Source organism: Acomys russatus, chromosome 6, assembly GCF_903995435.1.
Source record: "Acomys russatus chromosome 6, mAcoRus1.1, whole genome shotgun sequence".
In the NCBI taxonomy this organism is placed as follows: Eukaryota; Metazoa; Chordata; class Mammalia; order Rodentia; family Muridae; genus Acomys; species Acomys russatus.
In genome coordinates, this window is record NC_067142.1 from 75,513,566 (window position 1) to 75,616,842 (window position 103,277).

The 103,277-nt window shown below is 42.4% G+C and overlaps 2 protein-coding genes, 1 non-coding gene and 1 pseudogene across 4 annotated transcripts; 1 reads left to right on the forward strand and 3 right to left on the reverse strand.

Annotated features, from left to right (window-relative positions):
• Nucleotides 1-1,286: 1,286 nt before the first annotated feature.
• On the reverse strand, nt 1,287-2,769 carry LOC127191159 (60S acidic ribosomal protein P2-like; annotated as a pseudogene).
• Nucleotides 2,770-13,439: 10,670 nt separating this feature from the next.
• Nvl (nuclear VCP like) lies at nt 13,440-69,633 on the reverse strand. The gene is made up of 23 exons (XM_051148032.1): nt 69,475-69,633; nt 67,653-67,726; nt 65,620-65,672; nt 65,440-65,536; nt 62,743-62,800; nt 61,276-61,551; nt 60,201-60,333; nt 59,941-60,017; nt 58,422-58,556; nt 56,430-56,531; nt 51,182-51,299; nt 48,049-48,193; nt 43,079-43,319; nt 39,740-39,958; nt 37,742-37,846; nt 35,074-35,136; nt 31,143-31,262; nt 29,526-29,625; nt 23,813-23,919; nt 20,021-20,097; nt 18,210-18,298; nt 15,681-15,751; nt 13,440-13,507 (listed from the first exon to the last, which is right to left on the reverse strand). The coding sequence occupies exons 1-23, from the start codon at nt 69,529-69,531 to the stop codon at nt 13,463-13,465; spliced, it is 2,562 nt and encodes an 853-aa protein (XP_051003989.1). The 5' UTR covers nt 69,532-69,633; the 3' UTR covers nt 13,440-13,462.
• Nucleotides 69,634-76,897: 7,264 nt separating this feature from the next.
• On the forward strand, nt 76,898-92,965 carry Cnih4 (cornichon family AMPA receptor auxiliary protein 4). Of its 2 annotated transcripts, XM_051148033.1 has the most exons (5): nt 76,898-76,981; nt 78,667-78,735; nt 82,160-82,272; nt 88,276-88,416; nt 92,769-92,965. In XM_051148033.1, the coding sequence occupies exons 1-5, from the start codon at nt 76,913-76,915 to the stop codon at nt 92,794-92,796; spliced, it is 420 nt and encodes a 139-aa protein (XP_051003990.1). In that variant the 5' UTR covers nt 76,898-76,912; the 3' UTR covers nt 92,797-92,965. The 2 variants fall into 2 exon arrangements, with proteins under 2 accessions (XP_051003990.1, XP_051003991.1); XM_051148034.1 differs by lacking the exon at nt 92,769-92,965 and having other exon boundaries at nt 88,323-88,416.
• On the reverse strand, nt 81,509-81,615 carry LOC127191254 (U6 spliceosomal RNA). The gene has a single exon (XR_007830869.1). It is a non-coding gene; the product is annotated as a U6 spliceosomal RNA (small nuclear RNA).
• Nucleotides 92,966-103,277: the final 10,312 nt, after the last annotated feature.

Sequence of the window (103,277 nt, forward strand, 5' to 3'; positions counted from 1 at the left end):
GGGCAGGAACCTGGAGGCAGGAGTGATACAGAGGCCATGAGGGTGGGGGTGCTTACTGGCTTACTCCTCATGATTTACTCAATCTGCTTTTCTTTTTCTTTCTTTTCTTTTCTTCCTTTTTTTTAAATTTTATTTTATTTTATTATTATTATTTTTTTTTCTTGAGACAGGGTTTCTCTGTATAGTCCTGGCTGTTCTGGACTCGCTTTGTGGACCAGGCTGGCCTCGAACTTACAATGATCCGCCTGCGCCTGTGTCTGCCTCGCAAATTCTGGGATTAAAGGTGTGCCCCACCACCAGGCTCAACCTGCTTTCTTAAAGAATACAGAACAGATGAGTGAGTTCACCCAGAAGCAAAAAGAGACAAACGGTATATACTCACTTATATCAAAACACTAGTCCAAGGGATACGTACCATGAAAATCTTTACTTACCAAGAAAGTGGGTCATTGGAAAGGACATCCGATTGAGACTTTAGGCAAGAGTAGCATGGAAGAAAGGGGAAATAGTAGGACCCACAGGGTCCTGGAAACCTACAAGAAGAACTTTATGACAGGCAGATCTGGATCCTGGGGTCCTCCTCAAACTAAGGCACCAGCCAAGGAGAATATAGGCAGTAAGCTTCGAACCCCTACCAAGACCTAGCCGACGAACAGGATATTCTCCACCATTGAGTGGAGAGTGAGATCTGACTCTCACACGAACTCTGGTGCCGGTTTTCTGACCATGTCCCCAAGATGGGGAGACCTGGTGGCACTCAGAGGAAGGATAGCAAGTTACCAAGAAGAGACTTGATATTCTGAGAGCATATATAGGGGGAGGAGGTCTCCCTCAATCACAGACATAGGGGAGGGGAGAAGGGGAGAAATGGGAGGGAAGGAAGAATGGGAGGAAACAGGGGAAGGGCTAACAATCGAGATGTAATATGAATAAATTAATTAAAAAAAAAAAGAATACAGAACAGCCAGCCCAAGGATGGCACCACCCACAGGGCTCTGGCCCTCCTCCATTAATCACCATTTAAGGAAATGCCCTACAGGCTTGCCTGCTGGTCCATCTAATGGATGCATCACCACCTCCTCTGGGTTTTTTTTGAGTCAGGGTTTCTTTGTGTAGCCTTAGCTGTCCTGGACTCACTTTGTAGACCAGGCTGGCCTCGAACTCACAGAGATCTGCTGGCCTCTGCCTCCTGGGTGCTGGGATTAAAGGTGTGTGCTATCATGCCCAGCCCTACTTTTTTTTTTCCATGATACATAGAGATGCTTTCTTTGTAGGGGAGCAGGAATTTAATCAAACAAGCCAAATCCCATGTCTTCTGACTCCTCGGGCTCCTCCTCCTTCTGGTCTTTCTCCTTCTCTACTGCAGTAGGGGCAGAGCCAGCAGCAGGAGCTGCAGAGCCAGAGGCAGCGGAAACAGCCCCAGCCCCAGCAGCAGGCACACTGGGGAGCTTGCCAACACCTGAGCAATGATATCCTCAGTGTTTTTTCCATTCAGCTCACTAATGACTTTGCTGAGCCAGTCATCGTCCACCTCCATGCCCATGATATGTAGTGTCTTCTTGATGTCTTTGGCGCTAGGAGGGGAGTTACCCCTGAGGGTGACCAACAGGTAAGATGTCAGCAGCAGTGGGCAGGCCTCATGAGTGGGACCTCCCTCATTCTAAGTTTAAGGGCTGTCCAGGGTCTATGATGATACTCTTCGGTTATATATCCACAGATTCTCTCCTGCTCACATATGAAAGAAGAGGCTGGGAAGTGATGTGTTTAGTTGAAAACCAGGGTGTCTGAAAGCTGAGACAGAATTTCATTAGTCGGGAAAGATAATCATCCATGGTGATGCATGGGTCCTCTCCTCTCCTGTCATCTCATATTTCAGAGGGTGCAGCAAGCTGTTTCTGCCCCCAGCTTGGGTTCATAGAATAAGGAAAGCTGAGAAGGAAAGAGAATCCAGGCATGGCACAAATACACACATTGTACACATCCCCTTATTTGTGATGGGCAGCCTTGCACTATGTGGCCCAAGCCTGGCTGCGTGCCAGCCCCCTCCCTCCCATCCCCCAGCACATTCCTTTGTTCCATGCTCAGGACTGTGTCAAGTTAGGGCCTCCTCCACTTCCCCTGTACTGGTCCCAATCCAGCCAACTCCTTCCCTGTGCTCAGCTTTCATCTCAAAGGCCTTCTCTTTAAAAGACTTTCTATACAAATGCTTGATTCTTCAGTTTTACTGAAACCACCCCCTGAGACAAGGATCAGGGTATAAGTGGCATCTCTGGGGTGTTCCCTTAGGGAAAGGGTGAGGGAGTGGGAAGTGGGTCAGAAAAGCAAGAGAGGTGTGTGCAAAGGAAGTAATAGGAATTATGGAGCAACTGGGCATGGAGAAGTAACCCAGGGGGCAAGGGAAGCTCATCCTTTGACTCCTGAGACAGTTCAAGGCCAGCCTCACCAGTGACACTCTTTCAACTCGTTAAGGGAATTGTACATTCATTGTATCTTCTCCTCCCTCTGCACATTACACGAATTTTCAAAGTCTCTCTGAGAAGTGAGGAAGTAGAGTTGCACATTTCTCAGCTTCAGCCTCTCTTCATTAAGGGTGGATCTTGGATCCTAGAATCCCTGTGGTGTGGAAGGGGCAGAGAAAGTTCTTGGGCTAAGAGACCCATGCTAAAGACTCTTACACTAAGGATCACTGCCCTGAGAGGATAGATGGGACGGGAGGGACCTGACCAGAAATTGTGCTGCTCCACTGGTGTCACACCGCTTCTCCCACATCATTCTCTATCCTAAGTCTTAGGGGAGTAAATAAGGCCTCACTGGCCCAGTATGGAAGGGGACCAAGGAACCAGGGGACCCTAATATGGGAATGAGATCCAAAAAGTGAGTCCAAAGAACTTGCCCACAGTCAGAAAGAACTATTGAGCAGACTTAGACTTGTACACACACACACACACACACACACACACACACACACACACACACACACACACACAGAGCTCTTAAGGAAACACCACTATCATAAAAAATTAAAAGGCAGCCAAGCATGGTGACACACACCTTTAACCCCAGCACTTGGGTGGCAGAGGTAGGTAGATCTCTGAGTTTGAGGCCAGCCTGATCTATAGAGCATGTTCCAGGACAGTCAGAGCTACACAAAGAAACCCTATCTCAAAATAACAAATGTAAGTGCTAGTTTTTAAATTATTTTATTTTACTTTCTTATGCCTCTTTGTCCCTTCCAACACCTCTACATCAGGTAGGAGAGAAAGAAGGTTAGAGGGAAGTGGGGGTGGAATTCTCCTTAGCTGCTTCCTGCTGGTTAGGGTCCTCGGGTTCTTTGGAAAAATAACAATCTCAGCACCAGGATATCTAGCAGTCCAGCAACAGCAAAGGACAAATGCAGAAGCAGGAAGAACTAGCAGCTTTCATCCTCCTCTGTCTGTCTCCTTGAAGCCCTTGAAACCTCCCTTCTCTGGGCTTTTGTATTTATACCCTCTCCAAAAGACCACACCCCTCTCAGAAGCATGAGGCAATTACTAGTTGTGGATAAACTGAGGCAGTCCCATATCCCACACTTGGGATTAAAACAAAAACATATTACATCACATAACTGAATTATAAAGAAACTAAAACTTCCACTACAAACAAACAAAAATTAAATGGCATAAAATTTAGGGCTAAAGAGATGACTAAGTGGTTAAGAGTACTGATTTCTGTTCAGCCAGAAGACCTAGGTTCAACTCCATCAGCCACATGGTAGCTCACAATTGTCTATAAATCAGTCCTATACCTGGTTTCAGAGAAAAATGCTTTTTTGTTTTCCCCCATTTATATTTTTGACTGTAGATTTAATGTTTTGTGGCACATTCCTTCTATTCCAAATTAAGGGGTTTTTGGTTTTTCAAGACAGGGTTTCTCTGTGCAACCTTGGCTGTCCTGGACTTACTTTCTAGACCAGGCTGGCCTCGAACTCACATCATCCACCTGCCTCTGCCTCTTAAGTGCTGGGATTAAAGGCTTGCACTACCAGGTCTGGCTCAAATTCAGGGTTTTTAATCATGAAGGAAATGTTCAACTTTAAAAGCCTTTTCTGCACCTATTTAGATGAGCATAAGATCTTTCTCCATTTTCTTAACATTGTAAATTTCATTTTTAATTTGTACATGTTGAACCATCCTTGCATTTTTAGAATTAAACCAACTTGATATGGTGAATAATCTTTTTAATGTGTTGTTGGCTTCAGTTTGTAAGCATTTTATTGAGTTGTTTTGTTATTTTGTTTAGTTTCTGTTTGTGTTTTTTTGTACAAGGTTTCACTCTGTAGCTCTGGATGGACTGGAACTCACTATGTAAACCAGGTGGGCCTCAAATACAGAGGTGGTTCTCCCCTGCCTGCCACATACCCAACTTATAAGTTTTACATCGTATTTGTAGTGGTCCAAATAAATATGGGGTCCATAGGCTCGTTTGTTTGAATGTTTGGCCCATAGGGAGTAGCACTATTAGGAGGTGTGGCCTTGTTGGAGTAGGTGTGGCTTTGGAGGAAGTGTGTCACTGTGGGGGCGGGCTTTGAGGGCTCCTCCTTGCGGCCTATGGAGTAGAACTCTCAGCTCCTTCTCCAGAACCATGTTAGCTTGCATATGGCCATGTTTCCTGCCATAATGGTAATGGATTAAATCTATGAAATTGTTTTCCTTTTAGGAGTTGCCACGGTCATGGTGCCTCTTCACAACAATAAAATCCAAACGAAGACAATATTCATCAAAAGCATTGGTTTACGATCTTCTATTTTGCTTGTACTTACCCAGTTTTGGTGCCAGAATAATGCTAGCTTCATAAAGTGAGTTTGGTAGTATTTCTTTCCTTTGTGTACTCCAGAATAATTTGAAGATTAGTATGGTAGAATTTAGCAGTTGAGTCCATGCAGGCCTGAGTGGTTTTATTTGGGGAGTCTTTTTTATTATTGCCTCAATTGTTTATACACCCTTGATTTATTTTTGGTAGCCATCCATTTCTTCTAGATTTTTCCCATTTCATAAACACATATATCTCCCTTGGAATAAACATTTTCAAGGTATTCCTTATTAATCCTCTGGGCTTCATAGGTTATCTGTTTTTTTTGTTGTTGTTGTTTTAATTTATTCTTGTTACATCTCAATGTTTATCCCATCCTTTGTATCCTCCCATTCTTCCCTCCTCCCCCCTAATTTTCCCATTATTCCCCTCCCCTATGACTGTTGCTGAGGGGGATTACCTCCCCCTGTATATGCTCATAGGGTATCAAGTCTCTTCTTGGCAACCTGCTGTCCTTCCTCTGAGTGCCACCAGGTCCCCCCTCCAGGGGACATGGTCAAATGTGAGGCACCAGAGTACGTGAGAAAGTCATATCACACTCTCCACTCAACTGTGGAGAATGTTCTGACCATTGGCTAGATTTGGGAAGGGGTTTAAAGTTTACCGCCTGTATTGTCCTTGGCTGGTGCCTTAGTTTGAGCGGGACCCCTGGGCCCAAATCTGCCTATCATAATGTTCTACTTGTCTGTTTTGTTTTTTGTTTTTTGTTTTTTTCTGAGACAGGGTTTCTCTGCATAGCCTTGGCTGTCCTAGACTCACTTTGTAGACCAGACTGGCCTCGAACTCACAGTGATCCACCTGCCTCTGCTGGGATTAAAGGTGTACACCACCACACCCAGCCATAGGTTATCTGTTGTAAAGTAATGTCTTCCTTTCCATTTCTAATTTTCTTGATTTGGTTCTCTGACTATTGTTTGATTAAGGTCTTGTCAGTCTTCTTTACCTTTTCAACAAACCAACTGCTTCATTTATTATCTTACTCATTTCATTTCCATTTTATTATTTTCTGGGATTTTAAAAGATGTATTTATTATTATGTATACAGTATTCTGCCTGCATGTGTGCCTGTAGGCCAGAAGAAGGCACTAGATCTCACTATAGATGGCTGTGAGCCACCATGTGGGTGCCGGGAATTGATCTCCGGACCTCTGGAAGAGCAGTCAGTGCTCTTAACCTCTGAGTCATCTCTCCAGCCCTATTTTTTTTTTATCTTTATTATCCCTTTCTACCTTATTGAGTTTATTTTGTCTTATGTTGACAGCTGGGGGTGGTGTAAAGAATATGAGAAAGGACAAAAATGATCTACAAAATTAGATACAAGTAAGAGCAGTTAAAAAGGGAAGAAGAGAATGGAGAGAACACATAATAAAATAGTGTACGCATACATTTCAATTGCTCTGATATAATCTTTGACTTAAACAGTCTCTATATGTCTTTGTTAAGATTTCTATTGTTGCAGTGATTATGACCAGAAGCAAGTTGGGGAGGAGAGGGTTTATTTGGCCTACACTTCTACATCCACACTGTTCATCATCAAAGGAAGTCAGGACAGGAACTCACACAAGGCTGGAACCCAGAGGAAGGAGCTGATGCTGAGACCATGGAGTGCTGCTTACTGGCTTACTGCCCATGGCTTGCTCAGCCTGCTTTCTTATGGAACCCAGGACCTCCAGCAGAGGGACAGCACTGTCCCCAGTGAGCTGGGCCCTCTCCCACCAATCACTAATTAAGAAAATGCCTTACAGCTGAATCTTACGGAGGCATTTTCTTAATTGAGGTTCCTTCCTTTTAGATAACTTTAGTTTGTCTGTGAAACTAACAGAAGACTAGCTAGCACACTATACAAGTCCTATAATCAGGGTAATGAGTGTGACTCAGATAGTAGGGTGCATGGAATCCCTGGATCCAATGCGCAGTACCACATGCCTGTAACCCTCATATTCAGAAGGTGGGGAAGGAGGATCAGGGATTGCAAAGTCATCCTCATTGCACAAAAAGTTAGAGGCTAGCATGAGACTCTGTTCTCAAGAAAATGTCCTATAAGCACAGAAGAGAATGGTGAGATGAAAAACAGGGAAGAAGCCAGGCAAGTGGCGCACGCCTTTAATCCCAGCACTCAGGAGGCATACACAGGCCCTATGAGTTTGAGGTCAGCCTGGTCTACAAAGTAAGTCTAGGACAGCCACGGCTACACAGAGAAACTGTCTCAGAAAACCAAAGGGGGGTGGGTGGAGAAAAGAAAAATAGGGAAGAATTTACAGTAAGAATAAAAACACATAGTTAAAAAGTAAGAGGGACATAGTGGCACACACCTTTAATCCCAGCACTTGGGAGGCAGAGGGAGACAGATCTCTGAGTGTGAGGCCAGCGTGGTCTACATAAAGTAGTAGTTCAGGACAACCATGGCTACAGAGAGAGGCCCTAACTCAAGAAAAATAAAAAATTAAAAAAAGTAGCAGTAACAAAGAGAAATTAAAAAGTATGTGGCTCTCTATCCCCTAGAGATATTGCCTGCCTATGGTAGTGTAGTTAGTCTCTGTTTTGCTTTCCTTCTTTGGCGATTTCCAGTTGGTATCTCCTGATGAGAAGGGATCCTTCATGGTATTTGGCTTTCTTTGCATTTGTTTCTTGGAACCACATGGGCCAAGCTGTGCTCTTTTTGGCTCCAAGGACCTTAGAGGACAGTTGTCAAACGTTTCACCCAAGGGGACACAGCGCCTTCAGGCTTCTGTGGTGTGGCAGGGCACAGCAGCTCTGACCCTTCATTCCCTTGTCTTCGATTGTTGCTGTTTCTTCTTCCTCCTCTTCCTCCTCAGGTGCTCTGGTAGCTAGCTTCTCTACCTGCCCTGCCTCCAGCTTGTAGTGCAGACTCAGTTCTAAATTGTAGGGCTCTCCATGGTGCAGACTCACACTTTTTCTATAGGGACTCTTCAGGCCAGCTCTCAAGAGCATAATCACCTGACGCTTGCTCTGGGTTTCTGAAGTGAGCACTGCAAATAGGAAATCTTCATTAGTTTGTGGGACTGCAAGCTACAGAGTCAGTAAGGGTTTTTCAGAATGACTTCCTGCAGCATACTAGTTCAATGCAGAGATGATTTTCCAAACACAATTATATTTGTGTTTGTAGATTTGTTTTCTACATCTGATATTGAGTTGCACTCAATGTGTGCACCAGGCTAGCCTTAAACCCAAGTGTGGAGATTTAGTGTGGGGATTACAGGCATGAATCACTATGGTCAGTCAGCACCTATGTTTTATAAATTATAAACCCCAGGGTCTCTGCCCAGTTAGACTGCAAATCTACTCAGTGAGAAGACCTGTCATATTAGTGTTCTCTAGATCTGTTGAGGCTTGGGGGAGTGATTTGTTCCCAAGCCCTTGGTGTGTCATGTGGCATTTGTCCTTTGTACCACCTCTCTCTCCCCACTGCCTTCATTCTCTTAATCTCTGATACGGAAAGCACTGGTGTTTTCTGGGGCTTTCTCCTTGCCTTTCACAGTGGTCCTCTCTGCTCTCCTCATCTGGAGCTGAGCATGCCCCACTGATACTTCAAGAATGAACTTCCTCTCCTGCTGTTCTGCTTCCCAAAGCTTTCCTTCTTTCTTTGCAGATGTGTCAGTATCTGTCACCTACTCAGGTGACAGGTTTATTCCCCTGAGATTCTTACGCTCAGAGTGAGTGTCTTCAACCATCTTAATTCAGAAAAGCTCCTGTTAAAGTTGTGAAACCTCAATGAACTAGGAGCATGTGGAGCAATGCTTAGCCCAAACTAACGATGCCTGAACCAACCCATGATGTCAGCTTTGGCACCGAACCAACCCATGATGTCAGCCTTGTCACACAGTAAGTGCAAAATTAATCTGCCTAATCTACAAGGGCAGGCTGTGCGCAAGAGATGGTCCTTAGAATCTCTTTTCTTTTGATTATTTGAGACAGGGTTTCTCTGTGTAGCCTTGGCTGTCTTGGACTCACTTTGTAGACCAGGCTGGCCTCGAACTCACAGAGATCCACCTGCCTCTGCCTCCCAAGTGCTGGGATTAAAGGCGTGCGCCACCACCACCCGGTGGTCCTTAGAATCTTAACTACAAGCTGTGCCCTATGTGGGGACAAAATGATAGGTTTCTGGTTTGGAGGTTAGTCACTCACGGCAGAGATCACACCACACAAACAAACCCCACGTTGTCTTTATTCAAGGAAATCCAGGGTCTCTTTAGCTCCCTGTGTAGACACTGGAACATGTTCAGTGCAGCCAAGTTGTTCCCTATGTTAAGTTCTTTCAGCTTAAAGGCCATTTCTTTGAAAGAAAAAAAAAACCCAACTCATTATTATACATTATCTGGGTTTTATTTTTCATTTTGAGACAGGGTCTCAGTATGTAGCCCAGGAAGGGCTGGAACTCCCTATGTGGTCAAGGTAACAGCCTCGTAAGAACCGGGCTACAGACCCAGCCACCACTCTACACTCACACACTTCTTTACCTCACAACCCCAACTCTAGGGAGGTTGACTTGGGACTCCCACTACCTCACATTTCTGATCCCTGATGATTAAACTCTCCAGAAAGTTCTTACTGAATGTGTGACGTGTTGCAGTACTCAGGACACCTGAGAGAAATCTATTTGAAAACAGTAAAAACTGACTCTGAAGGTTTTCACCCCAACTGGTGTGCTCTGGTGCTGTGGGCTTCTAGCAACACAGTGCATCTGTTATAGTCCAAGCGAGAAAATTATAGACCACTGCGTATATGAAGCCATAAAGAGTTAATTACTTAAGACAGAAAGCAGGTTCTCATCACAAAGAACTCTTGCCCCAAAGTTCAGCGATGCAGCATTTTATAAAGGCAAAACACATGATGACTTCACTGCCAGGTTTAGGTGAGTAACCTTGCAATACTCATTTTGGCAGAACAGAAGAGTTTTTAGTTGCAAGTTGCAGTTGCTATGGTTATACATCCGGGTCACAGGGAATCCTGAGTGGGCTGCCAAGGCAGATGTAGTTAGTTACCCAGCGGTGCAGTATCTGGCTTACTGAAAGAACATCCTGACAAAATGAAGCCAGGGTAAGGTCACTGGCAGGACAGCAAAGCAATCTGAAATTGAGTCCAAGGGGCCCTTTCCCCATCTGGGTACTGTTTCTGGGCTCTCCTACATAGGTATATCTCTGATCCCTGGGTTGGAAGGCTGGGGCCTCAAGAGGAAGACTCTTGCACAAGAGGGCAGAGGTGAGCCAGTCATGAAGAAACTTGGTAAAGAAACATTCCTAACCGAGATGTTAACGGCACTTCCGAGTCCTACCTTATGAAGCCTTCCGGCCTCTTCTCCAAAACCAACCATTCTCTTAAAGCAGTGTCAGTACCTGTGCACTTCTGAGTGTTGTGCTTAGATGCCCACTGACTCACTGCCACATCATGCAGACGCGACTATCAGCCACTGTTGGCTGAGAACTATCAAAACCCAAGTTTTAAAATATGACTCCTATGGACTATACCTTTTACACTACTAGAAGGTTGGGACATGTGTGTTGTTACACATTATACGTAAGATCTGGGGATAGCTTCTCCATTCACCAGCAGTGAGTGGATCCTGTTGTGTAACTGTCATGGCTGGATCATATTCTGGTGTGTGAAAACAGTGTTGCTCCATTCTACAGATGATGAGAATTTTGATGTTTCCACTTTTGCTCTGCTTTTTTGATGACATACCCAGTCTTTGTCATAGGTTATAATGCATATATTCAGTACTTGCTGCTCCAGGTCGGTTCTTAGGACATGACCATAAGCTGCTCCCATCGGTTCTGTTATATTGGCCAGAGCTTATTCGCTTTCCTTACAGGAGCCTCCTACTCCCACCTCTTTTGGAGACAAGGTCTAGCTATACAGTCCGATCGTAACTGGCTTAAAACTGCAGCTCCTCTGTCAACACCTGCTTTCATTTTTTAACACAACAGAAGCCATTTTTAAGTCTCCATTTTGATCTTAAGGTGAAATTAAGATCAGGCTCTTAGGCTGTCCGTGATGGGAGCTTGAATAGCCTTTTACTTACAACCCAATACTTGTTGAATGTTCTGCTTGAACTAACATACATGTTTTACTTAAAACCACAATATCCTGCTATGTTCCTTTCTCCCAGAATGGTGGGGAACTAGAAAGCCCCCAAACTTATATCCTAGCCAACCAGCTTAAAATACAGCTTTGTCTAGCCACCTGGATACAATGTGCTCGGAACAAAATCGATTCTTGTGTTTAGCTAGTCAAAATGATGTAATGCTGCCCTCCCTCTGGCTTCCCACCTGCTTACGGTTTTTCTTATAAAAACCTGCCTTAGAAACAGACCTGGTCACAGTTTGGCTCCTGAGTCCTCTGTGTCCCTGGCCATGGTCAGTCTTGGGGTGTTGCATTTAATAAATCAATATCTCAACAAGATTGGTGCTTGAGAGGTCTGTGTGGCAATTCTTGTACTACAACAGTCCTGGCTGGCCGGACACTATGAGGATCAGGTTGTCCTTGGACTTAGATCTGCCTGCCTCTGCCCCCTGAGTGACAGGACTAACGGCATGTGCCTACAACAACCAGCATAAAAGTCCTTAAACAAATGTAAATAAAAATATAAATACATAACATTCCCCCACCCCTCTTTAATCAACAGCATTTTCTTTATTGTTACACACACAAACACTACACTCTGTTAAGCCAGTTTAATGAGTTGGGGCTGGTCACTCTTCACCAGTAAGGGAGGCTCGGCCATGGAGGAGACTAATTCTCTCAGCGGTCGTCATCGGTCGCCTACTGTTCTTTGTCGAGGGATGGGGTCCCATGAGATTTCACCCTTTTGCACTAGGATATCCGTTAGTACTGTTGTTGTTCAGGTCTTGCTAGGCAGGCACACTGGGTGTAGTGTCCTTGTCATGTTTGGCATACTTCATGATATTAACAATCTTTCCACTCCCTTTTCCCAGATATTCCCTGAGCCTTAGGTCCAGGAGTTGTGCTGCAGATGAAACCGTTTGGGGCTGGGAACCCCACCATCAGTTATCTCTGCATTATGGCCAGTTGTGCTGCAGAAAGCAGCTTCTTGGATGGGTAAGTACTGCACTGATCTGTGTGAGTTTGAGAGTGCAGTTAGGAGTTATGCTGGTCCGTGTGTGTGGTGGCAGTTGGCTCTCCTCTAAGAGCCATGACCTGTAGTCCCGGGAGATAGCTAGGTTTCTAGGCTCTCTTCTTAACAAAGGGGAAAAGAATGGGTATCTATAGAAGAATTTTAATTCAGAACATTGCTTCTCTGGCAAGAGATCACACCCACAGACTTTGTAAGTCTGAGTGGTCTGGCTGGACACATCTTTAATCCAGAAGAAAGAGGAAAACAGATCTGAGTTCAAGGGCAGCCTTGGATAGAGCAAGTTTCAGAAGAATCCCAGCACTCAGGAGGCAGAGGCAGAGGCAGGCGGCTCTCTGTGAGTTCGAGGCCAGGCTGTGAGTCCAGGACAGCCAAGGCTACACAGAGAAACCCTATCTTGAAAACGAAAACAAAAACAAAAAAACTCAACCAAACAAAAAAAGCCAGAGGAGAGAGGGGGATTTTACAGAGAGGTTGAATGAGAGAAACACAGGGGAGGGCAGCGCAAGCTAGAGAATGAGGAGGAGAATGAGGACCAGAAGAGACTGCTGGAGACCAAGCAGAGCAATGCCGAGGCCAGGAGAAAAGCCAGACTGTAAAAGTCAGCTGGAGTTTGGAGAGGAGTTTGAGTCAGAACAGCTGAACTGAACCAACCTGCTAGGAGCTCAGAAAGAATAAGGAAGGGTGAGCTTATTAAGCAGTTAAGTCTCAGAGGCTGAAAATATTCTAGGTGTAGGTTAGACTGTATGGAAGCTAGAAGCTTCCAGGACTAGGCCTCCCAGACAATTACCTCATGAGTAAAGGTTCTTTTACAGGCAGCCAATCTAATTTTACCTATGAACTTCAAATATGGGGGCACACAGCTTAATCCCAGCACTGGGAGGCAGAGGCAGGCAGAACTCTGGGAGTGTGAGACTAGCCTTCTCTATATAATAAGTTCCAGGACAGTCATGGCTACATAGAAACTGTCTCCAAACAAAAGCCCAACAACAAAACTTTTGGAAACTAGAACACTTAACACACTGGAATAGCTAATTTTAGACCAGATCCTTTACTATAAATGGCATCAAAATGGCTGAGAAAAGACTGACTGGAACGTAAGAATTAAATAGTAGCAATGTGTCAGTGGCTTTGGTGTAGAAAAACATCCTGGTTTACAGAAAACCAATAACAATGTGTATCTAGAGTGATGGAATGTAAGGTGACAACTTTTCAAAGCAACAGTTTCTGTAATCGAGATAGTTCAAAATAATTTTATTTGAGTAAGGTTTTACTTATTCTGTTCTTTTTTCTTTTTCTTAAAAAGGAGGTAGGGAGGTAGGGTGTTTTCCCACAATGTTGGCCAGACAGGAAACATCATCTTCTCCAATTGGGCCTCATAAACTTGAAAATAAAATGCTTACAACGAGGCCACCTGTGCCAAGCTGAAAGTCGACCCTTCAGAGCAAGCGTCGTTCTTGGTGAGTTCATGCACTAGGCCCCGCCACGCAGGCAGTGCAAATGTCACTGACTGAGGGACCGCTGCAGAGCCTCATACATCACTTGATCCTGTGAGGATGGAAGACACATCATGCTGACCACTCAGTTATGGGATGGCAGGTATAACTTGCAAGCTGCCACATGGAAGCCCCAACCCTAAGACCTCAGTGTGGTTGTTCTTGGAGACAGGGTTTCTGCATAGGTGAGAGGTGAAGGGGGCCTCAGTCCCAAAGGACCGGGGTTACTGTACAAGAGGAAGTTTGAGCTGGGCGTGGTGGCACACCTTTTAATCCCAGCATTTGGGAGCAGAGGCAGGAGGATCACTTTGAGTTTGAGGCCAGCCTGGTCTACAAAGTGAGTCCAGAACAGCCAGGGCTACAAGGAGAAACCCTGTCTTGAAAAAAACCTTTAAAAAAAAGTTTGGCCACAGAATGCACAAATACAAGGGCACATGGAGAAAGGACAGAGCTCAGAACTCTGATAAGACAACATCTTGATCACAGGTGCCTGTTCCAGAACAGTGAGAAAACACGATCTCTGTTGTTTAAGGCACTTGTCTATGGCCCTTTGTTACAGCAGCCCTAACTGCCTTGCCTCCTGCATCTAGATTCTACATTCGCTGCTTTTTAGGACATAGCACGATTTCCAGCATTTGTCCAGGGAGTTTGCACACCAGGTCAAGAGGTATTTGCGCGTGTAAACTACCGAGTCAGGATGGAAACAGGAGACTACAGTAAGGGCTTCCAGTGTCTTCACATTCCAAGAAACTGCCAAGCTGGCTCACAACATGGCTGCTCCACTCTTCCCAGCACAATGTACGAGGCTTCCAGCCCCTCACACCCTCACCTCCCTTGCTGTGGCCAATCTTTCCAAGTCCTGCCAACGCAGCAGGCATGCGGTGCAAGCTCACCGCCGCCACAGCAAACTTTCCAGTGTTAGATAGCAACTCCACGCCTACCTATTTATCCCAAAGAAAAATTTACAATGTTTCTGGTTTATTTCCAGCTATGTAGGGTCTACCTTAGGGCCAGCAGTCCAATCCTTCGACTCTCACAGCTATCCTCTGATTCCTGCTATAGTATGCCCCCACCACATACAAACAAATGTAAAAAATAAAAGGCGAATTTATTTTTCAAAGGCAATTGTGCTAGGCATGGTGGCTCATGCCTACAATCTAACACTACTCCTGTGTGGGTTTTGTTCTGTTTTTTCGAGACAGGGTTTCTCTGTGTAGCCTTGGCTGTCCTGAACTCACTATGTAGACCAGGCTGGCCTCGAACTCACAGAGATCCGCCTGCCTCTGCCTCCCAAGTGCAGGGATTAAAGGTGTGCATCACCACCGCCCAGCCTTTTTTTTCTTTTTTCTTTTTGAGACAGGGTTTCTCTGTGTAGCCTTGGCTGTCCTAGATTCACTTTGTAGACCAGGCTGGTCTTGGAACTCATAGTGATCTGCCTGCCTCTGCCTCCCAACTGCTGGGATTAAAGGTGTGCGCCACCACGACCAGCTATTCTTGTGTTTTTTATTTAATAATAAATTTGTGGGATGTGTTTTGGTCTTTTGAATAGCTATGCCATTTCATTACATGAACATTTAAAGTGCAGGCTTACTATTATATGTGCTAGTGAACAGTACTGTGGCACATGTCTGTAATCCTGGCACTTGGAAGGCTGAAGTAGGAGTCTCAGGAGTTTGTGTGGGAAGGATTAAGCTCTGTCACAGGTGGAAGCAGTCTTGGCGGGCTTTACCCTTGGACACACCATGAATACCTTGTGACAGACTGAGTGGAGCCATCCTGGGCCTGGAATTCAGGAAGCAGACCTGGGAACCCCAACTGGGCTATTGTTTTTTTAATTGACCCTCAACGGGAGAAGGAGACCGCCCTTCCCACTTGACAGAGGCGGTGGGGAGGAGAGAACAACAGGTTCAGCTGGGGCTTGAGGGCATGGAAAACAACGAACAGGCCGGACCAGCACGCGGGCCAGAGAGACACCTAAGGACCCGTCCCGTGAAACGGATACCGAAAGGTTCACTCTTTTGTCCCTTTAACCTTATTTCCTTCTTGTGTAAGCTAGTTGGGTTGTATAATAAAGTTTAATTGTTAAAAAACAAAGCCAACAAGTTTGAGCTAGCTTATGCTAAATAAAGACTATCCCCTCAATAAAAATAAGCAAAAATAACATTTCTGAGTTCTTCACCAATGTCATTTCCCACCTCTTTTCTCAACACAGAAATGTGCCTCACCTTTACTGATATGGATGGTTTCACTTTCTTGAAAGCTTCTTCAAAGTGCTTATGACTGACCTTGAGCTCACCTGTGGAGGAAATGCATAAATATACAAGTCAGTGTAGTAAGCCAAAAAAACTGAGATGGGTGATCGGATGGAACCTATTCAGGTACATTTACATCTGCTTCTCTCCAGCTACACCTTACTGAGATCTCTCTACTTCATTTGGGGAAAGAGGACTGCTGGTTGGCAGTCTCTCTCAGGAATGTTGGGATGGAAGAAAAACGGTGGAAGCCAAGCTGTGCACGCTGCTCACACTGTCAGAAATGACCAATGTGGTCTCAAGTAGAATTAACTCAATAAGAGATTATAAGAAGAGATGGTCAAAAGAAATAGAATTAACCGGGAAACTGTACTACTACCCAAGGGTATGGCTCTTCAACACAAGTTTACACTACTGAGTAACAGCGGCTAGAAGTCTCAAAGGCAAAAATACTAAGGGTACCTGTGCATATCACAAAACTGGTTAGACAGGATTATAATTTTTATAAGGTAATGATAAAATAGCTAAGTATTAAGATATAACAATTTATACTGAAAATAGTAAGCAAATATTAGGATAATAACATTTATCTATAATAAAGTAATACATGCTGAACATCTGAAAAGTTGGAAAGCAGATCTGGCTAGGATTTGGGTAAGGTTATTAGAGTAAAGTCTCTAAAGGCTAGAGAGCTAAAAATGAAAGCCACAGCAATGCAGAGACAGAAGTTATATGTGATATAAAAAACAATCAGACGAATAAGTAGCAAATGGAAAAGGCCTGTTGATTTTTAGTCACCAAACATACCCTAAGAAAGGGGCCAGATTCAATTTACAAAGTATCAAGGAGGATGTAGCAGAGTCTCCTTATGTGACTCATAAACTTAAACCCTTTTTGTCTTGGTTTCTTAAACAATGGGATTACAAGTACACAACTTAACGTGGTTCTGATTTTTGTTTATAAAATGTTCTAAGTTTGCCTATTATCATTAACTTCCAAAAGAAACAATATAGTTTAGGGAAAAAAAAGTTTCAATAACTGAATCTTTTTAAACCAAGAGGGAGTTGTTTTGTTGGGTTTTTATTTAATTTACTCACCTATTTAGTTATCTATCGTAGGAGTGCTCTGTCTGTATGTACACCTGCATCCCAGAGGAAGGCACCAGTCCCTTTATGGATGGGTTGTGAGCCACCATGTGGTTGCTGGGAATTGAACTCAAGACCTCTGGAAGAGTAGCCAGTGCTCTTAACCGCTGAGCCATCTCACCAGGTATTAACAACTGAATCTTAACATCCAGAAAAACCACTTCCCAGTAAATGTATATGTGTGCCAATAAATCTATGATAAGTAAATGTTGCTGTAACAATATTTAGCTTTGAGATTCATAGAAGTAGGGCTGGAGAGATGGCTCAGCGTTTAGAGTGCATCTTGCTCTTGTAGAGGATGTGAGTTCAGTTCCCAGTACCCACATCAGCTGGCTCACAGCCACCTCTAGTCCAGCCTCAGGTGATCTTAATGATTTTGTGTCCTCTGAAGGCACCTGTGTTCCTGTCACATTTCTCCCTCACCAAAGACACAACATAACACATAATTAAAAGGAGACTAGTGCACACCTAAAGTTCCAACAAGAGTACATCTGCACAGTACACGGCACCTCACAGACACAAAGGGTACTCTGTACTTGGCATGGCTGGAATACAAGCCATAAATGAATCTTTAATGACCACATAATACCCAAATAGTAACATCAAAAATACTGTCAAAATGTGAGATAAACAGCAAACGTGTTGAAAAGGCCCCACGCCATTCAGAAAGGAATGCATGGATTCTGTCTTTGAGCTTTCTGGCTTTTGTGCTGCTGGGGTTAAAAAGAATCATGAGCCTTGCACATGGTAAGAAAATGTTCCATCACTGAGTGATAAAAGATGCCGTCTGGGGGACTGGAGAGATGGCTCAGCGGTTAAGAGACCTGACTGCTCTTTCAAAAGTCCTGAGTTCAATTCCCAGCAACTACATGGTGGCTCACAGCCATCTATAATGAAATCTGATGTGTATTGTATACATAATAAATAAATAAATCTTTTAAAAAAAGATGCTGTCTGATTTTATATTTCAAATAAAAAATCCTGATATGTGGAAGATTATGTATTTAATTTCTCCAATTTAGGATGAATTTTAACAGGCAAATGGGTTTTCCTTTAGCAATAGAATTAAGTTTTTTTTCAAGTTAGTAGCAAACTCAAATGATAATGGCAGGGGATGAGCACATTTGGTTCTATCTAGTCACTCGTATGCGCTGACAGGATGCAGTGCTGCTTAGGGGAGAGCGCTAACTACACAATGACGGCTGTGGCAACAAGAGTTTACATAACCTTCCACACAGTCTCTAAAGGTCTCATCAAAGTCATTTATTACATTGTTTTTAAAAAATGCTAGAGAAGCGCCACTTTAAAATATCCAGAATGACAAAGCAGAACAGCGAGATCCTAAACAGCCTCATACCTGTCCCAATTCCACTCTTCTGTCCTGCTAGTTCGTGTCTCAGGGCACAGAGAGAAGCTTCTCGTACCAATGCAGAGAGGTCTGCACCCCTGTAAAAAAAAAAAGCGCTTATGTATTCTTAGGCATTCTAAAAGCCAAGAAAGATGTTCAATTATACATAACAATGAGGGAAAAGAGCACTGAATGAAGGTGGGACAAACTGACTAGGACAGTAGGAGTGAGTGACCTTTAGAAGAAAGGGATTTGTGGAAGGTGTGACACAATGAAAATAAAATGTCCTCCTTCTTTGCCATAGATGCTAATGTTAATACAAAACACACAGTCAGAGGCTAGGGTACAGTGACCTGAGTTCAATTCCTGGAAACTACAAGATAAAGAGGAGGAAACAGTAAAAAAGAAAAAACTCAGTCAAAGCTATACTCAGGCAGATAACTGAGTCAAGAGTCTAATAGATACAGGCTCCAGGATTTTTTTGTTGGGTTGTTTTTCGAGACAGGGTTTCTCCGAGTAACAGCTCTGGCTGTCCTGGAGCTCACAGAGATCCGCCAACCTCTGCCTCCTGAGTGCTGGGATTAAAGATATGTACCACCATGCCCAGTGAGCTCCAGGATTTAAACAACAAAACAAAAACCCAAAACCCCCTCAAAACACAAGGTGGCTTCTGAGGAACAATACCTAAGCACCCTAAGGTGGTCTGTCCTCTGACCTCTACAGGCACCTGCACACACTTGGACACACACACGGTTAGTAGAAACTTTACACATACAAAGCTGAATGGACACAGACACATACACACCAAGGCTTAATTTGTGGAATTACTCCAAATAACAATAGCAGGCTGGGCCAGCAGAATTGCAAGAGGTTGATGAAGCATCTGGGTTGACTGGGGCTTTCTTTTTTTTTTTTTTTTTTGGTTTTTCGAGACAGGGTTTCTCTGTGTAGCCTTGGCCATCCTGGACTCACTTTGTAGGCCAGGCTGGCCTCGAACTCACAGCAATCCGCCTGCCTCTGCCTCCCAAGTGCTGGGATTAAAGGCGTGCGCCACCACGCCCGGCTCTGACTGGGGCTTTCTTACACTGCAGCTTTCACATCATCCACAAAGACTCTTTATGAAAGAGTTTGAATTTTGGAACTAAAGCCTAATTTACAGGTATCAAATAATCAAGTGCCTATGTTACTATTCAAGAATAGTTCTTGGAAGTAAGTTTACAATGCTGAGCAACAGCCCTGAAGCCCTTAATGATGAAAATATTTACTCACTCACTTTTACTTTCTTGTGGAAAGCCCAGTATTATTTGGCCTTGCTCTAGAGACATACACCAAGCACCAAAAGTGTTAGGGACAAACAACAGGGCTTTTAAAATTAGAGAGTGGCTGGGGCATCTCAGCTAAACTACAAGAATAAATATAAAAGCTGAAGGCGGAGAAGTTGCAGGCTGTCAGTGGCACATGTATGCAGAGAGCACACAGCCTTGCAAATTAACCTTGGTTGTTCAGATGTACCTAAGCAATTTGCTATTCAGTGAAAAACACCTGATTTACATATTTGAAAAGCAGAACTAGCAATGAAAGGAACCAATGTGGTTAGGGATGCCTGAGTGTCAACAGGGACACTATGCCAGGAATTCAGCCTCCAAATGGGCAGGCAAGCTGTCTGAGAAGAAGGCAGCAAGAACCAGCCAGTCACTAGACAAGATGTCATACAGAAAACATCATTAAGTTTTCCAACAATCTAAAAAAAAATGAGCATCTTTTCCTGCTGAAGAAACTACGCTCCAGAGGACTGAGAGACCGGAGACTTAAATACTCACGTATAGCAATTACAACGAAGGTCATTAGCGATTGCTTCCAAATTTACATCTTCATCCAGTGGAGGTTTGGTGCCATTCTGTATAAGAGAGAAATGTGGATGAGATATGATAGATATTGATTTATAGTCAGATTTTAGACTCACCAAGATAGGAAAGATGTTTTCTCCAAGGTTGTCAAATACAAATAACCAAAACACTATAAATGAAACATTTATATAATTCCTGTTTTGTGGTTCTTCTTGCTGTATCTAGTTTATTGTATATATGTATATGTAAAAAAAAATTAAAAATAAGAAAAAAGTTTAAAAAAGAGGAAGAAATGTGAGTTTTGTTTGAGGCATTAAAGGCTCATATGAGTCATGTCAGTCACTGGTTCTTAATGAGGAAAAATAGCTGATGACCAAGAGAATAGACCTAACTCCAAAACCAATGTAGAGTGCTATGGATTTCAATCTGGAGAATTAAGGTAAGAGGCAGACTGAAGTGTAAGAAGCTGTAAAGGCAAACCACTGACACTCACGAAGCTGGAGAACTCATGTCATGAGACTGACTAGAAGGAGAGTAATATTGAACCCAGCTTGTTGTGAATGAAAGAACCTGCTCTACACAGGACCCACCATGATGTTGTTTAATCCCTCATCTAAAGCCCAACCTTGGGGCTGGACAGATGGCTCAGCAGTAAAGAGCACTGTCTGCTCTTCCACAGGTCCTGAGTTCAATCCCCAGCAACAACACTGTGGCTCACAACCATCTATTCTGCTCTCTTCTGGCATGCAAGTGTACATGCAAGTATAAATCTTTAGAAATAAATAAATATGTTGGAGGTTGGTCTAGTGTGTTCTGATGCTAATTACTGCTTGCCGTCTCTGTGCCCCACCTGTACCTTGCCTAAGAGCCTAACCTATTTGACCAATAAAAGGCCAACACATCTGGGCAGGGCAAACGGGAGAGGCATAGCTAAGGTTCCAGGGCTTGGAGAGACAGGGAGAATCTTGGGAGGAAGAGAGACTGGAGGAGAGAGAAAAGCAGCTGCATCATGAGTTAGATGACAGAAGCACATGGCCAGCGAGGATAGAGGGTTCGGCTCAGATGAAGAACATGAGCAAGTATTTGGAATTATGGATGGGAGGTAGCTTGATAGAAGTTATTAGAAGCAGATGGCATGGGATTGGGGCAGGGATCCCATGCCTGCCCTACTATGGGAAGTAGTTTAGAGAATTAGTATCTGCCCTGCCCCAGGTTAACTACAGCTATTTTAAAATATAACAGGTGTCTATGTCTTGATTGATTGCTAGCAGGTTAGAAAATACTGTTGTAATAATAAGTATAGGCCTAATGATAGGTCATACTGGTAAATTAACAGTAACATAAATAAAACCCAACATTGACACTGGAACCAATTCCTCCCAGCTCATAAGTACAGATGCTACAAATGACAAGGATCAGGAAAGTCAGAATTTCAACAGTGAATGCAAGCACTACATACAGAAGCCATGCTTAGTAATATTCTAAGTAGATTACACGGTAGAGGCAAACACTACATAGTTTAAAAAAATTTTTTTTACAGAGGCTGTCTTCAGTGCTGGGATTAAGGCGTGTGCTACCATTGCCCGGCCACATTCAAGTTTTAAGATTAAAAAAATGAATGTTGACAGTTAGAAAACTATTTGTGTGTATATATGGGTATATACACATGCCAAAGAATGCAAGTGGAGGCTGGAGAAAATTTCCAGGAATTGGTTCTTTCCTTCCATTATGTGGGTTCTGAGGACTGGACTCAAAGTCTTCAGGCTTGGAGGCTGGTGCCTTTACCTCTGCGCCACCTTACCAGTTCCCACTATTAATGACTTAAAATGTAAAATAAAATAGTAGGCTCAAGAGTATCATCAGGGTTGGGGTTCGGGGTTCAGGTTAGGATTAAGGATAGGGTTACGGTTAGAGGGGGAAAAAGAATATTATCACCCCAATGCAGGACTTATATATACAGTCTATCTTCTTTTCTTTGAGGCATATACTACATTATGAAATAACTATTTTAACAAATGCACACATGAATAACATGACACTGAGTTAATCTTGGCATCAAATAGCAACACTGCAGGGTATGGTTAATATGGAGGTCAGCAGACAGCTTATGCAATTATCAATCACCCTACCCAGATCCACAAGGAAACTTCACAAGCATCCCAGCAGGGCCAATTCAAAACCTGCAGGAACTGTGGGCCCTAAGAGCCACCGTCATGATAAACATCAAAGCCATCTAGCACAGGGCCAGGGAATCAGCTCTGCTACTGCTGCTCCACTTTTATCCAGCGACTAAGCTCTGCACAGAAGGCAAAACCACTCTGAAAGCCCCACCCAGCCCGAGCACTAACTGTCTCTCAGTGCAATCAGGATGCTGATTAATCCTGGAGGGGAGCAGAAAGGCAACTTTTGCAGACCTGTATATATTTGTGGTAAAATGTATATGATATAAATATGTTCCATTTTAAGGGAATTTAGTGGAATTCTTTCAACTTTTCAAAAATCAAGCTTTATACCCACTAAATATTAACTTAGAAAATATTTATTTATTTTATGTATGTGAGTGCTCTATCTGCATATACACCTGCATCCGGAAGAGGGCAGTATAGATGGCTGCGAGCCACCATGTGGTTGCTGGGACTTGAACTCAGGACCTCTGGAAGAGCAGTCAGTGCTCTTAACCTCTGAGCCATCTCTCCAGCCCCAATTTTAACTCTTCATGCTTCCCATTCCCATGCCAGCTCCTGGCAACCACCATTCTACTGTCTGCCTTCCTAAGTTTGGTATGTGATGTTTTCTTTCTTGATCTGAAAGCATTATTTGGGACAATTCATGAGACAGGACACCGTACTGTGTCTACTTTTCTGTGTGTGCATCACATCCCAGAAAAAAGATCTAGAATACAGACAAAATATTAAGCTCAGCTTTCAAAAACCCAAATTCTTTTTTTCTTCTTTCTTTCTGTTTTTTTGAGATAGAGTTTCTCTGTGTGGCCTTGACTATCCTGGACTCGCTTTATAGACCAGGCTGGCCTTGAACTCACAGCGATCCATCTGCCTCTCCCTCTCAAGTGCTGGGATTAAAGGCGTGAGCCACCACTGCCCGGCTGTCAGACCATTTTAAAAAACAGTAAGAATCACCAGGCAATGGTGGCGCATGGCTTTAATCCAGCACTCAGGAGGCAGAGGCAGGTGGATCTCTGTGAGTTCGAGGCCAGCCTAGTCTACAAAGTGAGATCTAGGACAGGCAAGGCTACACAGAGAAGCCCTGTGTCAAAAAACAAAAAACAAAAACAAAAACAAAAAGTCTGACAAACCAAATTAGTACCACACGTACAGAAGAGTCCTACAGTTCTGAGCTGTGACAACTGGGATGACAGACCTTCATTTTTGGTAAGGAAAAATGAGAACGGACAGTGTGTTTAGTGACCACAACCAGCCCACTTTGGAAAATGGAGTCCTGGTAACATTTAAGCTCCAGGAAGAGAGTAGCCGGCTAACCTAAGTTACTAGCTGGTATATCTTTAAACGTGGTGTGGGCAGGGCTGGAGAGACGGTTCAGGGTTAAAAGCTCTGGCAGAAGAGCTGCCTGCATGAGGAGGCCCACACTTTCAAATCACCCGAATCCAGAGGGTCTGATTCCATCTGACCTTAATGGGCAACTGGACGCACATCAATTCATACAGAGACACATACACACATACATGAAACAAAATGAAAACATATTTAAATGATGTAAACATACACAAAAGTAATTTCTTTTACTCACTTTTGTGATAGTCTTTAATATGGCGACACGGTCTGCTGGGGGTGGCAACCCCACAAAGAGTGTTTTGTCCAGCCGGCCTGGGCGCAGAATGGCAGGATCAATGATATCTAGATAGAGAAAAACAGAAATAAATAATATACAACAGTTTGTTTGTTTTCTTAAATGTAATCAGTAAAAGACAGGAAGAATTCTTTTTTTAAAAAAAAGCTAAAGTTTGTGGTCAAATGAGTGTTGCTGGAGTCAAATGCTCTGGGCTGCGACAGTGGCTTAGTTGGTAAAGTGTTTACAATGCAGGCATCAGGAGCCCAGTCCAAATCCTAATCAGATTTGTCACATAAAAAGCAAAGTATGGCAGCAAGAACCTATAATATCAGCCCTGGGAAGGAAGGCAGAGATAAGAGGATCCCTGGGGCTTGCTGCTCAGCCAGTCTAGCCACAGTGAGTTGCTGACTCAGTGAGGAATCCTGCCTCAAAAAACAAGGTGAAGACTGTTGGGGTGGCCCACAAATATTGTATTTTCTGGCTATGAAGAAGTGTGTTCTTGTTATTTGGAGCCAGCAATGCCTGGCTAACAAGATATGTAAATGTCACGTTGCCATGGAGAAGGTGACCCTCCACAGCCTACTAATTGCTTTTACATACAAAGAGTTGGCAAGCCAGAGCTGGGGCACAGGTAAGGGCAAGACACTGAAGGAAGGCAGAAAGGAGCAGGGATGTAGGCAGGGAGAACCACGTGGAGAGAGAGAAGTCAGGTTATGTTATACTACAGCTCAGAGACTGCCCCAGCAAACGACTAACAGCTTAAATTATATAGATGTCTCCGTGTCTTTTTTTTTTCCTTTCCCCCAGACAGGGTTCTCTCTGTAGCCTTGTCGTGTCTTAATTAAACTTCAAACGGGATCTGCAAAAGCTTGGCAACAGAAGATTGAGGAAGATAGCCTACTGACCTCCACATGCACACATGCACAGTCACATACACACTTCATGCACAAATACCCCTCCTATAGAAATCAAAAGCTACTTATCAAAATACATCCATGTGAAAAAAATCTAACCCTACCTGTGCTCCATATCTACGTGCGCGCGCGCGCGCGCACACACACACACACACACCCTTTCCTTTCCTTTATCTGTATCTGTTGGAATTTCCCAAGAGCACCTAAGACTCCCATGAATCTTCTCAAAGAAGCTGTCTTGTGTCCCTTGGTGTTCCTGGCTCTTAGTAGCTAGGGCACAGAACTGAGCTTCACCAGTCTTTATACCAAGTGTGAGAAGTACCAGTGTTCAATCTGGTGTTTAGCTAGGGCGGTGGTGCACACCTTTAGCCCCAGCACTCAGGAAGCAGAAGTAAAAATTTCCCCAGCCTTGCTTCAGCTGTTTTCTGGAGCAGCTTGGCTCAGGACAGATTTTCTTACTTCTTCACCTGAGAATGTATTCTGAAATACATGTTTATTGGATACGGAGTTCTGAGTTGACGGTTTTTCAGCTCTTGAAAAGCATTATACCATTTATCTCTGCCTTTATTATCTGCTGTCTGCTGTCATTTCAATTTCACAGTGCACATGCATACGTGCAGGGAAAAACTCAACACATAAAACTCCACAAAAATGTGGAGTTTTTTTGTAGGTCAGTTATTGTTTAAACTGGGTGCAGGAGTACACGCCTTTAATCCCAGCACTCAGGGAGGCAGAGGCAGGCAGATCTCTGTGTGAATTTGAGGCCAGCCTAGTCTACAAAGTGAGTCCAGGACAGCTGAGGATACACAGAAAAAACCTGTCTCAAAATCCCAAGCAAACAAACAAACAATAAAAGAGTACTTGTATAGTATGTACAAGGCCCTGGGTTCAACTCCCAGCACTGCAAAAATATTTTTTTTAATATATTTTTTATTTATTTAATTTATATGTGTTGGTGTGAGGGTGTCAGATCTTGGAGTTACAGACAGTTGTAAGCTGCCATGTGGGTGCTGGGAATTGAACCTGGGTCCTTTGGAAGAGTAGGCAGGGCTCTTAACCACTGAGCCGTCTCTCCAGCCCCCGCAAAAATATTTTTTAATTAAAAAAAAAAAAAAACCTGGCAGAAAATAACTATAGACATTAAAATAATAGTCACATGTATACAATGATATAGAACAGCCAAATAGTCATGAATACAACCAAAAAGATCCAGACAATCTACCTGTAAACATATGCAGTGAAGTGACACAACAGGGTTTGTAATAAGGGAAAAGGAACGAATGAGATACAACAGAGCAGATGATAAACAAACACAGGTAAACTAGGATCTATCAGTCACTCAGCACAGGCCAACCTCAGTAGAGAACGTTAAACAGAATAAATAGTATGATTTACAACTAAGAATAAAGAACTTTTCAGATGACTGAAGCAATGAGGGTAAGAAACCTATCAGGAGGGATAACATGTGTGTAAATAATCAGAACACGATTTAAAGAACATATAATGACACGGAAGGTCCTATTATCCTCTAATCTACTAGGATTAAATAAAAACAAAATTGTTTATAGTATACAGTGAAACAATGCTATAGAATCCATTAAAGATAGAATATGCTGCTACAGAAGACTGAAGACAATCTTTTTGAAATCTGCTAGGAAAAAATGATCTACTCAAGGAAGGTAGCATATGACCGTATTTCAACCTAAAGGACTTTCGAGCTCCTATCTTGGAAGACTCTGTAATCTTATGACCAGTAATTAGTCCCAATACTAGTACAAAACAAAACAACCCCTCCCAAAAAACAAAACAAAAACCAAAAACCCCAAGAATTTACATAGTCATTGCTCCTGTTCCCAGCACAAGACTTTTACAATTTTCTGAGTGACAAGAGTGTCTTTGCTGCACTAACAAGGCAGCTTGTAAGAAGTCCTTACATACAGTTAGCATGAGGATCAGTCACTGCAGACTGGGCACGTAAGCAGTGTTCAAAATTCTGAGCCACACCCTCTCTGAATTCTTGGAGTGGGGAAAGCCCCAATTCAATCATGCGACCAACGGGTTAATTTAGTGCATCTCTGTGGTGGTTTGAATAAGAAGGGGCCCCATAGGCTCACATGTTTGAATGCTTAGGGAGACCCACTATTTGTTGGAGTAGGTGTGGCCTTGTGGGAGGAAGTGGGTCACTGGGGGTGGGCTTTGAGGTTTCAAAAAGCCCACTCCAAGCCCAGAGTCTCTCTCTCTTCTCTTCAACACCATGTCTACCTGTGATGACAGTGGACTATGAAGCCAGTTCCACTTAAACGCTTTCTTTGTAAGAGTTGCCATGGTCATGGGGTCTCTTCATAGCAACAGAACACTAAGACAGTGTCCATAATGAAGTCCCAATTTAAAAACTCTGCCCCCCAAAGTTTAAGGAAACTTCCTAGTTAGTGAAATTCTGTGTTTCTCCCAGACCAGGTGCCATGTGGGTCCTTTGTAACAAGATTGTAACATAAAGCTTAACACTTCCCTGAGGTCTACCAGTAGTTTTTAGCAAGTTGCTAAACTTGAGAGTCACGGAATTGCCCAACTCAGAAGTACAAGTACCCTGATAACACTGCTTAGAGCTGGCACTAAAGTAGTGCAGTCCTGTGAGGACTGATTCAGTGAGTGAGGTCTGGTAAATAAGTATCAGAATTGCTTTCCAGTCTCTTTAGTTTTCAGGCCAGTCCAGGCTGTAACAACACTCTTTAGTGGGTCTTATTAGCAATTCTTGGCAGCACAATAAGACATAGTCTTTTTTGTTTTTGTTTTTTCAAGACAGGGTTTCTCTGTGTAGCCTTGGCTGTCCTGGACTTGGTTTGTAGACCAGGCTGGCCTTGAATTCAGTGATCCACCTGCTTCTGCCTCCCGAATGCTGGGATTAAAGGCATGCGCCGCCACCACCCAAGACACAGTTTTACAGCCAAGACTTGTGCCAAGGCCTACCATGTTCACATTTTATTTTTTAACCAAAGTCAAACTATAAGCCATAACTTTCCATTTTTTAATTATAAAATGCAATGGAGGGTACATCATCACAGGTTCTACAGTAACTTCCTCCCAATGAAAATTTACACCTGTTAGACCCTGAGGAGGAGTCTGTATGTGTGATCATAGCACTTAGAAAGGATGTGTGAGTACCAGGCCTTCTAGGGCTATTTTGTGAGATCCTATCTCAAAAAAAGAAACAAACCAACCCCAAGTCTGTTAGCACATAGGTCAATGGAGATGGCTCAATGGTTAGAAGCCCCTGATGCTTTTCCAGAGTACCTGAGTTCAGATCCCAATATCCGTGTCAGGTGGTTTCTGAGAACTTGACATCTCCTGGCTAGCACACAGTTGTCAAATAGCACAATAGACTATGCGAGTTTGGATTGCAAGGAGGGCAAATGATTAAAAATACGAATAGAAATTAGAGTAAATAGAAAAGCTAACTTTTGTACTTTGGAAGTTTTTGGCTTTCCCTGCCCCAAATCCATCATAGACTGCTTAAGCTTCAAAACAATTTTTAAATCTTAGTTATAGGCCAACAATGAGGCATGACTTCAGTATAAAGTCTTTATAAAATTTATCTTAAATTTTCAGATATAGTGACAAGTTCTTGTTTCCTATGAACTTGAGAGAAACCATACTATACAAATTCTGAGACAACTTTTAGTGTCAAATGTACTAAGCCAGGCATGGTGCATGCCTATAATACCAACATTTAGGAAGCTAAGGTAGAGGGACAGATGGCTCAAAGGCAACTACACAGCAATATCCAATTTCTAAAGGCAACCAAACAAACCAAAAACAGTGAGAATGGTACATGTATGCCATGACAAGAAGACAACTTTATTAGAAATGTTCTAGTGTGCTTTCTACTACTGTGATAAACCAAGCAACTTAGGGGAGAAAAGTATTTGGCATACACTTAATGCTGCTAATGACTTGCTCACTGATTCATATTCAACTAGCTTTCACTTTTTCTAAAGATTTATTATTTTATTTTATGTGATTTATGAGAGTTTTGCCTGCAGATATAGATGTCCACTGTGTGTCTCTGGTGTCCAGAGACCAAAAGAGAGCATAGGATTCTCTGGGACTGGAGTTAAAGATGGTTGTGAGCAGACGTGGGTGCTGGAAATTGAACCCGGGCATCAAGAGCATCAAGTGCGGATAGCCTCTCTACCACCGCTGCAGCCCACAGCCTGCAGCTAGCTTTCTTGTGCAGCCTTTCTCCACCTGTCAGGAAGGTTGTGGCTCACAGCAGGTTGGGTCCCCTCATGTCCATTAGCACTCAAGATAACCTCTTAGAGACAGGGCCAAAGGCTAGTCCTCCCAGAGCAGCTAGTTATTCCAGTCAAGTTCTACCTTCCCAGGCAACTCTAGGTTGTGTCAAGCTGACACCAAACAACCCACACAAAAGCCAGTAAGAAAAACAATTTCATGAGAATCAGGAAATAATGAGGTTTCTGTTTTTGTTTTATTATTATTCTATGTGCACACTGTTTTGTCTACGGCATGTCTGTGCACCACACCCTTGCAGGGGATCCCCTAGGACCAGAGTTAAAGACACCTATGTGCTGCCCTGTGGGTGCTGTGACCTGAACACAGGTGCTATGCAGAGTGGCAAGTGTTCCTAACTGCTGAGCCACCTTCTCCAGCTCCAGGGTTTTTACTGCAGCATACACAAGAGCTGTCTAAAGTTTTATTTCACTTTTTGAACACATTTGTGTCATGTTCTTTTTTCTTACCTGGCCTATTAGTGGCAGCCAAAATAAAAACTTGCTGACGGGTTTCCAAACCATCCATCTCTGTCAGCAGCTGATTAACCACACGAACACTAGCACCTGTCTTTAAAAGAGAAAAATCTAGAACCAACATCAGGAAAGCAGCATCCCTCCTCCATTTTTCATCCGCACAACAGAACACAGCTATTTGCTAACTTGAATGACAGTCCAAGGAAGATTACAGTGGCTGAACAGTAGCACCAACCAGAGGCTGAGGCAAGACCACTCAAATCTGGGACTATAGGTCAAACTGAGCAATAGAAAGAGTCTCTTTAGAATGATAAAAGAGAGAAGAACAAAGGAAGGAAGGGAAGAGGAAGCGAGGGAGGAAAAGGAAGGCAGGCAGGTAAGCTGATGGGCACAGTGACTACTTCTTAAAGAGTCACTAACTATAGATTCTGTGTAAAACATAGTCACTAATGGACTCCCTAGCAAAGATGTTATTAATCAAAGCCAGGATGAGAGAATTGAAGCTTAGAAGAGGTTATTTATCTAAGGTCTAATTTCTACATAAGGTGAGAAATGAAACTTACACTAAATCTTATGCTTCTGGATTATTTACCAGGTACCACGAACCTCCACTAGGGCAACTCTAGACCCAGTTCTAACCTCTAGCTTCTGCCTAGGTCGAGTGTCCCACATGCTTCAGTGAATACAAACAGGAACATTGAGCATGTTAAGATTCATATATTTTTCTTGAAGCAAATGGTACTAAGTATGGCTATTCAGGGAAACATTCTGATTGGTTCAAGAAGTATATGGCTACAGAGATATGGGAATATGGTAACAAAATACATAGACATGTACATCTGCAGGCCAGAAGAAGGCATCAGATCTCATTATAGATGGTTGTGTGCCACCAAGCGGTTGCTGGGAATTGAACTCAGGACCTCTGGAGGAGCAGTCAGTGCTTTTAACCTCTGAGCCATCTCTCCAGCCCAGGATCTTTTATTATTAATTGCCTTTCTTCAATATAAATTTATGTATAGACACAGCAATGTGTTTTAACCCACTCCACTGATTCTTTTAGAAAGATGCATTTGTAGAGCCTTATCATCCTCTGATGACATAACACTAATAATTAAGACATTAAAAGACTTATAATCCAGACTCAATAACATTAAAACTCACTAAGTTTTAGCCAGATGGTGGTGCCACATGCCGTTAAGCCCAACACCTGGAAGGTACAGGAAGATGGATTTCTGAGGCCAGCTTGGCCTACACATCAAGTTCCCTGTATGTATATGTGTGTATATATATATATGTGTATGTGTGTGTGTGTGTGTGTGTGTGTGTGTGTGTATGTCTAAAACAAGGCATTATCAAGTAAATTCTGCTACAGCTAGACTATGGGATATTACATAAGCAGTAAAGCAAATCATTAACATAGCTCTACTTATATATAAAGCAGAAGTCTGAACTCTACTAGTACTAATGGAAAGACCCCTAGAACAATACACACAGAGCATGCAGTGTTAGTGTCAGCAACTTGAAGGAAGTATAATCAGGAGAAAAGGATTTTAACTTTTTCCACAAATGAACATGCATTCATGTGTAACTAGAAAACTCTCCAATACTTACTTCTCGGTCTGACCTTCGAGGACATAATGCATCCACTTCATCAAAAAATATCACACAGGGTGCTGAGTTCTTAGCTCGCTGAAAAACCTGTCGCACAGCACGTTCACTCTCACCAACATACTAACATACAGAAAGCAGATAAAATGGAGAGACATCAGTCTTGGGGCTGAGTAGCAATGACAGTAAAAGTTTTATATCATGTAAATCCTGTGCATTTATATTTTTAGTCATGTTAAACAACAATTAAAGAAAAAGAGGCCCTGAGTTTGAGAGAGAGCGAGCAAGGGCTGAGGCCCATGGGAATGGCTGAACAGAGTAAAGGACAGGAGCAAATGTTGTAACAATAATTTTTAAAGTATTTAAAAAAGTAAAGTCACATAGATGTCAAAAGTTCTAAAAGTATTATATTAAACCATATGCAATTGCTAATATTACATTATTTTGATGTATAAAAATAGCCAGTTGTGCTGGAGTTTACTCCCCTGCAAGCTCAGTATTTGGGATGCTGAGACATGATCAGTTTGAAATCATCCTTGACTACAAGCAAAGCCCTGTCTTAAAAAAAGACAGTCAATTACATATTTAACCAAATCAGCCATTTAGTCACAAAATAAAGACAAAATAGAATATAAAATTACTAGTTAAAAAAATCCCATAATTCTATTCTAAAGCCAATTTCTGATTTTCTGCATAATTAAAACACCCAGGAGTAATTGTTATACATCCAACAGTATTTTGAAAACACAAATCAAACTGATACCTACTCCCAGATATAAACAAACAAATATTAATGCTAAAACTTTTATATAGCAATAATGGACTCAGGTCGGAAAGTTCTGGTCCACTCAGAGACCTTGTCTCCATAAAACGAGGTAGACAGAAGCTGAGGAACAACAGCCAAGGCACACCTCTGGCTCCCCACACACTTACACACCCGTGTGCCCCCAATACATACAACACAAGCGCACTCTACTATTTAATCTCCTCATGTATTATTTTGTGTATGACATAGGAGGAGGCACGCATGTATATGGAGGCCAGAAGACAGCGTGTGGGAGTCAGTTCTCTCTTCTGTCATATGGGTTCTAGGGACTGAACCCAGATCTTCAGGGTTAACCCTAGCTAATTTTTACCTGCTGAGCCATGTTGATGGCCCCAGACCACATATTTTTAAAGAAAAGCTTTCAGGGATAGGGAGATAAAATGTCAGGAATGGAAGGAAGCAATAAACACAATGGCAATGGAATATTGGGCATAGCAAGCCAAAGTGGCCAGTAAAATGAATCTAAGTTAGGGTAAGTGACAAAAGAGGAGCTAAGCACACCAGGCGGCAAACCCAGATAAACAGCTTGCTGCACTGACACGTGCAGAAGAGGAATACCTGCCCACAGTGGCAGAAGCAGCAACACAGCACAAGGAAGGGAAGTGGTGTCTCCTGAGCAGTGACAGCAGTCACAACAAACTCTAACACTGGCTCCTGCAAAGGGCTAGGGAATCACAGCGTCCTGAGTGTGCACCTGCAGGACTGAGGGTCCCGGAACCTGAGGCCTACAGAGGAAGTGGGACGCTAGAATCACGACCTGACTGCTGCAGTGTTCACTGCTGTCAAACAAAAGCTACCAATGCCCAGCACTCAAACACCTTCTTTAGTCCTCTCACCACTGCTATCCTGGCAGAAAAGGACCCAGCCAGCTATTTTAAAACGCCAAAGCTGAGACTGAAGTAAACCTTAGAAAGAGACTGAGTGACGTGATTAAGGAGGGGCTACAGCAAGCTTCAAACATATAGCTCCCGCTCCCTCACACTGGGTGGTAACGACACATTAGCGTGCATACTCTGTAGCTTCTTGTGTTCCTGAACTATTTCATACTAATTTTAAAATTTTGTCTTCAAAGTATTTTACTCTTACTTTAACTTAATGTATGTATTAGCATCTATTCTAAATATAGCATCTAATTTCTAAGTTGGTATAAAGGCTCTTTAGTTCCAACTTTATCTTCTACCAATCAACTACCTTTAAGGTTTATTTATACTTTATTCTCCATTAGAAATTTTTAAGAAAGAAAGGTACAAAAGTACGTAAAAAATCCCACAGAAGGGGCTGGAGAGATGGCTCAGTGGTTAAGAGCGCTGCCTGCTCTTCCAGAGGTCCTGAGTTCAATTCCCAGCAACCACATGGTGGCTCACAACCATCTATAATGTAATCTGATACCCTCTTCTGCAGATAAAGCACTCATATGCAATAAATAAAATAAATAAATCTTTAAAAAATAATCCCACAGAAAGTAAAGCATAAACTTTTATAGGAAAAGCCAAACACACCAACTAAGATTAAAGAGAAAGAGAGAAAAAGACACAGAGAGAGACACAGAGACAGAGACAGAGGCCGGGCTTTCCATCCCTAACACTGGAAAAATATAAATAAAAAGATTGGGAGAAGCTAATGAGAGAGAGCATACTTAGCTTGCCTAGAGCCCTAGACTTAATCCTTGGCCCCGAGGAAAGAACTTTGTACTAGAAGCATAAATGTGATGTTACTCTCCACTGTCGATGTGACTGGATTTACCATCATCTAGAGAATGGGAGGGCACATCTCTGAGACGTCTAAGGCCTCAACCTCAGGAGGAGCACCATCTCATGGATTAGAATGTAAGCTATTCAACATGCTCACCAGAACCATCCACAACAATGAAAACAAATCTTTTCCTCAAGTTGTTTCTGCTATCTTGTCAGGTCTAGAGCTGTATTACTCTGAACACACCTGATTTCATCTGTTATTCTGTCAGAACGACAGGAAAATAAACTAACACAATTTATTTTTTGTTGTTGTCTAAATATACGACAAACTCTGAATAACCTTTTTGCTTTACATACGGATGGCAGGAAAAAATAAATACAGTCTCTTAACTTTGATAAGTGCAGAAGACACAGCATTTCAGTAATGTCTTTCTTCTAAGTATCTTTTATTTATTTTCATATAGATCACCAAGCCTCCCAACATGAATTCAAACCTCAACTCTACTACAATACTCCAATGGACAAACCCTGCCAGTTACAAAGCTTCTCCACCCTAAGCATTCCTTATCTGTACTGTGCAGCAAGAGAGATAACTCAGAGCCGGGGAGACAGCTCAGTTGATATGTGCTTCCATGCAAGGAGGAGAACTCAAGGTCAATTCCCAGCACCCCCTGAAAAAGCTGGGCACTAGGGAGGCAGAGAGGGCACCTGCCTGGGGCTCACTGGCCAGCAGTATAGTCTCACAAGCCCAATGAGAGACCTTGTCTCAAAACACAAGGTGGACAGCTCCTGAAGAACACCACCCAAGGTAGACAGACCCTGATCCCCAAACACATGTGTACCCACACACATGCAACATTCCTGTGAACACACAGAGACAGAGACAGGAAAACAATTCATACTTTACAGGCTGTTCAAGAATAAATGCATTTGGGCTGGAGAGATGGCTCAGAAAGAGCACTGACTGCTCCTCCAGAGGTCCTGAGTTCAATTCCCAACAACCACATGGTGGCTCACAGCCATCTATAATGACATCTGGTGCCCTCTTCTGGCCTGTGGGTGTATATGTAGGCAGAGCACGGTATATATAATAATAAATAAATCTTCAAAACAAACAAACAAACAAAAAATGCATTTGAAATGTCTGACAGAGAACAAGCACATTTCAAAGTTAATAACTGTAATAAGTCATTTCCATGTTAAAGGTGTAGAAACTCAAGTTTGTAGGTTAATAGGTTTACTCAAGAAAGCACTTACAAACCCACATGTTATAGCAAGCTCAATCTTTTTATTCTACAACAGAGATTTTGTTAAAATGTTACAGTTGCCCAAAGATTTGTGAGCACCAAATCCTATAGGTAGAATCAACATGGTTTATCTTAATTAAGATGATGACTTCTGCCACACAACTTACCATATTTAATAACTCGGGGCCTTTGACAGATATAAAATTTAGTCCAGACTCATTTGCCACAGCCTAGACAGAAGAAACAGAAAGATACAAATAAGACAAATTCTTATTGGGTTGTCAAATATTAAAAGAAAATTTAAGCCAGATATGGTAGCATGTATACACCTTTAAACTTAGCAATTGGGAGGCAGAAGTGGGCACACCAAGAGTTCAAGGCCAGTCTGGTCTACACAGAGTTCCAGGCCAGCTAAAATGAAGCCCCATCTAAAAAAGAAGAGCAGCTCTAATGGCCATCACCATTTAAGCTGTGAGATGAGCGTCACTCTTTTCTAATGGCACAAACCTCTCGATACACTTTAAAAACATGCACTCTATTCACTGAAAATGATTTAGGACTACATCCTAATAAAATTACCAATGAACACAAGGTTATATAATGTAATGGGATTTTGGTTGCTTGTTCGGGTGGTTTTTTTTTTGAGTCAAGGCGTCATGTGGCCCAGGCTGACTTCAAACTCACCTTAACTCCTGATCCTCCTGCCTCACGCTCTGAAGTCCCGGGACTACAAAGTGTTAACAACCATAACCAGATTACCAAAACTATAAAACATGTCTATGGCAAAACAGACATTAAGAATCTTGAAAATGTTCTAATTACATTTACTTAAGTGTCAGTTCTTTCCTTCCCCAATGTGGGTCCTGGGATTGAACTCAGGCCATCAGGTTTGGTGACAGGTGCCTTAAGCAGGTCTCTGGCCATCCCTTCAGACTAAGGTATTAAAACTGTATTCAGGGGCCAGAAAGATGGCTCAGTGCTAAGAGCACTGCTTGCTTTTCCAGAGGACCAGGGTTTGATACACAGTAGTGGGTATAATTCACTGTAACTCTAGCTCCAGGGTTTCTTATGCTTTCTTTTGATCTCTCTGTACACCAGGCACACATATGGTTCAGATGATATTTTTTTTAAATAATCTAAAAATTCTGTATTTAGGAAATAATGCTAACCAAGAAAAGTGTGTTTAAAGACCTTTTTAAAAAGTCAGATATAATAATATACATTTATAATCATGGCATTCAGGAGGCTAAGAAAGGACGATGTGTAAGAGTCTGAGGTAAGCCTGCAGTACATGAGTTCTAGGCCAACCCAGAAGATAGAGCAAGATGCTACTCCCCATAACTAACATAAATATTTTTTAAAATATAATTTTCATTTTAGGAATATATACACGTTATTGTTATGGTTTAGATATGAAAACATTTTCCAAAGGTTTGTATAGTAAAGGCTTGACTATCTGCTGACAGAGTTTTGGGAAGTAACTACATCCTAAGTTTGATTTGAACTAAATGATAGGTAAATTGCTACATTAATAATTCAATCTCCGGGGCACGGGGAGGGCGGTGCATGTCTTTAATCCTGGTGCTTGGAAGGCAGAGGCAGATGGGTGTCTGATTATGAGAACAGCTTGGTTACAGGACAGCCAAGGATACAGAGAGAAACCCTGTCTTGGGGGTGGGGGTGTTCAAGCTCATTATTCAGAAATCAGGAGCACGTTCTGGAAAGATCTATTTTGTCCTAGTCTCCTCCTGACTCTTGCTCTCTCTGCTTCCGAGCTGCCGTGAGGTTACCCTTATGCCATGATGCTCCCCCTCAGCACAGGCACAGAAACATGGAGACCAAGATACTGGACTAAAGCCTCGGAAATAATGAGCCAAACCGTATCCCTTCACCTTTAAGTTGTTCAGACATTTGATCACGGCAACAAAGCTCATTAGAAAACTATCTTGCATATATCTTGATATGCATAAAAGAGAAATACCCGGGACAGACTACAAAATCAAACAGTGGTAGTAAAAAGCAGTAGTAGGTTTATAAACATTTTCCCCTTTTGCTAATTTAGATTTTCTGTTGCAGAAAAAAAATTTTTTTTAATACTGTGAAGAACAAGTGGGAATACTCAAGCTATAATAATTAAACCAAAGCAAGAAACAAGATCAGCCACAAACTAAAGTTATGTAATAATACTTGGACAATATAAAGAGTCAAATGGCCCCGGAGCAAGAATGACTGGCAAGTTCATAACTGAAAAGAGACATATACAGCTTTCTGTCCTCAGCAGACAGGACCCTTTTCTTGCTTCTTTCACAGGAATGATGGTGACACAACCAATTGAAATCATTTTGTTCTGCCGGGTATGGTGACACACGCCTTTAATCCCAGCACTCGGGAGGCAGAGGCAGATCGCTGTGAGTTTGAGTCCAGCCTGGACTACAAAGTGAGTCTAGGACTCACAAGGCTGCACAGAGAAACACTGTCTCAAAAAAACAAAAACAAAAAACCCACAACATTTTGTTTTAAAGGACAAATGATGTAGAAAATTGTATTGGAAAAAAAAAAATCAGTTTTGCTAAAATGGATTTCTTTTTTTGGTTTTTTGAGACAAGGTTTCTCTGTGTAGCCTTGCCTGTCCTGGCCTCACTTTGTAAACCAGGCTGGCCTCGAACTCACAATGATCCGCCTGCCTCTGCCTCCCGATTGCTGGGACTAAAGGTGTGCACCACCACGTCTAGCCTAAAATGGATTTCTAACAGAATGTATTCAACAAATGTTACTTAACCCTTTATCCTACTGAAGGCAAGAAATGCAATGCACACAGTGGAACTTGTACCTTACCTTTGCTAGCAGAGTTTTTCCACATCCTGGAGGACCAGCGAGGAGGATGCCAGCTGGAGTCCCCAAACCAAGAGTTCTGAACTGGTCTGGGTTGCGTACTGGTGCCTAGAAGAAACAATGCCAACAGTGATCCACTGTAGGTGTCTAATTCACACTGAATCTGCAAATGTATCTCATCTCTTATATTTAACCCTGACCACAAGGCCTGAAAATGACAGTGGCTCGCTGACCCTTGCCTTAGACATCAGGTACAAGGTACATGGTAATAAACAGGAAAGACTCTCTTCCTTGTTTCTTTCCTTATTTATTTTTTGAGACAGGGTATCACTATATAGTCTTGCTTGGCCTTGAACTCAATATATGGACCAGGCTGGCCTCAAGCTCAAAGACCCCGTCTCCTGTCTCTGTCTAAGAACATAGAGGTGAGTATTACCAAATTAAGCCAAGGTCACTGTTCTTAAGGAATTTATGCATACATGGAAATTATGAGAACATTTTAGAAACAGAACAATATTTCATTCTTTTTTTAATCATTATAACATGCATGCCACTGTATGCGTGGGTCAGAGGACAATCTCTCGTCCTTGCCTTCTGAGTCGGGGTCTCTTGTTTTTTCCGTTGTCTATCCCCAGCAGGCTAGTCCACAGTCTTGCAGGGACCCTTCCTGTCTCTGCCTCCAGTCTCACTCTTGGAGGGTTGTGGTTACAGACATTCACCACTGCATCTGTTTAACACAGCTTCTGGGGACAGAAACTCATATCCTTAACTTTGCATGGCAAATGCTTTACCCACTGAGCTATTCCCCCAGGCCAAGATAAATATTTCAATATATTAAAATCAAGTTTTAGAAACTCAACCAAAATTCTAAGTTATGAAAGTCGAGGTGATAGCTTTCTCCAGGAAATCAGAGGAAATAGACCGTGTACACAAATGCCACACGTGCCTGTTCTCTGCAACCAACTGTACTTTCACAGCTGGTAGCACACACATCTTAAATGGACCATAATTCAGCTAAAATAGTCAGTAAGCAGAAAAGTAAACTAAAATCAACCCAAAGTTTGATGGGCATCAAACTGCCTTCATAAACTGATCTTGAATAATACCTGAATTTGTTTTTCTTAAACTTACTACACAGTAACCAAACACAACCAAAATAATGAGTATGAAACATCTCAAGAGAATGACACCTCATACCGGGTGTGGTGGTGCACGCCTTTAATCCCAGCACTCAGGAGGCAAAGGCAGGTGGATTGCTGTGAGTTCAAGGCCAGCCTGGTCTACAAAGTGAGTCCAGGACAGCCAAGGCTACACAGAGAAATTCTGTCTCAAAAAACCAAAGGGGGGGGGGGGGGAGAGAATATGACATCTCATTGTTAGGACAGTTAGACTTAAAAAAGATGACAAAGCTGGGCGTGGTGGCGCACGCCTTTAATCCCAGCACTCGGGAGGCAGAGGCAGGCGGATCTCTGTGAGTTCGAGGCCAGCCTGGTCTACAAAGTGAGTCCAGGATGGCCAAGGCTACACAGAGAAACCTTGTCTCAAAAAAAAAAAAAAACAAAAAAACAAAAAAACAAAAAAATAAAAAAATAAAAAAATAAAAAAGATGACAAACTGAGGCTAAATTTCCTATTTAATATTTGAATTATACCTCAGGAAAGCCTTATTTTAATAGATGTATTTGGAGGCTATAGAAGATGGCTCAATGGTTAAGAGCACTTATTGCTCTTGCACAGAACCTGGGTTCATCTCCCAGCACCCACAAGAAGTGTTTCTATATAACTCCGGTTCCAGAGAACCGATGCCTTCAGACTGTTGCCAGCACTAGGCATGTACATGGATCACATACACAGATGCAGCCAAACACTCACACACATAAAATAAAAAATAAGTACGTCTAAACAGTTTTTTCAATGACATCATCTGGTAGAGGCATGCAGGTTTTCTTTTAGATCATAACTCCTGACCAATGACAAAGACATTGATGGCTGGTATACCTACCAATATTGCCATTATGAGCTCTTCTCTAATGTCTTCCAGGGCACCAATATCAGCCCATGTCACATTAGGGACAGTTACAAAGCCTTCCCTTTTGGCAGAAGGCTGGACTTCCGCTAGAGCAACAATGAAATCATTTAATTCAATGCATAGTCCTTGCATCTGTTCCTCTGAGAGGGGATCTTGGTCTCTTAGCAAGCCCAACAGCCTTTGCAGTTCATCCTTTAAGATAACAGTTAGAGGATAAAAATGTGAGCCACAAAGTTACATCTAACTTAAATAAGTATTCCAAGATTCTCTAAGTTATAGTGAACTTAATGAACTATGTATTATAATAATTTATTTCTCCTTTACATAAGATATATTTATTTCATTCTAAGTAGATCATATATTCGGTTAAATAAAGATAAATTAGTTATAATCAAGATATATAAAAGTAATCTCTAGGCCAATATTAGTGGACCACGGCACTCAAAGTCCTCCTCAGCTAATATATAAGTTTGAAGCCAGCACAGCCAGATAGAGGGAGAGAGGAGAGAGATTGATTTGATATTAAACACGATGCTAAATCTTAAATGAGGGTTAGATAATGCGAACACAGGCAGCTGGCCAATATCCATTTCATTAATTCCATTTCATTTCTAAATACTCATAAAGCAGCCGACTCAAGACAAAGTTACTCTGGCAACAATTATAATTTGTTATGATTACAAACTCTTAAGTTTTTCTAATGCCCTATCAACCAAATCCACAGAAGACAACCTTCCTAGTTGAATGACTCGTGAACTTCAAAGGTAGATTTCTTGCTTTGTGAAGAAACAATCCCACACCAAGACAGGGTTTCTCTGTGTAGCCTTGACTGTCCTGAACTGGATCTGCAGGCCAGGCTGGCCTTGAACTACAGAGTCCTGCCTGCTTCTGCCTCCCAAGTGCTGGGACTAGAGGTGTGTGGTACCACACCCTAGCAAGTTTTCTTTAATTAATTCATGTGGAGAGGTATTCTGCCTACATGTATGTGTATATATAATGTCTATGTCTGATACCTGTAGAGGCTAGAAGAGGGCGTTGGGTCTTCAAGGACTGAAGTTGTAGACAGTTGAGAGCTGCCATGTGGGTACGGGGATTTGAACCTGGATCCTCTAGAAGAGCAGCCATCTGACCAGTGAGCCATCTGTCTAGTCCATTTTAGTTCTTTACTCATTCGGTAGCCAACATTCATACATATAGACAGGTACTGATTTATTCAGTGTGTGCTTAGTGCTAGGAAAGTTGATACTAGTAACTAAGGTTAAAACAGAAGAACCTGGCTGGGCAGTGGTGGCGCACGCCTTTAATCCCAGCACTTGGGAGGCAGACCTAGGTGGATAGCTGTGAGTTCAAGGCCAGCCTGGTCTATAAAGCAAGTCCAGGACAGTCAAGGATACACAGAGAGATCCTGTCTCGAAAAACAAAACAAAACAAAAAACCCAAAAAATCCCCCCGAAGAACCTGTATTTGACTCGGCCAGATTATCAACATAAGTAAGACTTACTGGAGAGAAGGCTAAACACTGTCCGCAATTCCAGAGGACCCAAGTTCAAGTCCCAGCACCTATATGGCAACTCACACCTGTGTGTAACTCCAGTTCCAAGGGACCCAGATACGAGGCATGCATGTGATACACAAACATACACATAGGCAAACATTGGTACACCTAAAATAATTAAAGCAAAACAAACAGCACTATACCTTGTGAATATATTATTTGAGAAATTCTGATATTTACAGTGCTCTCTTTTATTTCTCCCTATAGCCTCACTGTACACCAAAGTGCTCTGAATGCACAACCTGGTTTTTCATTGTTTTATTTAGTACTTAGAAGCATTCCTGATAAATATTTATTAGTAACAAACAAGTCAAACCTGGATTAATTAAGTCCCAAGTTTAAGCTAAGTTCATATGAAAATTAGATTGAAGAAAATAAATTTGAAAATACAGATCCAAGCCAAGCGGTGGTGGCGCACGCCTTTAATCCCAGCACTCGGGAGGCAGAGGCAGATGGATCACTGTAAGTTCGAGGCCAGCCTGGTCTACAAAGCAAGTCCAGGACAGCCAAGGCTACACAGAAAGATCCTGTCTTGAAAAAAACAAACAAACAAACAAAGAAAAGAAAGAAAGAAAGAAAAAGAAAATACAGATCCAGGGCTTGAGAATTGGCTCAGTGGTTAAGAGGACTTACTGCTCTCATGGAGGACCTGGGGTGGATTCCCCACCCAGCATCCACAAGTGGCTCACAACCACCTGTAACTCCAGTCCCAGGAGATCAAAAGGTCTCTTCTGACTTCCATGGGCAACAGACACGTGCATGCACATACGCACATGCAGGCAAAATACGCATATACATAAAACAATAAAATCTAAAAGAAAAATGAAATAAAATATAGTTCTACTTAGTAGAATCACGTAGTAAATCCACATAATGAATCTAGCACTGATAGAAAGTTGATACCAGCCGGGCGGTGGTTGTGCATGCCTTTAATCCCAGCATTTGGGAGGCAGAGTCTGGCAGATCGATGTGAGTTCGAGACCAGCCTGGTTTACAAAACAAGTCCAGGACAATCAAGGCTACACAGAGAAACCCTGTCTCGAAAAACCAAAAAAAAGAAAAAAGAAAAAAGAAAAAGAAAGTTGACACCATTTGCCCATGTGTATGTGAAAATAGTTATCTAACTGGAAATGAGAAATCTAAGTATTTCTAATACTTAGCTGAATTTTTGAATCAGCTAATCATCAAATCAGGTCCGAATCCTGCGCTGTCACCTTCACAGCTTACGCCTATAATCCGCACTGCAGAAGCTGAAGCAGGGCGACTCTCTCTAGCTTGAAGTTAGCTGAGACTACCGTTAAAAAACAAACAAACAAAACCTCTGCCTCAAAATAGACAAAATTAAAGCAAACCCTAAATTGTATATTATTTTTAAAATGAGCTTATCATAGCTGATAGAAATAATGATGGTTTCAAATATGGAAAAACAAACTGATTTAAAAACAAAAGACCTAGATTTAAGTACCTGCTTTGCAAAGCAGAGACCATGTAGGTCTGGGAAAGTCACAACCTCTTAAACTTAGTGAGTTTCATAACAAAATGAGGAAAATACAATTTTCTTCCCGTAACATTCAGAAGCCACCTACCTAAATTACACAGTGCTGTATGTTACAATGAGATTGTACAACTCGCCAACTTAACCAGAAGTGTCACTCAGCACCAGTGCCCTAGCAGGAGCTGCAAACTTCTCTGTAAAGGACTAACTCTCAATCACACTGACATGAGCACAAAGCGAGACAAAGAGCACTGAAGGGCACCTGTGCTTCAGACGCGGATGCGGTCCCCGGCCTCGGCTCCTGGGCTCCGTCAGAGGGCAAAGCTCCACTCTCAGGACTTTCCTTCTGCTGCTCCATCAGGACCCTGTTGACCGCGCACATAGCTGCCTCTCGGCAAAGAGCCATCAGATCAGCGCCAACAAAGCCTGGCGTTAGGTGTGCTAAATGGCAAAAATTAAAAGTCTCTGGCAGTCTCAGCTTTCGGCACAATGTTTGGAGAATTCTGCAGAAAAAAACAATTTAAGAAATTTAGACTCAGCTGGGCACAGTGGTGCACACCTGTAATCCCAGCATTCTGTAAGGCAGAGGTAGGCGATCTCTGTCTACAAAGTAAGTCCAGGACAGCCAAGGCTACACAAAGAAAGCCTGTCTTGAAAACAAAAGAAAAGAAGAAAAAAGAAAAGGAAAAGAAAGAAAGAGGGGCTGGAGAGAAGGCGTAGAGGTTAAGAGCACTGTCTGCTTTTCCAGAGGTCCTGAGTTCAATTCCTAGCAACCAAGTGGCAGCTCACAACCATCTATAATAAGATCTGGTGCCCTCTTCTGGCATTCAGGTGTACATGCAGATACAACATTGTATACATAATAAATAAATAAATTTTAAAAAGAAAGAAATTCAGACTCCTAGACTAACAGTAAAATTAATCCCTACCTATGTCTACTTGAAAGCTTAGACATTAATCCCTACTGATGTATCATAATGGATGATATTTAAGATGAAACAAATCATTCACTTGATGCTTCTTTATTACTACATGCCCAACTTTACTCCAGAAAAGCTTATGCTAAATATCTGCTTATTGGGAACTATGCTATGCATTATAAGGACTACAAACACAATTTGTTTGGTTTTCTAAATCCATTTTTAAATGTTTTGCAATACTGTACAGGAAGCAGCTTATGGGGATACTTTCAGAGCAAATAAAATATGTACTTATCAGAAAGAGGAACCACCACACTCAAACCATACTTCTATCCCTTTGAAACAGGGTCTTAGTATGTAGCCCTTGCTGTCCTGTAACTTGATACATAGAACAGGCTGAACGCAGCCTGCCTCTGTCACCAAAAACTGGAATTGAAGATAAAATCCATCATGTCCAGCTATAAAAGTTACCTTTTGTAAACATATATTCACTACACAAAATGAAGGTTTCATATATTTATCTTGATACTTCAAACAGCCAACATTTTTGAAGCAGGGTCTCATGCAACTCAAGGTGGTCTCAAACTCTGTATGTTGTAGAGGGTGGCCTTGAACTCTTGACCCCCTCGCCTCTACCCCACCCCCAAGTACTAGGAACAATAGATGTGTGTCACAGTGTTCAGCTAACATCCTCCTATATCAGGATAGCTACTGATCAATCTCCACCATTTCCTGTTGCTCAGACCCTATACTGACAATACGGTACATGTCCATGTCACTTATTTTAAGAGATGGGGGATTTCCTATGTTGCTCTGGCTAATTCTCAGTCCTTGGCTCAAGTGATGTTTCTGCCTCAGTTTCCTGAGTATAAGAGACTGCAGGTACATGACATCACACCCAGCTTCTAATTTGTGTTTTTTAAATTTTTTAAGATGGCATCCAAATGGAGTTACGTCTTATTTTTAAAAGGTCTTTTAAGGCATGAGCACTTCCTAAGCATTAGGCTTCAGGGAGATTGACATACAAGAGGTGTTCACGCTTGTATAGGACTGTAAGGAGACATAGTCTGGGGATCCTAGCGTGTGCATGTCTTACTAGCAAAGAGAAAGGTTATCCAATTTGGGTCTTTCCATGTCAATTATAATTGATGTTACCCAAAGCCTTACAAAGATTGGGCTGGAGATATAGCTCAGAGGTTAAGAGCACTGGCTGCACTTTCCAAAGGTCCTGAGTTCAATTCCCAGTAACAACACGGTGGCTCACAATCATCTATGAGATCTGGTGCTCTCTTCTGGCCTGCAGGCACACATGCAGGAATAACATTGTATACGTAATAAATAAATAAATACTTTTTTTTAAAAAAAAGAAGATTCAAACCACTAGAAGTTTTCAGAATAAACAGTCCAAGTCTTAACAGTTCATTCATGGTCACATCAAAAGGAGATAGTTCTTTCTGGCAATCCATAAAGGCTAAAACTGTTTGGTAATTGTTGACACTTGGTAATAAATACATGATATTCCATCATTGTAATGGTTTTAAAATACGTCCAAAGACTCATGACCCTTCTCTTATTGGGAGGAAGATTCGGTGTGTCTTTTCTTTGATTGTGGGCCGACCTTAGTGACAAAACCATCTAGTATAGTGATATTAATATTTTGTGACTTCTAACATTGTGTTTAAAAAGCAATGCTGCCTGGGTGTGGAGGTGCACACCTTTAATTAGAGCACTTGAAAGGCAGAGGCAGGCAGATCAATGTGAGTTCGAGGCCAGCCTGGTCTACAAAGTGAGTCCAGGACAGCCAAGGCTACACAGGGAAACCCTGTCTCAAAAAAACAAGCAAACAAACAAAACAAAAAGCAATACTGGCCAGGCCTATCTGCTGAAAGCCTCTTGCTGAAGCCTTAGGCTGTCATTTAAGTATCCAGCCACTTCAATGTGGCTATAGGAAGCTCAAACTGCCCCCAAAGAAGTCCTAAGCCAGACAAGAGAAAGAGAAGTGATAAGATGCAATTTATATTTATACTATAGTATTTATATATAACACATATCCCATATGTGTGTGTGTGTGTGTGTGTGTGTGTATAAACCTACAACCTAAGCCATCCTCCTGCCCCATGCTCTTGCTTCAGCTACTAAAGCTACATGACACAAACAGACAGAACCACCTGGCTCACTCAGACCTTTCTAAACTGTTAATTCACAGAAATGATGAGTAACAATGGAGTAAATTACTCAGGGCACAGCAGTCTAAGGTGGCTTGTTCTGTAACGATGAAGGGGAAAAGGACACTTCCTATGCCGGAGACACTGACAACTGAAAAGTTCTGGGAGGAGAGTGGGCTTTCTCCTAAGAGTGCGCCTGTGCTAGGCTGACCCTGCCTACTAAATGGTCCCAAGCCTCCTTGCTTGAGTATATGGGAAGCAGAGACTCTGGGTTATTTAAAATGGGGAAGAAAAAAAAAAAGAGGACATGAAGTCGGGAGGGAATGGGGAGGTATATTTAAAGTAATCATTTAAAGCAGGTCTCCTTTCGTGTATGCTGGAAATTTCTTGTAAAGCAAAAGGCAGGGCTGGGGTGTAGGTTGAGAGACAGCTCAGTGATTTAAAGCACTTGCAGCTCTTGCAGAGGACACCAGATCACATTATAGATGGTTGTGAGCCACCATGTGGTTGCTGGGAATTGAACCCAGGACCTCTAGAAGAGCAGTCAGTGCTCTTAACCTCTGAGCCATCTCTCCAGGCCAATCTTCATGAGTTTTAAAGCTAAAACATTATTAATATTTTACTTACTAAGTAAGTTACATTTTCAATTTTTTTTTTGTGAAAAACTAAAGTTTGGCATGAGAACACTCTGAGGCAGAGTTGGGATAACTTTCTGTACTGAATCTGAGATTACAGGCATGGACCACTAGGCTCAGCTGCTCTGCACTTCATAAATAAATATAAGTAAAATAAATATTATTTTGCTAGAAGTAGTAGTAAACAAACTTGATAGCTGATAGCTGTTTAAAGAATACATATGAACACAACTACTATCTATCAATTAACTGTGACGTCAACTGTCAAATAATAGTAACTGTCTAGAAGAAGGACGTGACATCAAACACTGGGAAGAGGGAAAGGACGCCCAGACCTGTGGCTGACCCTTCTATACACCGCGCTTTCTCACGCATCCTTCATCTTCCCCTCTCTCCTTCCCTCCAAAGCAATGATTCCTTTTCATTAGTTGTCACTTATCCTAAAAGTAGCCAGTGATTTTGTACATAATTTTAGTATCACAATTACCAAACATACACACACACACACCAGAAGAAATGTGGTAGTTCACAACATTAATTCATTAGATTTCTTTCTTTTTAATTTATTTGCTTTTATTTTGTGTTCACTGGTGTTTTGCCTCCATGTATGTCTGTGTAAAGGTATCAGATCTTGGAGTTACAGAGGGTTGTGAGCTGCTATGTGGGTGCTGGGAATTGAACTCAGGTCCTTTGGAAGAACAGTCAGTGCTCTTAACCAGAGCCATCACTCAGCCCCAATTCCCTAGATTTCTATTCTACTTACTAAGGGTTCTTCTTAAGATATACTAGTTATCACGGTTTACCTTTGGTTCTTGGTGTACAGCTCTTTGCTCTCTCCCCACCAATCACTAACTAGGTAGCATTTACTAGCATCTTTCTTCTTTTTCTTTTTTTTTTTTCCCGTAACAGGGTCTCTCTGTGTAGCCTTGGCTGTCCTGGAGGGCTTTGTAGACCAGGCTGGCCTTGAAGTCACAGAAATCCACCTGCCTCTGCCACCAAAGTGCTGGGATTAAAGGCATGTGCCATCACCACAGGACACACTAGCATCTTTTTATGAGACCCAGGGCCTTGGGCAGACTAGCACAGTGGTACTCAGACTGAACCCATATATGGACTAGATGGCACCACACTACTGCACAGGTACAGATCTGTCCCTAGCTGGTAAGCAAACTAAAACACAGAATGCATTAAGAGTATCAGACAAACAGCTATCAATGAACAGGATGACTATCACTACTGAACAACCTAAAACAATGTCCTATAGATGAGTGAGTTGTTTTGTTAAACACTGTTTTATTTTAGAAAGAGAAAAGGGGAAGAGCCTAGAAATATAGCTCAGTGGTAGGTTCTTGGCAACACATTTGAGGTCCTTAGTTCAATACGGGGGTAGGGAGTGGGGAGAGACACAGAGAGAATGAACACGAACTACATAGTATTTCTTACCACTGATTTTCAAAACATGTTGCTAGCTCACATAGTCACATGCAAACACCATCATTCTGCAGAATGTACCTTTCTCTGGATGCTTCATCTGGGATACCCAGGCATACTTCTCGGTCAAACCTTCCTGCACGTCTCAAAGCAGGATCCAACGAGTCTGGTCGGTTAGTAGCTCCAACAACCAGGACTCGAGCTGTAGCTGCCACGTTATTCAGATCTAGTAAGAACCGGACATAAAAGAGTAGAGAACAAGCATCTGACACCTGAAGACAACGTTTACACAAAGCATGTAAAGGTTAGAGAGAATTTGTGTGCTTTGATATATGAATGTATATAAACATTATTGTCTAATAGATAAAAAGCATGAGGATAAAGACTGCCTTCTGCTGGAGAAATGGCTCAGAGGTTAAGAGCACTGGCTGATCTTCCAAAGGTCCTGAGTTCAATCTCAGCGACCGTATGTTGGTTCACAACCATCTACAATGAGATCTGATGTTCTCTTCGGGCCTGCAGGTGTACATGCAAACAGGACACTGTATACATAATAAGTGAAAAAAAGAAAAAAAAAAAGACTGCCTTCTTAATAGCAATTGACAATCTACTGAGGAAAACAAAGCATCTAAGTAAGGACACATGGTTTAAGACAAGTGTAAAGAGGTTTAATAACAGTCAGGATAAACTAAGCACTCTAATAGAGCAAGGGAGATGATGATGGAGGCGTCAGAGAAACAAACACTTCAGGAAAGCCTGAAGGGGAAGTATGGTTTCCATAAGCAGAGGTAAAGTTAGCCAAGCTCTATAGAGAGCAGCAGCAGGAGTGACAACACACAAACGACACATGCAAGGCACGCCCAGAGAATGTGAGCAGCCCAGGGGACCTGGGAAAGACAGCAGTGTGTCCCACCAGAACGGGGGACACCAAAAGAGGGTACAAAGCAGCCTAAGCTGCTCTGGTTTACTTTAGAGACAAAATACAGGGCTTAAAATTTATCTCTCACAAATGTTCTGTCAGTTTTATCTTTCATAAATGTACTATCAGCTGAACCAGAATTAAATAGGGGAGTCAGTTATACTACCTCACAGGAAAAACAGGGTATTCAAATGCTAAGTACATTGTACATAATGGATATATTATCTGACTAGCAAGAATCTACGAAAAGCTTTTCTTAGAATATAGGTCTCAAAAACATGGTAGGAAAAATTGTGATGAAAACAAAATAGCCTAGGGCACTGGGGTGCAACTCAATGGTAGAGAGCTTGTAAAGCACGCACTAGGACCCAGGTTCAATCCCTGGAACTACGCAAAAGGTAAAATATGACAAGTAATTTACAACTGGGTACCATAAGAAACTCATAATATATATTGTTATGTAATATTTCAAATTACCTTTCCTCTTTTCGTTTTGAGACAGGATCTCATTCTGTAGATTAGGCTACGCCTGAAACTCACTATGTAATCCAGGCTAGCTACAACTCACAGCAATTGTCCTGTTCAGACTGTATGTCTGGATAATAATTACAGGAATATGACACCAAAACATGGGCTATTTCTTTCTTTTCTTGTTTTTTAAAAAAAATTTATTTATTTATTATTATGTATACAGAGCTCTGCCTTATTACAGTTATTAACTTTGAAATGTGTTTGTTCTCTGCCAAACATTTCAAATGCATTTATTCTTTTTTTAAAAAAAGATTTATTTATTATTATGTATACAGTGCTCTGCCTACATATATACCCGCAGGCCAGAAGAGGGCATCAGATCACATTATAGACTGCTGTACACCACCATGTGGTTGTTGGGAATTGAACTCAGGACTCTTAGAAGAGCAGTCAATGCTCTTAACCTCTGAGCCATCTCTCCAGCTTCTTTTCTTGTTTTTGTGACATAACTATGGCTGGCTTATAACTCACTATGCAGCCCAGGTTGGCCTCAAACTCTACAGAGAAATATTGGTAGAAATGTCTCCATATAATGGAAATAAATTTGCATAGTAAAATTTAAAAATATTATTAACAGTCAAAAAGGTAAATAAAGCAGTTAAGGGTTCATATTATTCTTACAGAAGACCCTAGTTTTGTTTCAAATACCCAGGTCTGAAGGTTCAAAATCACTGTAACTGGGGGGAATCTTATGGTGTCCGCAGTCACATACACAAACTTCCACATACATACACATACTTAAAATAATTTTTTGTGGAAAGGGGGGATATAAACAGGGATTCACTTTTGTAGCTCTGGCTGGCCTGGAAGTTATTATATGGGCCAGGCTGCCCTCAAACTCACAGAGATCTGTGTACCTCTGCCTCCTGAGTACTAGGATTAAAGGAACCTATTATCCCACCTGGCTGAAAGTAAAAATATTTTTTAAAGAGGCAAATATAAATGCATTAAAATTTCAACATTTCAAGCTAAGCAGTGGTGGCACAAGCCTTTAATCCCAGCGCTCGGGAGGCAGAGGCAAGTGGATCCTTGTGAGTTCAAGGCCAGCCTGGTTTACAGAGTGAGTCAGGACAGCCAAGGCTACATAGAGAAAACCTGTCTTGAGAAAAACAAACAAACAAATAAACAAATCACCATTTCTTACACAAAAATATCCTTAAGGGAAAACAGTGGGTACTATGCAACCCTGAAAGTGTGAACTGAAAAAGCAAACCAATATATTAGTATACCCGTATTTAAATACACAGACTTGGGAGACTGTAGGAAAGGAGAAAAGTGCTTGGTTCTGAGTTCAATTTCTCTCTCTCTCTCTCTCTCTCTCTCTCTCTCTCTCTCTCTCTCTCTCTCTCTCTCTCTGACACACACACACACACACACACACACACACACACACACACACACCCTACACACACCTATAATCCCAGTGCTGGGGAGGTGCAGGCAGGCAGATCCCTGGGCTCACTGTCCAGTCTAGCCTGTTTGGTAAGCACCAAGGCAATCTGACCAATGATGACTCCCAAACAGTGATAGCTGAGATTTATCTCTGGCCTCCCTTCTCACATACTCTGAGCACATACGTGCACCCACATATATGTATACATACACAAACAGAGCACAATACAATATGAAATGAATGGAAAATCTTTAAAAAATTTTTTAAAAGATTCTGTTTTATGAGATTCACTATTTAAGTGGTTCATACATACATGTATGACTTACATCCTTTTAAGAAATATATGATCGTAAAATGAATTAACCCCTTACCATCCATGCAGGTTAGAAGCTGGGCTACAATTCTTCGTTCCATATCTTTTGAAGCAACTTCGCGTTTAGGGGTAATAGCATCAATTTCATCAATGAAAACAATACAGGGTGCATTTGACTAGAAATAACAACACCACAACGATATAACTATACAATGAATTATTTTAGTACACAGCACTGATGTATTCTTAGAATGTGAAGCTCAAGGATCAGCCACAAGATAACCATGAAGTTAGACATATTTGTATGCTGCAGAGTACAAGCAGCAAATCTAAGAGCTCTAAAGTTAGCTAAGAATTCTGGCACTTAGAAAGATTAAGACCTCAAGAGTGTCCTAGGCAGACGGGTGTGGTGGCATACGCCTTTAATCCCAGCACTCGGGAGGCTGGGCAGGTGGATCGATGTGAGTTCAAGGTCAGCCTGGTCTACAAAGTGAGTCCAGGACAGCCAAGACTACACAGAGAAACCCTGTCTCAAAGTGGGGGAAGAGGAAAGGATGTCCTAGGCAGCATTTCTAGCTCCAAGCCATACTGGGTAGATGAGATCCTGTTTCATAAAACCAAAATAAAAATATTTCAAACTAGAAAATCCAACTCTACTCAAATGGTATTAGTTTTTTTCCAATATAAAAATGTCCAAATTTTTCAATCAGGTGTAAGATCTTTTTCCTTCGAGACAGGGTTTCTTTGCATAGCTTTGGCTGTCCTTGAACTCACAGCAATCCACCCACCTCTGCCTCCCAGTTCTGGGATTACAGACTTATAAGAAGATCTTAAGAAACACCCTAAGTTTTAAAAAAAAAATTATATAAAACAGCATTTTAATCAGTTTTAAGTATAATGCAGCAACATGACATGTGCTTACACTATTGTATAACCATCGTCTCTGCCTCCACAACTTTCCCATTATTTACACTAACACTAGCATTGGCTGGCTTCCTTGCGTGTGCATGTGTGTGTTTTCTGATGTGACAGACATAAACTCATGCTACACACATACTGAGCTATGCCCCAACCCCAAAGGCCCCCCCCTTTTTTTTTGGCAAAGACTACATTGAATAAGGAAGGATAATAAAGTTTTAGTATTTCAGTTAATAAATGACCAGATCTTTCTGAGTATTTTGTTGTTGTTGTCTCAGGTTTTAAAAATTCATGTTATTTAAAAACTTAAAGTGTTTGAGTGTTTTGTCTGTATGTGTGTATTTGCTCCATGTGGGTACCTGGTGCTAGCAGATACAAAAATACAGTGTAAAATGCTCTAAAATTGGAGTTATATATGGCTGTGAACCACCATGTGAGTGCTAGGCACCAAATCCACATCTCTGCAAGAGCAGTAAGGGCCCTTGCCCACTGAACTATCTCTCTAGTCACCAGATTATTATAGCCGAATTCTCTGAGGCATAAAGTAGTAACTAGTGGTTGCTAGGGACTGGGGGAAGGTGGAATGGAGTTCCTGTGTTTCAGCTTCAGAGTTCCAACTGGGGAAGATGAGACAGCTCTAGGGTGGGTGATGATGATGCTAAGTGCAAGGTTGGTGAGATTCTCAGTGGGGAAGGAGGAGCACGAGCCACTGAAGATGACCAGGTATCCACATGGGAGGAGAGAACTGATTCCCATAAGCTGTCCGCCAACTTCTACGTCCTACATATAAGCCTTGGCACATGTGTGTACTCCCCATCTCACCCCATAAATAAATGTAATAAAAACTTTTTTTATTAAAGTGAAGTATTAATGCCACTGAATGGTACACTTTAAGATGGAGAAGGGGGGGGGGGGGCTGGAGAGATGGCTTAGAGGTTTAGAGCACTGTCTGCTCTTCCAGAGGTCCTGAGTTCAATTCCCAGCAACCACATGGTAGCTCACAGCCATCTATAATGAGATCTGGTGCCTTCTTCTGGTGTGCAGATGTACATGTTGACAGAGCACTGTATATACAAATAAATAAATAAATAAATCTTTAGCTGGGCATGGTGGCGCACACCTTTAAAAAAAAAGAAAGAGGATAAGAGGGGCAAAATAGAGGTCCATGCTGGCAATCCAGGCACTAAAGTAGGAGGGCTGCTGAGTTTGAGGCAGCCTAGAGTACAGACTGAGACTAATTCAAATTAACAGTGACAACATAGAGGCTGACATAGTAAATTTTATAAAACGTACATTTTAACACGCACGAGCATACACACTCAAGCAACTAGGATTGAGTGAAAACCAAAAACCTAGGCTTACAATCTCAATTATGCTTAGTCACTCCACAGTCAAAATAGTGACACTTACTGTGCTAAAAGTCACACTGTCAGCTCAAAATGACATCAAAGTAGCAGATACTTGGCCCATGACTACTGGCTCTCTTCCCCAACCTTCCTTACGACAATGTTGGCAAAGAGTACCTATGATCAGTTACAAAATTTAAAGAACAGACCAAAGGTCTCAGAAAGTAAGCCCATTATTTTTTGTCAGTCCTGGAAAACTAAATGGGAAGGGAGTGATGATAATCAGAACTTAGCCTAAGGAAGGGATTATATGAAGGAGCCACTGCTTGACAAAGGTTACATTACTCACTTGGACTGGGGAAAAAGTGGCAGAAAACAAAGGCGTAAAACTGCATGCTTACTCAACATCTGCATCAGGCACTGTACTTGCTCAGTACTAGTTTACAGGGAGACTTAACACAACACTAATGACCTAAACTTGCCAGTTATCTTTGTGTGCATATTTGCCATTGTGCTTACCATATACATAAAAATTTCCATGGTGGCCTGAATGAAAATGCCCCCCACCCCCTCAGCTCATATATGTTGGGGGACGGTCTGATGTATTTTGATGCTAATTACTGCTTGCTGTCTGTGTGACCCACCTTTTGCTTAATAAAAAGCCATCCCACCTGGGCAGAGCAAAGGAGATAGGTGGGGCTAGGAAAGATGAATTCTGGGAAGAAGAAAGGACGGCCACAAGGAAAAAGGAGAGAGACCTGAGGGAAGAGAGGAAGGCTGCCATGGGTTAGATGGAGGAGAAACACATGGCTGGCATGGATGGAGAATCCAGCCCAGATGAAGAACATGAGCAAGGATATGGGATTATGGATGGGAGGGAGCTTGATAGAGGTTAATGAAAACAGATGGCATGGGATTGAGACAGGGACCCCATGCCTGAGGCCCTTCTATGGAAAGTAGTTCAGAGGATTGATATCTGGCCTGCCTCAGGTTAACTAAGGCTATTTTAAAATATAACAAGTGTCTGTGTCTTAACTGATTGGTAGATGGGCCTACAGACAATACATGTTAATACAGATAATTTTTAAAACAATGCATGTTTGAATGCTTGGTCCTCAGTTGGTAGAACTGTTTGGGAAGGGTTAGGAGGTGTGGCATGTTGGAGCAGGTGTGTCATGTCCTTCTCAGTTAGCTTTCTCTGCCTCATGCTTGTAGATTAAAATGTAAGCTCTCAGCTCCTGCTCCAGCGCCATGACTGCCTGTGAGCTGCCATGCTTCCTGCCATGATGGCCATGGACTCTAACCCTCTGAAACTGTAAATGCCATAAACTCTTTCTTCTGTAAGTTGCCTTGGTCATGGTGGCTTATTATGGCAACAGAAAAGTAACTAAGACATATTTTAGAAAAATGCTCACTATCGTTTTCACCTTTTCTCTGATCTTCCTGGTACCATCCGTTGCTGTTTTCACTGACAGTCTACATAACAAACTCAGCAGCTAGCCTCTACTTCTTCCCATCTTAGACATATTTTTCTTGCTGGACATGGTGACACAACACAGCAAGACAGAGGTGGGTTCTGCTAAGTTTCAGGCCAGCCTGATCTTCATAGCATGTTCTAGGCTAGCAAGGGCTACACCATAAGACTTTCTTTCCAAAAGTAATGAATTGCTCTTATAATTTATACTCATTATTTAGAATTAATTATTACAAATGTATAATTTGTTTTGTTTTGTTTTTGTTTTTCAAGACAGGGTTTCTCTATATTATCTTGGCTGTCCTGGACTCATTTTGTAGACCATGCTGGCCTTGAACGCACAGCAGTCCACCTGCCTCAGTCTCCCTGGTGCTGGGATTAAAGGTGTGTACCATCACTCCCAGCTTACAAATGTATAATTATTATTATTGCTGCTAAAATACATTTCTCTCCTAATGTCACATCAGCTTCTAGTAGTTACAATGTTATGTTTACCAGCTATTATATGCTTTAGGTGCAAATAAAGACATAAAATTAAACCCAGTATGGTGGCATACAACTGTAATTTCAACACTTGGATGGAAGCAAAAGGATTAGAAGTTCAAAGCCATCCTCAGCTACGTAAGACCAGATTGGATTACACAAAACCCTGTCTGAAAGGGGTAGGCGGGGAAGGAAACATGACGTAAAAACTTTTCATTATTTTTAGTTTTAGTCATAGAGGTGATTCATGTCTGCTCAATAGCATGTCATCATTTACAGGACTCTTGCCATGTACTAGACACAATGTTAAAGGTTTTGTAAGAATTCTTTCAATTGGGCATGGTGGTGCACACCCACAATCACAGCACTTGGGAGGCTAAGGCTGGAAGGCTGGTTGGCCAAGAATTTAAGGCCAGACCCGACAACGTAGCAACACACCATCTGGAAAAAAAAAAAAAAAAAAAAAAAAAGCATCTTCTGATTTAAACACTCAGAAGTCCCGTGAGAACTAGGTATTGCTAGCATCCCAGGTTACTATCAGGAGGCAGAGTAGAGTGGATAGGTCTCTTCCTCGATGTGATGTGATGACACCAATACATGCATTTAAGCACTGTACTAGGCTGAAGATAGACCTTCACACATACCCTTTTCTAAATTTTAATAACAGAAACTGTAGTTAAGTAGAATCTCTCTCTGTCTCTGAGAATTTGACACCTCTAATCACATAAGCAGCATTTCTTTTTAGTTTTTAAAAATCCTAAGTACGATAACTCTCATATTGTTTGCAGGTTGTTTAGTCAATCATAAGCTGGAGAAACAAAGTGAATGAAGTATCTAAAGGATAGTATATTTTAAACATTTAACTCCAGGGTACGACAGCCCAAAACTTGTCACTATTTACCTTTATGTTTGATTTCATATGAAGCAGACTACTTACACAGAAGTCTGCATCTGTAAATCCACTCCCACACATTTTACAGAAGGAAGGCACATGAGTGGGATGAAGAACACTAGCATCAGAAAACCACGGTCTCTGCGGAAAGCTCACAGCATGTGAACAGCTGGCACAGGCAGAGCTGACTCACCACAGCTTGGTCAAATAAATCTCTGAGCTTTTGCTCAGACTCTCCAGAAACTCCTGACACAATCTCTGGAGCCGCCACTTTCAGAATCGGCAAGTCTAGTTCCTGTGTACAAATACAGAAAAGAATGACCAAAGATTAAGTCACATTTAACTTCTCCACATTTTCTTTATCCAATCTGTCTCATCAAAATTTCGTTTTGGTTTTTTTTTTTTTTGGTTTTTCGAGACAGGGTTTCTTTGTGTAGCCTTGGCTGTCCTAGACTGTCTTTGTAGACCAGGCTGGCCTCAAACTCACAGCGATCCACCTGCCTCTGCCTGCTGAGTGCTGGGATTAAAGGTGCGCGCCACCACCGCCTGGCTAAAATGTTTTATTTTTTATTTAGTTTTTAAAAAACATTTATTATGGGCCGGGTGGTGGTGGCACATGCCTTTAATCCCAGCACTTGGGAAGCAGAGGCAGGTGGATAGCTGTGAGTTCGAGCCAGCCTGGTCTACAAAGCGAGTCCAGGACAGCCATGGCTACACAGAGAAACCCTGTCTTGGGGAAAAAAAAAAAAAAAAAAAAAGGAAAGAGAAAGAAAAAAGAAAAAAAAGTGAGAGCTTGCTCTATTAAGGACTAGAATAATATGTTATGCTCCTATTTTACATTTTTAAGTTTCTGAAAAATTTGATAGGACAAAATTAGGACTACTAGCTTTTTATTTTGCAAAATAAATATCTTTTTTCAAGAGCAAGGGTGGATGTGGTTGATACACGGAAGACCTACACAAAGTTTAAGGCTTATGCTAGCTTTAAATTTGCAATCTTGCCTTAATGTCACAAATACTGGAGTTTCAGGTGTACACTACCATGCCTAAGTAATCTTCTTAGTCTATTTTAGAAGACATTTGTTTTTTTTTAATTTTTTACATATACATTACATTATTACATATATATACAATAGATTATCTATAGCAAGAAGAACCATGACATAATCAGGAATTATATAAATGTTACGTTCTTAGTGTTTTGGCTATTTGTATTTGACAGCCTTGAAGAAGACATCTATCTTGATGCATTTAAAATTCTGAATGTAAATCAATCTCTATCACATATTGTCATTATCAATTTAGAACACCTACCTAGACCTAAAAACATCTTAAGCCCTAAACAATTAAGCTTAATTGTAAAACTAAGCTACCTGGTCTTCAACTTCCTCAGAGACTTGAGAAGGAATAAATTTAATTATCTGAGTATGCTGGGAGTGTTTTAGAAGACATTTTAACAATGGAAATTTTAAATGAATTTAACTCCAATAAAAAAATTATTATTTTTCGTATTTTGCTGATTTTAAAATTACTAAGGCTGGGGCCGGTGGCACCTGCCTGTAATCCCAGTACTCGGGGAGGCAGAGGCAGACAGATCTCTGAGTTCAAGGCCAGCCTAGTCTACAATGTGAGTTCAGGACAGCCAAGGCTATACCGAGAAACCCTGTCTCAAAAACAAACAACAACAACAACAAAAAGACTGCCTAGGATAAAGGAGAAGAGAAGTAACTAAAATGTGAACTAAGTGTTTAGAGTTTTGTTATAGTTAAGCTTCCCAATTTCTGTCATAAACACAATAAACCAGCATAAGAAGCAGCATGAAAAAGGTAAACAAAGGAACCTTGGGCTGGGGATGGCTCCATCTGTAAAGTGCTTGCAGCCTGAGGGCAGGAGCTTGGCACTACAGCACTGATGCCAGGGGCCCCAGCGTGAGCAGGGTGCAGGATGAACCCTGGAGTTGCTGGCTACCCAAATCAACTGAGACCCAGGTTCAGTGAGGAACCCTATCGGAAAACCACAACAGAAAGAGTAAGGAAGATGATGGGGAAAAAAGGGAGGGAGAAGAGGAAGACGGGGAATTCCTTACAGATCAAATTTGCTTTCTAAGGAGATACCAGGTCTAACTGAAATTAACCAAAGAGAAAAAACAACAACAAAAATCAAAATCCAGCAACCAAGTAGCTCACCCCAGCAATTGCATGCGCAAGTAACGTCTTCCCACAGCCTGGTGGCCCGTGCAGGAGAACCCCACGAGGGGGCACAACACCAAGGTGCTGGTACACCTCTGGGTGACGCATGTGTATGAGCATCTTGCAGACTTCCTGTCAAGGGTTAAGCATAAAAGATGTCTTCTTCAGCCCAAGAAAGAGTCAAAGTAGAGTCAAATGTCCTATTTTTTTGGAACACCAAAATATACTAGATAGAATAGGCTTTAAGCTGGGACTTGAGCTTGAATCCCAGCTTTGGCATACTCTGCAAATAGCTCCAGAGTCTTCATGCTTCTACTTCCTAAGCTGTAAAACTATCTACCTCATAAAATACCATGAAAGGTAATTAACATAGTGACTGTAACAGAGCAGACACTAAAAAACTACAGCCATTACCATTATACTGTCAGAACAGTGTAAAGTTTTGTTTTTGTTTTTGTTTTTTGAGACAGGGTTTCTCTATGTAGCCTTGTCCTACCTGAACTCATTTTGTAGACCAGGCTGGCCTTGAACTCACATCAATCCACATGCCTCTGCCTCCCAGTGCTGGGATTAAAGGCATGCGCCGCCACTGCCCGGCCAGTGTAACTTATAAAGCATGTAACTTTGGGAGCTGGAGAGATGACTCAGAGGCCAATAGCACTGTCTGCTCTTCCAGAGGTCCTTAGTTCGATTCCCAGAAACCACATGGTAGCTCACAACCCTCTACAATGAGATATGGTGCCCTCTTCTGGTGGGCAGGCAGAACATTGTATACACAATAAGTAAATATTAAAAAGAAAAAACGACCGGGCGTGGTGGCACACGCCTTTAATCCCAGCATACGGGAGGCAGAGGCAGGTGGATCACTGTGAGTTCAAGGCCAACTTGGTCTACAAAGAGAGTCCAGGACAACCAAGGCTAACACAGAAAGACCCTGTCTCAAGAAAAAAAAAAAAAAGCATGTAATTTTAGATACACTAGAAATTAAAGTGTGAAAAGACAGGAAGCTTCATTCCTCTTGGCATCCTGAAGGATCAGGTTTGCCCATCTCACCTTCCCAGTCTTTTCTATATTTACTTCACATTAAAAACAAAAAGGGAGCCAGGAGGTGGTGGTGGTACACATCTTTAATCCCAGCACTTGGGAGGCAGAGGTGAGTTCGAGGTCAGCCTGGGCTACAAAGTGAGTCCAGGACAGGCAAGGCTACACAGAGAACCTGTGTCTTGAAAAAACTAAAACAAAAGGTAGGACTGAAGAGATGGCCAGTGGTTAAGGGCACTGCAGCTCTTGAAGAGGACCTGGGTTTGTTTCCTAGAACACACATGGTGGCTCACAACTATCTACAACACCAGTTGCAGTGAATCTGGCGACAGTACCAGGCATGCAAGTGTGCACAGACACACAGTCAAGCAGAACACCTATGGAGAGTAATTTTTTAATTTAAATTAAAAACAGGTAGACTTTGTGGAAATGTCTTGCAATACACCCACTGTATGTAAAGCCAACTGGTACTAACTTTCAATGTTGCGTCATTGCCTCCAACATCCTCAAACTTCACATTGGAAATCTGCAACTCTGTACTTCTTGCTTTAGCTGGTTAAAAAAAAAAAGTGAAAAGGTTAGTCTGTCCATACAAACATACAATTAAAGCTCCAGTAGATAAAAAATACTTTCAACTAGGTATTCCACACACAAACAGTTCTCCAGCAAAACAACTCAAAATAGTGACCCTCAGAGCAAGCATGCCACTGCTGTGCACTGCTAGCCACGGCTCACCTTTCTTTTGCAGAATAGCTTCTATTTCTCCATCTACTTCTTGAAGATCCTCTGTCTTTCTTTTGTTTCCTTTGCCCTTTGGCCTACCTTTCCTTTTCTTATCACTTTCCAGAAGAGGAGACTCTTTTAAATTCTGGGGAGAAAATAAAATTTAAATTTAAAGGAGACAGAGGCAAGCAGATCTCTGAGTTCAAGGCCAGCCTGGTATAGAGCAAATTTCAGGTAAAGGAAAGCTTAGGTCCAGGTGTGGTGGTACAGGCCTTAATTCCAGCACCCAGGAGACAGAGGCATGCAGATCTGAGTTCTGTTCTGTCAGTTTGGTTGAGAGGCAGTGCGCTGGAGCTGAGCTTGTGGCAGTTCAGTTCATAGAATTCTGAAGCAGTTTTACTGGGAGTTTTACAGAGACAGGTTGAAGAGAGAACAAGCTGGACACAGGTGAAGAGACCGAATCAGAGAATGAGAAGGAGCCAAAAGATTAGAACAGGTTGCCAAAGTTAGTCAGAAGCCAAGAGAGAAGCCAGTTTGAATCAGTTAGCTTGGAGAGGAGTTAGAGCCAGAACAGCTGAGTTGAACCAGGCAGCAAGAATTCAGAAAGACCTAGAAAAGGTGAGCTTATTCAGCAATAAGTCTCAGAGGCTAAAAGCACTCTAGGCCTAGATTAGATTGTATGGTGTCTAGAAACTTCCAGAACTAGGCCTAGATTAGTATACAGAAACAGTACGCTTCTGAGATAACAGTTAAATCAGGTGAATAAAAGTTACTTTTACAGAAGTTATCTGTGTTTTTCAAAGTAGTTATAATTTGGAGCCAGGCATGGTGGCGCACACCTTTAGTCCCAGCACTCGGGAGGCAGAGGCAAGTGGACGGCTGTGAGTTGGAAGCCAGGCTGGTCTACAAAGCGAGTCCAGGACAGTCAAGGCTACACAGAGACACCATGTCTCAAAAAACAAAACAAAACAAAAACAGTAGTTGTGATTTTTAAAAACAAATATAAGTATCTGCTCGATACTACATCCAATGAAAAGATCACAATATATTCCAACTACATGAGCTAAACTTTTCACTATAAAAATACCTGTATCTCAGAATCTGGCTTTTTATAGTTGCTTTGGTCATCTGAGAAGTCCAAGGCAAGACTTTCTTTCTTTCCACCTGGGGTTTTGTCAATAAACCATCCTCCCTCTGATTCTCGGGCAGGGGTCTTCCACGGCATGGACCCCGCTTTAGATGTCAGCAGTGACGGTGTTGAAGTGGTGGCTTCTCTCTGTTCCAACTTCAGAGTGGTTGAAACAGAATCAGAGTTTCCCTTCCGATACAAAGAGAGCAGGGAACTGTTCATGTGATTTGCTGACTGGCAGAAACATGATTTCAGTGTAAGTAACTCAGTAGGTCTTAAAACCCCAGTACCCAAACTAAAAAGCTTTGTGTATTTTGCTTTAAACACACAACTTTTCTCACATTACAGTCACAATACACAGGTTAGATAACTCCCAAACAAGCTTCTACTATCCAAACTACAAAACAGAGAACCAGACCAATTCATAATTGATTAAATAAAATGAAGAGGTATGGAAACAAACTGGTAATCAGTTATAGGAACCTCATCAGTTAAGTACTGGATCAAATATAATGGAGCACTGTCATGAATTCAAAGTCCCACTTACCAACTAGGAAAAGCTAAGAAACTACCTGTGAGCACCTTGGTGCATTTTGATGTGTCTCTTTAGTTAAGTCTGTCATCGGTGATGCTGCCTCCGTGGCATTCCTTCTTTACATGTTTTTTTGAACAGAGTTGTATTATGTAGCTCTGGCTGGCCTGGAACTCGCTATGTAGAGCAGGCTGGCCTAGTACTCACAGATGTGCCTGCCTCTGCCTCCCAAGTGCCAAGATTAAGCCACACACACGTGGTGAGTTTTTCTATTATTACTTCCCTTAATATTCTAATCTGCTTTAGTTTTGGCTATTGCTTCCCCCTTTTCCTTTATATAACTGATTATACAAACATAAGCACTAGAAGGATGATTTAACCACCATGAGTGTACAGGAAGCACTCAGTTATGTATTGATAAAGAAGGACAAAGACCTCTGTTCTGTTTTTGGCCTTTTTTCTAAAAGAGGATCATAATGAGTACGAGGAAAAAATGGGCTGGAGAGAGAGCTCAGGAGAGAGGACCAAGCTGAGTTCCCAGAACCCACATGGTGGCTCTCAACTCCAAGTTCTAGGGTATGCCCTCTTCTGACCTATATACATAGAGGTAAAACAGTCATATATATAAAATAAAAATAAATTTTGCTGGGTGAGGTGATGCACACCTGTAATCCCAGCACTCTGGGGAGGCAGAGGCAGGCAGATCTCTGTGAGTTCAAGGCCAGCCTGGTTTCCAAAAGTAGTCCAAGACAGCAATGGCTACACAGAGAAACTCTGTCATGAAAAACCAAAACCAAGTAAATAACCCGCCCCCAAAAAACCCAGTAAACAAACAAACAAATCTTTTTTAAAAAGGAAGAAATCAAAGTGGGCTCATTGAATGTTTGGCTAACCTGTGGGTCCGGATAATCCTCCATGTTGGAATCATCATCAGAATAGCTTTCAGCGTACCTCAGAATTAAAAAGAGAAAACATTTTGAAGCCTTTTTTTCTGAAAACCTAAAAAATTACTATCCTAAACAAGTCAATTATTAAAGCAAAACATGTCGGTTAAGAGTCCAAGGGCAGGGCTGAGGGTGTTGGCACACGCCTTTAATCCCAGCACTCTGGGAAGGCAGAGGCAGGCAGATCTCTGTGAGTTCGAGGACAGCCTGGTCAAGTCCAGGACAGCCAAGGCTAACACAGAGTAACCCTGACTCTGAAAAACAAAAATCCAAAACAAAACAAAAGGGTGGGGTGGGGATCCAAGAGCTGAGCTGCAGAGTTCTTACAGAAGACCAAGTATGGCTCCTATCACAATGACCTCTAACTCCAGCTCACAAGGGATAAGAGGCCTTCCTCTTCTAGCCTCCAAAGGCACACACACTTTAGTGCGTGAGCACACATGCACACATCACATCACACACACACAGAGCATTCACTAACACAGGCATACTCACTAATATAAGTAATTAAAAAACAAAACAAAATACCCCCGGTCACTGTATTGCTCATCAACAGAGAGAGACTTCTTTGTATATAGTAGATGGGAATTAATACTGAGACTCATAACTGGATCATGTGCAGTGTGAGAGACTTTGGAATACTCCATTTTAAATGAATTGTCTTCACCAAGTCTTCCCTTAAGGCTCAGGGATCTATGCAGAAGAGGAGGCAGAAAGACTACAAGAGCCAGAGGTGGTGGATGACTCCAAGCAAACAGTGTTCTCTAGACACAGCAGGGCTGATGCACATGTGAAGCCACAGAGCCTGTGGCAGCATGCATAGGACCTGCACAGGTTCAAACCAGGCACAGCAGGGCTGATGCACATATGAACCCACAGAGACTGTGGCAGCATGCACAGGATCCCAGCACCGAGAGGGAAAGTAAACACAAGCATTAATTCCAATTACTATCTACTAGGAAAGAGAAAAACCTTTTCTGCAATGGAGTGTCACCGGGTAGATTAAACACACTCCAAGGAAAGCCCCATGTTTGGGAGAAGTTAGCTGGCTGACACAAAATGAACCCCAACGTTTCTTTGTGGCCTTCCTGTTTACTTTGATTTCATCGTATGTTGGGAGGCAGAGAGAAAGGGGACACGAAGGTGGATGGTAAGGAGGTGAGAATAATCTAGAAGCTGGCGATGATCAAAATACAGTGTATTAGAATTTTGTTTTGTTTTGCTTTGTTTTGTTTTTTGAGACAGGGTTTCTCTGTGTAGCCTTGACTGTCCTGGACTTGCTTTGCAGACCAGGCTGGCCTTGAACTCACAGCAACCTGCCTCTGTCTTCTGAAGTGCTGGGATTAAAGGTGTGCCACACTACGGCCTGGCTCATAAACATAAATCATAAGAAAAAAGTTATAATGATCAAAGAAACTAGAATTTAAAAATCTACTTTAAACAGCCAGGCATGGTTGTGTAGCCTTTACTCCCAGCACTTGGGGGCAGAGGAAGGCTGGTCTCTGTGAGGTGAGGCCAGCCTGATCTATACGGAGTGTTCAAGGAGAGATAGGACTACAGACAGACCCTGTCTCAAAACTAAAGAAAACTAGAAATGCATTTTAACTAGTTAGAACTCTGTGCTTACTGCCTCTGAGTGTCAGCTTCCTTATCTTTCAAATAGGAATGTCTCATTAAGTTTTGTTTTTGTATTTAATGTGTATAGGGGTTTTTTGCCTGCGTGTATGCAAGTGCTGGGAATCAAATGTGGTTCCTCTGGAAGAACCAAGGCATCACTCCAGGCCCAAAAATGTTTGTATTTTTACCGAGAGTGCTCCAGTTATAATATATTTAAACATCAAAATTTGCTGCCGTCTTTTTAATATACCTGGCATTATATTAAAACAAAGAATAAAAAAGATGATGAGACAACTACGCTGGTAATACAAAACAGCAAACAATTTCACTGCCACATGATGTTAAGATTAGAGTAAATCTTTACAACCAAATGCTAAGAAAACACTCACAAGGACCTAAGAAGGCCCCCAAAAGACTGACAGCTTCATTGGCCTTTTCTTTTTTTTAAGATTGATTTATTTATTATGTATACATAGTTCTGCCTACATGTGCACCTGCCTGCCAGAAGAGGGCATCAGATCTCATTATAGATGGTTGTGAGCCACCATGTGGTTTCTGGAAATTGAACTCAGGACCTTTGGAAGAACAGTCAGTGAGCGGGCGTGGTGGCGCACATCTTTAATCCCAGCACTCAGGAGGGAGAGGCAGGCAGATCGTTGTGAGTTCAAGGTCAGCCTGGTCTACAAAGGGAGTCCAGGACAGCCAAGGCTACACAAAGAAACCCTGTCTCAAAAATCAAAAAAACAACAACAGTCAGTGCTCTTAACCTCTGAGCCATCTCTCTAGCCCCTTCACTGACTTTTGTTCACATGGCTAAGTGAGATTTGTGAAACAGACATGAATAGTTAAGTTACTGAAAAGCACAATTAAAATGCCTTGAGGGAGTAGAGAACAATTGATATGGCTTGAGGAAGACAGTGTGAGGTAGGAAAATGTCCAGGCTCGATTGCATTGTTGGCCAAAAAGAGCCACGGAAAGCTCTCTAAGCATGAATGCGGGACTTTAGGAAAAACGCTTTGCAGTACTTACTCATTTTCTCCATCTTGTCTTGCTCTTTTTGCCAGATGTTCATCTTCTAGTTCTTTGAGGTTCTTAAGTTCTTTCTCACTACTAATTATGTTAAATACTGAAATCGATAAATGACAAATGTCAGGAGCTAAAATAATTATTTCTATAACTTGATAACTGTTCAAACAGTGAAAGATGTACCTTTTTCTACCTGAATCCTAAAAGCATTTCTTTTTCTTCGACCATAATCTACACTGGGAAAAGAAAATAATTTTAGTACATAGTTTTCACAAATATTTTCCACTAAGTATTACTGGTTATACTGGTAAACTGTTATGTGCTACTCTGGGGTACTCTGGAACTTGCTAAGAAATCCACCTGCCTCCTGAGTGCTGGGATTAAATGCTTCTCCAGCCCAGTTATGCTGACTTTTTTGTTTTGTTGTTGGTGTTTGAGACAATGTTGCTAAGTAGTCCAGGTGAGATACAAACTCAGGATTCCCAGAAAGTACTGGGATTATCGGTGTAAGCCACTATGTCCAGCCGTTACTGACATTTTAGAAGGAAATAGGTCAGCTAATTTTTAAAATATCCCTTATTAGATCTATCCCATAATTCCCCATTATTAAATTCAAGTTCAAGCATTTATAAGAAGACTGTATGCGAGATGGAGAGATGGCTTAGAGGTTAAGAGCACTGGCTGCTCTTCCAAAGGTCCTGAGTTCAATTCCCAGCAACCATATGGTGGCTCACAACCATCTATAATGAGATCTGGTGCCCTCTTCTGACATGCACGTGTACATGCAGCAGAACACTGTACATAGAAATAAATCTAAAAAAAAAAGAAAGAAAAAAGACTGTATGCCAAAGGTAGTGCACAAAAGTTTGATGAACAGTATATTTCTTTGATTTCCAAGTAAATTCTTTTGTTTTTCTGGAAACAAGGTCTCTTTATGTAGTCCTAGCTCTGTCCTGGAACTCACAGAGAACCTACCTGCCTCTGCCTTGGTGCTGGGATTAAAGGCATGAAACATCATGCCTTTAATGATTATAAATTATTCATACTGGGTGTTTTGGTGAATTTCTGTAATCCTAGAACTCAGGAGGAAGAGGTGAGTTTAAGGACAGCCTGGTTTACATTATAAGTTATAGGCCAGCCACAGCTACATTGTGAGAATGTCTTGAGCAAAAACATTACCCCCCCCCCCCAAAATCATGTACTTGGAGGTGGTTAGATAGCAGATAAGATACATATTATCAAACCTGCCTATAAACTCCATCTCTAGGACCCACATGGTGAAAAGAGAGAGCTGAATGCTGCAAAGTTGTCTTAACTTCACACACGTCATGGCACATGCACGCATGCGCGCACACACACACACACACACACACACACACAAACACACACACACACACAAATTAAATGCAATTTTTAAAATTTCTCCGTAAGATTCTTGGAGCTCACTAAGCTCCACTAAAGTGTTTGCTGTGCAAGTGTCAGACTCTCCAAGACAGGTATAAGGAGACAAAGTAGAGACAGAATTCCCAGACACTGGCAGGCCAGTTAGCCTAGAGTATAAAAATAAAAGACCTTAGGGATGGAGAGATGGCTTGGAAGTCAAGAGTACTGGCTGCTCTTCCAGAGGACCCAGGTTCAATTCCCAGCAACCACGTGGTGACTCAAAGTGAGACTTGGTCTACAAAGTGAGTCCAGGACAGCCAAGGCTACACAGAGAAACTCTGCCTCAAAAATCAAAACAAAACAACAACAAAGAATATAATTACTTTACAAATTGAGAAATTTCACTGTTGTTTTTAATTAGACCTGAAATCTCCCTTCCTCAGTTTTCCAGGTGCTGGGATTAAAGACATGGCAACCAGGCCTAACTCACATTCCCTGATAGAGACTGAAAGCTGAGGAAGAAATGCTTGATGGTTTTAGCTTTCTGAGGAAACAGAAAGGAGAAATATAGCAATGTCCCTATCTCTCGGCCAATCAAAGAGGTAAGAAATGATAAAAAGAAGACATTTCCTCTAGTGTAAGGAATTAACACTATATATATATAGTAGGTGATTACAGATGTTTATATAAATGATTTGAGATGCAGGATTATGAATTGGTAAGATAATGCCAGCAGCCAATGATATCAATTGAAAAATTAAGCAACACGGAATATTTAAAATGGAAGGGGGGGGCTTATAAAAAAAGCAAGGATTTAGCAGTACACTACTCACCTGTACATTCTTTGCAAATCAGAGGCCAAGATGCCAGTGTCCACATATTTGCCACATCTATTACTGGTGAGGTACTAAAAGAGAAAACATGACAAATATTAACTTAAATCTCTCAATCAGTAACGAAGAGATTGAACTATTCTAATATATACTTTAATGTAAATTCTTCAGCAATAAAGTAAAGCACAAAATTTTTAAAAAGCATATCACAAGCAATTTTTTTTTTAATTGCCACATTTGTAATGAGAGAATGAACATAATTAGCCACTACAGTGCAGTATCTTTACGGTAGTGAGAGCTTACTACATATCCTGTTCCCAAACACACAAAACACAGCAGCAAATGTCTGACTATCAGCTGAAGGCAATCCAGTTTTAACATGAAATCACCTTTTTTATTTTTAATTACTTTTTTGGGGGGAGGGGGGTCTTGCTGTTGCCCATGCTGGCCTTAAAATACACTTGTCTAACATATGGAAAGCCGAGTTCTATCTCCCAGCACCAGTCCCTCATGGAAAAAACGAAAAGGGGGTGGGGGTGGGGATTCCAGATACTTCCCACTGACTGCTTCTGACTAGAGCTCTGATGAGCTTCAGTTTTGCTTTAAAATTATCTCATTGGCTGTTGTGTGGAGTCAGAAACCAAGACCATAGTCAGTTCTGGGCTTTGCAAGAATGTGAAACAGGTTGGTGGTGGTTCGGACTAGGATAGCTGGAGGCAGCACTGTTTGGATGGGTTTTATATTCTCCAGTCATTTGTAACCTAGGTTGGCCGTCACCTTTGAACCCTCCTGCCTGAGATTCCCAAGTGCTGGAATTAGAGGAGTGGGATGCTACACTTGCTCTGTTTCTGGAGTGGTTAACTAGATTATTAAGGCATTAAATATAGGATGTAAAGAAATAAGTCCAAAAGAGGCTTTACATTTTAACTAAATGGAAGGTGGTGTCATTTTCTGAAATAATAAAATACTAAGAAAATCTGGAGGGGGTTAAAAGGAAAAAATATACACACACACACACACACACACACACACACACACACACACACACACATATCTGGGCTGGAGAGATGGCTCAGTAGTTAAGAGCACTGGCTGCTCTTCCAGACAGGCCCGGTACCTACATGGCAGCTCACTCTGTAACTCCAGTTCCAGGGGATCCCACACCAGCACGCAGACATACATGCTGGCAAAACATCAATGCACATGAAACGAAATGCTAATAAAATGTAAAAAGGCAGAATCTGGGGCTGGAGACAGCTTCCAGTCACTTCGCCAGAGGTGACAACTAGGAAACTGGATATAAAGAATTTAAGACACCCTGTCTCAAAACAGTGACAAAAGAGAGATGAGTACACTCTCTGTGCAAAGAATAACTCTAAGGCTGGGTGGGGGTGGTGCGCGCCTTCCATCCCAGCCCCCGGGAGGCAGAGGAAGGCAAGATCTCGGTGAGTTCGAGGCCAGCTTGGTCTACAGTGCGAGTTACTGGGTATGATGGTGTCTCAACAAAACCAAACAAAAATCAAATCCCTCCCTCCCTTTAATTCGTGCCTGAGCTCACTGCACCACTGAAGGCATCCACCACGCAGTGCTTCCTAGCTATGAAGAGGAAACAAACAAACAAACAAAAACCACTGGCAAAGCATCCAGGCTCCTAAACCTGTTTTATCGCTGTTCCCTAAGGTAACCGCACGCTCGGGAGAACGGGAATTAACGTTTGAATTAAGGACTCCGACGGCATCACCGGAACCCAGTGGCAGCGTGAAGAGCCAGGCCAGGTAGGCGGGCGAACATGGAGACGCAGTGTCCTCAGACACACACGCACCTGAATGACCCGTTGCTTCAGCTTCCCGTCCACGAACACAGCAGGCCTGGGCTTCATGCTGCCCGTGCCAGGCGCGGACGCCTCACGTTACCGGGGATGCCTAACGCAGGCGCCTTCCCTGACGCACCGGAAACGCTGCGCACGCTTAGTTCCGCGACACCGGAAATGCCCTATGCACGGTCCCTTCAGCTGGGAAGCGCGGAGAGTAGGGAGGGCTGCACTGCTTCGGAAATCGGGAAGACCTGGAAAGTGCGCGCAAATTTGTAATCCGGTTCTTTTTTCAGCATAGTCTATCCATGAGGGCCCAGGAGGCCAGGCCCACTTTGAAGCCGTTCAACTTTATTGGTTTCCAAACGAACAGACACGGACTCTATTTGCGGCTGCGCAGACTCTCACAAGCCAGTAATTTGCTGTCAAACCAGGCATAGCGGCACATGCTTATAATTTCAATATTCGGGAAGCTGAGGCAAGGGATATTCAAAGGCAGCAGGGCTTTGAAGCAAGAGGCTCTCTCAAAACAAAAAACTTTGGATTTGTCGCATTCCAGGCTAGAAACTGCAACCCGTTCATCGAGTTTTTGTTTGCTTTTTGTTTTGTTTTGTTTCATTATGAGACGAGGGTGGTGTGGAACTCAGTCTGCAGCCTGAGGACTTTTCGCCTTAGAGACGTCTTTTCAGGCAAAACCATGATTCGTGGCTTTGATGCAGAAAAGAATTTCAGGACGAGCCAATATGAAGCAGAATTGGAATTTATTTGTTTATTTTAGAATTTAAAAAACTATTTAGTTAGTTAGTTTATGAGTGCTCTATCTGCATGTACACCTGCATGCCAAAAGGACATCAGATCCCAATATAGATGGTTGTGAGCCACCACGTGGTTGCTGGGAATTGAACTCAGGACCTCTGAAAGAACAGTCAGGGCCCTTAACCTCTGAGCCATCTTTCCAGCCTTGGAACTTATTAAAAGATAGTTTTAACAGTCTTAAGCACAGTGGTTAATAAAGAGATGCTCAGGGAAAGAAGAAGAAAGATATAAATAACCCAAGTGTGCGTATGGTTTTCTTGGCCTTTTCAAGGTAGAATTGTGCATAAGAGTTTGTTTTTAAGGCATATTGTTTCAAAGAGTAATTTACAGCAAGGTTTAAATGGTTGTTAAGAAAGTTGGATTTGGCCGGGCGTGGTGGCGCACGCCTTTAATCCCAGCACTCGGGAGACAGAGGCAGGTGGATCACTGTCAGTTCGAGGACAGCCTGGTCTATAAAGCAAGACCAGGACAGCCAAGGCGAACACAGAGACCCTGTCTCAAAAAAAAAAAAAAAAAAAAAGAAAGAAAGAAAGAAAAAGAAAAAAGAAATTTGGATTTTCCCACCTTGGTCCACAGAGGGAGTTTCAGCACAGCCAAGGCTACATGGAGAAACCTTGTCTCCAAAAGCCAAAAATAAATAAGTTGGATTTATGAGGGAGAACTGCTGAGACTATAGAATGGGTTATCAGTTGCTTTTCTATGATAAAACACATGACCAAAACAATTTATGGAAGAGTTTATTTGTGGCTCACAGTTCCAGTGGGATCACTGTCCATGATGGCAGAGCAGAGGTGGCAGGCAGCCGAGGACACATACCTCTAACCACAAACAGAAAGCCTGAGGTAACTCAAACTGATAGGAGTCTTTTGAAACCTCAAAGCCTGCCCCCCCAGAGACATACTTCCTCCACCAAGGCCACACCTCCCTCTCCCCAAACAGCCACCAACTGGAGACTGTTCGATGCCCAGGACCCTGAGGGACAGCTATTCAAACCGCCGCAGTGACCAGTCCCTATCAAACCCCAAAGCCTCATACATGATGGGCAATCACTCCACCTAATGAGCTACATCAAGCGGACTATATCTGTAGCCTCCGAATTGAATTGCATTATTCTTGGTGCCAGGATATTATTCTAATGTATATGTGTATATTTTAATCCTTTTATGCCTTGGTGTGTGTCTGGGTTGGCTCCCTAACTGCTGTGGGAGTAGTGTGACACACAAAGGGTATGCAGGTATCTCCTGGGTACTGATAATCATTCATCGGGCTATATATCTAGGATTGGGTCAGCTAGATCGTATGGTGGTTCTATTTTCAGCAATCTTCCATAGTGTCTGTAGTAGTTTATATTTCCACAAGTATCCTTTTTCTGCAAATCCTTGCCAGCATTTGTTGTTAATTATTTGTAACAGCCTTTCTGACTGGAGTGAGGAGGAATCTCAGCAGAGTTAGTCGCATTTCCCTGTGTTGCACTGCTCTCCATAGCAGGGTTATAATTTTACATTGCCACCAGCAGCATGTATAAGAATTCCAGTTATAAGCTGGGCGTGGTGGCACACGCCTTTAATCCCAGTACTCAGGAGGCAGAGGCAGGCAGACCACTGTGAGTTCAAGGCCAGCCTGGTCTACAAAGCTAGTCCAGGACAGCCAAGGCTACACAGAGAAACCTGTCTCGGAAAACAAAACAAAACAAAACAAAAAAGAATTCCAGTTATAGCCAGAGGTAGTGGTGCACACTGTTAATCCCTGCACTCGGAAGGAGAGGCAGGCAGATCTCTATGAGTTCCAGGCCAACTTGGTCTACAAAGTGAGTCCAGGACAACCAGGACTACAAGAGAAACCCTGTAAAAAAAAAAAAAAAATCCAGTTATTCAAGCTGAACACCTTGGCTCATTTTGTAATTCAGAAGGCTAAGGCAACAAGATTGCTGCAAGTTTGAGTCTAGCCTGTGCTACTTAATAAGTTCCAAGAGATTCTCTTGGCTACAGTGTGAGCCTCAACAATAATGAGTAACAAGTATTTCATATCTTTATAAACCCATGTTTTCTGTTCTTTTGATAGTGGCCATTCTAATAGATAAATCACCTCATTGTAAATTTGGTTTCTATTTCCCTAGATGTTAGTAATACTCAAAGTCTTTTCATGTGCTTATTAGCTATTTATATAACCTTGAGAAAATATTCATAAGTTCTCTTTCCATTGACTTTTCTTTCTTTTTTTCCCCCCTCTGTATAACAGCCCTGGCTCTCTTGGGACTTGCTTTGTAGATCAGACTGGCTCGAATTCACAAAGATCTGCCTACTTCTGCCTCCCAAGCGCTGGGATTAAAGGCGTGCACAACCACAGCTGGCTTCCATTGACATTTCTTTTTTTGTTGTTGTTAATTATACAGAGAGAGAGAGAGAGAGAGAGAGAGAGAGAGAGAGAGAGAGAGAGAGGAAGGGAGGGAGGGAGGGAGAGAGATTGCTCTCCCTGCATTTACAGCTGCATGCCAGAAGAGGGCATCATATTACATTATAGATGGTTTGTGAGCCATTGTGTGGTTACTGGGAATTGAACCCTGATCCTCTGGAAGAACAGTCAGCGCTCTTAACCTCTGAGCCATTTCTTCAGCCCCCATTGACATTTCTTAATTCAACTTCCTGGATAACTATGGGGATCAGGAATAGGGGGAAGGAGGATGAGTGGTACTGGAGCCCATGCAGAATCCTGGGAATCAGAGTCCAGAGACCTTACTCAAGGTATAGATTGTGTATATTGTGTGTGTTGTGTGTATTGTGCAGTATATATGCCTTTATACAATTAAAGGGCCAATCAGACCATCCGCATGCTAGCCTCAAGCACCAATAGCAACCAGTTAGGTTGTTGTAACTGTGGAAATGTTGGGGCAGTGTGTGTGTGTGTGTGTGTACAAGGTCACCTCAGGAGGCTTCCATAAGGAAGAGGAAAGCAGTCACTGCCCTATCTGTTTTAAGATTTCACTAGTGCGCTCGGCATCCCTAGAAGATCAACACCGTGTGCAGCAGGCAGTGGATCGGGGTCATTCTAGGAGCCGCGGGAGCTGCTGATGCTTCGCTGGGCATTCTCTGTGGGCCTCCAAAAGGCTTATCTTCTTTAATCCCAGCACTCGGGAGACAGAGGCAGGCGATCACTGTGAGTTCGAGGCCAGCCTGGTCTACAAAGTGAGTCCAGGATGATGGCCAAGGCTACACAGAGAAACCCTGTCTTGAAAAACCAAAAAAAAAAAAAAAAAAAAAAAACCCAAAAACAAAAGGCTTATCTTGACACCGCACACAGGAGACTTTTTATTAATATGAAAGTTTGGCCTTAGGCTTCTTCCCAACTAGCTCCTACAACTTAAACTAACCTGTTTATATGGCTTGTTATCTCTCCTCAGCACTGGCACCTGTTTCTTCCTTCCACTCTGGCTGGTGAGTCTCCTGATTCTTCCCCCCAAGCTCCTCTCTCTGCCAAGAAGTCCCATCCAGGGGCTGGAGAGATGGCTCAGTGGTTAAGAGCACTGACTGCAGAGCACTGACTACTCTTCCAGAGGATCAGGGTTCAATTCCCAGCAACCACATGGCAGCTCACAACTGTCTGTAACTCCAAGATCTGATACCCTCACACAGACATACATGCAGACAAAACACCAGTGCACATAAGATGAAAATAAATAAGTAATTTTTTACAAAAAGAAGTCCCATCCATCCTCTCCTGCTACAATCCATTTGGCTCTTTATTAAACCAATCAGGAGATGATGTAAAACAATGCTTCAAAAAAATAACAGTATCAAAGTCTGTACTCAACTCTGCCAGTACAGAAATCAGCATTTGAATAATACAGACAGCCTTTACACAGTGCGCAAGGGCATCATCCCAACATCTCGCCCTTTCAGTCCAATAAAACGCTCTTTCTCTAACACCAACAAACTATACACAATAAGAACATGTATGAAAACTATCAGATAAGAATTACATTCACAAAAAAAAAAAAAAAAAAAAAAAAAGGATTACATTCACAATGTCCAGTCCATTTGTATGTGGGAACCTTGGAAAAAATACTCTTACTATCTGTCCTATCACGGGGAGTCCAAAGGTCTGTACCTAACTTACTTTCTCTTCTAACTTGCATTACCAACCTCAAGATATCTTTTTAGATCTAAAAACCATTTTTCAAAAAATCATAAGCAATTTTAAACTTGTATGTGAGACTGTAGCTATCTAGTCTTCAACCCCAAGAACTGAGGATAAGTGCTGAGTAAACAGGAGGTGCAGAACAAGTAGATTCCAAAACTATACAAATGACAGAGATTGGCAGCTGCCTGAACAGTCACCCAAGGCTCTGCTGCAGTGTGGGCCATCTGTCTTCAGCCGACAGGCCTAGAAGATCTCAGAGACTTTTTTTTTTTTTGTGGAGCAGGAATTATGAAGGATTGGCCTGCCTCGTCTTGGCAAAGTTCATCAATCAACTTCCTCCGTGTCCTGCTTGTCCACAGTTTGAATAGCATGCTGTGAGCAGTTGAGGAAAAAAGCAGTATTTTCCCCAGCAGATAGCTTTGCCCCATTTGAAGCCAACTCCATGTGGAGGTTCTGATCCTCATCATCAGATGGCAGAGGGTGCTGCCAGGAACAGACATGTCCCACTGTCATGCTAAGTCTTTTGTTATTATAAAAACATCTTAAAAATAAAAACATCTTAAATGGCATATTCTGAAGATCTCTGAAGTATTTAAAGACTATCTATTATGTATCTGAATAGGGAGACATTGCTTGTTTCTAGCTACTTACTATCTGCTTAACTGTGAAAACATCTACAGAAGGCTAAACAAAGCTTATTTGGGGGGGGGCTGTTTCAAGACAGGGTTTCTCTGTGTAGCCTTGGCTGTCCTAGACTTGCTTTGTAGACCAGGCTGGCCTTGAACTCACAGAGATCTACCTGTCTTTGCCTCCTAAGTGTTCAGATTAAAGGTGTGCACTCCCCCCCCCCCACTGTAGACCTATCTTATATAGTAGATAATTAATAGAATCTCCTTTTTAATTTTTTTCGAGACAGGGTTTCTCTTGGCTGTCCTGGACTTGCTTTGTAGACCAGGCTGGCCTCGAACTCACATCAGTCCACCTGCCTCTGCCTCCCAAGTGCTGAGATTAAAGGCGTGTGCCACCACGCCCGGCCCTTTTTTCTTCTAAAATAGAAAAGAAGAAAGAAAGAAAAGGAAATTTCAGGGTTTGCCTGTGTGTGTGCACATGCCGGCGCGCGCGCGCGCGCGCGCGCGCGTGTGTGTGTGTGTGTGTGTGTGTGTGTGTGAGAGAGAGAGAGAGAGAGAGAGAGAGAGAGAGAGAGAGAGAGAGAGAGAGAGAGACTTCTTTGCAACAAACGGCTAGCTATGTAGCCCTGGTTGGCTCCGCATTCACTCTGTAGACCAGGATGGCACTGAATTTATATAGAACCACTCTCGAATTTCTCCTGAGTAACTAGAATTAAAGGCATGTCCTACCATACCAGGCCTGCTAACTTTTTATACAGATCATTTACTTCCCATTAATTTTTATTCCCCATTGTTTGGCATTGAGTTTTCAGGTAGAATAAAACAAAAGTCATCATAATGGGAAATGGTAATTTAATAATTTTATAGTGTGAGCTATTACATTTTCTCAGGATAAAAGAGCATATAAAGAATACAAGACATGGGCTGGAGAGATGGCTCAGAGGTTAAGGTCACTGGCTCCTCTTCTAAAGGTCCTGAGTTCAATTCCCAGCAACCACATGGTGGCTCACAACCATCTAGAATGAGATCTGAGGCCCACTTCTACGCTGCAGGTGTACATGCAGGCAGAGCACTGTATACATAATAATAAATACATCTTTTTAAAAAAAATGAATGGTTGAGTAAACATCGAATTCTGTAAAAATCTTAAAATTCAGAGGCGAGAAAGCTTGCTGTCATCAAGACTAGGCAAGCAACTGGGTAAGCTCTGGAGAAATAGGCCAGGAACCTTAGGGCACATCTCAGTCTTGAAGCCAGGAGTGGCAAGGCTGGATTTGTATTTGAGATGAAAAATTATAGAATGGAGCACAGACACTAAAGCAGCCATGTGTGGAGGCATATGCCTCTAATCCCAACACTGGGGAGACCCAAGTCAGAAGCCAGCCTGGGCTGCAAAGCAAGATCCTAACACAGGCAAGCAGAGCATATTCCCTCCCCACATCCCCACCCCCGCCCCAAAACCAACAATAGAAGACAAAGAAAGATAGATAGATAGTAAAAGAAAGAGCCAGGTATGGTGGCGCATGCCTTTAATCCCAGTATTTAGGAGGCAAGGGCAGGCAGATATCTGAGTTCAAAGCCAGCCTGGTCTACAGAGTGAGTTCCAGGACACCAAAAGCTATACAGAGAAACCCTGTCTCGAAAAAACAAGAAAAAAAGAAAGTAAAACAATTTCTCCTTATAGTTGAAGCTCACTGAAGGTGAGGCCCACAGCTACCTAAGATCTCTGGGCACTAGCGAACTGCATTTCCCATCATGCTTCGCGTCGGGGCGGTGGCTTTCCTGGACCACAACTCCCGGCAAGCCACCTATCCCGGCGGCGCGGCCCGGAGCTGGTTTGACGGGAGGAGCGGCGGCGGAGGAGGAGGATGGAGTCGGTGGTGTTCCTCTTCTCGCTCCTCGACTGTTGCGCGCTCATTTTCCTCTCCGTCTACTTCGTATCCTTGCTTGAGATGGGCCTCGGCCGCCGCTCATCCCCTGAGCTGCCGCCGGGGCAAGGGCGGAGGGTGGGCCCGGCGGGCGCTGGCAGGTGTGGGGTGAGGGGGCGGCGGCGGGGGCCCGGTTCTGGAGCATTAGGACTTCTGGCGGGCCGGAGCCGGCTTCCCTCTCCCTCCTCTCCGCCTGCCCTCGGCCGCCGGTGCCTCCCGCAGAGCGAAGCGGCCCAAGGCGGTCGCTGGCGGGCGGGACGCTTTGCTGTCTACTCTGGTCCCTGGCAGCACCCTTGCCCCTTTGTCCTCGCGGGTGTCTGGGCTTCTGGGGACTCCCCACACCCAGGAGATGACTCATTCCAAGAATGGGCGATGCGCTTCCTTCACGTGCAGCTCTTTGGAGAGTTTTTGAAGAGAGTGACTGCAGAAGCCTCCGCAAGGAGGCATTAGATCAGCTGAAAGAGGAGGGCTTTTTTATCCTGCAAGCAGTAGTGATTCACTGCAAACTTTTGACATAAACAAAGTGGCTTTAGGTCAGGGATACACAGTTTCTGTTAGAAATAAGTTAACGATACTTTGTTGATCTGGGCATGTGACTCTGGTATTATGCCTCCATAGAATGGATAAGGTGTTTTACCCAGAGAGCAGAAAAATACATTCATCTGTGACTATAAGTAACAATGTATCCCATTTATGAAAAATGCTAAGACTGAAAGTAGCCTGTTTTTACCACAAAGTAACCATATGAGGTAACGCATCTTTTTTGGCTCGGTTTTATCATTTCTATAAAGTATGTATTATTTGAAACATGTTATATATGATAAATACATACAATTTAGTCACTTTAAAAGCTCAAAACACAGCCGGGTGTGGTGGTGCATGCCTTTAATCCCAGCACTTGGGGAGGCAGAGGCAGGTGGATCTCTGTGAGTTCGAGGCCAGCCTGGTCTACAAAGTGAGTCCAGGACAGTCAAGGCTACACAGAGAAACCCTGTCTCGAAAAACCAAAAATATAAAAATAAATAAATAAAAAGGCTAAAAAAAAAGTTCAAAATACAGAAGTTTATTAGGAAGATGGATCTGCAGAGCAGATTGGAAGATAAACCAATTGGAAAGAGGTTCTGAATTTGAATTACAGTGTTAATTATGTTGGCATTGACTGATGATGAATTTGTGGGGAAAATGATGAGATAGGAGATACTTGGTTGAGAACATTTTACTTTTTTACTAAATTTTATTTTATTTTTTTGAGACAGTGTTTTATGTATCCTGTCCTAGCCTTAAAATTCAAATTCACTGTTTAACGGAGGATGGCCTTGAACTTCTACTCCACTCATCTCCTGAGTGCTGGAATTGCTTTCTGAAAGATAAATAATACTTGGTTGTTAACAGGAAGTATAATTCCTGAGGCTTGACATGGGGCTCGTTGGGGGTAAAGTGCCTGCTGTGCAGCTGTGAGGACTTTGTTCTGATCCCCAGCGCTGGGGAAAGGGCGGCAGAAGGATCCCAGGGCCTTGTTGGCCTGCCAGCCTAGTCAAACAGCAAGTTTCAGGGTTAGTCAGAGGTCCTGTCTCAAAAAACAAGACGGAGAGAAATAGATGCGCACCGTCAACACCTGATGCATATATGGGCACATACATATAGCTAAGGAACACCCAAATTCTGTATATATAACTCCTTATCTTGATCACCAGATCATTACATTGTCTGATTTAGAATGTGATTACATTAACGCCAGATCATGCTGCTCAAAATTAAACAAGGTAAGACATTCTTTGCTCATTTTTGCTTGAAGCCAATTCTTTCTATATTAAGTTTTATTATAGGTAATCAACATTTGCATTTTTTTGTTTTATTATCTTATTGTTTCATTGTAATGTTGTAGATAGAATTGCTATGTTTTACAGTATTTTAGATCATGAACTTATCTTAGATCTGCCTTTAAATTTTATTTCTTCATTTTGCATGTTCCTCGTCTTCTTGTCTGCATGAGGCTAATTGTTCCTGTTTTCTGTGCCCATACTGCCACCTCCCACTCATGGAAAAAAATGTTCAGTCTGTCTTTTGTTGAATGAAAGAAGACCTTCCTTGTGTGGTTTGTGGAAAAAAGTGGACTTACTTAGTTTTGCTTTAAGCATTCTGTATTTAGCATAATAAGAACTTTATATTGGCATACGTCCTCTCAGCTAGGGAGCTTAATACAGATAAAGGAAAGCCACTGTTCCTGACTTATTTTATAAGATAAGCAGACAAAGAACCTTTCTGATAAAAGTTCTTGTAAAAATATACTGAGGGCACTCACTTTTTGCTTGATTTGAAAACCAATTCTCAGCTGGGTGGTGGTGGTTCACGCCTTTAATCCCAGCACTCAGGAGGCAGAGGCAGGGTGATCGCTGTGAGTTCAAGGCCAGGCTGGTCTACAAAGCTGAGTCCAGGACAGCCAAGATAACAGAGAAACCCTGTCTTGAAAAACAAAAAACAACAACAACAATAAATAAATAAATAAAAAAGAAAGAAAGAAAAGAAAAGAAGACCAGTTCTCACGTGACATCACATCTTAAGTCTATTGGAAAACAAAAAGCCAAGAGGTTCAGAGGAGTTGGTTGTTAAGTGTTCCCTCTCTGAAATACCTGCTTCCTCATCCTGCCATACCTGCCTTGGGGTAGTTTCTATTTTTCTTTTCAGAATAAGTTAATGTCCCTGTATTTGTGTCATTATGATCTACTCTTGAAACACTGAGGTCTTCATTGCTGAACCTCAGAACAGACAGTGGTAACATTTCCCCCGAACCCTGTATTGTTACTTTCCTTCTGTTAATAATTTTCACATTTCAGCCAGGCAGGGATGATTTAATCTCAGCCCTTTCATCTTAGCCCTTTGGAGGCAGAGACAAGCAGATCTCTGAGTTCAAGGCCAGCCTGGTCTACAGAGAGAGTTTCAAGATAGCCAGGGCTACAAGGAGAAACCCTGTCTCAAAAACAAATAAACAAGAAAGAAAAAGAAGGAAAAACAAAACAAAACAAAAAAACAAAGGAGAAAATGTCAAATACTTCTTTTATTTCCATAGATTTCTGTTTCTCTTTTACTAAGCTTTCAGACACATCGGTAAGCCCTCAGTACTAGGCTCTCAGGGTGGAATGTTGGCTGTGGTATGGAATGCATGTAGTCCCAGTAGGTGGGAAGCTATGGTTTTGAGGCCAAGCTGGCACTTCAGAGCAAGGCCCCTTCCGCTCTCTCTCCAGAAGATGAGTTGGCACAAGATGAAAAGGGTGATTCAGCTGCCCTCTCGCCGCCTGTCTGAGACGGTTTCGCAGTTCCCGTTCTGTAGCCCGATTCTTGGGTCCTTGCCTCCCTTCTTCCTGATGCTTCATTTGGGGGAGCTTCTTGATGTACCGTGCTCGACCGTGTCTTACCTGGAGCCTTGATTCCATCTGAGTACAGGGTTATAGCCTGACAAGTATTTTTTTTCTTTCTGACATTCTCTTTAATTAATTAATTTTGTATACAGTACTCTGCCTGCATGTACACCTGCAGACCAGAAGAGGGCGCCAGATCACATTTTAGATGGTTGTGAGCCACTATGTGGTGGCTGGGAGTTGACCTCTGGGAGAGCAGTCAGTGCTCTTAACCTCAGAGCCATCTCTCCAGCCCTTCTTTCTGACTTTTTTTTTTTTTTTTTGGTTTTTTGAGACAGGGTTTCTCTGTGTGTAGCCTTGGCCATCCTGCAGACCAGGCGGGCCTCGAACTCACAGCGATCCGCCTGCCTTTGCCTCCCGAGTGCTGGGATTAAAGGCGTGCGCCACCACGCCCGGCCCTTCTTTCTGACTTTTAAAGGCATTGCTTAGTAATCTTCTGCCATCCATTGCTATTCAAGTTAGTACCCTTTTGCCTTATTTTTAGCAATGTTCATGTGTAGTCTGTATGTGCAAGTGAGTACAGGTGTCTGCTGAGGCCAGAGATGTCAGTTCTTACTGGAGTTTGAATTCTAGAAGGTTTTACCTACCTGATATGGATACTGGGAACTGAAGTTGTGTCCTCCGCAAGAACAGTATGCATCCTTAACCACTGAGCCACATCTCCAGTCTTATTTTTTAATCTTTTAAAAAAGATTTATTTTTATGTTTTTATTTATGTGTCTGTGTGAGTCCATGCCACAAATGTGTAGGTACCTGAGGAGGCCAGAAGAGGCATGGGGTCCCCTCGGACTTATAGGCAGTTGTGGGCCACTCCTTAGGGTGCTGGGAAACAAACTCAGGACCTCTATGAGCAGTCAGTGCTCTTAACTCTTAGCCACTGAACCGTCTCTCCAGACCCCTATTTTAAATTTTCTATTCCTTTTTTTATATTTTGCTTTTTTGAGACAGGGTTTCTGTGTGTAATTGCCCTGCCTGTCCTGGATTTACTTTGTAGATTTGTAGACCAGGCTAGCCTTGAACTCATAAAGATCTTTCTGCTTCTGTCTCCTGAGTGCTGAGATTAAAGGTGTACGCCACCATGCCCAGCTACAATTTCTGTTCCTATATATATATTTTTTTATTAAGTATGGAACGCTTCACGAATTTGCGTGTCATCCTTGCGCAGGGGCCATGCTAATCTTCTCTGTATCGTTCCAATTTTAGTATATGTGCTGCCGAAGCGAGCACCCTATATTGTTTTTTGAGGCAGAGTCTCACTAGGTAGCCCTGGCTGGCCTTGAACTTGCAGTGATATCCTTGCGTTCCTAGTACTGAGATTGCTGGCACTTATTACACCTGGCCATTTATTTCAATTTTATCTTTCTGCATGGCATTTGCTTCCTTAGGGTTCTGGAGATGGGGAAATTTTGGTGGTGGTGGGTTTGTGATTTTAAGATTGGCAGTCTAACTAAAAAGGCATGTATTGAGTATGAGTCATGCTAATTTAGAGCAGGAGGCTTTAGCATTCTGGCATACATAGTGAATAGAAAGTAATAATCTGGTTTTTCACTAGTTATTCAGGCCTGCTTAGTGAAAGAGTCTAAGCCTGTGCTTAGGGGGAGATAGTTTTGAGCCATTACCTAATGTATTTGCCTAGAGTAAGAAGCTACAGCCCCACCTGGGGTTTCTGAGTCTAAAAACCTCTCGGTATATTCACCAATTTGCCTTAAGTGTCGTGTTTAGCCGGGAGAGATGAATCACAGAGATGTAATGCTTTGTTCTTCGCTTGCAGTGGGTAATACCAGAGTTGATCGGTCATACCATTGTCACTGTGTTAATGCTTGTTTCATTGCACTGGTTCATCTTCCTTCTCAACTTACCTGTCGCTACTTGGAATATATATAGGTAAGTATAGTTTGTTTACTGTGTTGTGATGATATTCTTAGCACAAAGCAGCTGGGCGTGGGGGACTGTGTTCATAGTCTAGCACTTGGGAGGTGGAGTTAGAATGGAGGCTCAGGAGTCCAGCTTTGGCCATTTAGTGAGTTTGAAGATGTCCTTAGGTACATGAAACCCTAGATAAAAGAAAATAATTAACAGCAGGGCTCCCCCCAAATGTCCCAGTGGTTAAAATAAAGAACAACAAAATACTTTATGGATTTAGAATACAGTATTGTTCACTTTGGTATGTCAGTCACATAGTAGTCTGTGGGCCCCTCCCCCATGGATCGTCTGCCACTCGTAGTAAGGCACAAAGCCCACATGCATAAGAGCAGTCTACTGTTCAGTTGTGATGCCTAAAGACCTGTAAAACGTAATCACTGCCATGATCATCATTTTCTTCTAAGAACAGTCAAAGCTTTGAGACAATAAAGCCTTTATCTGTATCTGTAATGCTGGAAATACACCAAAGAAGATTGCGTTTTAGTGCCTGCAAAGTAGGTAATTTGGGTTTGGGATTTTGTTTGTTTGTTTGTTTATTTTGAGGTTTTTGTTTGTTTTTTCAGGACAGATTAAATAATACTAAATTTTTTATTTAAAAAAATTAGGTAGTAGGGAGCTAGATAGTTCAGTGGTTAGAAGCACTTTTACTGCACAATAATGAGTATGTGTGTGTTGTTTTCAGTGAAAACCCTAGCTGTTCTCTTTTACCAATAAAGACTCAAATGCTGGGGTGAAAACCTGCTAGCTCAGAGAGGCAGAGAGAGCACCCAGCTGACTTTCCTGCTCAGCTCATGTCTCAGAAGGAAAAAGGTCCAAAAGGCTCAGTAGCTCAGCTGACAGCCCAGAAGAAAAAGGCCAAAAAAACCCAAAGCCAGCCAGGCATGGTGGCGAATGCTTTTAATCCCAGCACTTGGGAGGCAGAGGCCAGCCTGGTCTACAAAGCACGTATAAGACAGCCAGGGAGGGCTGTTACACAGAGAAACCCTGTCTCGAAAAACTAAAAAAACAAAACCCTCAAAAACAAAAGCAAAAAACCCAAAACCAAGGCCAAAGACTTGCTAGCTCAAAGCTCAAAAAACCAAGGAGCTAAAGAGCTGAAAACTAAAGAGCTCCTTCGTGTACACACTGTCTTAAATGCCCCTCAACTCAAAGTCCCTCCTACTCTGTAATCCCTGTCAGCTGGTTTCTTGCTCCACCTCTTGACCTAGGGTTAACTTTATTAATTCCTGTGTATAAAAAGCTCTTGGATTAAAGGTGTGTGCTAGGGCTGAGCCACCTAAACAAAAGACAGATTTGTGAGTTTTGTTTTGTTTTTCGAGACAGGGATTCTCTGTGTAGCCTTGGCTGTCCTAGACTTGCTTTGTCGACCAGGCTGGCCTCAGATTCTCATCCATCTGCCTGCCTCTGCCTCCCAAGTGCTGGGATTAAAGGCATGTGCCACCACACCCGGCAAAAGACAGGTTTTTATAGTTCACAATTTCACAGTGGGATCACAATGGGATCAAATATCCTGCAACCTATGTGAGTTTAGATCTAGCACTTAGAAGCCCAGCCTCCTGCTTTCCCGAACACACACACACACACACACACACACACACACACACACACACGCACATAGATTTTTTTTTTTTAATTTAGGAAGTATATTAGTCACTTTTCTCATTGCTATGACCAAAATGCCTTATAGAAACGGCTTAAAGGAAAGAAGAATTATTTTTAACTTACCAGGTCAGAGTTTTCAGTTCATGGTCGCTTGGCCAGGATGTGCTTCTTCACTCTATGGCAGCTGGAAGCAGAGACAAAGGAAAATAGAAAGGAAGTAGGGCAAGACATGGCCCCAAGCACCCAGTGACATCCCTCTATGTAGGCCCTACCTGCTGCGTTTCAGCACTCACCAGTCCCGCCTGCGCATTATGAACAGTACACCGAGGGACTGACCCATTGGTCGAGGCGCAGTTTTAATGATCTAATTGCTCCCGGAAGCTTCACAGACACACCCAGAGGTGTGGGTTACTAATCTGTCCTTTCTTTATCTTCTACCTTGACAATCAAAGTTAGCCCTCCCTAGCTGGGCAGGTGTGGGACTGGGCGGGGAGAGCCTTTGATCCCAGCACAGGAGGCCTAGGCAGGCTCGTCTCTTGAGTTCAAGTGTATTCTGGCATACAGAGCAAGTTCCAGGATATCCAGGGCTACACAGCTAAACCCTGTTTTCCAAAATACAAAACAAACAAAAACAAAATCATCATCATCATTTCAGGAAATTTATTTAGAAATAGTCCAGGGAAAACACTCATAGTCAAGCTGTTATAGTTTGTTATCCAGTGAAGAATTGGAGAATAATACTTATTTACTTACGTGTGTATAGATGTGTGTGTGTGTGTGTCATGTGTGCGGATGCCCGTGGAGGCCGGAAGAAGGTACTGGAGCCTCTGGAACTGAAGTTAGATTGTTTTGAGCTGCTGTGAGCCAGTACTCTTAACCACCGAGCCATTTCTCCTGCCCTAGAATTATTTTTTATGTCAGTAGATTCTCTCTCTCTCTCTCTCTCTCTCTCTCTCTCTCTCTCTCTCTCTCTCTCTCTCTCACACACACACACACACACTTTTGTTTAGTTTTTTTAAGGGGCAAAAAGCACTCATTGGCTGATTGTTAAATATGATGTTACAAAATACTATTAGAATAAAAATAAGTCATGTGTGGTAGCAAAAACTTTTAATCCCAATACTTAGGATGCAGAGGCAGGCAGGCAAATCTGTGGCCAGCTTGGTCTACATAAGAGCTCTAGGACAACTGGAGGGACACAGTGAGACCCCCCCCACCCCATCTCAAACAAAACACAAAGGTAAGGAGTGCTAGTGAGGTGCTCTGTGGGCAAAAGTGTTGGCTGCCAAGCTTTACAACCTAAGTTTGATCCCTGGAAGCCATGTGCTGAGACAGAACTGAATCCTAATGCAGCTTGTTCTTTGACTCATGTTTGCTTCTCTGCCCTCCTTACGTTTTTTCATGACAGAAACATGTATCCTCTCCTCCATCCTATCACACCTGTACTTGTTTTTGAAAACACATACACCACAGACAGACAGACAAACAGACAGACTAAATAATAAAGTAAAGAAAGGATGTGGAAAAGTGTTGGAGCTAAGCATGGCAGAACACATTTGTATTATTGACTGGGAAACTGAAATGGGAATTTCAAAGTTGAGGCCAACCTGGGCTACATAACAAGATTCTACCTCAAAAACCAAAGTCTTCCTGGTAGTGGCCCTGACCAGACTGTAAGGAATCTATATTCCCAGGATGAGGCTCAGATTAGGATGTTGGCCCATTATGAGAGAGCAATAAGAAAGTGGAAAAAAGAAAATAATATAAAAAAAAAATTCTACCCCAGGTGTATACAGCGCTATAGAAAGGAGGCACAAAGACTGACCAACTTCTCGACAGCTGAGGCAGGACTGACACACAGGGCGTGGAGGGTGCTGTTTATTGGCTTGCTTTCCCTGAGTCACCCTCCCACATCAATTGTCAGTCAAGAAAATGCACCACAGGCTTGCGCACAGGGCAGTCAGGCAGGGTATTTTCTAAATTGAAGTTACTTCTTCCAAAATGACTGTATTGTTTATCAGTGTACCATCTAGTTTTATATCAGTTTGACAAAAGCTAAAGTCATCTGAGAGGATGGAACCTCAATTGGGAAAATAGCTCCAGAAGATCAGGCAAGCCTATAGGCCATTTTCTTACTTAATGATCATTATGGGTGGGTACACCCCTGGGCTGATGGTCCTGGTTCTATAAGAAATCAGGCTGAGCAAGCCATGAGGAGCAAATCAGTACACAGCACCCCTCCATGGCCTGCCTGTGCCATCAGCTCCTGCCTCCAGGATCCTGCCCACCCTGAGTTCCTTCCCTGACTTCCTTTTTTGATGAACTATGATAGGGAAGTGTAAGTCAGATAAACCCTTTCCTTCCCAAGTTGTTTTTGCTTATCGTGTTTCATCACAGCAATTGTAATCCTAACTAAGCCCATCAAGTTGGTGAGAGATACCCTTGAATCTCTCTCACTTCCGCCTTCTAAGTACTGAGACAATAGGCATACACCAGCATTCTCATTTTACGCAGTGCTGGGGTCAAACCCAGTGCTTTGTGCGTGCCAGGCAAACACTCTAACAACTGAATTCCATGGACAGCCCTAGCTACTTGACCTCTACATCTACACATTTACAGATTCTGAAAAGACATATGTAACTGCATGGTCTTTTTTGATTGGCCTCTTAGGATGTCAAGGTTTATTTGTAGCTTGTATCCACACTTGATTACTTTTTTTTTTTTTTGCCATCTGGAATTAAAGGTTTTGTGCATGCTTGGGAAAAGCTGTTCCTCTGAGTCACATCTCCAGCCCACATTTTATATATTTTTTGTTTTTGTTTTTTATTTCGGGACAGGGTTTCTCTGTGTAGGCGTGACTGTCCTAGACTCACTTTGTAGACCAGGCTAACCTCAAACTCAAGTGACCCACCTGCCTCTGCCTCCTGAGTGCTGGGATTAAAGGCATGCGCCACCACACCTGGCTACGTTTTATGTTTTTAAGCAGCAAGATTATGCTTTGGGGAGATTTCTTTCATAAGCAGTATGTGTTGAATAGAGAAGGACCAGGATAGTGAGAACTCAGTTCAGAGACTGAAAAAGAGTATATTGTTGTATTAGTGAGAATGCAAAAGAGACAGTTTATACAGGGCAGTAAAAAGGACAATGGCAGGAGGTCAGTGGGCAGGCTGTGAAGGATGAAGGACAAGAGCTGGGTAAGAAGAAAGTTGTAAGGGTCACCAAGGAACCTAGGGACATAGATTCTGACCTGTCAATCTTCTTGAGACTATTTTGAGGTGCTATGTGGATATCCAAGTGAAAACACCCTCTATTCAGGTACAGATAGGCCAGTAGGATTTAGGAGAGTTTAAGATTTGTGACACTCAGAGAGGCTTTTACATTTCATAGAAATTACATAGAGAAACTGTTTGTGGCAAGAGTGAGGAAACCAAGAAGCCCAGACATGCAAGCAGGAGGAAGTTACTTACAGTGCTGTGTTCAGACATGTATGTTTCATATAGGGCACCACCTGGATGGTGAAGCCGAGGCATGTGACCATTTTCTCTCACAGTTTTCCAGCTCAGTTCACATAAACAGGTTTCTGAGACCCAGGTGTGGTGATACAAGCCTGGAATATCAGCACTCAGGAAGTTGGGAAAGATGATCCTCAAGTTCAAGGCTAGACGGGACTGTTACATCATGAGTTAGAGGCTGGCCTGAGTGACAGACTGGGACCATGCTTCAAAAAGGGTTAGGAAAATGGCTCAGTGGGCAAAATGCAGGCATGTTTATGGGAGTTCAGATCCCACCGTCTGCATGAATCCCCAGTGGCCATGTTGGCCTGAGCCTGGACTCTCAGGTGGAGGCAGTTTATCCCTGGAGCAAACCGGCTACCTAAACTAGCTGAATTAGGAAGTTCTTGGTTCAGGCAAGAAACCCTGCTCCAAAATATAAGGTGAAGAGCTATTGAAGAAAACGCTTGATGTCAGCCTTTGGCCTCCGCTTGCACACACATACGTAAGCATGTATGCATACATGTACACACACAAAGATCCTTAGAAGTTTCTGAGAACTTTATAACATTAGTTTGGTTTTGGAGTCTCCTTTAACTTGTATCTAATGAGGAAAGAGCTACAGAGAAACAGAAGGTGTGTGAAAGGTTCTCAGTATTTAGTAGGTATTACCACTATATTTGCTTCAGAGGGTAGAAAATTAAATGAAAAGTCAGCAGTAGCTTCCAGAGGAAAAGCAGATGGTAGACATCAGTCTGAATTTGATGCTGCATTGCCTGGTTTGGATTTGTAGGTTGATTACTATTATGAGAGTGCTTTTCAGTATTCATGCTGAGCTCTGACCTCCTTCCCCTGTGTGTTCCTTGGCCAGGTTCATTATGGTGCCAAGTGGTAACATGGGAGTGTTTGACCCAACAGAAATACACAATCGGGGGCAGCTAAAGTCACACATGAAAGAAGCCATGATCAAGCTTGGTTTCTACCTGCTCTGTTTCTTCATGTATCTCTATAGGTAAGTTGAGCGCCCTCTTCTCAGCATACTGGATGCCATGCCTGGCTTTGGTTCATGAGGTATTACTATACTTTAGAACTGTGTGCTAATATTGTAAAACTTTGGGGAATTATGTGACTTTACTGTGGCTGTATATATTTTTTATGTCATTATATTGGTGTTTTATCTAACCTATAGAGTTTTCTATATTACCTAAGTTACTTCTTAGCTTTGAGGCTATTAACATGTTTAAAATTGCCATTGCTGCTGGGCATGGTGGCACACACCTTTGATCCCAGCACTCGGGAGGCAGAGGCAGGCGTATCACTGTGAGTTCCAGGACAGCCAGGGCTATAACCCAGAGAAACCCTGTCTCGAAAAACCAAACCAAGCCAAACAAAATGAAAAAGCCAGAAAGAAAATTATAGATAGATAATATCTTATCTATCTATCTATCTATATTTTTTTGCTTCCTATTGATTAGAAACCCTCATTCTGCCAGGCATAGTAGTACATGCTTTTAATCTTGGCACTCAGGAAGCAAAGGCAGATGTTGACTTGATCTCTGAGTTGGTCTACATAGTGTGTCCAGGTCAGCCAGGACAACATGGAAAGACCCTGTCTTCCCCCCCAGCCTACCCTCCCAAAAAAGAGAAGAAATTAAAAAAAAAAAAAAAAAAAAGGGAACCAGGTTCAAGTTCCAGCACCCACATCCAGTTCCAGAGGATCTGATACCCTCTTCTCAACCTGTGAGATCGCTTTGAGTTCCAGGCCAGCCTGATGCAAAGCAAGTCCAGGACAGCCAAGGCTAGCCCAGAAAAACCCTGTCTTGAAAAACAAACACAAAACAAAACAAACAAACAAACAAAAAAGATTGAGTCTTGCTACATAGTCCAGTTGGTCCTGGAACTTCTGGCAGTTCTTTTGCCTAAGTCTCCCCAGTGCTGGGATTACAAGTATGTACTATCCATCACTCTTGGAAAGATAATGCCTTGGCTTTGATGTTTAGTTTTTTGTTTTTTTGGTTTTGTGTGTGTGTGTGTGTGTGTGTGTGGTTTTTCTTTCTTTCTTTCTTTTTGTTTGTTTTTGTTTTTCGAGACAGGGTTTCTGTGTATAACAGCTCTGGTGGTCCTGGACTCGCTTTGTAGACCATACTGGCCTTGAACTTGCAGATATCCACCTGCCTCTGCCTCCCAAGTGCTGGGATTAAAGGCGTGCGCCACCACTGCCCGGCCTTTGTGGTTTTTCAAAACAGAGTTTCTCTGTGTAGTCTTGCTGTCCTGGGCTCACTTTGTAGACCATGCTGGTCTCGAACTCACAGAGATCTGCCTGTCTCTGCCTCCTAAGTGCTGGAAAGGCATGAGCCATCATACCTTGCTTCAGTTTTGTATTTTTATTCGTATGGTGTTTTGTTTGTATACCCACATTTGTGCCTGGTGCTTTTGGAGACCAGAAAGTTTTGGGTCCCTACAACTTGCGTTACCATTACAAGCTGCTATATAAGTACTAGGAACTGAAATGGTCCTCTGCAAGAGCAAGAAGTGCGCTTAAGGGGCTGGAGAGGTGGCTCCGAGGTTAAGGGCACTGACTGCTCTTCAGGAGGTCCTGAGTTCAATTCCCAGCAACCACATGGTGGCTCCCAACCATCTATAATGAGATCTGGTGCCCTCTTCTGGCCTGCAGGTGTACATGCAGGCAAATCACTGTATGCCTGATAAATAAATAAATCTTAAAAAAAAAAAAAAAGAAGTGCTCTTAAAGCCAGGCATGGTAGTGCACGCCTTTAATCCCAGCACTCAGCACTCGGAGGCAGAGGCAGGCGGTTGCTGTGAGTTCGAGGCCAGCCTGGTCTACAGAGAGAATCCAAGACAGCCAAGGCTACACAGGGAAATACTGTCTCGAAGGAAAAAAAAAAAAAAAAAAAAGATGGGCAGCCTATTTTGTCTGGGCTGGTGTACCCCTTGTGGAGTGTCCCCTCCCCTTTTCTGTCCTCCTTTTCCCTTGGTCAGCTTGTTGTTTTTGGCCACATCGTTGTCACCTTACCACCTGAATGTCACCCATAGTTGAAAGGATTGGGATGGGTGCTTTTGTTTAAAAGTTATTTTATTACCAAATTGTCAGCTTTTATACGAGGTATTTTATGCTTCTCTCACACCTGTTACAGTACCAGTCACATACCGAGCAGTCAGGGATTGTTAAATGGGATTACAGTTTGGGAAAAAAGGATGCTCCCATTCTTTAGAGAACGGTGGAGCCGTTAGCTGGGGCCAAGGTGCTTGCCTAATGGGGTCTGGGCTCTCCTTCCTTGCTGTGCCTCAGGGCTTCATCTAAAATGGGCTGACTCGGCCCTGATGGGGTTGCAGCATGAGCTAAGTGCCTGTAAAGTGCTTATCTGTAGTAAATTTAAACACCTCAAAATATCAGCAACTGCCTTTAATCCACACTGTGCATTGAGTGTGTTTAATATGCCTATTTATTCTGCTAGTAACTGAGTAACAGGGAGGTTGTTTCTGTGCATCATAGTGATTTTGGTCTGTTAATCAAGGTTGATCAAGAACAAGGTTGATCCCTGCACCTCAAAGGAAAGGATTATATTTATTTATTTTTGTTTGTTTTGTTTTGTTGTTCAAGACAGAGTTTCTATGTTTAGTCCTGGCTCTCCTGGAACTTACTCTCAGGTTGGCCTCGAACTCACAAAGATCTTCCTATCTCAGTCTTCCAAGTGCTGGAATTAAAGGTGTGTGCCACCATGCCTGGCTATATATATATATATATATATATATATATATATATATTTTTTTTTTTTTTTTCTTTTTTCTTTGGTTTTTGAGACAGGGTCTCTCTGTGTAATAGCCGTGGCTGTCCTGGAACTCTCTTTGTAGTCTAGGCTGGCCTTGAACTCACAGTGACCCTCCTGCCTCTACTTCTTGAGTGCTGGGATTAAAGGCATAAGCCACCACGCCCTGCTATATTTCATTTTTTAAAATTATTTATTTTTATTTTTTATGTGCATTGACATTTTGCCTGTGTGTGTGTGTCTGTGCAAGGGTGTCTGGAACAGGAGTTATAGACAGTTGTGAGCTGCCATGTTGGTGCTGGGAACTGAACCCAAGTCCTCTGGAAGAACAACAGCCAATGCTCTTAACCACTGAACCATCTCTCCAGCTTCTATATTTCATTGTTTAACTGAAGTGATTTTCTTGACTATTTCCAGTCCTGACATCACCTCAGTGACAAGGAGCAGCATAGCTCTCCACAGTGGAAGTGTTCAGCTTGGCAGTTGTGGCCTGGAGTAGTACATAGATTAGAGGAGGAGGTGCCTGGGTCTTGTGTCCTCACAGCTCCCAGACCACACAGGAGCATGATGGGCTGCAGGAGACCTCACAGCTGCACTGAGCTAAGGTCAGCTGCCTGAAGGAAGCGCTGCAGAGGCTAAGCCTGAGAGGAGTTACTGGATAACTAGCAGAATGGCAGATTCTGCACAAGACAGAGATCTGGATAGAGGATTGACGCAGTTGGGTTTTGTTATTGTTGTTTGTCTGCCCTGGGCATAAGTATTTTTTATTTATTAAGTTAAATTATTTATTTATTTATTTATTTACTTATTTATTTAATACAGAGTCTCTCTGTAGACCAGCCTGGTCTTAAACTTACAGAGATCTACCTGTCTCTACCTCCTGAGTGCTAGGATTAAAGGCGTGCGCCTCACCATATTTAACTTAATTTAATTTAATTTATTTTTTAATTTATTTTTGGTTTTTTGAGACAGGGTTTCTCTGGTAGTCTTGGCTGTCCTGGACTCGCTTTGTAGACCAGGCTGGCCTGGAACTCACAGTGATCCACCTGCCTCTGCCTCCTGAGTGCTGGGATTATAGGCCACCATACCCGGCCACCATATTTTATTTTTTTATTTTTATTTTTTCATATTTTATTTTTAAAGAATTTATTTTTAGTTTGCGTGTGTTTGTGCATGTGTGTACGTGCACGCTCATGCGTGTGGACATGTGCATGTGAGTGCAGGTGCTCTTGGAGGCCAGAAGCATTGAATCTCCTGGAGCTGGAATTACAAATAGTTTTGTGAGTCATCTGACATGGGTCCTCTGCAAGAGCAGGAAGTGCTCTTCACTGCTGAGCCATCTCTCCATCCCCTATTTATTTGTAATGACAGCATCAAATTGGTTTTAGATTTTACTCTCCCTCTCTTCATCTCCGTTTGTTTATTGTTTCAATGAGAATGTTGGAGGCTTACATCTGAGTTTTCTTTCTGTTAGGTTTTAAGTGTCTTGATGAATCTGGGTGTGCAGATCTGAATGGACCAGATCCCAGGGGAGTCCTGAGGAAACATTAGTAATTCCAGTTTCTTCTTTCCACAGTATGATTCTAGCTTTGATAAATGACTGAAGCTGGAGAAACCAGGGTTGAAGCCAGCCTACACTACACTGCACAGTGAAGAGCCAGAGACTACGTAAACTATCCTTAGAACCATGACCAGAGCAGTATATATTTTGGTCTTTGAACAAAAAACTATTTTTGCTGTATTTTTACCACATAAAGTATTTTAAAAAATGAATTGAGTTTTTGTAGATTTCTGACTTCTCAACTCCAACACATGAAGGTGTTTTATATCACATATGGCTGTTTGGTAGAGGTAGGAATGTGTACCAGCTTTGCATGCCAAAGAAATAAAGAACACACCTTAAAGAGCCCTTAGTACAGAGGCTCTCAACCTGTGGGTCACCATTTCTTGGGGGGTCAGAGGACTTTTTCACAGGGGTTTCCTATGTCCATTGAAACCACCCATATTTACATTGTGGTTCGTAACCGTAGCACAGCAAAAGTAATCCTATGGTTGGGGTCGCCGCAGCATGAGTAGCTGTATTAAAGGGCTGCAGCGTTAGGAAGGGTGAGAGCCGCTGCCTTAGTAGATGAGCCGGACTTTCCTGAAGTCTGAAAAGCCAGAGCAGAGAGCAGCACAGCTCATCTGGACACAGGAAGAAACTTAATTACTCCTCTTGCCTATACTTGGCAACTTCATATTACTGTGGCTTAAGGATTTGGGGGACTTTTCAGCTAAGTCAACAGAAAATAACATTTTAAAATATATTTATTTGGGGCCAGGCATGGTAGTGCATGCCTTTAATCCCAGCACTCGGGAGGCAGAGGCAGGAAGATCACTGAATTTGAGGCCAGTCTAGTCTACAAAGTGAGTCTAGGACAGCCAAGGCTACACAGAGAACCCTGTCTTGAAAAACCAAAACCAAAACCAAAATAAATAAAAATAATAAAATAATAATAAATTATTATTATTATTATTATTATTATTATTATTATTATTATTATTATTATTATTATTATTATTATATATTTGTTTAAAGTCTTTGAAATGTTATAAGCCATGTACCCAGATCCTGCTTACACAAAGGACAAATAAATTTTAAAATCAAGATTTTATCAAGAGCTTTCATTTTAAAGCTTGTACTTTTATAATCATCACGACTCTTCTAGTCCCTGTGGCTCTTGCCAGTCCTTATTTTTGCATCATAACTGTATTTGAGCTCTTTAATAATCTGTTTTAGAGCCAGGTGTGGTGGTGCACACTTGTAATCCCAGCACTCGGGAGGCAGAGGCAGCCAGATCGCTGTGAGTTTGAGGCTAGCCTGGTCTACAAAGTGAGTCCAGGACAGCCAGGACTATTACACAAAGAAACCCTGTCTTCAAAACAAAACAAACAAACAAAAAATCTGTTTTAGTGGGTTTGGAGAAGTGATTTGGTAGGAGACAGGAAACCAGTCACTGTTTATAAAATGGCCTGTGAGCACTCACATGGTGCAGAATTAACTGCAACTCCTTTCCTTTTGCACTGACCACTGTGGACTGGGGAACCCAGCATGGGCCATTGCATGCTCATGGCAGTAGCTAACTACTCTCTTGTTCTGGATGAGAGTGAGTGGTTAACCTTGTAGTCTGCATCTATCATATCTTGCAATGTAGCGTGAATCTGGCAATTTGTCCTCAGTCCTATTTGCACTTTACTGTTGGTATCTTAAGCACTAACATTTAAGGAAACATGACTGTTCACTGTGACATAATGGACCTTGGTGGCAAAACAAAGTGTATGGCTCCCCAAAAGATTAAATGTTTAAGGCCGGGCATGGTGGTGCACGCCTTTGATCCCAGCACTCGGGAGGCAGAGGCAGGCGGATTGCTGTGAGTTCGAGGCCAGCCTGGTCTACAAAGTGAGTCCAGGATGGCCAAGGCTACCCAGAGAAACCCTGTCTCAAAAAAAACCAAAAAAAAAAAAAAAAAAAAAAGATTAAATGTTTAACTGTTATGCCTTATTGAGTGAAGAACTGGTAGAGAAGCAAGAGAGCCAGGAAGCTGGATTCACTGTAAGAATGGGAGAAGTGCTCTGGCCACCCCGGGAAAAAGGATTGCGATGGCATGCAAAGGGAACTGGATTCCCTGGGTCTCTTGGAAATCACAGCCGTTCTCCCTGTAGCAACCTTGTGTTTCTGCCTAGAAAAGGGCTAGGAAGCTACAAATAGTACAAATACCAATACTTTGTTTTTATTTTCTTCATACCTTTTCCCTCTGGGGTGCACCTTCTGCTTAAGACTCTCACCCCTACCTTCCTGAGCCTCTCAGGATTACTCAGGCTTTTCAAGCACACCTGCTGGGGGCTTGCTTCCTAGAACCTAGAGACAATCTATCACACTTAAAGTAGATCCAAGACAGTGGAGGACTTTTGGCTAAAATGTTTGGTCGAATCCAAGTATTTCTAACCCAAAATGGAAGCCATGTAGCCTAGCACCTTTGGGCTATCAGTTGTGTGTCAGGCATAAACTGCTGAGGCAGAGGAAAGGAGAAAGCTGCCTTGTCTATACCGACGGAACAAACTCTGCAACACTGGTTACAAACGAAGCACTTTCTTTCTCATATTGCTTGTGTCTATAAAAGCCAGTAAAGGGGAGAGTCATTCCTCTGGGGTTTTTGGAGGGAGAGGGATGCTTCTGAAAGTGATGGACAGGAGGAAGCAAGCCCTAGTCCTAGTGGCTGAGGTTATGATGCCCACAGGGCTGCTATACGGTGATTAGAGTGTTGCAGAGGATCATGTGTCCTAGCAATTTCATCTCAAAGATGGAGAGCAGTGGCCTAGAGATTGTCAGAGGTCCAGTTGAGCCTCGTGCCCTCCTGTATCCTTCTCCCTGCCCTCTGTGTGTTGAGGGCCTGGCCAGTGAAAATGACCATAGGGTGGTGAGCTGTGTCATGCTCCCCTTTTCATTTTAGGCTTTTAACAACACTACCGTATTTTTTGGACTATAAGACACACCTGACAATAAGACGCATCCAGCTTTTAGAGCAGTAAAACAAGAAAAACAGCCAGGTGTGGTGGCGCAAGCTTTTAATCCCAGCTCTTGGGAGGCAGAGGCAGGCAGATCACTGTGAGTTTGAGACCAGTCTGGTCTACAAAGTGAGTCCAGGACAGCCAAGGCTACACAGAGAAACCCTGTCTCAAAAAAAAAAAAAAAAAAAAAAAAAAAAGAGAGAGCAAGAGAAGAAAAGATAAACAGTAAAAACAGCAATTGGACCATAAGGTACACCCTAATCCTCCCCTTCCTCCCCCCACTTTTGGAGAGAAAAAAGTTCATCTTATGGTCCGAAAAATATGGTATATGCTATTAATCTAGAGCTGAGGAAGTAAGATCCGAGATGCAGCACCACCTGTCACATCCAGCAGGCCCCTTTTCATGCCTGCCACACATGAGAACCTAGAGATCTAGAGAGCCTAGAGCCTTCTCTCTGATCTGGTCTGTCTTTAAACCTCTGGACTGTCTCCTGTGGGAAGTACTCACGGCTCTCACATGCTGTCTTGTATCCTACTAGACTGTGCGCTCCTGGAGGGCAGGGTCCACTCTGATCACGTTTGTGTTGTCTCCTTCCTCTGTTGGCGCCTAATACAGTGCCTTGCACACAGAAACAATAAATGGTTATTGGATAACAAACTAATTTGATTGTGTGGTTCTGTTACTTAAGTCTGACTGGTGTCCGTATTTAAAGAAGCAGTAATGAAAGCTGGACGTGGTGGCGCACACCTTTAATCCCAGGGGGAAAAAAAAAGAAGAAGAAGCAATAATGGAACAATAGAAGTATTATTTTTTAAATTATTTGTGTTTTATGTGTATTGGTGTTTTGCCTGCATGTCTGTGTGAGGGTGTTGGATTCTGTGCAACTAGTGTAACAGTTATAAGCTCTCATCTGGGCACCAGGAATTGAACCGGGGATTACTTTGGAAGAGTAATCAGTGCTCTTAACCACTGAGACATTTCACCAGCCAAATAACATACTGAACTAACTAGTAAGACCTAGACCTAAAAGGGAAACTGCTTTATTGGGTTAACTTCAAACTGCTGAAAGTAATTTTTCTTACAAGTAACATTTTATCAGAAGTTATGTATTATCATGTACTAGGTATAATTGTCTCTCTCCAATATCTAGATAAACTTGTTTATTTTTTGGTTCTTGTTGTTGTTGCTGGATTTTCAAGACAGGGTTTCCCTGTGTAGCCCTGGCTGTCCTAGACTCGCTTTGTAGACCAGGCTGGCCTCGAACTCACAGCGATCTGTCTGGCTCTGCCTCCTGAGTGCTGGGATTAAAGGTGTGCGCCACCACAGCCAGCTGATAAACTTGTTTGAATAATGCAGAAGTAAAGTACCCTGAACTGGGGTACAGCTCAGTGTTGGCGCGGCTTACTTTGGCATGAGCAAGGCAATTGGTTCCATCCCCAGTACCACAGAAGGGGACATTTGAGACGGTGTATTTGCCATCTAGGTTTGGCAACCATAGGTTTTATCTTTTATTAATTTATTTTTTTTAAGTATAGGTGTTTTGACTGCTTGCATGTCTGTGCACCACAAGTGTGCAGTGCTCCTGGAAGCCAGAAGTGGGTGTGGGATCCCCTGGAGGAGGAGTTACAGACAATTGTTAGCTACCTTGTGAGTACTGAGAATCTAGCCCAGAAGAACAGCCAGGGCTCTTGACTGCAGTCATCTCCCGATCGCGCTGTTTTTAAAGACAGGCTTTCCTGTGTCCCAGGCTCGTCTGGAACTCAGTATCAACCAAGCTATACCCCAAGTTTTGTTCTTTAAACCAAACGTACTATTTTGCCATATCCTATAATAGATTGAAATATAAAACTGGGTACCAAATGCAACGCTGTTTAAAAAAAAAATGGCCGTTGTACTGAAGAGATGGCTCAGAGGTTAAGAGTACTGGTTGCTCTTGCAAAGATCCTGAGTTCAATTCCCAGCAACCACATGGTGACTCACAGCCATCTATACATAAGATCTGGTGCCCTCTTCTGGCCTGCAGGCACAATACTGAATAAATAATAAATACATAAATCTTTAAAAAAAAAAAATGGCTGTTGAGGATTTTCATTGAAGCCTTTCTATCTGGGCTTCAGAAACAAATGTTCTTAAATATTTTAAAAAGCAGAAGGCAGGGCTGGCAAGATGATTCAGAGGTTAAGAGCACTGACTGCTTTTCCAGAGGTCCTGCATTCAATTCCCATCAACCACATGGTGGCTCACAACCATCTATAATGAGATCTGGTGCCCTCTTCTGGCCTGCAGGCACACATGCAGGCAGAACACTCTATAATTAGATAGATAGATAGATAGATAGATAGATAGATAGATAGATAGATAGATAGGTAAATCTTTAAAAAGGAGAGAGAGAGAGAGTCTTGTTTAGGAGCTGGAGAGATGGCTCAGAGGTTAAGAGCACTGACTGCTCTTCCAGCAGTCCTAAGTTCAATTCCCAGCAACCACATGGAGGCTCAGAACCATCTATAATGAGATCTGGTGCCCTCTTCTGGCACACAAGCATACTTGCAGTCAAAACACTGTATACATAATAAATAAATAAAAACCATCTTTAAAAAAAAAAGGCAGAAGGCTAGCCAGGGTCATTTCGAACCTCAGCTGCAGTGACCACAAGAAGCCACAGCACCGATTTCGTACCGGTCAAGCTGCTCTTTAGAAAGGTCTTTTCAGTTTACAAAGACAGCTTTCCCCTGCGAGGCTGGGTGGGGAGGAGGGCATGGTAGGTGGGTGGGCACAACTACCTGAAGCTCGGAGCTTTGAGGAGTTTATCCACTCCTAAAGCTTGCTTAAAACTGCTCATTCTCAAAGGAAGGGGACTTGGATCCAGTTGTGGGTGGTTCCCTTCTAGATTGGAACTGGTCTGCCCAGGGCCTGCTTATTCCACAGACTGCATTGAGTTGAACATCATTTAACTGAAGGCAACACATTAACTGCTATGGTTGCTGCCAACAGAGATCCACTGGACAAGCCAAGTCCTCTGTAGCAAATCTGTATATGCCCCTCCCCCAAGTGGGCAGCTTTGTAGGGTCAGATCTCACCCTCCATCTTGTGGAGGTGGAGCATCTTGTTTCTGTAACTGCCCAGCACACCCCAGGAGAGCTAGTCAGCTACCTTCCAGGTCACTCCTGGTCTCTGCTTCTCAATCTTACTAGGATTACAGATACACATCAGCATAGCCAGCTTGTCTTGAGTTCTGGGGGATGAATTCAGGCTTATAAGGCAGGCAAGTGCTTTTATTTTTTAAAGATTTATTAATTTTGTGTATCTGCATGTACACCTGCAGGTCAGAAGAGGGCATCAGATCACATTATAGATGGTTGTGAGCCACCATGTGGTTGCTGGGAGTTGAACTCAGGTCCTCTGGAAGAGCAGACAGTACTCTTAGCCTCTGAGCCATCTCTCCAGTTCCCTGCACAGAATCTTTTAATGCTGGGAACTCAACTCAGCGCTCTAAATATGCCAGGCAAGTGCTTACATCACTGAGCCACACCTCCAGCCTCTATAACCCTGTTTCTTAGCCGGAAGTTCTCTCTTTTTTGGTTTTTGTTTTTTGGAGACAGGGTTTCTCTGTGTAGCGCTGACTGTCCTGGACTCATTTGTAGACCAGGCTGGCCTCGAACTCACAGCGATCCACTTGCCTCTGCCTCCCAAGTGCTGGGATTAAATAGTTGGTAGTTTTCTACCAGTTTCATACCTGCTTCCCCTCAGCTAGGAAATACATAGTATATGCCTTATAAACTGACTGCATTTCTAAGATTAAGTGGCTTGTTCACAGGGGCTAGAATACACTAGGCACTGTGGGTGTAGTAAGTTTGTCAGAATCCCACAGTAACCAAGTAGATACACATATTCAATCGGTGGTCAGTCCCTCCAACTCTGCTTCTAATTTGTGTCATCAGTGGAGTAGTACAGTCTAATCTTATGATGGTAAACACCAATCCCTGGATTAGTGGACTATACAGCTATGTGAGACTCTTCCTCCCACCCCCAGACAGGGGTTCTCTTTTTAACAGCTCTAGCTGTCCTGGAACTCTCTCTCTGTAGACCAGGCTGGCCTCGAACTCACAGAGATCCACCTGCCCCTGCCTCCCAAGTGCTGGGATTAAAGGCCTGCGCCACCACCGCCCGGCTTCTTATTCGAGATGTAAATGTGAGACAGTAACAACAAAAATTCTCTGGGGCTGGAAGGATGGCTCAGCAGTTGAGAGCCCCTGGTGTGTCCGAGCTGCCTGTCTGGTGCTTCACTCCAGGGGTTCCACACCTCCTCTAGTTTCAGGCAGTGAAGGGGACATGTTGTTGCAGGAGTCAGTCTTCTCTTTTCATGTAGGTCCCAGTAAACAAACTTGGGTCATCAGGCTTGGCAATAACCATCTTTTTTTTTGAGACAGGATTTCTGTGTAGCCTTGGCTGTCCTAGACTTACTACTAATCTAGACCATCTTTACCTGCCGAGCTATCTGAATGGCTTTTCCCTGTAATGAGAGATCTGAAAGTTGGTTAGGAAATCTGAAACCTTAACCCACCCCCAATCCAAGCACAGACTCTTAACTTGACCCGTGACTGGATTGACAATGGCTCCAAGTACACTAAAGACTGCTTCCTTATACTCCTTCACAAAGTCAAGATGTGGCCAACAGTTCAGCAATCTAGTATTTTGAGATGTAATACAAGAAGCACTTAATTATTCATTCTGTTTATTGAATTGAGAGAAGGGAATACAAAGGACTGGGCAAGTGCTGTGCACTGACATGGAAAAGGTGTAATTAAAATAAAAATTTTAAATCCCAGTAAAGCAAATCGAAGTTACTATAATTTCAATCAAACAAAAAAAAAATTAAAGACATTTAATATAACACACATTTATAAAATAAATGTCAACCAAAAGGTGTCTTGTAAATAATTAGTAGAACAAGTGAAAATAAATATGAGACCTGAAGTTTTTATACTTTAATGAAATAATAAAACAAAGGAATTTAAACTACTAAATATAATCTGAGAGGCAGTTAAAAAAAAAGCAAACCCCAAAGTTTAAGACCGCAATCCTCTGGGAACATTTCATCAGTACATAGTTAACTGTTGCTCCACACCAACAGCTCTGTGTTAACTCCATCGCACCACAATGCCATCACTCAGAAATCTCCAGAGCCAACACCCAAGGTCTTTACGGGATCTCCATAGCTTGGTTTGTAAGCACATACATACTTTTGTGATCTATTCCCCTCAAGACAGACAGACAGACAGACAGACAGACAGACAGACACACACACACACACACACACACACACACACACACACACACACACACACCACCTCTCTCTCTTTCAAGGGGCCAATAACATTTGCCCCCCCCTCTGAGCCTAAAAATGTTATCAATACATTCTAGCATATTGATCCTGATAATGTCTAAGTTAAAGATGGGACACAATTTCATTCTTATAAAAATAGACAAGTATTAACCAAACCTTAAACTCAAGAGGGCACTTTTACACGTGCACAAGACTTTCAGTAAAAATGACAACCTAGAAATTGTTTCTAGAATATTTTATGAATCAAGTTTGTTCTCTCTCTCTCTCACTCACTCATAACTCCATTAAATCCAGGCTATCTGGATTAAGTAGATAGGGGATAGTTTTTACAGCTTTTTTTTTTTTTTTTTTTTTGCAACTCTAGGGCAGCTACTGTAACAATAGCTCAACACTGCAAAGTTTAGGTTAAGTTCACCCTGTTTTTACAAAGTGTCTAAGTGTAAATGCAAATTCACCTCTTTAAGTTAGTTGTTTAAGTGAAGTCAGGTATGGTTTTGGAAATGGAGGTAATGCTTTGGCCAGCAACACAAAGGGAGAACTGCTGAAGTCTAAAGAGACACTGAAGTAAAATTGCTAAGTAAAAACATATTTTTAAAATGGACACAAAGGATATTAAGACCAATTATCTTCTTTCCTCCCCACTCTTCTGCTGTAAAGCAAATGACATGGGCACGTTCCCTTTCAAGAGATGTGCGATACATTTACCCACTGGGAGGCAGAGAGTCAGTTCTTGTTTGCAGAAACCAACATCCTAAAAAAGAAAATGTCAAGATGGGGAGGGGTGGGAAAGAAGAATTTTCTATTAATGCCACAGATGCCAGTGGAGGCAGAGTAGCCCTAATCAACTCATCTTGCCAAATTACTGCTCGGGTTTTCTCTAACAACAGTGACAAACAGCCATTGCTCTGTTTTTAATTACAGTCAGAGAATTAACTTCCTTTTCTCCTACCAGTCACATGGCCAATTTATGGGGGTGTTGGCGAATAAGACCCCCTGTTTTTAACTACTTACCTGGGTTACTAGGACACATTTACCCTGCCAGGGAGAGCACCGAAACACAGCTGGCATGAATGCAAAGAGAATACAAACCCACACATGAAGCTTTGTCATCTCCCCCAACTAACCCCCGCTCTAATTCTTTTTATTACCACCCACAAACCAACCTCAGCAATCCCCAACTCCAACACTTTACCACTAATAACCAATTATTCAGAGGAAAAAGACATTTAATTTCATTCTTGTTCTAGCCCTTATCAATGGATTAACAAGAAAAACATTTTAAGCACATGGAATTGAGCCTACAAACCTGATTTTTGGAGCCAAAAATTCTCCACTATTTTGATTTATGTGCAAAAAGTATTGGTACTTTTCAGTTTATACATTGGTTAGTATTTTGTGGTTGGCTTGACAGAATTTTCACTCTTTAGCCTTTATTTATCACATTGTCAGAGATTTTCAGTTAGTAGCTAAGGGTTAGAAAAATCCTGCCACCAGGTTCTCCCATCATAAACCCTAGGTTTCTCACAATCTTTCCCATCTTCCTACCACAATCACTTCATGGCAAATACATGAAAAGGACGCTTACAGCAAATTGGCACAGTCAAGTACCAGTATATATAGGAAGCTGTCAGTTATGACAGACCTGGAACCCAAACTTGCCTAGCTGCTACAAACACCTTTGCATAGTTGTAACTCCATTTTCATACGAGTTATGTTCTTGTACAATGTCCTTCACTTTCAGCGTATGTATTTACTTCTAAGTGTTTTTAAGTGTACTTCAGAAGCACTGTGAAAACTCAGGTCTAGGTGCAGTGGGTCTACTAGCAGAATGTGAGTGCCAAAGTGCCCTGGTGAGCACAAACGTCAGGGAACATCACTTGCGTGCCATGTAGTACAACGTAAGCACATCTGCAAACAACTGTGGAGTTCTACACCCACATTTTGTTAGTGATTGTTACTGTAGAGACTGGGGTGTATATATTAATGGCTTCAGTGTGTATCAATCAAAATATAGTTTAACCTGCACTGAGGTAAAGAGGAGTTGCCACTTAATTATATACAATTATGAATGAAAATTTTTATTCAAGCTTAAAGTGAAAAGTAATTTTAGTCAAGAAAATAAAGTACCAGATAAACGGTAACATATTATTTTAACTTAGGAGTATCAAAACAGGATTTCTCTGATTTTCTAA

What these genes read in the sequence shown, in the direction of transcription:
- Nvl (XM_051148032.1), bottom strand. Translation starts at nt 69,531, where the DNA reads ATGAAGCCCAGGCCTGCTGTGTTCGTGGACGGGAAGCTGAAGCAACGG. An exon ending in GATTTGCAAAGAATGTACAG is followed by an intron (nt 65,673 to 67,652) that starts GTGAGTAGTGTA and finishes TTCTTTTCCCAG; the next exon opens with TGTAGATTATGGTCGAAGAA. An exon ending in AGCCAGATTCTGAGATACAG is followed by an intron (nt 60,334 to 61,275) that starts GTATTTTTATAG and finishes TTTTCTCCCCAG; the next exon opens with AATTTAAAAGAGTCTCCTCT.
- Cnih4 (XM_051148033.1), top strand. Translation starts at nt 76,913, where the DNA reads ATGGAGTCGGTGGTGTTCCTCTTCTCGCTCCTCGACTGTTGCGCGCTC. An exon ending in GCTGCTCAAAATTAAACAAG is followed by an intron (nt 78,736 to 82,159) that starts GTAAGACATTCT and finishes CTTCGCTTGCAG; the next exon opens with TGGGTAATACCAGAGTTGAT. An exon ending in GCTACTTGGAATATATATAG is followed by an intron (nt 82,273 to 88,275) that starts GTAAGTATAGTT and finishes TTCCTTGGCCAG; the next exon opens with GTTCATTATGGTGCCAAGTG.